This window comes from Amphiprion ocellaris, chromosome 3 (genome assembly GCF_022539595.1).
Source record: "Amphiprion ocellaris isolate individual 3 ecotype Okinawa chromosome 3, ASM2253959v1, whole genome shotgun sequence".
Classification (NCBI taxonomy): domain Eukaryota; kingdom Metazoa; phylum Chordata; class Actinopteri; family Pomacentridae; genus Amphiprion; species Amphiprion ocellaris.
The window spans coordinates 37,915,687-38,039,730 of NC_072768.1; the positions used below are offsets into that span (position 1 = coordinate 37,915,687).

Here is a 124,044-nt window from a genome sequence, read left to right on the forward strand (position 1 = left end):
CAACTCTCATGCCATTTTGACAAGTTTTTCACTTAATTTTTGACATTTTTGAAAGATTTTTGTCACTCTGGACAAATTTAAGGCCAATTTTCATTCAACCCTCATGTTGTCTTCATTTACAGGCACCAAAAAATATTGTTTTCTTGTCTGAAAAAAATCCCAAAATTCAACAAAAAAATCCACAGATTTCTGAAAATTTGCAAAACCTTCAGGAAGAAAATTCCAATAATTCCCCAAAAATTTCCCTCAAAAATTTTAATTAAAAAATCCCCCAAATTTTGCAAGAAAATTCTTGTAAATATTTTCAAAAAATGAGTAAAAATCTTCCAAAAAATCCTAAAAATATCTAAAATGATTACATATATATCAGTAAAACTTCTGATATTTCCTTTAAGAACATTCACATAAAAATCAACCAAAATCCAGCGAAATTCACTGGATTTTGGTTTATTTTTATGTGAATGTTCTTAAGAAACATTTTTAATATTTTTTTCACCAAAAAATGTTCAGAAATTTCCCAAAAATGTTGAAAATGTGGACATCAGAAGTTTCACTGTGAAAACATTTTTTTCCTCCACATTTTCAAACTTTAAAACGGGTCAATTTTGACCTGCAGGACGACATGAGGGTTACTTTGGACGACTTTCAGGTAATTTCGAAATTTTTTGAATCATTTCTGACATTTTCAACAATTTAAAATGCTTTTAGGGAAATTTTGATGCCATTTTGAACAATTTTTACATTTTTGAACATTCTTGTCATTCTGGACAGATTTTGAGAAATTTTGGGCCGATTTTCATTTAATTTGGACAACTTTCATGTCATTTTCCTTATGTTTTGATGGATAGAACGTACATTTGAGTTGTGTTAAAAGCTGCAGGCAAATTATTCTACATCCATCCAGGTGTCACATCTGGATTTGGAGTCATTTTCAACGACTTTCAGGTCATTATGAGTAGTTTTTTAGTTATTTTCAACATTTTCTAAATAAAATGTAAGTTGTTTTTTTTTTTAAATTTCATTCATTTCATGAAAAATTAACCACCAGACCTCCATAGAACCATTTCATTCTTCATCTCCAGTAACTTTACCAATGATCAGAGTTCTACCTTCATCCTGGGAATATTCCCAGAGTTCCATAGAGGTGAGTCCAGATTTATCACTTTTTAATGGACTTTTTCCATCATTTCTGATCCTCAGAACTTCATCAGTCCAGCAGATAGAACCATGACATTTAGGAGGAGAAACACATCTGAGTTCTGCTAAAAACTGACACCAGATCAGTTTTACATCCATCCAGGTGTCACAATCTAAAGCCTATTGAAATTTAAGTAATTCTGAACAATATTTGTTTCATTTTAGACAAAATTTCAGGTCCTTTTGAACATTTTTTGAATATTCCAGGGAAATACTGAGTAATTTTGGAAGTTTTTTGTCATTTTTCATTATTCAGAACAATTTTTGAGCCATTTTTGACAAATATGGAAAAATTTGGGACGATTTTTGCAGAATTTTAGACAATTTTCATGTAATTTGACCAATTTTTAATCAAAAACACATTTGAGTTCTGTTAAAAACGGCCACCATCCAGGTGTCACAATCTAAAGCTATTAGAAATTTGACCAATTTTGGACAATTTTCGAGTAATTCTGGACAAGATTTCAGGTGCTTTTGGACTTTTTTTGAGCTGCACGGTGGCTTGGTGGTTAGCACTGTCGCCTTACAGCTAGAAGATCCCCAGTTTGCATCCCGGGATCTTTCTGCATGGAGTTTCCATGTTCTCCTGTTCATATGTGGGTTTTCTCCAGGTTCTCCAGCTTCCTCCCACAGTCCAAAAACATGCTGAGGTTAATTGCTGATTCTAAATTGTCCGTAGGTGTGAATGTGAGTGTGATTGTTCATCTGTATATGTAGTCCTGTGATAGACTGTTACCTGTCCAGGTGTCCCCTGCCTTCACCTTCAGTCAACTGGGATAGACTCCAGCCCCCAGTGACCCTAATGAGGATCAGTGTTTAGATGATGGATAGATGGATGTTCATCATATTAACTGTTTGTTGTTTCCTTTCAGACTTTGCAGTTCATGAGGATCCTTTATCTCCTGCAGCAGCTCAACTAGAGGACAGAACAGCTGACAGCGATCTGTCTGACAGGTAAAAATGTTAAAATAATAACCTTTAATCGTATAGATCAGGGGTGTCAAACTCATCTTAGTTCTGGGGCCACATTCAGCCCAGTTTGATCTCAAGTAACCAGTAAAATCAGAGCATAATAACCTATAAATGACCACAACTCCTAATGTTTCCTTTGTTTTAGTGCAAAAAAGCACATTCTGAAAATGTTCACATTTAAGGAATTATCTTTCGACAAAACATTATTAACAACCTGAAATTTCTTAAGGAAAATAAATTCAATTTCAGCAACATTCAGCCTCAGTTTATCATTTCTACATTACAACTTCCAGATCACAGAGTGTCTACAAAGGAACACAACATTTAGTCATCTGGAACTGAACGATATAGTATTTTACTTTATGATCAAAAAGACAAAAATCTGGCAAAAAAGACAAAAAGCAACAAAAACAGGACAAAATAATTGCAAAAATGACACACAAAATGACAAAAGCGAGAAACAAAATGACAAAAAATTCGACAAATGACATGAAACAAAACAAAAAAGAGACAAAAAATAGAAAAAAATTATAAAACGTTAAAAAGCAACAAAAAAATGGACAAAAGACACAAACAAGACAAAAAATTGCAAAAAAAAGAAACAATGACAAAAAACTAAAGCGAGACAAGAAGGAAACACAAAATGACAAAAAGATGAGACAAACCACATGAAACACAACAAAGAGACAAAAATTGGTTAAAAAGTTACAAAGCAACAAAAAATGACAAAAAAAGAAACAAAACAACCAAAAAAAAGAAAAACAACACAAGCGAGACAAAAAAAAACAAAAAACAACGAACGACACACAAAGCAACAAATAGAGCAAAACACAAAATGACAAAAATAAGACAAAAACAAGCGAGATAACAAGGAAATACAAAATGACAAAAACATGAGACAAACGACAAAAGTCAGACAAAAAACAACAAAAACAAGACAATATATAAGAAAAATGAGAAAATGACAAAAGCGAGAAACAAAACGACAAAAAGTGAGACAAACGACATGAAACAAACAAAAAAGAGACAAAAAATTTGATTAAAAAATTACAGTGACAAAAAATAGACAAAACCGAGACAATAAATGACAAAAAAAGAAAACAACTTAAAAAAAGACAAAACAAGCAAGACAAAAAACAAAAAATAAACAACACAGAGCGACAAATAAAGCAAAACACAAAATGACAAAATCATGAGACAACAAAAATCAGACAAAAAAAGACAAAAAAACAACAAAAACAAAACAAACGGGGCGCCCGTATAGCTCAACACGTTGAGCAGGTGACCCATGTACAGGGCTGGTCCCTGATGCAGCTGGTCCGGGTTCGATTCCTGCTCACGGCCCTTTGCTGCATGTCTTTCCCTGACTCTTCTCCCTTGTTTCCTGTCTCTCTCTCACTGTGCCTATCTAATAAAGGCCAAAAAAATAACTTTAAAAAAAAAAAAAAAAACAAGACAAAATATTACAAAAATGAGACACAAAACAACAAAAGAGCAGTCTAGTATTTTATTTTATGATCCAAACAACTTGTCATGGTCTAGAAATTATTTTACATTTATAGTTTTACTAATTTACAATCTGCAATCTACAATCTTTTTTGAATTTTTACACTTTGAGGACCGCATTTGGCCCGCGGGCCTCATGTTGGACATCCCTGTGATAGAACATTTTAACATCAAGGAAATTAAAAGTAATTTACTAGAACATTCAAAACATCAAGACAAAATGCTAAAGGAACATAAAGAAAATATAAAAAAGACATTTCTGAAAAGAAGACGGTAGTAATTTAAATTTAATTACGTCACTGTTTTTCTGTCTTTTACAAAACTTGTCTCAACACTTGGTGCTTCGATAACATTTCTAAAATCTGTTTTCAGGGTGATGTCTGAGGAGGAGTTTGAGGACAACAGGAAAGGAGGACTGTCAGACGAGGAGATGTTTGAACCGTATTCAGATAAAAGGTGGAAAGAAACACTTTCATTTATTCATCTACTGCTGCTAAAGATGCACTAAAATAAATTAAACTTTTATCTCCCAGAACCCGTCAGCTGAACGTCCCCAACAAGAAAAGACGAAACCCGAAGGCCCCCGAAGAGCCCAAAGTCAGGAAGAAACCAGGACCCAAACCAGGCTGGAAGAACAAGTTCAAACCTAAAGGGTGCAGAAACTCAACATCTTACCGAGTCTGTTTGTCTTATTTTTAGTCAAAACGTCTCATCCTACTTGATTTAAGATAAATTCACTTAACAAGAGACATTTCAGCAGATGGAGGGACTTGTTTTAACCCTCATGTCGTCCTGAGGGTCAAAATTAACCCGCTTTAAAAATTGAAAATGTGGAAAAAAAATATTTTCTCAGTGAAACTTCTGATGTCCACATTTTCAACATTTTTGGGAAATTTTTGAACATTTTTTGGTGGAAAAAATATTAAAAATGTTTCTTAAGAACATTCACATAAAAATCAACCAAAATCCAGTGAATTTCTCTGTATTTTGGTTGATTTTTATGTGAATGTTCTTAAGAGAATATTAGAAGTTTTAGTGATATATATGGAGTCACTTTAGATATTTTTAGGATTTTTTTGGAAGATTTTTACTAATTTTTTGAAAAATATTTACAATTTTTATTTTTTTTTAAATTTTTATTTCTTGCCAAATTTGAGGATTTTTATTTTTTTTAAATAAAACTTTTAAGAGAAACTTTTAAGGAATTTTCTTCCTGAAGATTTTGCAAATTTTTATAAATTTCGGGAATTTTTTGCTGAATTTTTGGATTTTTTTGGGAAGATTTTGACTCTTTTTTGGAAAATATTTAAGAATTTTCTTGCCAAGTTTGATGGATTTTTTTTAAAATAAAACTTTTAAGGGAAACTTTTCAGGAATTATTGGAATTTTCTTCCTGAAGGTTTTTTAAATTTTCAGAAATTTGGGGAATTATTTTTTTCTGAATTTTTGGATTTTTTTCAGACAAGGAAACAATATTTTTTGGTGCCTGTAAATGAAGACAGCAGGAGGGTTAAGACAATGCATCTTAAATATCTTGTTAAGTCAAACAATCTTGAAATTATCTTGTTCTGAGTTGTATTTTACAAGAAAACTTAAAATAAGTTTAATAAATCCCAAATTAGGAGGTTACATAAAAGCAAAAATCTATTTTTGAGTGAAAAACTGCTATTTTTTAGCATATATGGCTTATATTAAGACACCTAAGCTTGACAATCCTGGTAAAATAGAGATTCAAATAAGTTTTCCCAGCTGATTATAAGATCTCAGTATTCTAAATATCATATCTTATTTCAAGAAATCTTACCAAGACATTTTTCACTTGTTCTATGGGCAGATTTTTTCACTTACTTCAAGGTACAAGTTTCTTGTAATAAGTTTTTTTTTCCCTTTGTTTGAGAGGGGCATTTTTTCCAGTGTAGTATTTAAATATATTATAGTTTATCTAAACATTATTAAACCACCGCTGATGTTTGTTTTCCAGAGAGGAGCTTCCCAACATCTACAAGTGTCCCTATCAGGGCTGTACGGCGGTTTACAGAGCTCCTGACGGTCTGAAGGTCACAACTTTACCTCTTTAGTTCATTTGAAGCTTCCTTCTGTGCTGCTGTCTGAATGGAGGATTTACTGTCAGAGATGCTTGGTTCTGGTTGTAGAAACACATCAAGGAGCATCACGAGGAGGTGAGGGAGCGACCGTGTCCTCATCCCGGCTGCAACAAGGTGTTCATGATCGACCGCTACCTGCAGAGACACGTCAAGCTCATCCACACAGGTGACGTCTGCTGTTTGACATTTAGACAAGCCGCTTAGAGATCAGAGTCACAGAATCAGTGCTGGAAGGTAACTGGTGTCACCAACAGCTGGTTCGGTTACCTCAGAGCGTAAATATCCAGCTGTGAGTGAAGCTAAAACATCTGGCTAACATGCTGATGTGGGACCATTCCTTCAGTAGAAAATAAATCCAATTAAAACACTAGAAAAGCACTCAGAGAGCAGTACTCCGCCAGGGCTGCTCAGTCATCATATCATTTCCAGCGGATGAAATCTTTAATGAAAAATGACCTTGTGCTGAGTACAGGCGTGTGTTCTGCATGCGTACGTTATGTACAGATACCGAATCATGTGACCTAAATATGTAGTAGGCGGCAGGAATTGATGGGACTCAGAAACACCCCCACAATTTAATTAAATGTTCCTCTTATCATTTCTGACGGATAAGTCCTGATAAGTCCTCAGTGGTGGATTTGTAGTAGGATCACTCATGTGATCATCAGCAGGCAGCTGATGTAGTGTTCACTTGTTGTCATGGTTACAGTGACGCCGTGCTGCTATCTGGCAATGATACAGAAATCTTTAACCAATCCGTGGATCCAGACTATAAGCTGCATCACTGCCAGAATCTAATCACTTGGTCCTTGTGTCATTTCTGACCTTCCCTGAACATTTCATCACAATCTTTTAGTCCATTTTTGAGTAATGTTGCGCACAGACTGACAAACGAACGCCAATCTTCACATAGCTCCGCCGTGTTCCTGGTGGAGTAACAGCATGTTCTGTGGATTGTCCACAGTAACTAGTAAGGCCACTCACTAACTTCCACAGGCTTCAACTAGCATTTCTAGGTGAGCAACTAGCATCTATAGCCTTGTAACTAGCATTCCTACTCTAGCAACTAGCATCTATAGGCTTGTAACTAACATTCCTACTCTAGCAACTAGCATCTATTGGTTAGTCATTATCATCCATAGGCTTGTAACTAGCATTAGTAGGCTAGCAACTAGTTCTTAGCATTCATAGACTTCCAACTAGCAAAGATAGGGTAGGTATTGGCATTCATAGGCTTGCAATTAGCATCCCAGGCTAGTCAGGAGCATCCAAAAGGTTGCAATTAACATTCATAGGCTAACTACTGCTGGCCATAGGCTAGCAGCTAGCATTCTGAGGCTAGTGACTGGGATCCATAGGCTAGCAGCCAGTGTTTTTAAGCTAATGACTAGGTTCCATAGGCTTGCAGCTAGCATTCTGAGGCTAGTGACTAGCATCCATGAGATTGTGGCTAGCGTTCTTAGGCTAGTGACTGGGTTCCATAGGCTTGCAGCTAGCGTTCTGAGGCTAGTGACTAGCATCCATGAGGTTGTGGCTGGTGTTCTTAGGCTAGTGACTAGGTTCCATAGGCTTGCAGCTAGCTTTGTTAGGCTAATGACTAGGTTCCATAGACTTGTGGCTAGCATTTTTAGGCTAGTGACTAGGTTCCATAGGCTTGCAGCTAGCTTTGTTAGGCTAATGACTAGGTTCCATAGGCTTGCAGCTAGCATTCTGAGGCTAGTGACTAGCATCCATGAGATTGTGGCTAGCGTTCTTAGGCTAGTGACTGGGTTCCATAGGCTTGCAGCTAGCGTTCTGAGGCTAGTGACTAGCATCCATGAGGTTGTGGCTGGTGTTCTTAGGCTAGTGACTAGGTTCCATAGGCTTGCAGCTAGCTTTGTTAGGCTAATGACTAGGTTCCATAGACTTGCGGCTAGCATTTTTAGGCTAGTGACTAGGTTCCATAGACTTGCGGCTAGCATTTTTAGGCTAATGACTAGGTTCCAGACTTGCGGCTAACATTTTTAGGCTAGTGACTAGGTTCCATAGGCTTGCAGCTAGCCGTGTTAGGCTAGTGACTAGGTTCCATAGACTTGCGGCTAGCATTTTTAGGCTAGTGACTAGGATGGATTTTGGATTATTTATCTGAAATATCTTCTATTTTCTTTGTACACAAAGCTTCCAATGACAACAAAGGCTTTCTGATTTCTGAAATTGACAATGTGCATCTCACCTCTACATCGTTAGGTCAGTTTAAAAGTCTGTTCAGTTCATGTTCTGTCGACATGATTAAATGAGTTTAAATCATTTAGGACTAAACTTTCTTTTGAACTTGGAGGGATGGACCACATTAGACAGACAGTATCTGTAGTTCTTTCAGTGTGTATTTTGGTTTGTGCTGATGTTTGTAATGTTTGTTTCCAGAGGAGAGGAACTACATCTGTGATCAGTGTGGTCAAACCTTCAAGCAGAGGAAACATCTGTCGGTTCACCAGATGAGACATTCAGGAGCCAAACCTCTGCAGTGAGTTGACTCTTCTGGAGCTCATCTAGTGCTGATATTAACCCTCGTGTTGTCCTCATTTACGGCACCAAAAAATATCGTTCCCTTGTCTGAAAAAAATCCAAAAATTCAGCAAAAAATTCCCCACATTTATAAAAATTTGCAAAATCTTCAGGAAGAAAATTCTTTAAAAGTTTCCCTCAAAAGTTTTATTTAAAAAAATAAATAATAAAAATAGAATAAAATAATAATAAAATAATAAAATTTGAAAAATAAAAATTGTAAATATTTTCAAAAAATGAATAAAAATCTTCCAAAAAAAATCCTAAAAATATCTAAAGTGATTCCATATATATCAGTAAAACTTCTTCAAGAACATTAGGGAAAATCCAGCGAATTTCGCTGGATTTTGGTAATTTTTTTTCTGAATGTTCTTAAAGAAACACTTTTTTTAAACATTTTTTTTCCACCAAAGAATGTTCAAAAATTTCCCAGAAATGTTGAAAATGTGGAAGTTTTCACTGTGAAAATATATATATTTTTTTCCCCACATTTTCAAACTTTAGAACGGGTCAGTTTTGACCCGCAGGACGACACGAGGGTTAAATCAACCCTGAAACAGACCATAAACGCTGCTGTTTCTCCTTTTCCTCCTTCAGATGTGAGGTCTGTGGCTTCCAGTGTCGCCAGCGAGCGTCTCTGAAGTACCACATGACCAAACACAAGGCCGAGGCCGACCTGGAGTTCGAGTGTCTGATGTGCCGGAAGCGTTTCGAGAAGGCCCACAACCTGAACGTCCACATGTCCATGGTCCACCCGCTGACCCAGGCCGAGGCCCAGAGAGGCGGCAGCCAGCAGCAGCAGCAGCAGCAGCAGCAGCCGTCGTCCTACTCGGACCTCCAGACCATCACGCTGACCGGGGAGGTAGTCCAGCAGGAGCAGGACAGGTGACGGCAGGAGCTCCAGGTGAGCCGCTCAGGTCCATGAACCCGGATCATTCCAGATGAATCCGCTTTATCTAAGGACTTCCTCTGCAGCGCGACCTGAACGGATGCAGCTGCTGTTTCTACGAGCTGAAAATAACGCTCAGCTGCTCGGCTTTTAACCCTCCTGTTGTCCTCGTTTACAGGCACCAAAAAATATAGTTTCCTTGTCTGTAAAAAATCCAAAAATTCAGCAAGAAAATTTCAAACTTTTCAAACTTTAAAACGGGTCAGTTTTGACCCGCAGGACGACACGAGGGTTAAACCGTAGCTTTCCTGTGTTTTTAAAGTTGGAATCCTCAAGATTTCAGTCAGAAAAATGTCAGAAATACAGCAAAAGAAGAAAGTTAAGTCTGGATTTTCTTTACATACACAGATGCAAAGCAGAACATAATTGAATAAATATCTTTATTTATTAATAATACAGATTCCGCAGTAACCTGGGCTGTACACACAAACAACAGAACACCACTAACTGGATTTACTGAGATCAAAAAACATTATTTGGAAACCACTAGACTCCAGCAGCTGATAATCAGAAAATATGAATACTGAAGATATGTCTAGAATGACACAAAAACAGTCTAAAATGACTTTAAAATGATCCAAAATTTTGACATTTTCAGTATGAAAAACATTTTTTGATAGATTTTAAATAATTTTTCACTAATCTCAAGTGGTTTTGGAGTTTTTCTTTGACCTTTTCGACTTTCATTTAATCATTTGGAACATTTTTTGCAATTTCTGACATTTTTAAAATAATCTTGCAAATAATTGGCCAAATTCTAAGTTGTCGACTGAATCATTCAGAACCGACTTTAAGTCATTTTGAACATCTCTCATTTTGGACAATATCTGAATACAAAACGTGAAATTCTCAGGAGGAAAAACACGTTTGAGTTCTGGTAAAAACTGACACCAGATCAGTTTTACATCCATCCAGGAGTCACAGTCTGAAGACAGATTAGGTTGTTTGACGTCACGCTGCACCACCGTTCGGTCGTAGTTTGCTGCCGTTATTCAAGTTTGTCCGACTGGGAAAAGAAAACAGGAAGCACATGTTTGAATTTTGAGATTTAACCACTTTTCACACAGTTCAAAGCCAAAAATCTGAATTATTTATATTCTGCAGCCTTAAAAGCAGCTGCAACCAACTGAATGTATGTTTTGGTTGTTAAATGACTGAACTCAAACATTAAAAAATGAGCTGAAATGTAAATTTTTTTCCCAAAATATAAGAAATCCTGCTGCTGTTGTTTGTGAGCGTCACTGATTAGCCGACTGATGGATTCATAGAGCAAAAGAACATTAAATTAGTGCCCAAATATCCAACTAAAATTAATCATTTTTCTACTATTGCTGTTGTTGGTTAAGAAGTTAAACAAATTCAAGGTTTTTGCTGCTACTTAAAGCTCAGCTGCTCAGAAAACCTCTAAAATGACCTCTCTCTTGGTTTTAGCTGCATTTTTTCATGACAAATGCACCGTTATTTCTGTGTTTCACAATAAAAGCCTCCCTATGTTTTACCAGTGCTTTTATTGTGAAGCAGCAGGAAATGTGTTGATTTCCAGACTATAAACACAATTGTTGGTGACTGTAGGTGAGAAATCTTAAGGATTCTAACTTGACGTGGTGCCTGCTACAGATGTGACGTAGAGATGAGTTTATGCTTCCTGTCCACTGTCCGGTACGGTGGCCTGGAGAGCTCAAAACACTCTCAGCTTCATGAAACACATGAAGGGAAAACATCTTCACCGGTTTCACATCAAACACAAGAAAATACAGCTCAAAACACTGCAGAAGAAATATTTCAGGAGACGCTAGAGATGAAGGAACACAGTGAAGACGTGTTTGTTGTTGATTACTGAAGTCAACCGTCCCAAAATGAGCTGTAATATAAAGATTTCTAGCAAGTATAAAAATGTTATTTCATATTTCTGTACTGGTTTTTAGAGCTACACTGATTATCCAACTAAAAGTGGAGTTAAATTAGTGTCAAAGTCATTTGTCAAGCCAAAATTCTAGGCTTTAGGTTCTCAAATTTGAGAAACTGCTGCTTTTCTTTGCCTCAGATTCAGTTAAATGTGATATTTTTGAGGCCAAACAGAGCAAAAACACAAGAAAATACAGTAAATAATTCCACCAAGTAGAACAGACTCCAGCAGAAATATTTCAGGAGACACTAAAAGCCAAATAATACAGCGAGGACATGCTTGTTTGTTAAATTACTGTATTTGACTGTCTGAAAATTAACTAAAATATGTATTTTTTTATAATTAGTGTAAAATATTGCTGCTGTTAACCCTGCAGCAATTCAACTAATCCAAAAGAAAGATGATTATCATTTAAAAGTCTTTTTTCCAGCAAAAAAATCTTTAAATTTAGTAGTTGTGAGTTCTCAGATTTGAGAATTTGCTGCTTTTCTTTGCCTCGGCTTCAGTTAAATCTGATATTTTTTAGTTTTTTCCTTCCGCTAACTTCTGTTTCCTCGTGTTGTCGTTCCATCTTTGTTACTTAAACGCACCTCGAAGTGTTGAGGAGGCTTCTGGAGGCGCTTGACATGAGTATGTCCTAGAAATGCTGCGCTAATTTCACATTAAACACACAACTAAATAGCAATAAACACAAGTAAACAGAACAAATAATGCTGCTGAGTAGAAAAGACGACAACCGAAATATTTCAGGACACGTTTTTTCTTTACCAACTGTCCCAAAATAAGCTAAATATTTTTTGACACAATTTATTGTTTGAAAAGTAATTTTTCAAGAATAAAAATCCTTAAACGTGGTGGTTTTAAGTTCTCAGATGTGAGAATTTGCCACTTTTCTCTGTCTCAGATTCAGTTAATCAGATATTTTTCTGATTTTATTCTGTAAAATAGATTTAATTTATTCTCTTTATGCTAAATTAAACTGTGAGGGACATTTAATACAGGTTTGATTTGACAGATGTGAGACACAGCTGTGCTCATAAATAACCGTCGTGGAGAATTTCTTATTTTTGCAACTTGGAAACTAAGATGCGAGGAAAAGACGTCAGCAAAACAAAAAGTTATTCCAAAGCATGATCAGTGTCTGCTGTGGAATCGGTGGAGATGTTTCCTCTGCAGTGTGTTGGCCTCTCTGGGCTTCCGTACTTTGATCTATATGAACATTTTATCTGCTGGCTGAAGGTATTTACATCTATAACCCACATTAATGCAGCTCTCAGTCAGTTCAGAGCTCTTATAGCTGTGCAGGACATGCAGTTTTCTAGTTTTATGGAGTGTTTTTATTAAGTTATTTCTACGTTCTCTCCTCTCTGTACTGTAGCAGTGAAAGGGCTTCACCTGTACATTTGTGTAATAAAGTGTGTATTCTGTGTAAAAAGACGTGTAAATAAAATGTGGAAGGTTTTTTTTACTAACGCGGAGCCTCGACTGTTTGTTTTGTTTGTTTGAGCAACATGTTTGATTAATGGAAGAGTTGTGGTGAGTCACCGTCACAGGAAGTCCATCTCTGGACTGAGGCTCTGGGGGTCGAGGTGAAGCGACAGAGCTGCTGCCACATCTGGATCCACATCTGCACACTGAGACTCCAGCTGGACAGGAGGAGGAAAAGTTTCCAGATTATTAGTAACAAAGGAGACCAAGAATGCGATGCATTCAGTGTGTGATTCTGTCATTAAAAGGTTTCATTCAGTGGTTTTAGTAACGAACAGCTCAACGTGTTTGCAGATAAAACATTTTCCCTCAGCTGAGAATCTGTTGCTCGCAAATAAACGTAAGTAAAACATTCTGTTTAAAGGGAGACGCTTCTTCTGGTAGCTCTGAACAGAACCTCCCAGGTTAGCTTCGCAGCATCAGTTACCGTGGAGATCTAGCAGGTTAAAAGAGAGCCGCCTTTGTGACACTGAAAACTCTGACTTTGGGCTCAACATACCTGCTAACCCACTGATGTCACTTCGTAATTCAGCCCTCAGATCCACTAGGTTAAAGGCCGATTCATGCTTTCCTTGTGTGTCCAGACATCCACCATAAATCTGCTACACACTGTGCCTGGTACACCTGGAATAACCACTAGATGGTGCTGCAGGTTTAGCTGCTGTGTTTCATTCCATATCTTTATGAACAATCTTATAAGGTCTACACAAGGTTGCAGTAAACAAGCAGGATTTAGCACCAGGCAGAGCAGACCGGAAGTATGAACAGAACACATATGAACCTGAGCACACGCTAAGCTAGGTGGCAGCCACAGATTACCCCTAAACAGTCTCCAAAACAACAAAAACTAAACTTTATAAATCCCTTACTGGGGACATTTCCATTCTACAGCAGCTCATGGAAGACTAAATTACAACAAAGCTAACAAAAAAGATAATAAAGACTACGTCTTTAAAACGTACATGATGAGTTCCTGCTGCACTGACACCAACTAGTGAATTATTTGTGTATTTTTATTTAAAACAGGGAAACTAGGAAAGTTTCTGGGAGATTGTGATGTTTATTAGTTTCTTTAACGTCTGTAATCTGACCTTCAGCTCTGCTAATGAGCTCGTCTGTCTCTCTGTGTAAACAACGGCTTTCAGTGATTGGCTGGTACTCATCTAACGGCCAATCAGATTCAGCTGAGGGCGGGACATAGCTGAGACCACAGAGTGAATTTATGGTGTTTCTATTAGTAAAAATAACAAGATTTATTATCAAAAGTGAAGACTATTCGTAGCTGCAGTTGTGTTGTGCTTACTTGTCTGAGTTGTGTGGATGAGAGAGCACCAGGAGACGACTGTGAAATCACCGTCAGGATGAACTGTTTGCTTTGGTTCAGGATCTCAGAAGGCTCCACCTGGAAACACAGCTCATGTATTACAGAGTTACCTTTATGTTGCTTCCATCAGTCAGACATGAACAGATTCACACCCTCACCTGCTTCTCTGTGGTTGTCGGAGGAGTTTCTCCGTCCAGGAAGAGCTGCAGGACGTTGACGTAGCAGATGACGGCAGTATGGAGGAAACCAGGACACCTCAGAGCTCCCTGCAGCAGCTCACGACTCTGGTGGAGCAGCAAACTAAACGTAGACGGCAAGTTTTAAAGTAAACAAGAAGAGCAGAAAGTGAAGCGACACAGAAAATAGTTTTACGTTTTATAAATCGCTTGTTATTGCAGTTTTCTGGTGTCAAAATGTCAAAAGCAGTTTAAAAAATGTAGTTTTTCTGGTGTTTTTAGTGAACAGAGATCTGTAATAAATTAGGTGCTGGACGAGTTCTAATTTCCAGATGTGACCTGATGGTGGCAGCGTTTGTTGTGGAAGTTCAGACAGAGACACACTGGAGACTCAGAGGAATTCAGTTGTGAGTTATGCTATTAGTCATGTGTATTTTTTGTACATTTTGAAGTGGAAAAAGTTTGTAGAAACTACAAAGTTCAACAGATTACTTCATTTCACAAAAATTGTTATTAAAACCTGCTTAAGATGTTTTTGGACAGTATGGATCGTAATAGCAGTAGAGGCCTGGAGGTATGCTTGTTTATTGTTTCCCATTTCCCTTTTCTTTATTTTCTTTTATATACATAACATGCAGCTTCAAGGTTAAAAAATTAGCATCTACGTTGACACTAACTAAGAGGTAAAATACACTACTGTTCAAAAGATTGGGGTCACTGAGAAATGTCCTTATTTTTGACAGAAAAAACAGCTTTTTCAATGAAGGCAACATTAAATGAATGATAAATCCAGTATAGACATTGTTAATGTGGTAAATGACTATTGTAGCTGGAAACAGCTGATTTTTAATGGAATATCTCCATAGAGGTACAGAGGAACATTTCCAGCAACCATCACTCCTGTGTTCTAATGCTACATTGTGTTAGCTAATGGTGTTGAAAGGCTAACTGATGATTAGAAAACCCTTGTGCAATTATGTTAGCACATGGATAAAAGTGAGAGTTTTCATGGAAAACATGGAAATGTCTGAGTGACCCCAAACGTTTGAACGGTGGTGTAGGTTGGTATTAATATTTACTGATATCAGGAGACGTGACACCGACAGAGCAGCAGTTCATGCAGGCATCAGTTCTGAGGATTCTCTGGGTTTATATTGTAGTTGGGAGAAGGTGAGATTTAGATTACAGACCAACATGGAGACAATTAGTCTGCTTAGTCACATCAGAATAGACATTATCTAACCTCCTGCAGCATCTGCTTGTATAAAGGCCATTATGACCTTAGAAAGGGGAAAGAACAAATGAACAGGGAGTGTTTACCATCAGTTAAGGCTGTAATTTTAGCTGCTTTAAACCACCTCTACGTCTACTGAGTGATGCTACTTCTGGAGAAACTCACCTGCAGAAAGCCCAGGGCATCAGCCGAGTAAACTCATCTGACGTCACCATGGTAACCGACTGATAAACACCTTGATCTAGAGGTAATAAAGACGATGCAGCACGTCAACGATTAGCTCAGCGTTAAGATTAAGGCGTGAGCTGAGAAGATAAACGTCGAACCGTTGGGTTTGAAGATGAGCAGCCAATCAGGAGAGTCGACCAGCAGATTCAGGAGCTCAGTGCAGAAACATCGGACTTCTTCATGGTTCTTCTCCTGCAGAAACAGCAAACGAGTGTCTTTGACCTTCAACTGCTCAGTTTAATTTAGCATTTTTGTGCATTTTGTACGCCTGTTGTCTCTGGTTTGTCTGAAGTATCGTCAACCACTAGTCACACACTGATAGAGACACTTGAATGGGTTTTTCTTGCTGTTATTATTTGTTTTGTAATTGCCCACTGACCTACATTAGCATGGAGACGAAAACATGCAGCCGCTACAGTACAAGAACAGCAGTGAAGATGTGCAGAATATGTAGATCATTGCTGCACAAACTCTCTCTGGACAAAATCTGTGACTGCACCAGAAATCATGGAGCTCAAAACAAATGTATAACGGAGCTACAGCCTGATCTGTAAGCAGCCTGATCTGTAAGCAGCCTGATCTGTAAGCAGCCTGATCTGTAAGCAGCCTGATCTGTAAGCAGCCTGATCTGTAAGCAGCCTGATCTGTAAGCAGCCTGATCTGTAAGCAGCCCTTACATCCTGAACATGCTCTGTTGGAGGCCGGTTACCTGAGGATGCAGCAGTGATGACAGGTAGTCGTTCACACACAGGAAGAACAGGAAAACCAGCATCTGGAAACAGCAGCAGGTAAATATAGAAAAGATGGAAAACGCACCAAAATAATTTTAACATCTGAACAAACAAACAGCCACAGTTCTGATAAATCCTTGAGGTGGACAAAAAGCACTCCAATATTTTAATTAGCATGCAGGCGAACCACATATCGATGTAAGATTGAAATATTTATTGTTTTTTTTAATACACTACAGGCCAAAAGTTTGGAAGCAAACTCAAATTAGTTATTTTTGCTCATTTTTCTATATTTGGCCTTTACAGATTCCATATTATTATTATTATTATTATTATTATTATTATTATTATTATTATTATTATTATTATTATTGTTATTGTTATTATTAATGATTTGATTTAGAATATTTAATAAATAAATATAATATATTTAATAATTTAATATATATTATAGATTATTTATATGGTTATTATTTATTATTATATTTACATATTGCATATATGCAAATTTTTTCTATATTTTGCTTTTACAAATTATATATGGATATTATTATTAATAATTACATTTATAATATTTAATACATAAATATAATACATTTAATAATTTAATATACAATATATAATATAGATTGTGTTTTGGCAGGCAAAATTACTATAAATATTTATCTGCCTTCAAAATATATGTATTTTTTGTTGACTGACTAATGAATTATTAAATATATACATACAAATATAGAATTACTGTTAAATTTTTCTATTTCTTTAATTCATGCATTCACATTTGAACAAAAACTTTAAATATGAGTTTTTTGTTCAGTTATTTTCACCTGATAAATCAACAATATATAGAATTAGTCCAAATTTTCACCACAGAACTGTCTAAAATCAGGTGTTTGGTTGGTTGTCACCTGTTTGTACTTTGTGTCTCTCTCTGGTCGCAGTAGATTCAGAGCTGCTCTGAAGCTGCGGTTGTTTCCTTCACAGCGTCTCCAGACTCGATGCAGGCTGGAGGCCGACAGAAGAGCAGCAGCTGGAGGCGTCTGCAACATCTGGCCTTTCTCCAAACTGCACAGTTAAATAAACATGTTAACAAAAGCTCTCTGCAGGGCTCATTTAACACTTTTATTACTACAAAGATTCACTAAAACCAGGAGTTCCTGGACAAATCGGACACATTCTGGGAACTTTCATTCATTTGCTGAAAAGAGGAACGATACGGGAGCTTTAATGAGTATTTTTAGACGCTAGCAGCAGGTGGAAAGGTGTCAGCAGACTGTAGTTTCTGAGGTTTTACCTGCAGCTCCAGTTCTGACAGTCAGAGATGAGCTTCAGCTGCTCCGGTAGAGAATCTCCATCAGTCAGACGAAGCCACAAAGACGACAGAACAGCAGACAGACGCTGCCAATGGAACTGGAAAAACAGAGAAACTCAAGTTTCTGCATTTCAAAATAAGAGATCCGAGTATCAACACACATTTATAATTTACAACTTCAAAGACACCAATAAGGAAAATCAACCTGAAACGCACATTAGTGGTGGGTGACATGACTTAAAGCCATCTCATTATTATTATTATTATAAAGAGTTTGCACATCTGCAATTACCACAATATCATAATACATATAATACTGCTGCAACTAACAGTTATTTTCTGGACTAAGCGATTTGTTTGGGCTCTAAAATGGCAGAAAAAATGTCCCGTTCTGCCCACAATCCAAAAGTATTCCCTTTATTGTCAAGGAAAAGGAAGGAGACCAGAAAATATTCACATTTAAGAAGCTGGAATCAAAAAATGAGGACTATTGAGACTACTTTAAGACAGAAATGATTCTTAAAATGGTTGTTTAACAGTCATTTCATTAATGCCTGCAGCTCTACTATAACACTGTGAAGAGTTGCATGAATGAAAACTGTCACAGGTCTAAAACAAAACCTTAAATAACTAATTCTGGTGTTTTCTACTGAAGAATAACAGACAACATTATTTTTCATGTCTTTAGGCAAATTTAAGACCTTTTTTAGCTGTCAATGAGAAATTTTTTTTTTTTTTTTAAATCTAACTTAAACCTCTTATGGATCCACAGATACCCGGAAACTGATGCTGTATTTCTTATATTGCTATAATTTCTTTGTGTTTTGCAGGTAATTTTCTTGAAAACGTCCTGATAATTTATGAAAAGTAGCTGGTAATTAACTGTAAATTACAACAACATTTCCAAGAAAGTTCCACAAAAATTTTGTATTAAACATAAGGAACTGGAAGAAGTGTGCTGTGGTTCCTTGTTGTCTTATAAACAAGGACGGTGCATCTCTGTAGCATCAAAACATTTAATTAATAATCATATTTAACACACATTTTACTTTTATTAATTGCATTTCTGTCAATGTGGGTATTGCATTTTGCCATATTGTGGTTCATTTTTCACCTGGTACTCCAAATATGCTGCTCTAATGTTTGATATTTGCACAGGACAGAAAAAATACATTGTGAGTCTGTTTTTTTAAAGGGTATATTGTTAAAATAGTTGATTTTTATCCTAATGAAAGGCTGATTTAGGGTGGAGATGTTTAAATATGGGTTCAAACGGACTGCATTAGTGATTTTACTAGCCTTCATGAACAAACTGGTTGAATTAACGTTAGTGGGACTGAATGAAAAGCAGACTCTTAGATCGGACTGTACCACTGTGGAGACGAGCAGCAGAGGACAGTTGATGCTGATCTGAGACCAGGTTCTGTTGAACTCTTCTCCTGGACGTCCGCATCGTAAACTGGCACACAGCAGCCCCTGAAAAGCAAACAAGATGCTTAAAATCATCCCAGAGCTGAGAGGAACAGAGTCAGGAATAAAGCAGCTGTAATGTTTAGGTGGAGTGACTCACTCTGAGGAGGTGTGAGGTGATGGAGCAGGACAGCAGGCCGACCGGAGAACACAGCTGCCTCTGAGGAACCATAAAAATAAAACAATGAAGGAGGTGAGATCTAAAAACGGCACTTTTTGATCAGGAATAAAAGCAACGGCTCACCTGATGCTGGTTCACGTGTTGGATCAGTTTGCTGCAGTCCAGAGTCGTCCGTCCTCCTTCAGCCTTCAGTCTAACCAACAGAACGGCCGGTAGAGTCAATAGAACTCTGCAGAAACACACAGGAGGGTTGGTTTTTGGATAATAATCCTGTAGATTTGGCTAAATTTGTCTTTGGAGACATAATCAGTGAGAAAAACTAATCTATCATTCTTTATTCAGTCTTTTGACTGGCTTTTAACCTTCTGAACTTCAAAATTCACTGGTTGGTTCTTTAAAAATCAAACAAACACATAAAATCCACCAAAATGACACCATTTAGTATTTAGAAACAATAAAAAACGAAAGAATTGTCAGATTTTTGACTTTCTAAGAATCAACAAATCGTCTCATGTGTGGTTTTATTGGGGTAAAATGGTAATATTTCATCAAAATCACTTTGCTCTACATGTTCTCATTCAAAAAATTCACCAAAAAGAAACTGTTTGCAGTAACCAGATTCTGTAAAAAACAAAAAATTCTGACCTCCTCTGCAAAACCGGGAAGTTATGTTTGACTCAGCTGTGAGTCATAGTGATGTGACAAAAATTCAGAGTTTTTAGGTTGAACTGCAGGCAGTGTTTCCACAACATCAGATTTTCAGCTTTCTGACAATCCTTAAATGTATCATGTGTGAGGTTCAGTCAGGAATTTTAACCAGACGTAGCCTTAAAATCACCAAAATCACTAAATGTGTCATTAAAAATATGATCAGAAATAAAGAGTTTGCACCAGATACTGCAAGAAAAATAAATTCTACACTCCTTGACCCATCTGAGAAACCAAAACTGACTCAGCTGTGACCAACAGTTATGTGATAAGAATTAAGAGAGTTTTCAGGTTGAACTGCAGGCAGTGTTTCCACAGAGAGACTGAGAGGAAAATCAAAGCTGCTGGATCAGTAAAATAAATGCAGCATGGCTCAGAAACAGTGAACAGAGGAGCAAGTTGTTTTTTGAAATTTTGTAAAATAAATAAATAAATCCATCATTCTAACTGTGTCCTACTGACAGAAGACATTTCTGAGTTTCCATAAAGCTGCAGGACTTTATATTGTAGTGAAAAATGAGCAGACAGCAAAGAAAAATGTGACAGAAGCTCAATAAAGACACCATTTCCCAGCAGCCCCAGCGGACAGATTCCGTATCTGTATCTACAGTTTACCTGTTCCAGGTGTGCAGAGCTCGCTGCAGGCTGAGATCACTGCTGATGTTTAGTGAAGACGAGGAGGAGAATCTCTGAAACACCACCTCGAACAGGACGTCACAAACATCTGCTCTGCTTCCACGGAGGTCAGTCAGCTCCATCTCATACACAACCTCCTGCACAAACATCACATCCTGGTTACACAACAGCACTGGGAGGCTTCAGGTTGACACCAATGAGCCAAAACATGAAGACCGTTGTGCATCATGTGCTGCTGGACCTTCAGGTGAAGACTGAACAGATCAAACATGTGGAGGCCTGAACTTCACAGACCCTTGAAGGCGTTGGGTGGTATCAAGATGTTAGCAGCAGATACAGTGGTGAACAAACTCTTATATACTCTGGTAAAGATCATGGATATCATGACAGTCTTGAGTTTCCAATGACTGCAGTTTGTACCAACCTGTAATCTGGACAGGATATCTGGCAAACAGCCTGCAGATTCAGACACTCTGGGATTGAACTTTTCCAGATTCTGCTCACTGTTGACATCACATCCAAAGTAAAAGTATTATTTCATTAAAAGTGGAAGTTTAACTCATGTAATTGGGTGTTTTTACTGTGTTATGGTTAGATATAAACACACATAGCTGGAGATATAAACAGCAGAACCGACAATAAAACATAAAGTTGCACAAATCAAGCTTTTTGTCAAGATAAATACATTCTTAAATCCCAAATTTAAATCAAACAATTCAAAATAATATCATGCTGTGCCTCTTTTATGTAAGACAGATTTTGCACATTATGAAAGAATTCCATTGAATGTCTTTTTTAACTGTATATTTCCTCATATCTGTAGTAATTATTTGTTCCAAAAAAATATATAAAATTCTGTGCAGAATTTGTATTTGCTCAGTGACAGATTCATTTATGTAAAGTAACAGTCCTTAGATTTATCTAAATAAAAATAAGCTTTGAAGGATTAATCTGCAGTTTTTAAACAATCAGTCCATTATTTAATCTGTGTATAAATGGACAGAGGAGAGTTTTAGCACTGATTCATGACATTCTGAGCTTCTGCACTGTAGAAAATATTAATATTGCACATTTTTGAAATGTTATTATCAGCTAATATAATTTCAGAGTCATTTTAGATTGTTTTTGTGTCAATCTGAACACATTTTCCATCATTCTCGTGTCATGGACAGATTTTTGAGTCATTTTGGATAATTTTTGAGTCATTTTAGACACATTTTCTGTCATTTTGGATCATTCAGGTTAATTTCGGACAAATTTCCAGTCATTTTTCAAGTTATTTTGGACAGTTTTTGTGTCATTCTGATTCTCACCCGGAGTAGATATAAAACTGATCTGGTTGCAGTTTTTACCAGAACCAGAATTCAGTGTATTTTGCAGAATTTTCATCAAGTCAGTGAGTTTTCTTTGGGCTACAACCTGAGGTGTTTGTTTATTGGCCTCTTTATTTGCTTGCATTGTGGTGCCATTAAAAATAACATGTAATGTGAATATCTTCTGGTTTCTTCTCTTTTTAAGGCTCTTTAAGACATTTTTCGTCTTTGGGAAACAACATTTTTCAGTTTTCTGCCATTTTAAAGACCAAAAATCTGACCAAATGAGAAAATAATGGACAGATTAATGAACTAAAATGAAAAATAATCATTGGTTTGAGCTCTGCTACATTCAGTCTGTAAGCTGATTCACTTTTATTCAGCAAAACTCCTAGTATTTTAGGCTGTTTCTGTTGGCATGTTAGCTATGAATGTATAATTATCCATCAGTGAATGACTTTAATACTGGAGAAAATGTAAAAATAGGTTCAAAACATATTTTTTCTTTGATTTCTAAGCAGAAATCTAAATAATTTTACCAGAAGTTGTGCAGTTTTCATGTAATTAAATTCATGCTAAATCTGAAAATGTGCATCATGTCTTTGTGTTAAGTTACAACTTTTTTAGAAGCTTTCAGCAGCCAAATTTCTGCTTGTAATCAAACAATGCTGTAGCTTTCAGAAATAAATGTGGTAAAGTTTGAAGCACCTTAACTGCAGCTCCATGATTCCATGAATGAGATGAGAGCAGAGCTTCTTCATGTCTCCTCCACAGCCTCCTTCCTCCTCAGGTTTAGTCAGATAAAGCTCCAAACAAACCCACTGCTGATACTCCTGACTGCACAGAGTAAAACACACTTAGATCGGATATTAATTAGATCTTTATTGTGTTTTACTAGCACCTGTGTGTTCGCTGCCTCACCGTTCTGCATCATTCAGGACGTCTTCACTTCTCTGGACTCTGAGCTCGTTGTCCAGCCAGTCTGAGAACAACAACTACACAAACACAACAACAGTTCTTTGTCTTCGGAGGTTTGCAGAGCAGAATATTCAGTCGTCGCTTAATAATTCAGAGCTAAAGAGGCGGTTTAACCTGCCTCATTTCTTCTCTTTGTCTCATTTCTTGTCATTTTCAATCTCTTTTTGTTGTTGTTTTTTGTCTAACCTTTCTAATCTTAGGGATCCATGCTTTAATGTTGTTTACACCAAACTCTGACCATCTGAAAGTTGCAGCTGAAATAGAGACTCATCAGACCAGCCAATGATTTTCCAATCTTCTATTGTCCAGTTTTGGTGAGCTTGTGTGAATTCTAACTGTGGTTTCCTGTTCTTAGCTGACAGGAGTGGCACCTGCTGTGATCTTCTGCTGCTGTAGAACATCATCTTCAAGGCTGGACCATGCCACGTTCAAAGTCACTTAAATCTCCTTTCTTCCCCATTATAGATGCTCAATTTGAACTTCAGCCAGTTGTCTTGACCACGTCTGTGTGAATAAATGCACTGAGCTGCGGCCATGTGATTGGCTGATTAGGTATTTGTGTTAACAAGCAGTTGAACAGGTGTACCTAATAAAATGGTTGGTCAGGATGTCTAGGAGTTTTAAAGTCATAAGTGTGCATGAAACCAACTTTCCAGCTTAGATATGTCCACTTAGACTGGCTTAATAACAATCATTGGCTTGTTTTGTTGCTTGAAGTGAGAAAGATGAGCTCTGAACAAAAAAGAAAGCAGCCTGATTTCACATTTTCTTCTCCGTGTCCACTATTTTATGGGCTTTATGGTCCAATAACATCAGTAAACATTCAAACAAATGGCTTTGAACAGAAGTTTTTTGGTGTAAAGGTACAAAATCATGTAAAAACTCCTTTAATTTCACATCATTAACAGCAGTGACTCTGTTTCAGCCTCACCTGATACTCTGGTTTCTGTTGCAGCTGTTGGAAGGCGACGTTCCTCCACATGTGTCCAGCTGTTTCCCTCCAGCTGCTGCTGCTGTCGGTGACGCTGCTCCACAGGTTCTCCTCCAGATGTTCAGCAGCTGTTCTCCTGGTTTCAGGTAGCAGTCTGGGAATCAGGTACAGAAGCTGAACACAGAAACACATGAGATAGATGACGATGATGATGAGCTTTTAAAACACGTCTTAAAACACATTTTATACACTTACTTTTAAATGTCATAATCTGTTTTATTTGTTCATTTTATTGTCTTTTACCTTGAATTAATTTATTCACATATTCAGTTTATTTATGTATTATTTTTACCCTTGTTTTCATGGTTTTACCCTCTATTTTCTGGTATTTCACTTGTCCTTTTTCCTTTATTAAATATGGCAGTTTGGGTGCTTTTAACATTTTATTTATAGTATTTATGGACAAAAATAACGGTACCCTTAACTTAATACTAAATTAATGGCACCATCATTGTTGTCCACTCCAGTTTCATTGGTCTGTTTTTTAAACTGACTTTGTTGAACCACATTTCAAAAGCAACGTCTGATTTTCATGGGTTCAATTTCAGTACATTTTAATTTATTACTACTTTTGTCAGTTTTAAGTTATTTCAGTGATCATTGTGGGTCATTTCTGTCTTTATCTTAGTATTTCTAGTTGTGATAAACACATAAAGACGTTCTAACGCCAGCATTGTTTCTGTATCGACAGGCAGGAATGTTTAAAGTGACCGATGTGAGAGAAAATAAAGTGTGCCGTCCTGCTACCTTCTTGTAGATGCTGCTGGGGATGAAGTCCTGCAGCTGCTGTTGAGGCAGTGACTCAGTCCTGCAGATCCCGTAACACACAGCAGCAACACACAACCTGGACGACAACAAGACCAACGCTGAGTCACTTTAACCAGAACAGAAAATCAATCATCCAGGGAAAAACAAAAAAAAGAAAATCAATCAGAGGCTCCAACCAGAACCTCCTCAGAATCATTTTATTCTTCATCTGCAGTAACTTTATTAATGATCAGAGTTTTACATCTTGGACTAATTTTGTGTCATTCTGCAAATCTTCAGTCAATTTATCAAAAAAAATAAAAATTTATAAAAATAAAATAAAATAAAATTTATCATTTTTGGGGCAATTTTGGAAGAATTCTGACTCATTTTGGACAATTTTCTTGTCATTTTCAACAAGTTCTATGTCAACTTGGATCTTTTCTCATCATTTTGGATAATTTTTGTGATTATGGGATAATTTTAGAGTCATTTAGGACAGATTTCATGTCATTCTGAACTAATTTTAAGTAATTATAGCTCATTTTCATTGCCATTATTTGAAGTCACCCAGATGTTAATATGAACACGTCACCTGACACAGAAGAGCATGTTAGCGTCTTTGCTGCAGACCAGAGCCCAGCTGAGAGCTTCTCCAACTGACACCAGCCGAGCAGGAAGCTGAACCAGAGGATTGTTTGATGTGGAGGCGTGAAGGTGGACCATGAACACGGCCAGACCAAGAACATGAGCAGAACTCAGAGACGAGGCCTTTGGAAGGAAGACGTTTGAGAAACTGAGTGTTGATCTGAGTGTTGTGCCTCAACATTAGAATGAAAACGATCAGTGACAGACGGATGCATAAAGTTTAAATGTGGATTTCAGCACCTGGTTGTGAAAAAGCTCCCAGAGTCTGTGGACGAGGCAGCAGAGGAGCTGAGAGTTACCGAGCAGAGCGCCGACGAACCTGGAGGCCCACCGGGTTTGTCTGAAGACACAAATAAACACAGACAATTAATCAAGTGAAGGGATTTTATTCTGCAGTGTATTTGATAGTAAAGTTGACTTTACAAGTAGCTTAAATCACTTTCTATCCAGACCTGAAGAGAGAAAACCTACTTATTTTAGATACTGTTTGGTATCTGGACCACGAGCTGCTAAATTTCCCTCCATTATTTTGCATCATTTGTTTTCAAAGTGAGACGTAGCAACAACAAAATAACAAAAAAATGTTTATTATTGTATTTATAAGAAGAAATTCACTTATTGGGAGGGTTTGCTCTGGAGGTGTCCAACACACACTGGCAGAAGTTCCTCAGGATCATGTTGACAACCTGGAGATTAAACAAGAAAACACACTGAAATACACACAGCCAACAGATTGAGCAGAATAACTGGAGATTTCCATCAGATCGTACTTTAACGTGGAGCTCAGAGGACTGAGGAGCATCTACGTCGAGTTTAATAACCGTTTGTCTGATCAGATCATCAGGACGTCCGGGGAAGACGACGCTCAGAGTGTGAGAGATTCTGGACAGCTGAGCCGACATCTCTGAGGAAACACGACAACAGATATGGAAACAGAAGATATAAAGTCACTGTGTTCAGGTGCAAACAAGTCTTTCTGAACAGACTGTGGAAGAAACTAAGGGTCCAACACACTCAGATTTACTGCATCTTAAAGACCTAAACTTCTTCTTTCTTCCAACAGCATCATGTTGAATCCAAGCCTCCACTGGAACCAGGTTAAACAAACACTAGCAGCAAATCTGGGGCTCAGAAATGAAGCTAATGCTCAAGTGAAACCGGTTGCAACCGACGCAAAAAAGCGAGTCAACTGTCAAAGAAAACTGAAAGTGGGTCTACGGGCAATTTAAAACGAAAAATCCTCCTGAAAATTCAGAAACTATTAGGCTACAATTTCACAAATATCCTTTATAAATACTCCAAGCAGAATTTGTCCCAAAAATGTGATGATTTGAGATGGAATGAGTCTGTAATTAGCGTCTACACGTTATTAAAGGTTGCTGTATTTGGTGCACTAATATCTGCTCACCTCCTTCATCTCCACTAACAACCAGCTGTGTGAACTCCAGCAGCTGAACCTCCAGGACCTCCAGAGGGTCGTCTTTAGTGTCCGAACACGCTGCACTTCCTGAAAACATTTGTATGCAGTCTTTAACAGAATTCATCCATCATAAAGTTGTCCAATTTTAAATGAAAAATATCACAAATTTCTCAAAATTTGTCCAAAATAATGGAAAAAATGGTTCAAAAATACATTAAATTGTCATAAAACGCCAAAAAACTATTGAAATGATTAAAAAAATGTTGAAAATGACAATAAAGGTGTCCAATTTCAAATGAAAAATGGCCCAAAATTATTTTAAAAATCGTTCAAAAATTACATAAAATTGTCAAAAAAATTGACAAAAATAGCAAAAAAAGTCTAAATTACATTAAATTGTCAAAAAAATAGAAAAAGTATTGAAATGACTCAAAGAAAATGTCCCAAATCTCAGGAATTTAAGCTCTCTATAAGCATGGATCAAGTCTTGAAAGAAAGAAAAACTCCTTCAAGTGTTTTGCAAGAGCGTCAAAAAACACCAGAGAGAGACACAGAGTCAGATAGAAAAGATTAAAATATATATTTTAATGTAAATAATAAACACTCACTGTTCTGTTGCCTCTGTTTCTGGCAGGACTCTACATAGGATGAATACTGTGCAGCAGGAATCTTATCTGCTCTAAATACAGAAAAAACACTAAATAATCAACGAAAACACAAATAAAAGAAGAAACATCACAGTTTGACAGATTTAATTTAAACTACTAAAGTCTGTATCTGAAGCTTCTACAGAGAGGAGATGAAACTATTTCTGATAAAAACTCACTTTTTCAGAGCTTCTATGAAACTCATCCGAGCATCGGGTTTAACAGGAAGCTGGAAATAAAACAGACAAACTTAACCCTCGTGTCGTCCTGCGGGTCAAAATTGACCCGTTTTAAAGTTTGAAAATGTGGAGAAAAAAATACATTTTCACAGTGAAACTTCTGATGTCCACATTTTCAACATTTCTGGGAAATCTTTGAACATTTTTTGGTGGAAAAAATAAATGTTAAAAATGTTTCTTAACAACATTCACATAATCAGTGAATTTCACTGGATTTTGGTTGATTTTTATGTGAATGTTCTTCAAGAAAATATTAGAAGTTTTACTGATATATATGGAATCACTTTAGATATTTTTAGGATTTTTTGGAAGATTTTTACTCATTTTCTGAAAATATTTGCAAGAATTTTCTTGCCAAATTTGGGGGATTTTTTTTAAAATCCAACTTTTAAGGGAAACTTTTAAGGAATTCTTGGAATTTTCTTCCTGAAGGTTTTACAAATTTTCAGAAATGTGGGGAATTTTTTTTGCTGAATTTTTGGATTTTTTTCAGACAAGGAAACAACATTTTTTGGTGCCTGTAAATGAGGACAACAGGAGGGTTAAATTAATGCAACAGAAAGCAGGTTTCTGGCTGAGAAGGTTCAGATGAAGCTACAGAAGCAGGAGGGTTAAAGTTCTCACCAGCCTCGGAGTCAGCAGAGCAGGAAGGAACCGAGTCAAGAAGTACGACCTCCGGAAAATACTGAGGAAACACAAAACAGAGTCTTTAGTTTAACTTTAAAATTCAAATTCTGTTCCTTTTTATAAACGTGTTTAACGGATGGATGATGAGATGAGAACAGACCAGGAAACATAAACTCTCTTGCTTTGTGTCTTTTCATCATCATTTTTGTCTCTTTGTCGTCGTTTTTTGTCTCTTTTTTTGTCATGTTGATCCTGGATATCATCGTTTTGTTCCTAATTATTGTCAGATAAGCCTCTTTGTGGTCATTGTGTGTCTCCTTGTCGTGACTTTTGTCAGTTTTTCTTGTGTTAAATTAAACTTTGTCTCTCTGCGGTTGCCTAGTGTGGTAACTTTTGTCTTGTTTGTGGTTACTTTGTGTTATTTGTAGCCATCTATCTCTCTCTTTATTGTCATTTTGTCTCTGGATTTTTTTTGGTCTCTTTGGCGTGACTTTTGTGCTTCTTTTTTCGTTGCTTCATGTGTAGTTGTTTTCTGTTTTAGATGGATGGATGGATGGATGGATGGATGGATGGATGGATGATGGATGATGGACAGACAGACAGACAGACAGACAGACAGATAGATAGATAGATAGACAGACAGATAGATAGATAGACAGCTAGACAGACAGACAGATAGACAGCTAGACAGACAGACAGACAGACAGACAGACAGACAGACAGACAGACAGACAGACAGATAGATAGACAGCTAGACAGACAGACAGATAGACAGCTAGACAGACAGACAGACAGACAGACAGACAGACAGACAGACAGACAGATAGATAGATAGACAGCTAGACAGACAGACAGATAGACAGCTAGACAGACAGACAGACAGACAGACAGACAGACAGACAGACAGACAGACAGACAGATAGATAGATAGACAGCTAGACAGACAGATAGATAGACAGCTAGACAGACAGACAGACAGACAGACAGACAGACAGACAGACAGACAGACAGATAGATAGATAGACAGCTAGACAGACAGACAGATAGACAGCTAGACAGACAGACAGACATATAGATAGATAGATAATTATTTTATTAATCCCGACAGAAATTTAAGTTTTGTCTCTGTGGTTGTTTTGTGTCTGTTGTAATTTTTGACTATTTGTGTCTCTGTAATCATTTTTTGTCTTTTTGTAGAGGTTCTACATTTCTTTGTGGTTGTTTTGTGTCTCTTCATTATTGTTTTGTGTCTTTTTGTGGTTGTTTTGTGTCTCTATCATTGTTTGGTGCTCCTTTGCTGTCATTTTGTGTCTCTTTATTATTTCGTGTCTTTTTGTTGTTGTTTTGGATATCTTCATTATTTGGGTCTTTTTGTGATTATTTTGTGGCTATTATTGTTTTGTGCCCCTTTGTGGTTGTTTTGTGTCTTTTTATTCTTGTTTTGTGTCTCTGTGCTTATTTTGTGCAGAATTGTTGTCACTTGTGTCGCTGTGTGGTTGTTTTGTGTCTCTTTATTGTTATTTCTTTTTTTATTTCTGTCTCTGTATAATCATTTTCTGTCTTTTTGTAGTTGTTCTATCTCTCTTTGTGGCCATTTGTGTCTCTTTATTTTCATTTTGTCTCTTTTTATTCTTTGTAGTTGCTTTGTGTCTCTCTGTGGTTGTTTAGTGTCTGTTTATTGTCATCGTGTCTGTCGTTATTGCTATTCCATTCCTTTTTGTCACTGTGTCTTGTCTGTTTGTGGTTGTTGTGCATCTCTGTGATAGTTTATTGTCCCTTTTGAGGCAGAGCGTCTGTTCCCATCATCCCCGTCCCTCTGTGAACATGCTGCAGGTGAGTATAAACTCAGGTGAAGGTTACCTGGCCTCCATGACTGTAGCTGAGATCCTTCCTGTGCTCTCAAACAGAGTCACTGCTTTCTCCATGTCCTGGACGGCCTGACACTGAGGCTGCACAAACACAAACATTATACGGAGATTAACGCAGAATTTAATCACATTTTCTCCATAAGACAGGTAGAAAATAAAAATACCGGGTTGGAGCATGGAAGAATTAAATAACAGTGATGATAGCAAAATATACAGTATTTCTTTATACTGAAGATATTTTTATTCTGAGTGAATAACTTTAATTTTTTGGTTGTTCAGCTCTTTTTGTCACCCCAAAGTCCTGCCATATTTGTAATATCAAGGTAAAATATAGTCTGATATTTGATTTAATTAATGGCTCCCAACTTCACAAATAACATCCTTCTTCTGGACTGAATGCACTGAAAATATGCAGCTAAAATTTGAAAAATCAAAGTTGAATAAATATGAACATGAATAAAAGACAGAACCATTATAATATATAGTGTTTTGTGTGTTTCTGATGAAAAAAAGTACTTTTCTTAGGTAAATTCTGAAAAGACGCCATATTATATTGTATTAAAATTAATTTCTTACAGCAGAAAACAGCAGATTTGATCTTTTTTGGGGATATTTTGTGCTCTTACCAATGAGTCCCTATTCTGTCAAAATATCTAAAAACTGGAGCCTTGTCTTGTCATATTTGCCACAAATCAAATTCTACCAATGTTAGAGCCTCAAAAGTTGGTGAAATGTTGACTAAAGTCTGTATTTTAGTAGAAATATGGGTCACCTATTTATATAAACTTACAGGAACTTTATCTGGACACAATACCACCATTGTTCGAAAATTTTTTCAATTTTCAAGGGCCCATAATTATTCATTTCTGGACAGCTTTCAGAGAATTTTGAGTTATTTCTGGACAATTCTAAGTCATTTTGGACAATTTTCAGTATTTTAGATAGATTTAGGTCATTTTTGAATCATTAGAGCCTCAAAAGTTGGTGAAATGTCGATCAAAGTCTGTATCTTCAGTAGGAAAAATTGATCCATACATATAAATACTTTTACAGGAAGGTTCTAAGATAAGATAAGGTTAGCCTTTATTGATCCAACTGTGGGGAAAGTGCAAAAGCCACCCTTGTCTGCCGAAACCCGGGATCGAACCAGGGACCTTTAGATCTTCAGTCTAACGCTCTCCCAACTGAGCTATTTCGGCCTGAGGTCCTTATTCCACCCTGGGTTGAATGCTTTCCATCTATTTTTAAAGCCATTGACTAAATTTAAGCCTCTGCTGGATGCATTTAATCATTTAGATCTGTTGGAAACTATTCTGTAAATATCACAGCTGTGGGGGGTTTATTTCTGGAGATATTCAACCAGTAAAATGACTTCTCCGGGGACAGTTTTCAAAAATGTTCAGGTCTGAAAAAATCAGGAATTTATCTGAAATATATTTATAAAATAAAATAAAATAATCTCCAAACCAGCCACTGTGTGTCACTGTTACCTGCACTGAAGCACCAGAAACATCCTCGTATAAACCCATGTCCTCCACTGACTCCTGCAGACACACAGCATCAGAACACACTGTAGGTTCACAAATTCACATCAACAAACACTACATTGTTAAAAAAAAAAAAAAGGAGTCCTTTTGTAAACCTGTTTTTAACTCACTGTTTTTCACAAGTGAATTTCACTTTACAGATTTTCTCTGCTTTCTTATATTACAGACTTTAACTAGAAAAAAATACTGAAAAATTATTGACATTTAAAATCAGGCCAAAGCTGTAAGCTGCAATTTCTTTAAAAAAAAAAAAAAAAAAAAAAAGATAAATAACTACTGTAAATACAAAAAAATAACATATGGTCTGTAAAGAAATAAAGTAAAAATTAGTTTTCGAAAATAAAATTATACAGTTTTTCTTTTTACTGTATTTCAATCAGCAAAAAGAATAATTATTTCACAGATTTCCCTGTTTTGTTCAACTAAATTACAGATAACAAGTAAAATCACATAAATAAATAAATTTACATAAAAATGTGGAATTAAAATTAAACAAAAACACAAGAAAAAGCTGGAAATGATATCCACATTAAAAAAAAATCCATATTTTTACAAACTGCAATTTGTAATTAAATTATTATTATTATTAATGAATAACAATAATAGTATTTAAATTTGCAAAAATAGCATTTTTATTTATTTCAGAAAAAAATATGGAAGCATGAAAAAATATACAAAGTAATTAATGAAAGCACAGCAATAAATAATTTAAAAAAAACGTGGAAAAAAGTTTATTATTATACAGATGTTTGCCATGATTTAATGGAAAAATTATTTATAATTAGGATCGAAACACATGGTAAATAATTTCATTTAACTGTGATTTTTTTAAAAAAGTGAATGATATCCACATTTTAAAAAAAATCTGTTTTTAAGAATAGTCATTTTTTACTTTTACATCGTTTTACATGCTTTTCCAATTTGTGACTGTAAAGTTACACTGTTAAACTGTGTTTAAATCAGCGAAAAATATCATTATTTTACAGATATTTCCTGTTATTTTCGTATTTTTTTTTTTACAGCTTTTCAGCATTATAGCATTCCACCGTTTTTCACATATTTCTTCTGGTATTTTTTAGCAGATTTTTTTTCTACTCAAAGGACTAAATGGAGAAATAATTCCTTAATGTCCTCGTGTTTCTCACCTTGAGGTCGGCCAGCCTGGTCTTGGCCAGAGAGACGTACTCCATCAGGAGGCTGCGATGTTTCACAGGAACGAACGGAGGATGAAGGATGTGAACCTGCCAGGTGAGAATCACACTCCGCTGTTAGAATCCAGAGTTTTCTTTACTGAAAATAACGTAAATCAGCCGCTGTTCTGGTTCCGGATCCTCATGTAGTTATGACCTGTGGGACGTTTCTCACATTCCTCACAGCAGACTTACTTTCAGCTGGTTAGATTTTCTACTTTGTCATCTCAGAGACGTGTGGAATTCACCTTGAGGTACTGCGGAGGCTCAAAGGGCACCAGGTCTGACAGGAACTTCAGCAGGAACACCAGAGACTTCTTACTGTTGGCGTGGAAGCTGCTGCCGCCACCGAACGACATCTGAGAGGCCGAAACGAGAAACTGAGACTAGTAGAAATGTGTGAAACAAGAGAGACACTACAGTTAGAGATGAAAAGCCGACTGCAGACCTTGAACCAGTCGCTGTAAGAGGAGAAGACGCCGGGTCCCTCCAGTGAAGCCTGTCGAGCCAACAGGAAGGCCGTGATCATGTTTTCCAGGTCGTAGCCTTCGAATGCAGAGTTCAGCAGCCTGGACAGCAGATCTGACAGAAAAATAGAACAAAAAAAACACAAAAAACCCTGAATAAATCAGTCTACCGGTGCAGAAACTGGAGCTAATTCTAAGATTATTCTGCTGATTTTGAATTAAAAGTTAAGTAAAGCATCTGCATGAAATATAGATGGATATTCAATGATTATTTGCAGGAAATTACTGTCAAAAACAAGCATCTGACACTAAACATAAAACATTTCTGGCACAAAAACTACTCACAGAAGCACTGAAAGACACTGAAGACTAAAAATATTGTGCAATAGTGCAAAATATACAGTAGAAAGAACAATCAGTGTGTGAGGATGCAGAAAAATCCGTAATACAATTAATAAATATAACAGAAAATGCATAAAAGCATCAGAATTTAACAGGTTTGTCAGAAAATTTGACAAAATTTAAGCTTAAAATAGGGGCGCCCGTATAGCTCAACGGGTTAAGCAGGTGACCCATGTACAGAGCTGGTCCCTGATGCAGTGACCCGGGTTCAATTCCCACTCGTGGCCCTTTGCTGCATGTCGTTCCCCCACTCTTCTCCCCTGTTTCACAAAATTCACAAAAATTAACAGTTTGCTCTAACTAGATTGTGCAAAAAACTAAAAATTCTGTCTAATTTAAAAATTATTCAAAAATAAACCATTTGCTCCTACTAGATCCTATAAAAAATGTAAAATTCTACATGTCTCATTTAAAAATTTGCCAAAAATTAACAGTTTGCTTGAACCAAATTCTGTAAAAAACAAAAAAAATCTACGTCTCATTTTAAAAATTCTTGAAAAATAGTTTCCTTTCAACTAGATTCTGTAAAACACAAAAAAATTCTACATCTCATTTCAGAAAAATTTTAAATAAACCACTTGCTTCAACTACATTCAGTTAAAAAGATAAATTAAAAAATAATAATTCTACATGTCTCATTTAAAAATTCTTCAAAAATAAACAGTTTGTTCCAACTAGATTACGTAAAAAACTAAAAACTCTGGACTGTTTGTCACAAATGTGAAGCCGTTTATTTTTTAACATCTTTTAACACAAACACAATATTAGAAGACATAAAAATATTACTGAAAGAAATAAAGACAGCTTAAAGGAAAAAAGCTTTAAAAAAAAAAAAAAAAAGAACTAGGAAATGCTGTCCGATAAAAGAATGTTTTAAGAAAGACGTCACCAACTCAGCTGCCTTGATTTTCTTGCTAAAAGTGACCAGTAGGTGTTAAAGTCTGTCCTAAAACACTGAAACGCTGAAACAGGAGGAATCCGCTCGTGTTTCTTGGTTCTGGTTAAAAGAGTCACATCCAGTGTTTACCTCTGAGGCTGGACTGGGCGGACTGGGAATAAACCAGCAGCGTGGAGACGAAGCTCAGCACATGTTTCCAGTTGACCTCATGAGTTTCTAAAACCTGCTGCAGGTGATTCAGGAGCTGCTCAACGCTGAACATCACAGCCAGCTGGGACACAAACACAACAACACAACAACTTAATAACACATAAACACAACAACACAACTCAGATCTGTACAGCTGAGTTCATTTAGGCTCAGTGAAACCAAAAACCAAAGTGTTAATATGAAGAAAACAAATCAAACACATAAATCAATAAACTCAATGCGATGTTGATCGATCAGTCTAAACTTAACATCTTGCTGCAGCCACTAATGTGTGAACAGTTTGTTTACATGTAAATAAAGCTGCTCACTCATCAAAATTAAGAACTATAATATTGTACAAATGCAGCATATTTTTAAATATAAAATCAGGCCAAAAACAGCTGCAGAAAGAGTTTAAAAACAGCAATAATGTGAACAAATGCTGTGCAGTTTCATGTAGTTGTGATGTTTTAAAGGCAGCAGAGAATTTAACAGTCATCTGTTAGTCAGAAACTCACAGATGGTGGAGAAATCCAGAGCAGAGCGACAGACTGAGATCCAAGATATCAGTTTAATATACAGATTTATATATAGTCATACATAAATGTAATTATAATGTGTGAGAACAAACTGTCAGCATGGATTAAACTTCTACCTTTCTGTACAGAGACGTCAGCAGACGGTCGGCTTTGGAGAAAATCCACTGGTTCTGCTGAGAGACGGCGTCCGACACTGAAGAGAGTTTAAACTAATTATTATTAATGATCAGAGTTCTACCTTCAGAATGTTTCCATAGAGGTGGGTCCAGATTTATCAGTTTTTGATGGACTTTTTCCATCATTTCTGAGCCTCAGAACTTCATCAGTCCAGCAGATAGAACCATGACATTTAGGAGGAAAAACACATTTGAGTTCTGGTAGAAACTGACAACCATCAGTTTTCAGTTCAACCAGAATGACATTAAAATTGTCCAAAATTACTTGAAAATGATCCATAATTAGAAAAAAATTGTTTCAGAATGACATGAAAATTGTCCTAAATGGCTTGAAAATGATCCCAAAGACACAAAAATGATCCAAAATGATGAGAAAAGATCCAAGTTGAGATGAAAGTTGTTGAAAATGACAAGAAAATTGTCCCAAATGAGTCAGAATTCACCCAAAATTACCCAGAAATGATCCAAACTGACTCAAAATGTGTGCAAAATGACTCATAAATTATCCAAAATTACAGGAAATTTGTTCTCTGCTGTACTGATGAAGTTTCACAACTTTCAGTTCATTTTGAACAATCTGTGCATCATCTTGGACAAATTTTGAGAATCTTGGGACAGTTTTATTTGTAATTTCAGACAACTTTCATGATATTTGACCAATTTTTGACAAAAAACACATGTAAGTTCTGCTAAAAACTGACACTAGATCAGTTTTACATCCAACCAGGAGTCACAATCTGAAGACAATCCAAATTTGACCAATTTTGGACAATTTTTGCGTCATTTTGGGGGACCTACTGAGTCAATATGAAAGGTTTTCACCATTTTTTGGACAATTTTGATTAATTTCAGGACCATTTTGTGTGATTTTGAACAACCTTCATGTCATTTTGACAATTTTTGAAAGACTTTTATAATTTTGGACAAATTTGGGGATGATTTTCATTTAATTTTGATGACTTTCAGGTCATTTAGAAAAAAATTTGAGTCATTTGTGACATTTTCAAAAATTTAAAAATGTTTTTTGAACAATTTTGATGTCATTTTGAACAATTTTGATGTCATTTTGAACAATTTTAAAGTCACTTTTGCATATTTTTGTCACTCTGGACAGATTTTGAGAAATTTCGGGCCAACTTTTCAAGACCGTTAAACACCCCGGTCTTCATGAAACAGAATTTTCTCACCAAATGACTGAGATTGAAGTACATTTTCAGGTTAAAAATGATGACATGTGGCCTGTAAATTGAGTTTTACCCGTTAGTCGAGGCTTGTAGGTGAGAGTCTGGGTGAGGGAGTGAGTGAAGAAACACTGGAGGGCTTCTGCTGAGGCTGAAACTCCACACAGGGAAGCATCGAATATCTGAATCCTGCAGGAACAACAGGGCAGAAGAGTGAGAACAAAGACATCTATTATACATCTCGTCAGTTCTAAAGGGATAACCATATTTAACCCTCCTGTTGTCTGCATTTACAGGCACCAAAAAATATTGTTTCCTTGTCTGAAAAAAATCCAAAAATTCAGCAAAAAAAAATCCCCACATTTCTGAAAATTTGCAAAACCTTCAGGAAGAAAATTCCAATAATTCCTTAAAAGTTTCCCTTAAATGTTTTGTTTTTTTTTGTTTTTTTTTAAAAATCCACAAATTTGGCAAGAAAATTCTTGTCAATATTTTCAAAAAATGTGCAAAACTCTTCAAAAAAAATCCTAAAAATATCTAAAGTGATTCCATATATATCAGTAGAACTAACATTTTCTTTAAGAACATTCACAAAAAAATCAACCAAAATCCAGTGAAATTCACTGGATTTTGGTTGATTTTTATGTGAATGTTCTTAAGAAACATTTTTAACAATTTTTTCCACCAAAAAAGGTTCAAGAATTTCCCCAAAATGTTGAAAATGTGGACATCAGAAGTTTCACTGTGAAAATATATTTTTTTCTCCACATTTTCAAACTTTAAAACGGGTCAATTTTGACCCGCAGGACGACACGAGGGTTAAGAACACAGCAACACTGGAAGCTTTTTAAATCACGTCTCTGAGACTGAGAGACGACAGCTTTTCTGCTCTCCTGGACCGACTCCAGGTCTAAATGAGCAGTTTTCTGCTGCAGGCTGTGACTCAGAGCTGTGAAGGATGCAGACGGTTACGCCGATTCAAGCGAACACGGTGCGATCGGAGATGCCAGGTGCACCGCTTCAGCCTTTTCAGGACCAGAAAAGCGTCAGGAATTTTAGGAGTTTACAGAACAGAAAAAATCATTCAGCCAGCCGCAGCCCAGCTGGATTAAAGCACTCAGAAAGAAAATGTGGTGAAGCTGCCAGACAGGTAGAAAAAAACATCTTGGAGGCTTCATCTAACTCATCTATCACAGCAGGAGGGAATGTTTTATTGGTTTAGGCCACAGAAACCATGCAGAAGCAACACAACAGCTAAAAACTACGACCTTTGGATGATGTTCTTCAGGATCCACCAACAAACTGAGTTCTTTTATATTTCACCCTCGTGTCGTCCAGTGGGTAAAATTGACCCATTTTAAAGCTTCAAATGTGGAAAAAAAAATATTTTTATCATCCACATTTTCAACATTTTTTGGTGGCAAAAAAGAAATGTCAAAAAAAAAATGTTTCTTAAAGAACATCCTCAAAAAAATCAACCAAAATCCAGTAAAATTCACCGGATTTTGGTTGATTTTTTTTTTTGAGAATGTTCTTAAAGAAATTATAGGAAGTTTTACTGATATACTGCATATGTAATCACTTTAGATATTTTTAGGATTTTTTGACAAGATTTTTATTCATGTTTTGAAAATATTTACAAGAATTTTCTTGCCAAATTTTGGGGATTTTTTTAAAAGTAAAACTTTTATGGAATTATTACAATTTTCTTCCTAAAGGTTTTGCAAATTTTCAGCAATTTGGGGAAATTTTGCTGAATTTTTTCTTTTTTTTTCAGAAAAGGAAACAATATTTTTTGGTGCCGGTATATGAAGGTAACAGGACAGTTAAAATACACCAAACATGTTCTACTGAATTCAAGTCATGCCACATACTCGTCCAGGTCACAGTTCCCACTTTTTTTTGTTTTTGAGAAACAGATTTATGATTTTATACTTTAGAGCAGGGATGTTAAACTCATCTTCGTTCAGGTTAGTTCCACATTCAGCCCAATTTGATCTCAAGTGACCAGTTAAATTACAGTATAATAACCTAGAAATAACAAATAACCACAACTGCTAGTGTTGCCTTTGTTTTAGTGTAAAAAAGTGCATTCTGAAAATGTTGACATTTAAGGAATTATCTTTTTACAAAACACTATGAACAACGTGAAATTTCTTAAGAAAAATAAATTAAATTGCAACAACATTCAGCCTCAGTTTATCATTTCCACATTACAACTTCCAGATCACAGAGTGTCTACAAAGGAACACAACATTTAGTCACAGCTATCTGGAACTGAATGATTGAGTATTTTACTGTATGATCAAAACGACAAAAGTCAGACAAAAAAAAAGACAAAAAACAGCAAAAACAAGACAAAATATTACAAAAATGAGCCACATTATGGCAAAAAAAATAGACAAACACAAGCAAGACAAAAAAAAATCACAAAGTGATACACAAAACAATGAATAAAGCGAAACACAAAATGACAAACATAAGACAAAAAACACAAATGAGACAAAAAGGAAACACAAAACAACAAAAATGAGAAACAAAACAACAAAAGTCAGACAAAAAAAACAGCAAAAACAAGAAAAAATATTACAAAAATGAGACACAAAATGACAAAAGAACAATCTAGTATTTTACTTTATGATCAAAACAATTTGTCATGGTTTAGAAATTACTTTAAATTTCTAGTTTTACAAATTTGAAATTTGCATTTTACTCTTTAGAAAGTCGTCCCGTGGGCCGGATTGGACCCTCTGGAAGACCGGTTGTGGCCCGCGGGCCGCATGTTTGACACCTTTAGATGGTTCTCATGCTGCTTCTTCAAGCTTCTGCAGACGTGGACTTATCTTATCAGCCAGTATTTAGGTTTATTTATAGACATTCATGGTGCATCTATAAATGTAATCTCTCCAACACCTTGTTTCTTCACATTTCCACCTCCGTGCTTCACTGTTAGGACGATGCATTCAAAGTTACACTAAACACAGTCAAGTCAGAGAGACTATAACTCAAATTTGACTAAATATGTAGTTGATACTCTGGGCCAGTGTTTGTTTTTCGGTGCATCTGATTGTTAAAAACTGCAGAAGAATACAGCTTAAAATTCAGTTTATAGTCGGTTGAAAATCTGACTACATTTAGAATAATAAGACAAATAAAAAACAAACCACAGCTCAGCTCCAGGTCCAGCTCCAGGTCCAGCTCCAGGTCCAGCTCCAGGTCCAGCTCCAGGTCCAGCTCCAGGTCCAGCTCCAGGTCCAGGTCCAGGTCCAGGTCCAGGTCCAGGCGACAGCAGCTTTGTGTCCACAGCGTCCAGAAGCCCTGAAGAACAGAAAAACTATAAAATGTTAAAAAGCAGGTGAGAAAAGGAAAGTCGAAGCAGCAGAAAGCAGCTTCCAGGGTCCAGAGGTGTGAGTCAGAGTAAATATTTCATCCATGCAGGACGGTGGAAGTAGAACGTGGAGACTCACAGAAGAGCATGTCGTCGAGCACCGAGCAGCAGATCGGTGAAATCCTTCGTTCCGCAGCCGCCGGATCGTCGCTTCGCTCAAATCCTGATCCGACCAAAACGCCGACCAGCGCTGGAAAACAGATAAACTTCTGTTAGCATCAACCTCAACACGGATAACATGAAAACATTAATGCAGTCTGAAAATATGTGCATAAATTACACTCAGAGAAATTACAAAGGCTGAGCAAAAAATAAATAATATAATGTTTTTTTTTGCTTAAATGGATTAATCAATAGTAATAATAATAACTATTATTATTATCATTATTAATGTTGATGTTATTAAGGCCTCAGATTAAAGAATAATATTAATAACAGCAACAACAATCATTATATTGTGTATAGTGCATTGTTAATTTCTTTAAATAATTAATATTTATTACACTCAAAGAAATTAAAAATGCTGACTAAATTATAGAGATATATATAACTGTACCTACTGGGACTTGAATTTTTTGTTTTGTTGCTATTCAGAGGAAAATATGTACTCGTTACTCCCTTTAATTATCTGGCATCACTAATTAATTTATAAATAAAGATCTACTGATAAATCACATAAAATCACTTATAAAAAAATATATTTTGTTATGGATTAAACTATACATGAGTGAATACAAGAACAGCAAAAAAACAAAACCAAAAAACAACAAAACGAAAATATATTTTGATTATTATTTTTATTTGCTTAAATGAATTAAGCAATAATAATAATAATAATAATAATACTGCTTATTATTATTATTATTATTATTATTATTATTATTATTATTATTATTATTATTATTATTATTATTATTATTATTATTATTATTATTATTATTATTATTATTATTATCATCATTTGTTGTAATTGTTCCAGATTCTCGAATGCATGAATTTGCCGTTTTTCCCTTTTAACCCTTTTAATTATTTTTATTTATTTGAAACTTGGTCTAAACTTAAAATGTAGAAAGTGTCACTTTGGACTCACAATTTTCAGATTTTTTATTTTTACTTGTAACCAACCAAACACTCAATAATCAAGAAAATAATCCATAATAATACACTAGATAGTTGTATAAAAGTCACAATACAAATGTTTCTGCAGAGTACTTCTATTTTTCATACTGTAACTGACTTTAACTTACTTACACTTCATTTTGAAGTACAAAGAGGAGGGTGAAAAATTTTAACAACGAAATACTATCAACTGTTTCTTTAATTTGCTTTACTTTTTCCAGCATTTTATGAGCATTCTAACTTCATAACTTAACAGGTGAAGCAGATATGGAATATTCAGCGCTGAAAATAGTCATTAAATATACTGAAGTTATTGTAGATTAATTTAAAAACCTGCTAATTCTTTGGGGGGAGAATCTGATTTATTTTCAATGCAATGAGGCCGATAAACAAGAAGAAAAGATGCAGAATGAAGATCAGACATCGTCATCGTCTAAAGCAGCTTTAAGTACTTGAATAAAATGTGTTTTCCTACCTGACAGGACTTTCTGCTGAACTAGTTTGGTCTCTTGTTCTTCTTGTGGAGGCGTCCAGCCACAAAGAGCCTTCAGCTGAGGAACCAACCACAGCTTCACACCTTCATCGCTGACGGGAAACAAGAAGGAGGTCAAAGAGTCCTGATCCCACCTCATAGATCAGAACAGCTTCAGGAGAAGGAAACCGAACTTCTGGTTCTAGTTCAGCTGCTTTTCATGGGTATTTCATCTCAAATCATCAGGTTCCTTCTGCTCCACCTTCTCTGATTCACTTAATCTAGCTTTTACCACAAACTACGGGCAAATACAGATCATTTCTTACCTCTCTATGATGTACTTCAGAGTGAGGATGTTGTAAAAGTGGAGATGATAAACCACCTCCAGGCTGGGTGGACTCTGATAGGAACACCACATTAAAAATATTGAAATCAGGGCCAACGAGGTAATTCTATTTTTAAACATCATAAGGAATATAATTTATTCCATATTTAACCGTCAGAGTGTCTCAGGTGTGAAAATATGATGGAAGACCAGCAGAAAATTAAAAGAAACACCACAACTATTTGTTGTTAGATCACATTTCTACCTGTATATGATCTGATGCAATTAAATAAATTAATTCTACACAACAGCAAGAGAAGCAGCAGGAAAATGAAGGATGGATTAACTAAACAAAAGCAATAAGCTGATTATTCTTTCATCAACAATTAACAAATCAGGCATTTTTTAAACAAATATGCTAAAAATGTAGTGTTTTAGTTAAAAAAGTAAACACTTTGTTAGATATTATAGTAAATGACAACAGCTAATGATATTTTTGAACTTAGAACAGGAAAAATCAGAGCAAAGAGAAAAATTTTACTTCAAAATATTAAATTGTAAGACTTTCAATGTTTTGTAAAATGAATTTATATATTTTTTTGGGACTTTTTAAGACCCGCATATGAACTGGTAACACATTTATTCCATTTTTAGTTCATTTAATGCAGATAATGTTGTAGAGTCCAAAACTGTTCAGGTTTATATTATAAAATCTAAAGCAAGAAAGCAGAAATTATTCACAGAACAAGAATAGTTTTTTCAAAAAGGCTCCAAATTTTCCAGATTTTCTTTGGATTTTCAGCCTGTTAAAGCAAAAATAATAGAGTTTAAACCTACTATAGAGGGTCAGTATGATAGTTTTATTTATCTTCTTTTTCAAACCACTTAAATTACTATTTTTGAAAGCCAAATGAAAACGTCAACATCCATTTTGAGTTTTTTTTACTTTTTGTTGTTTTGTCAGTAAAAAATGCAGCACATGATGAGAAAACTTCCTGTTTTAGTTGTGTTTTGATTTTAACTCATCATCTACAGAATATTCTGAACAGATGCATTTTAAAGTAGCTTCATGGCCGTGACAAATTGTGTAACAAGAAGTGAAAACCGTTTTGGACTCATTTAAATCAGGTTTTTCAGAATTTCTCTCCTTCAAATTCACATTTAGGACCTTTTAAGACCTGTTTCACTTAATTTATTTATTGCATATAAAGGAGTGGAGTGCAAAAAATATTTCAAAAAGGGTCCAAATTTAAAATTTCTTTTTGAATTTTTTAGCCGGCAAAAGCAAAAATAGTATCATTTAAATGTACTGTAGAGGATCAGTGATAGTTTTCTTTATTTCTCTTCACTTCAAACCACTTAAATTAAAATTTTTTTAAAGCTGAGCTAAAACTCCAACATCCATTTTGAGTCGTTGTCTTTTTCTTGCGCTATGAAGTTGTTTTACCTGATAATTTTACCTGATTTGCAGCTAATGATGAAAACTTCCTTCTTCAGTTGTGTTTTGACTTTAATTCATTGAATACAGAACCTCTTAAACAGATGCATTTTAAAGGAACTTAATGGTCTTGACAAACTGTGCAACAACAAGTGAAATAATCAACTCATATGAAGGAGGTTTTCCCTAATTTCTCTGCTTCTAGTCACCTCTACTCGTGTCTTCTTTGCTTCTATGTCTGGTGTGAAGGACACAGAAACTGAGAAATAATAAGAAGAGCAGAGCGTTTGATCTGAAACACACCTGATCTCTGCTGTATTCCTGCCACAGTAGTTTGGAACAGAACACTCCTTGTGACAGGAGCTCTCTGGCGGACCGCAGGAGGACAAACAGCCGGACCTGGAAACGACACAACAGGGATTTCAGATTCAACGTCAGGTCTGTAAACGCGTCCTTTAACAAAATAATGCTAAATCTCTACATCTCGACTGATACAGCTTCAAAACTCTGCATCCAAAGAGGTGAAACATCTTCAAAACCCAAAAACATCTGCCTCCTCCTGGACGTCTGATGCAGAGATGATGTGACCTGACGTGATTCGTCTAAAACCACAGAATGTGTCGACACGTGTGCCGCACAGATGTGAAGCAGCAGCTGGTTTTAATGTCAAGCAGGAAACAGTAAAACACCGAGACATGACCCAACACACCGTCAGAACTATTACACCGGTACTAGATCTCATTCCTGCTCTATATAATCTGATATAACTATATAAACTAATGCAATGTGAAGCTAAAAAAATAGCAGAAAAAATAATTAAAAATGATTAACTCCAATAGAGTCCCAACAACAAACTGATTTATCTTGAACAACAATTTTGATCATTTTGTACCTATTTTTCAAACAAATATGCTAACAATGTGGTAGTTTTAGCTTTAAAACATAAAGATTTTGTTATATATGATGGTAAATTGCATGTTTTTGAGTTCTGAACAAGAAAAACAGGAGGAAAGAGAAAATATTTAACTTTTAGACAACAAATTCAATACTCTTAAGGACCTACAGATACCCTGTTAGTACATGTATTTTAGTTTAAGCTCATTTATTGCATCTAATGTAGTTCAGGTTCACATTATAAGACATAAACACACACAGTCAGTACAAGAGTGTATGTCTGGATTCAAAAATCTACAGATTTCAGTTACATTCTGTCTGTTTTTTGTTGTTGGGGGGTTTTTTTTGTTTGTTTTTGCACAAAAAGACGGGACTTCCTGGTTTTTTTTTTTTGTCAAATTTCAACTCACCCATATTCAACGGTTAGTTAATCTATTTGCCCAGTATTACAGATTCTGAATCAATGACATGACGAGAAAAAATAGTGAAAATTTCAGGTTTTTATCTTTAATAGTTCCTCAGATATTGTTGTTCAAACAGACTCAGATTTTAATGTAAGAAGAAGAAGAAGAAGAACTATTCCCACCACATGTTGATATAAGGAACTTGTGCAGATGTAGACGAGAAAATTCTCATCCATTTGTAAAATAAAGCGTAATTTTCTTGATGTTTCTGATTAAATCTTCATACTGTATTTTGAATCAAACTTAAATCCTTCTCCAGTCAGATTCTCACCCTCTGGGAGTCGGTGAGCATCTCCCTCCTCTCGTCTTCTTTTCTCTCCTCTGTGATCTCCTTCAGCCTCTCCAGAACCATCTTCACCAGTAGAACCACCTCTGAGACCCCCAGATGTTCAGCCTGACGCCTCAGTTCACCCACTGTCCACAGACACACAGCAGTCACTGGATGGATGGTATTTGTCTCATTTGTGGCATTTCAAAACAAGAAGACAACATCTTATTGTTGATATATGTATACAAGACAATAATGGAGACAAGAAAAGCAGAGAATTTCAATCATCTGTGTTAGAAACTGCAATGAAAACATTTTCACTTTCATACAGATGCTCCAAGATAGATTTACTGAACTCTCTTATCCACACGAACTCACTCATTTCAGTGTGTTTACTCGTGAAATTTAATGATCAGAAGAATAAAACATCTGTATAAACTGCCTGATCTGCTGGGAAATTTGGAAATTTAAAAATCATGTAAGACTAAAAACACTCTGGAGCTTCAAATCTGTTGTAATTGTGACACCTGCACAGTTTAAAGAACCTTTCTGAGGATTTTTCTCCAACTCTCACCCAGCAGAGAGCCTGTGATGTCGGATACGATGTCTTCAGACGTTCCCTGTTCCTGATCTCCATCCTGAGAGCTAAAGATGTTGCACGGATCTGGATTCTGAAAAAGGTTCACAACATTAACCCTTAGATGCATCAGTGGGTCAAAAATGTCCCGGTGAGGTTTCTTTTCTTGCAATATCTTTGTAATGAAAAGTTTTTATTATTTCATATTCCAGCTATTCCTCAAAAAGCATGTTTTTGATACCATTCCATTTAAATTTTTAAGTTTGCTTTTATACTTTTAAAGAAATTGTAATATTTGTTTTACTACCCCAAGCTCTTTATCATACAAGAGGTGATGCACAGACTTGGAGGGATGGAGAGACACAAAGGGGAGAAGAAGAAGATGAAGAAGAAGAAGAAGAAAAAGAAGGGGGAGGAGGAGGAAGAGGAGAAGAAGATGATGGAGAAGAAGAAATGCAGGGTTCAAAATCTGTTATAAAGTGAAAAAGTAAACATATTTCAAACATGAAGTCACTCTTATGTGGACCAAAATATAACAGAAACAATAATACAAATGATTACTTTTAACCAAAATGTCATAGAAACACACTGATTCTTATACGGGTCCTTTCTGACCCACTTATGGAAGACTGTAGGGTCCAATCACTGGAGCATCTAAGGGATAAAAACATGTTAGAGAAACTGATGAAGCAGCAAAGGATGCTTTAAAAACATGTTTCAATGTATCACAAACCCAAAATATTAAGGTTATGGTTATTTAGTGGGTTTCCTGTGAGGTACAATTGAGTGCAGAACATTTTCCACCAGAGAAAATCAAGAAGAAGTTAAATCAGTAAAAGCAAATTTACCTGAAAGTCAAACTTAATTATGTACTTTTTAACCCCTGACATTCACTTGTATTTTAGTGCAAATATGAGCTGGACAACACCGATTCATTCCATTCTAATGACTGTTTCCTCATCAGTTTTCTCGTCCTCACTCACCCCGACCTCCCTGAACAGACTGCTGAGGTTCTGCTGCTGCTCCAACAGCTGGATCGCCGCCTCCTGCAGCCGCTGAACATCTGCCTGCTTCGGCCTCTTCACCACACGACCAGCTGGGAAAACACAAAAACATGGTATTATATAAGACGTCTGTCTATTTTGAATGCCTGAACATACACCATGATCAACTTCTGATGCTCTCGTGTCTACTGTAGGAGCTTTGTAAGGTGAACAGGATGGAAACTCTGCGTATCTTCAGCTAAACATCTCCAAACACAGAAGGCTGTGATGCTCTGTGCTTTCTATCACACCAGCAACCTTTCTTTAACCCTCACTGGTGTCCTTCCCTGGACACTTTTGATCACTTACCACACCCCAGGAACAAACCACAACACCTGGAGAAGCTCTGACCCAGTAATCTATCAAAGCCTCTCTCATTTTTTCTACTTCCAGCAGTATTTGTTCACCTGCTGCCTGACAAATCCACCTCCTGACACAAGCCAGAGCCAGATAATCAGTGTGATTCACTTCACCTGTCACTGGTTTTAATGTTGTGGCTGACTGATGTACCATTAGTAGGTTATTTTGTTGGAAAAAAACTGCAAAAATGAGTGTTTGTCTGTGAAGGGTCCCACCAAAGTCCATTTAAAAAGCTGTCAATTTAAAGTAAACATGCTAGCAGTCAGAAGTGGTGGATTTGAGGCTGTAGCTTTACAAAAGTCAGTCAGTATAACTTTGACAAGACTGTTAAAATCACAATGACACACAGTTTTGAGATTTATGTGACATTTTTGACTAATAGTTGAATTTCTGGTTGTATTTAGATGTTGTTTAATAGTCCGTTAACTCACCGAGGAGGCTCGACAGAGTCCTTTTCTGAGAAACCGGCGTACACGACACATTTAGCGACATTTTACTTCCACTGCACGCTTTTAAAACGCATGGAGAGAAAATCGGCTTTTAAAAATTATTACATTTACAAAGTTTTAGAGAGTAAATAGGTAAATAAATGACTGTTTAGCGGCTTCAGCAGCAGTTTTTTTCTGTTTTGGTTCCTCCATCTTTGCGTCCTCCCGCTCTTCTCTCTGATTGGTCCAACCGGCAGCCAATCAGAGAGCTTTCGTTACGGAAGTGGGACAAGCAGAAAACATCCCGTTTCAACGTTTATCGATTAAATATCTTTTATTAGTTTTTGTAGATACTTGCTTTAAGAATTCACATTTTATACCAGTGTTTTATATTGGTTATAATTTTTGTATAATTTTATAATGTTAATGTATATATTTCTCAATTATTTTTGATATTTTATTCAGCATTTTGTTGTCGAAAATTAAAAAAAAATTGCCAAATCAGTTATTTTTACTTTCAATGTTTTCACTTTTTGGTGATTAAAAGGTTAAAGAAATATCACATTTTTATTTTATAAAATTAATTCTCCTAAATTATGTTTTACTAAATATTTTTCTTTCTAGTCCATTGGTATCTGTATGATTTAACTTGCTTTTTTCAGGACATTATTATTATTATTGTTGTTGTTGTTGTTTTATAGCACTTTTCAAGACACTCAGAGATGCTTTTCAAAGTAGACTGAAACACATAAAATAAAAGAAAATAATAATAATAACAACAACAATAATTATTACCATTCTTCCTGTTACTGTTATTATTTTAAAATAATAATGCTAAAAACTATTACTATTATTATACACAATACTAATATATCACTTTTCAAGACACTCAAAGACGCTTTAAAAATTTGGTAGGAACACAAAAATTTTAATATAATGATAATAATAATAATAAGAAGAAGAAGAAGAAGAAGAAGAAGAGGAAGAAGAAGAAGAAGAAGAAGAAGAAGAAGAAGAAGAAGAAGAAGAAGAAGAAGAAGAAGAATGACAATAAAAATAATAATAAATTTAATGTTATTATTATTATTATTATTATTATTATTATTATTATTATTATTATTATTATTATTATTATTATTATTATTATTATTATTATTATTATTATTATTATTATTATTATTATTATTATGAATAGATTCTTGTGCCAAATTGGTTGTATTAATATGTTTCTTTTATTACTTTGACTGCTATTTTCTTTTTTTATTTTGGGAATTTAAAATTTTTAATAAATACATAAGAAATTTATTTGGAAACCTCTGCTTACATATTATTATTAAATGAATTATCTTAAATTCTGTTTTACTAAAAACAAAGTCATTTTAATCCATTGTTAGCTATTTTGTTTTCTTATTTCATTCACATCTGACTTGTATAGACGTGGTGCAACATTTAAGTTTAAATAAAGTTCAGCTGATTGAAATCAGACACTGTTTTAATAAAACCTCCTCAGGCTAAATAAAGAAGTTAAACAGCTGTGCCACTCCCAGCTTTAGCCTCTTGTTGTCAGTCTGTATAATTACGTGGAATTCCCCCAGGAAATAAAACTCCTCCAAGAAGTTCTCTATGTTTGATTCATTCATTTAATGACTCAACAAGTGGACGATTCCTGTGTTGTATGTAAACACAACAAACCGGTTCTCAACCAGCTGACCTTGAGTTCTGTAACCTCGTTAACCTCCTCAAAAACATCAGAATGTGAGGACTGGCTTTATCTCAGCATTGTGTTTGACCTGTTATTATCCTGCCATGCTATTTTTACACGGTTCTGTTGTGTTGCTGGGCGTTTCTGAGTTCCGCTGACGTTTAAATAAATACCGCTGCTGAGTAAATAGAACCATTTGGCTCCTGAAGAGGTGGAATAGTTTGATCTGTGATTCTGTTCTCTTAATCTCAGCTCACTGCAGCCTCCAATTACAGACTTAAACACAGAGCAGAGAGACAGACGTTCCCTCCCAGCTAGCAGAGAACGTTCCACCAACGCTGGAGAACATCAGCTACAAGTTTTTTTCTCCTCATTCTCCTCATAAAAATCAACCAAAATCCAGTGAATTTCACTGGATTTTGGTTGATTTTTTTGTGAATGTTCTTAAAGAATATATTAGAAGTTTTACTGTTATGTATGGAATCACTTTAGAGATTTTTAAGATTTTTTGGAAGATTTTTACTCATTTTTTAAAAATATTTGCAAGAATTTTCATGCCAAATTTGGGGGATTTTTTAATAAAACTTTCATAAACTGGGGGATTTTTTAATAAAACCTCCTGTTGTCCTCATTTACGGTACCAAAAAATATTGTTCTCTTGTCTGAAAAAAATCCAAAAATTCTGCAAAAAATTCCACAAATTGATAAAAAAATTTGAATAATTTTCAGGAAGAAAATTCCTTAAAAGTTTCCCTTAAAAATTTTATTTTAAAAAACAAATCCCCAAATTTGGTAAGAAATAAAAATTTTGAAAAATTTTAAAAATAAAAATTATAAATATTTTCAAAAAATGAATTCCAGTGTAAATTGAGGCGGAAAACAAATAAGGTGGTGTAGAAAAAAATCACCAGAATGCAGAAAATGAGTTTCACGCTTGAAATAAATATTAACAAATTATAGCGAATAAATAATGTATAATATGTATTTCTAATATTAAATAAACTAATGAATGAATAAATTTATAATAAAAAGATAAATTTAAAAAATAAATATTATATAACGTGCAATTATAATAATAGATAAAATAATAAATATAATAAACATAAAATAAATGAATAAATCAAATTATAATAACTAGATAAATAAGTCAATAAATCAATAAATAAATTCATACCAAAAAAAGTAATGAATTGGGTCATGATTAAACATGAAAACAAATTAATACAAAATAAATGAAATAAAATAAAATAAAAACAAAATGAAAATGTAATTTGTCAATTAAATTTAAAATATATCTATTTATTTTTTATTTTGATGTTTTTTTCACTTTAACATGCACATTTACTTGGCAATTAAGGCCTCTGTTAATTCTATATTTATTTATTTATCGTGCATTTCTCGTTGCATGAATTTTCATAATTTTCTTATAATTGTTCTGTTGATTACTTGACAGAAAAAAATAAAACTAATTGGATTAAAAGTCAACAGCAAATCAACATAATATTAGATAAATATATCATGAGCAACATAGCTAAAATAATAAAGATTGAGTGACCACACTGCAATAATATTCAAATTTAAGGCCACATTTTAAAAATATAAGCAAGTTTGTGTTTAAAACCTACTTAACAAGATGCTTTAAAATTAACCTGGATGTTATTATTGGACATAAATCCTTTAAATCGTACAATTTAATGAGGAAAAGCTCAGTCCAAAGCAGCATATTGATAGAAATGTGACTTTTATTCAGTTAAATACAATGAAAATAAGAATAGGGCTGCTTTTTAATACAAGAAAAATGATGTTTATTGAGTTAAATGAAAGGATTTCCCTTCAGAAGCTCTAAATAATTCACTGGAGCTAAAAACAAGACGAGCAGATGTTTGACTCTAAATATAAATCTGTTCTATTTGGTTCGTCTGCACAGCTGCAGCTCCGTCTCCTCCTGGCTTCTCTGTTTTCTGGACTTTCTGTCTTTTTTCTGGCAGCAGGAGAAAAACGTCTCACGGGAGAAACTAAAAGGAAACTCATGAAAAGTTAATGTAATGTGTCCTCATGAATGTTTAACGCCTCTCCTCTTATTGTGGAGCTAATGTGTGTGATGGAAACTAAACACACACACACACACACAAACACACACACACACACACACACACACACACACACACACACACACACACACACACACACACACACACGTGATGGTGACTCAGTGTGATCCAACAGGAGTCACTGCGGGGCTGAAAGGTAAGCAAAGCTCTGATTAATGACTGACTGGATCCAGACATCAGCAGGATTTTCTAGTGTGTGAGCAAAACATGAAAACATCCTGCAGCAGGTCACAGCTCACACACTGGTTACAGCTAGTTTAATTAAATTAAATTAAATTAAATTAAATTAAATTAAATTAAATTAAATTAAATTAAATTAAATTAAATTAAATTAAATTAAATTAAATTTAATTTAATTTAATTTAATTTAATTTAATTTAATTTAGTTTAATTATATTATATTATATTTTATTTTATTTTATTTTATTTTGCTTCATTTATCTTTTTATTTTCATCCACTTTCCATTTTTAATTTTGACTTTGTTTTATTTCTTCTCTTTTCTGCTTTTGGATTTCTAAAAAAATTACATTTTTTATTTTTTTATAATGTCTTAACAATTTTCCCTTTGTTCTGATTTGAGTTATCATACACATGTTTGTATTCACTTCCCTCGCCTTTTTATTTTATTTTATTTTATTTTACTTTATTTTATTATAGCTTTCTCTGTACTGGTTTATTTTGATTGTTTTTTCATACTGCTTTATCTTATTTTCATCTCTTTTGTATTTTCTATTAATATTTTTTTATACTTGTTCTCTGATTTTTTGCTTTTATCTTTGTTTGGTTTTCTTAAATAGCTTGTTTTTAAATTAAAGACTTAATTTAATTTTTCTCCAAGTTAATTTTTTTTATAAACTTCCTGATGACTTCCATATCATGCACACATGCTTACATGCATTTTCCTTTCCTTTGGTAAATTGTTTTTATTATTTCATTTCATTTTATTTTTACATTTTATTTATATTTTTATTTATGTTAAACAATTTTTTTTGATTTGTTTAAATATTTATTTCTTATTTGATTTTTATATTCACACAATTTACACACATCCTAATTTAATTCAATTTAGTTTAGTATTATTTTCTTTTTATTTATTTTCAGTTTATTTATCCTTGTGAATAATTTTATCTTTATCATTTACTTTGATTGTTTCTGTTTTATTTCATTTTATTTTCATCTGTTTTGCTTTTTTTATGAATAACTATATTTCTTCTCTTTTTCATTTTTTGATTGTTTTTAGCTTAAACACTTTTTAAAATTTATTAAATTTTTTTCTCTGAACTCTTAATACGCTTAAGTTTATTTATCTATATTTTAGAATTTTTTATTATAAACATATTTTCCTTTTACATTTTTTCTAGTTTTTCATGTCATCATGTATTATTGTATTTATCATTGTTTTATTATACCTGCTTTATGACTTTGCTTAATGTTGACTGCTTTATGAATGAAACATGTCAAAGAAATAAAGTTCCTTAATACCAATAAAGTGTAAAATGTTCATTCTGTTCCTTGATGCTGTGGTTTCACTTTGACCTCTGACCTTTTCTCTCTATTATCTGAATCCAAACAAACCAATCGATCAATAAATGAAGCGAGGAGATAATGTGGCAGCAAACAGCTGATATCTGGGAACCTTTGAGTCACGTTAGAGGAGATAAAATGATTAAACAGTTCCTGTTGTAGGATTTAAGTTTGACAATTAATTTAAAGTAAAAAGCGACGTTTTATAGAGAAAATCCTCATTTTTGATGTAAAATGTGATGTTTGAACTGTTGAATATTATTTATCAGGTTATTATTTCCATTCAAATGGAGTTGATGGATGAGTTTAGAGGAAGAAGCTCATGCTCTTCATGTTTCTGATGTTTCTGATGTTTCTGTTGCTGTCTGGTGAGAATCTCTGGACGTCTGAGTGACTTCAGGCCTGGAGGCTTCACAGCTGCATTCCTCCGAGTTTCCACCACTAAAATAACTGCAGAAGAAAGTCTGCAGCTCTGGGTAAAGGTTAGTAAACAGGAAATGCACATTAAAACAGCAGCGTGTTGTGGAGCTGCAGGAGAACTAGTTTTCTGTGTTTCTGCTGCTGAACTTTCAACCTGTAAAGGAGCTGATAAAAAGCGGCCCTTGTCCTCTGCTGCAACACGTTACCGAGCTGAAGCAACTTCTGCTAAATCCCCCTAATCTGTCTTTATGATCCAGCTTGTTCCTCAAACGCGTCACCGTTCTACCGCTGGTTGTTCCTGTAAAACATCGTCTCTGCTGCAGATCAGGAAACTGACGTTTGTGGTGTTTGATACAGCAGAAAAATGACATTTAAAACCCTCCACTGTCTGAGACGAAGATCCAGAGTGTAAAAGCAAAACTAAAAGAAATTTACACCAACAAAATGACCATTTAGGAACTTTTTCTGTCTGAAAAGTAGGTTTAAATTTTAAAAAGGCACCTAGAAGTCAAATTTCACACTAAAAAACTGGTTTTTTGGCTGAAAAGACATTTGACTGTTGAGTTTTTCTACATATTTCAGCTTGTTTTATACTTTAAGCAGCACAACTGCAAAAAATATGAAAAATCTCAAAATAAAATCTAAATTTTATGCATATCAAGTAAAAAAGAGCATCTAGAAATCAAAATTCACACCAAAAAGCATGCTTTTTGGCTGAAAAGACCTTTAAATGTTGAATTCTCAGCAATTTTCAATTTTTTGTATACTTTCAGCAGCACAAATACTTCTTTAACTGCAAGAAATCTGAAAACCATCAAATTAAAATCTTAATTTTTGGCACGTCAAGTGAAAAAGAGCATCAGGAAGTGAAAATTCCAACCAAAAATCATATGTTTTTTGGCTGAGAACACATTTAAATTTTGTGTTTTTCCACATTTTTTAGCTTTTATTATACTTTAAACAGTGCTTTTTCCACTTCAAAAAATAGGAAAGTATTGTGTTTAAACCTAAATTTAATGCATATCAAGTATAAAGGAGCATCTAGAAGTCAAATTTCACCTCAGAAATCCCCAAAATCTTGTGTTTTTGTCTGACAATGTTGAATTTTTCCATATTTTTCATGTAAAAAAATACCTTAAACAGTGCAAATGCTTTTTCCACTCTAAAAAAATTGGAAAACGTTGAATTTAACCCTAAATTTAAGGCATATCAAGTAAAAAGGAGCATCTAAATGTCAAAATTTACACTAAAAAGTGTGTTTTTTTGGCTGAAAAGACCTTTAAATGTTGTGTTTTTCCACATTTTTTAAGTATTGTTGTATTTAAAGTTGCACAAGAGGCAGAAAAAGTACTGTGAAACTGATTATTACAGCATATTACAGTTCCAGGTGACACTATTTTTGCACTGAGAACTTTTACTTTTCAATCTTTAGCTACTTTTCCTCATCATAGTTTCATTTTTTAAATGAATTTACAGTTTCGTATTTGTACTTTTAGTTAAATAAAGGATCTCAGGGCTTCAAAATAGCATCTAAAAGTCAAAATTTACACTAAAACCATGTGTTTTTGTACCTCAGAATGTGGAATTCTAACACATTTTTTTAGGTTTAGTGAGACTTTAAGCAGCGAAAGTGGTGATAAAAAATACTCAGAAACTTTAGTAGAAGAAGCAGGAAACACTGAGAATATTCTCACAATGAAAAGAACTTTGATTTACATCTTTATGTGGTTAAATAAATATTAACTCAGTTTTTACAATTAAACCAGTAAAACGCTGCTGTAAAATCCTATAATTCAGTATAAGGGTCACTGAGGACATTTTTCTGCATCAGATACTATTAATGTTGATACTTTAAGGATATTTTCTTGATTATTTATTTATTCTGACTTTCAATTTTTTAACTGTATAATATATTGAAAAAACATCCCATTTAAATCTGAATTTCACATAAGACTCTGAAATAAACCCAGTAGAGCGTCTTAATGCCAACATTTCCTTTAATTTCTCACGATTTTATTAATAAACGACTGCATTCTGGTCGTTTTCTACTGCAGGGTTATGAAATTTCTCCTTCTCTGCAGCTTGAAATGACAAAACGATAAAGAAGCACTCAGTGAATGATCAGAACACTTAAATGAGGCTTAAAAATCGAATTCACAGTGTAGAAGTGACATTAAAAGCACTTACATTCCCGGGGGTTTTTTTGTATTATATATTGTAACCTCCGTTATTTTTGTAAAATTGCAGTAAAAGTAGAAAAACACATTTGATTTATTGAATTTAAAACATACAATAACTAAAGAAACCAAAGTTTTGCATTCAAATCTGCACTAAAGAAGCAAAAAATACTGAAAAGTACACTTTAATGTTTTATTTTAGATCGTGTTTGTTGGTGAATTTACAACAAACTACATTTTAAGGTAACATGAAGTTATTTTAATTACTTCTGAGTGGCTTCTTTTCCCTCAACACACAGTTTCTCCTTTTAGTTTCCCCTTTAAAGTTGATAAAATCTTCTTATTTCTCACTGACAGCCCTTTAATAAAGCGAAAATATTTATATTTTTACACTTTGGCACCAATTTCTAGATCAGAAAAGCACATAATGCTTCTTTTTTTATTACAAAAATCTCCAAAATCAAATTTTTTGTTAAAATATTTGTGTGTTTGAGCATGATTTGGATCAAAACCTTTGACCTTTATGTGTTTATTAACATTAAAACAGCTGTCAGATAAAATTAGTGCAGCAAATAGTGGAATTTTTCTCTATTTTGAGCAAAAACTAGTAAAAAATACCAAACATTTTGCTCTTATGTGTTAGAATTTGATGTTTTTGTTGGTCAGATGTGATAATAAACTGAATATCTTTGGGTTTTGGCCTGTTTTGAAAATAAAAACTTGCAGTTTAAATGCATTTTTAGCTTTTTCTTTCACTTTAAAGACAAATTAATCAAAAGTGAAACTACTTGTTGGTTGCAGCTCCACTGGTGAATATCTTTGACCTGATTTTAGCTCAGAACTCGAGAAAATTTACTTTCTGTGGCTGCACACAAGATTTTTCACAGTAAAAATTGTGTTTTTGTCTGAAAATACTTTTAAATGTTGAGTTTTTCAACAGTTTTTATACTTTAAACAGCACAAGTGCCCCTTTAACTCCAAGAAATATGAAAAATGTCAAATTAAAATCTAAATTTCATGCATGTCAAGTGAAAAAGAGCATCTAGAAGTGAAAATTCACTCTAAAAAGTGTGTTTTTTGTCTGAAAAGATCTTTAAATGGTGAGGTTTTCCACGTTTTTCAACTGCTGTCGTAGTTGAAGAGTTTTTTCTTTCATGTTAAAGACTAAAAGTGACACTACTCAGTGGTTGTGGTTCCACTTGTCAGTATTTTTGACCTGATTTTAAAGTACATTCACTTTCCCTCTCCAGTGTCGCTGTGTAGGTTTTAAAGAATGTTTCGGTTCACATTCAGTTAAAGAACCAGGAGCTAATGAGATAAATTATGTAAAATATAAACATTAAAAACAAGTTTTGGTAGACTTAATCAAAAAATAGGAGAAATCTGATGAGTAAAAAAGAATTTAAACACACCTGAGGCTGATTTTTAACCATCTTTTCAGTTATTTCTGTTGAATCAGGTTAAAAATGGTGAAAACTATAAACCCACTGGACGTCAACATGACTCTGAACAGCCTGAAATCTGCTTCAACAAGGATTTTTATTGAATTTTTCTTCGTCTCTCCTCCCAAATATTCAAGTACATGGATGCAAAGATCCAAGAAAAACACAATCAGTGGCAAATACTTTCAAAAATCACCATCAAGTTCGATTTACAAATGTTCCCTCGTCCTCAGGCTAAGACACATGGACCTCTGTAAACATGGTACAAATCAATCTTTGCTTTTTTTTGTTTGTTTTTTGGATTACAAAAGGTAATCTGGTAGAAAAATATCTTTTCTTTTATAGGTATTTCTCTTCTTATGAATATTTACATTTAAGGAGCTCACAGTAGAATCTGATCTGAAAAAGTACATCCTGTAAAATAAACACAAAAAGGTCTCAGAGGGTAGAAAGGCCTTTGGTTTCATGAAAAAATACGAGAAAACAACCACAAAAAAGAGTCACTGTCCTGTGCAGCAGCAGTGATGATTGTTGGCCGTCTGGTCTCCACAGCTTCTCCCAAAAAAGTTCTGGATCTGTGGCTACAATCAGGCGTCGCTCCCGGAGCCGCTGGAGTTGCAGAACCTCCGCTGGGCAAAGTGAGCCAGAACCAGGAGCAGCATCTCCGAGGTGCTGCTCAGCGCCACGATGAACGGAGCCTGCGAGGCGAAGTCGGCCTCCACCCGGCGGAAGGACAGCTGCATGACGGCCAGGGCCAGCAGGCTGTTCTGGACGCCCACCTCGATGCTCACCGTCTTCCTCTGCGGCCCGGGGAGTCGAGCCAGCCGGGCCAGGACCCCGCCCACCACCAGGCCCAGCAAAGGCACCGTCACCCCCACAGCCACGATCTGGGGCCGCACGTCCGCCAGGATGGAGGCCCCCATCTGGTAGGCCATGAAGATGCCCACCACGATGAGCACCAGGCTGATGGGCCGGATGAGCGTCAGCAGGACCCTGGTGAGGGCCGGCAGCCGCAGCTTGATCAGCATGCCCAGAGAGATGGGGATGGCGATGAAGAGGAGGGTTCCTAGGATCTTCACGAAGGGGACGTGGAGGGCTGCGTGGACCCCCAGCAGCCAGCCGTACAGGGCGGAGGACAGCGGCATGGCGGCGGCCGCCACCACCGTGGACACCAACGTCATGGAGATGGCCAGGGTGACGTCACCGCCCAGCAGCAGGCTGTACAGGTAGCCGCCGCCGCCACCGGGGGCCGAGCAGGTGATCACCAGACCCAGGGACAGAGCCGTGGGCAGCGAGGCCAGCCGGGACACGCAGTAGGCGTACAGGGGCATCACCAGGAACTGGCCCAGGACCCCCAGCAGCAGCGGGACCGGGGACCGGAGCAGCCCCCGGAGGACCTCCACCTCCACCTTGCACCCGAAGGCACACTTGTTGACGAAGATGAGCGGCAGCAAGGCGAACAGCACCGGGTTCTCCGAGAAGTGGGACAGGCCACCCGACTGGATGAGGCGGGTGGCCGGGTCGTCGCTATCGGGAGCCACCCTGATGGAGTAATCCGTCCGCTCCTCGATCAGGACCGGCACCGAGTCCTGGTCCAGGTCCAGCAGCTGGATCTGCAACTGCGCCCGGCCCGGGAACCCGGAGCGGATGCTGATGATGTAGCTCCGGGCCGGTCCTGCGTGGCCGCTGTCCGTCACGTTCAGGATCGAGAGCACCTCCGGGTCCAGGGACCGGACTCTCACCGTCTGCTTCCAGCTCTGGCGGCCCTTCCGGCTGGCCGCGGCGCTCCGGTACCGGCTGGAGATCACAATCACGCCGTTGCTGTTTTCGGGAAACTCGAATTCCTGCGATGAGCCGTCCCCGATCCTGATGTACTTACTGCCGCCGTCGGCCGTCAGGTTTTCGTCGCTGCTGCCGTCGACTGTGAGGTTTCCGGTAGCCCCCGCCCGGTGCGCTCCGGTAACAAGGAAGAGACAACAGAATGTAAATAGCGTCCTCATCGCGGCGGACAGGGGGCGGAGGGGCGCCGCAGAGACACGCTTCTCCGCCGCCAGCGGCCTCCCCAGACGGTTACACCGCCGCCCTGTTACACCAACACGGCGAACTTCTCATTCTATCCTCCGGTATGAAAGCTCCGCGGCCGCCGGTTCCGCATCTCGTCTGGTTCCCATTTTCTCGCTGCTGTTATACCGGAACCCAAACATCACCCCGCCCTGTCCGGTCGGAGCCCGGCGGTGCGGCGGCCCCGGGGAGGAACTCACACAGGTCCTCCTTTGTTGGTCTAGTCGGTGCTAAGATGTCGGTGACGGTAAAGCAGAGCCTCGCCTCGTCTTCCGTCGGTATTGTCCCCCCGGTAGAACGAAACTGAGAGCATCGTAGCTCCGCCGCCGTTTGTTTGCTGCTCGAAGATTAACGGTGAAGTTCGTTGAAAAATGGCGGACTTCCGGTCACGACATGCTAAAATAAAATCCTTACAAAGACGCTTTCTTCTCTCACCAACACCTGCATCTTCCGTCACACTATTTGAGGGCTCACTTACTCGAATTAGAATTAAATAAAAATAATATTTAAAATAAAATTAACATTAATAATATAAGAAATACTAATCTCAACACTGCTGGTAGCTCATGTAGTTAGTCGTTAGCATCACTAGTTTGGCATTCATTTCACTGTTCTCTGTATGCTAGTTAGCCTTTTAAATTATTATATTACTTTTTTTTTACCAGCACTAGATTAACTCATGTTCCTTTTTGCCTATTGTGACTGCATTCAGTTTTGTTTATGCTTAGTTATTATAAACACATAAAAGAAGAAAAAAATGCATAGTGTAGCTTCAGCTAAGGCTAGCTAATTTGACTATTTTGATATTTTGTTTGTTTATTCCAGTTTGGAGTTAATTTTTTAATCAAATATAATCACGCAAATTTCACTAATGTCACTGCTCAGCTAACTAGGGTAGTTAGCTTTGAGCAGCACTGTCTTGTGTTACTTTTTAAAAAATCCATTACGATTAAATTATGTTGCTACATTATTTGTGTGACAAAATAAGATTGTAGAGCATCAGAATAGATCTATTTTTTCAATACAAGAAACAAAAATAGTGCGTGATGTGATTAGAGTTGCTGTTTGATTTGTAGGTTTTTGTTTTGTTGATTGCAGTTCAAACTCTTAATTGTTTTTTTTCCAAATTAATCACATTATTAATCAAATAAATTTCACTGGAATCAGAAGATACAGAGGCAACAGTTACCACTAAGCTATGCTAGTTACCCTTAGCAGCATTAGCTTGTTTTCTTCTCTACTCTTCAAAGCTATATAAGCTAGTTAGCTTTGATCAGCACTAGCTTAACTTAAATTCCTTTATTCTCACTTAAAGTTTTTCTTTATTGTTCATGCACTACATTATTTGCGAGACATAACGACTTCAATTACTAATATGTTTGAGCATTAAAATAACTTTTATTTACATACAAGAAACAAAAAAATAGGTAAACTGGCTTTAGCTATAGCTAGCTCACCAGCTAGCTGCCATTTAGTTTGTTTTTATATGATGCTTTTTTTGGTAAATGCTTATATGGTAAAGTAAAATGTCATAAAGTCATATTTAAGTCTTAATTTTTACTCAGATATATTCATATGAATTGCACTCAAGTCAGAGGTTCCTGTTAAACTGCTAAACTTGGCTAGTTAGCTTTAGCAGCACTATTTTTTATGTTATGCTGGGTTTTTTCCATTATTACTTGACTCAGCTGTGTGATAATTTTATAAAATACATGCATTTAGAAATAGCCAACACAAAAAACATGCAATAATAATAATACTAATACTAATACTAATACTAATACTAATAATAATAATAATAATAATAATAATAATAATAATAATAATAATAATAAAAAGACCACAAAATATTTTGTGAACTAGTGAAATTTGCTAATTTAAATAAAAAATTCTGCCAAACAAATAGTTGGATGAGTTTTTCCTTGAAACTAATATTAAAATCTAGGTCCATATAAATATTATTATAAGTTAAAGATGTTTGAAACTGCAGTATTCATCTTTGAAATCACCCCAGTTATTGTTATATTTGTTATTATTTTGTTATTAGTTAATATCTTGAGACAACAAAGAAATAAAAACTAACTCTTTATACAATAAGCATTTCTTCAATGTAAAATATAGTACAAGAGATCTTTTTCCTTTCATTGTAGCCTGAAATTAAGATTTTTTTCCCCAACTTTATTACCTCATGAGTTTATTTTTAAAGTAAACTCCCCCTACTTCCTGTCTGTCTCTGTGTAACTGTGCTTTCTTGACACATCCTTGGTTAATCCAATCGGAGCGGCCCTCAGCTCAGCTCTCCCCCTCAGACAGTGGACAGGGGCGGTCACATGGAGAGGAAACACCGTGACTCTGATCCACTGGGGGGGCAGCAGGGATTACCCACCAGCACAGATTAATTTCTACATTCCTATCATCTAAAAATATAAATCTACAGATGACTGAGCAGATAAAGCTGCAGAGGACATTCAGTGGATTCAGGTAAACAGGTTGTAGTTAATCTGCAGGAGTCAACATTATTATAATAATATCTTTGGACGGTGCCCCTGGTGCTCATACAGCTGTTGTTATTGGCTTTTAATAGAGGTTATATAATTTTGATGTCTCTGTGTTCCTCATTGTTGGTTGTACACAACACTGGTACAAAGAGACAAAACAATGAACAAAAAGAGACAGAAAACAACAAGGACAAACAAAGCAATCAAAAAGATGATAAAAAATGATTAAAAAAGAGACAAATTGACTACATTATGATACAAAATGACCAAATAGAGGCACAAAATGACAAAAAAGGACTCTCAAAGCAAGCAGAAAGAAAGGAAAAATGACCAAAAATCCACTCAAAACTACCACACACAGAAAGAAAATGATCAAAAACATACACAAAATCACGGACAGGAGATATAAAATGATCAAAAAGATACACGAAATGACCAAAATTAGACTTGAAGCAACAAGAAAAACTGGAAAACGAATCAAAATCCACTCAAGACTAACACAAACAAACAGAAAATGATTTTAAAAAACATATAAAACAGCCGTAAAGACAAGGAAATGACAAGAAAAGAAACAGACTCCTTAAAAAGAGAAACATAATGACCACAAAGAAACAAAAACAATCAAATTGACACAAAACAGCCAACAAGGTCAATACAACAATAAAAAAGACACACAATGACTGAAAATACACACAAAATGATGGAAAATAGACACAAAACCACCAGAAAAGCAAACAAAATGGCCAAAGGGAGACAAAGTGATGAAAAATTGACACCAAATGACCAAAAAATGACATCACCAAAAGAGACACAAAACAACCAAAATAACAAACAACGTGCCAAAAAAGACACCAACCCACTAAGAAGAGGCACAAAATGACCCAAAAGAGACACAAAATTACATAAAATGGCAGAAAAGCCAAATAAATGTCAAAATACATACATTCACTCAAATGAGACACATAATGACCACAAAACGATCAAAAAGACAACATAAAGCGTTGACATTGTTGTTTACTGTTAGTTTTAATGGTGGAGGCAGATTTGTGTGTCCTACATTGAGTGGTTGTAAACACGGAGGTGGTGTTGCTGCTCACTTTCACCGTCCACTTGTGTTTGCTGACCTCCGACCTCCTCGGTATCCTGTGACTCGGATCCATTATCCAGTTTGTGTTACAAACCCTCCTTGTTTGTCGTACACAAAGAGGAGACACAACGGAGGAACCTGAAACCGCTGCTGGCATTGGAGGGAACTCTGCGTCTCTTTTTATAGCCGTGGCGACGATGGCAGCGACTCGCTCACATTTTTCATTGGTGACCTGCAGGTTGGGGTGAAGCGAGGCCGCCGTGGAGCCGCCGCCGTGTTCATCCTGCGTTGTGTTTTCATGAGTTGTGCGTCCTCCTTCTGTCAGCTTGGCTAAGTGGAGGCTTCCAGAGACGGCACCGGGCGGGGGAGTCCTCCTGGAAACTCTCCTGCTGGGCCCGTCGCTCGGCCTCCTCCCTGACATTTAGCGGAGCGACAGCCGGTTCGTTGTGCAGCTGCAGGCACCGACGTTTCCGGCCTGGCATTTCCCCCACTCACTAATTATTTACCCTCCGTATGATCACGCACCTCAGGACTTATTTCATGAGCAGAGGGAGGCAGCAGTGGAAGAAAAAAACAAAAACAAAAACAAAAAACAACCCTGCATGTTTCTTCCCTTCAGTGGCTTCAGCCAAGAATTACGGGAACATTTATTGCTTCATGTGTTCAATGTGCGAACACTTAGAGACCAACCGCTGGCTGGAAAATGACATAATCACATTGGAAAAAACAAAATGAGCTCAAATCTGGCTGTAGAAAGTGAAAAATGGTGGAAAAAAAGACACAAAACAAGAAGAAAGACAAAGAAAATGACAAAAAAGGAGATATGAAACAGCAAAATGTGACGCAAAATCCCTAAAAAACAGACAGAAAAAGACCAAAAACATACTCAAAATAACAAGACATAAAATGAGTTAAAAAAAAGGACAATCACACAAAACAGCCAAAAATACTACGAAAACTATCAAAAAGAGACGATAAAAGGGTAAAAAAAAAATTCTCAAAATGACTAAAAATGGGGCCACAGACCGGAAAAAGTGCTTCAAACAATGATGGAATACTGTCATGTTTGTAATGTTCAAAAACTGTGAAATAAAGGCAAATACAGACACAAAGCAAGAAAGCCCAACAACATGACAAAAAAGGAGACACAAAACAGCAAAATGTGATGCAAAATGACTAATAGGCACAAAATGGACAAAAACACTCAAAACAACTACAGACAAAAAATGAGTAAATAAAATAAAAAAGACAATCATGCAAAACAGCCAAAAATACAAAGAAAACTATAAAAAAGAAACTATGAAATGGCAAAAAAAATTCTCAAAATGACCAAAAATGGGGCCACAGACTGGAATAAATGCATTAAACAATGATGGTATGCTGTCATGTTCAAAAACTGCAAAAAAATGTGACAATAAAGACAAATATCTATAAAATAATGATATTTTTTGCACATTTTTAACAGCAAAATGATCAAAATCAGGCTCAGGACAACCACAGAGACACAAAATGACAAAAAGAAACAACTCAGAAAGACAAAAAAAATGTGAAATGACCAAAACTGCACACAATCACATCAAAAAACGGATCCCAAAACTGACAAAATATGAAGAAAACTATCAAAAAGAGACATAAAGCAATCAGGAAGACGATAAAATATTCTCAAACTGACAAAAAGTGGGGCCACAGACTAGAAAAAGTGCTTCAAACAATGATGCTGCCATTTAAAAAAAAAAGAAGAAATATGTGAAAATGAAGGCAAAAATCTGTAAAATTTTGGCATTTTATCTTATTTAAATCACAAAAAAATTATCTTGTAAAAAATACTGCAAAAAAATGGTGCAAATCTTGCGGCAAAAATATCGGAAATAAACAATGATGGAATGCTTTAAAAAATATATGTAAAAACTGTCAAAATATGTCAAATAATTCTATAATTTGCACATTTAAATAAAACAGCAAAATGTGTAAAATTGTATATTTTAAGTACATTTAAATACAGTAAAATAGTGTAATTTTAAGGTCACACATTTGTGAAAGAACAAATAAAACTGGAAAAAAGTACAGTAAAAAAAGCGCCAAAATTTGGCAGCAAGTGGCAGAAAAAATATGTTAAATAGTAAAACTGTTAAAAAAAAAATCCACAAAAAATACGGTGAAAGTCTGTCAATAAGTTGCCTGAAACAATCCATAAAAAACCGTAACATTAAAAATTGTAAAAAAAATTAATAAATAAAGATAAAAAAAATCATTTTTCTTTTAGCACATTTAAACTTTAAATAATAATGAAACAAATTATAAATAATAAAATCTGTAAAACAACAAATGGTCATTATTTACAGTTTTGGCCTGTTTTTTTGTTTGTTTTCAAACAGTTAACATAAATAATTGCAGTTAACTGTTACTGTACAATATTTGTACAGTGCAGCAGCCATTTTATCAAGTTGTTTACATTTCATATGGACAGCTTTGAAAGGAATAAACCTTTAGAACTAGAAGTACTTAGACAGGAAGTAGTATTTTAGGTGGAATAAACCTTTAGAACCATAACTCTAGTACTATTAAGGTGCATTAAACCTAATAAATCATAAGTACTTGGACATAAAGGGATGTTTTATTTGGAACAAACCTTTAAAATCCAAAGTTACACACTTTAGCAACCATAAAACACACAATACTGGACACACAAACCAAACGAAGGACAGTGTCAGAGGGCATTGATTTTATTTTCACAAGATAAATATACAAAAGAAAAGTGCTGCAGAGTAGAAATGAACCCTCAGTGTGGAAACGGACGAGAAACTGAAAACGTGAAGCTGCTCCGTCACACGTGGAGGGTCGGCTTCGTCCCGCTGATCATCACAAACAAACAAACAAAAAATCAACCACATCTGGTTCTTCATCTCCAGTAACTTTATCAACGATCAGAGTTCTACCTTCATCCTGGGAATATTCCCAGAGTTCCATAGAGGTGGGTCCAGATTTATCACTTTTTAATGGACTTTTTCCATCATTTCTGATCCTCAGAACTTCATCAGTCCAGCAGATAGAACCAGGACATTTAGGAGGAGAAACACACCTGAGTTCTGGTAAAATCTGACACCAGATCAGTTTCACATCAGAGCAACTCAGAGCACACAGAGTTGTTCTTTTGTATGAAACGTGCTGTACAAATACAGACGCCTTGCCTTGTCTTGCCTTTACGTCCATCCAGGTGAGAACCAGAACGACACGAAAACTGTCCACAACTTGAAAAATGACTGGAAATTTGTCCGAAATGGATCTGAATGATTCCAATTGACTCAAAAATCTGTCCATGACTGAAGAATGATGCAAAACTACTGAGAATATTTTCAAAATGACACAAAGCTGTCTAAAATGACTTCAAAATGACTCCAATTTTGTCCAAAATGACTGAAATATTTGTCATTTCATTTATATTGACATTTTCCAGATGAAAAACACATCTGAGTTCTGTTGAAAACTGACACCAAATCAGATTTACATCCATCCAGGTGTCACAGTCTGAAGAGCATTTTGACTCATTTTGGACATTTTTGAGCCATTTCTACAGTTTTTGAGTTCTTTTGGACAATTTTCAGGTCTTTTTGGACACAATTTCAGGTCCTTTTGAACATTTTTTTGAATAATTTGGGGAAGTATTGAGTAATTTTGAAAGACGTCATTTTTTTTGGACAAATCTTAAAGATTTTTGTCTAATTTCAGACGACTTACATGTACTTTGACAAATTTTTGATGAAAAACACATTTGAGTTCTGCTAAAAACTGACACCAGATCAGACAATTCTTGACCCAGAAATTGGATCATTTTCAAGCAATTTAGGACCATTTTCATGTCATTTTCAACAAATTTCCTGTAATTTTGGTTCACTTTTGAGTCATTTTCTATTATTTGTGAAGGATCGTGGACTCATTTTGTGTCATTCTGCAAATTTTCTGTCAATTTGGATCATTTTTGGGTAATTTTAGGTGAATTCTGACTCATTCTGGACAATTTTCTTGTCATTTTCAACAAGTTTTACATCAACTTGGATTTTTTCCTGTCATTTTGGATCATTTTTGTGTCTTTGGGATCATTTTGAGTCATTTCGGACAAATTTCATGTCATTCTGAACTAATTTTCTGTAATTTTGGATTATTTTTGAGTCATTTTGGACAAATTTAATGTCATTCTGGACTCGCCTCTGTGGACTTTAAGGACCTGGAACTCTGAAATATCCACAGTATGAAGGTAGAACTCTGATCATTAATAAAGTTACTGCAGATGAAGAACCAGATGATTCTGAGGAGGTCTGGTAGTTGATTTATTTTCTTCAGATTTAGTTCTGACGCTGCTCCTCTCCATCTACTGCATCAACAGGAAGTGAACTTTAAAAGGTGAACCAGCTGCTTTTACTCTGAAGTGACTTTTCCTCTGGATGGAGACGGAGGAGCTTCCCAAAATATCCAAACCTGGTTTCAGTTACATCAAACACCCAAAACTGCAAAAAGGAGACGGGAGATAAAAGCTGTCCACCTGTGACGGACACCGGAGACGAAGAGACGGTTCCTCTAAACTAGCGTCCTTCAGGCACTGGCGGAGGAAGCACCTAAAGCAAGCGTCCTGCATCCCAAAATAAGGCGTTTCAAGCGAAAAACAAACAAATACAGGCATGAGAGAGGAGAAAGGAAGCGAATGTCAGCCACCGAGAAACAGAAGGATTGTCTTTGTGAGGACGAATCCCATAAATGAAGGAGAATCTGGAGTTTTAGTGTCAATTTCTAAGTATTAAATTTACATTTTATCCTTCCTTTTAGCAGATTCGTCCATTTAAACCCACAAAAAAAACCACATAAAAACGCCCCCACCTGCACCGAAACCCTTATAATCGCTATATTAAAACTATTCATTTGTCAAATGTGTGTTTTTTGTTTCTCTATGATCCAGAACTTCAGATTTGAAGGTAAAAGGAGATCCGCTGAGGGACCGGAGAGGAAGCCGGATGGGACCGGGAAGGTGAACCGTAGAGACTCTTCTCAGGTGGTGTTTCTGTCGGCTGTGTTCGTACGTATTTATAGATCGGCGGGGGGAGGGGGGTAATCAATAGGCTCGTTACGTCCTCCCGGTCGGAACAGTTCAATAGAAACACACTCAGCCTCCCGGCGACGCTAAAACTCGTCCTCTTCCTCGCCGCCGTCGACTCATAGAGCAGATTTTAGTTCCTCAGAGCCGCCAACCTGGAACACAAACATACCAGAGTTTAAGATGGAGCAACTATACTACATTTACTACACTACACTGCAAAATTATTTAGATCTTTTAAACATTTTTTGGGTCATTTTACTGTTATTTTACATAATTTTCCCTACTTTGTTAAATTACAAACAATAAACAGTAAAGAGACAGAAAAATAATATTCATTTAATAATGTCTAAAAATGGGTATATTTTAGTTTTATTTTAAATAACAGTTTGCTGTTTTTACAGTGTTTCACTGTAAAAATACACTATTATTTTTACTGTATTTAACCCTCCTGTTGTCCTCATTTAAGGGCACCAAAAAATATTGTTTCCTTGTCTGAAAAAAAATCCAAAAATTCAGCAAAATAATTCCCCAAATTTCTGAAAATTTGCAAAACCTTTAGGAAGAAAATTTCAATAATTCCTTAAAAGTCTTCCTTAAAAGTTTTATTTAAAAAAAAAAAAATCCCCCCATATTTGGCAAGAAGGTTCTTGCAAATACTTTCAAAAATGAGTAAAAATCTTCCCCCCAAAAAATCCTAAAAATATCTAAAGTGAGTCCATATATATCCAGTAAAATTTCTAATATTTTCTTTAAGAACATTCACAAAAAATCAACCAAAATCCAGTGAAATTTGTTGGATTTTGGTTGATTTTTATGTGAATGTTCTTAAGAAACATTTTTAACATTTTTTTTCCACCAAAAAATGTTCAAAGATTTCCCAAAAATGTTGAAAATGTGGACATCAGAAGTTTCACTGTGAAAATATGTATTTTTTCCCCACATTTTCAAACTTTAAAACGGGTCAATTTTGACCTGCAAGACGACACGAGGGTTAAATCAGCAAAAAATGTTATTTTACAGATATTCCTGTTGTAAGTTACAGATAACGGTTTAGAATTACAGAAAAAGAATATTAATTGACACGTTGAAAAACAGTTCAAAACTGTAAATAATGTCTACTTAAAAAAGGTACTTTTAACAAATAACAATTTGCTCTTTTACAGTGTTTGACTCCAAAATTACACTTTTCTTTTTCTTTTTTTTTTTTTTTTTTTTAACTGTTTTTAAAATCTAAATAATATTTAAAAATAACACTAAAATATTGTTATTTTACAGCTATATCTGCTGTAAAATACAAATACAGTGAGATCTGTAGTGGTAAACCTTTGGAACGAAGACAGCACATGATGATGATGACAGAGAAGGAAACATATAGATATGATGTGAGCAGGGATGCATTATTTTCACATTATTATTTAAGCTTTTTGTCAACAAAATGCTAGAAAATATTATAAAAATATACGTACAACTAAAATGACTTTGTTAAATACCAGTTTCGACTGATTAAATTAATAAAAGACTGAAAAACTTGCATTTTTTTTGCCTCTAAACCTGCCTGTATGTCACCCAGCTCTCCTCTAACACCAACACTAACCCAGATTTCATGTTCTTACCGTCGGGACAGCAGGTCCTCCTTCTCCTGGCTCCGTGAACTCTCTCCTCCCACCACTGATGTGGCTCCAGCAGGCAGCTGGTTGAGCTGGTCCATCACCTCCAGGCCGCTCTCTTCTGCTATCTGGTGGATCAGATCGTCCACCTGCTCCTGAGGCGTAGTCAGAGTCATCGCCGAGCTCATCGAGTCCTCCATCACCTGGAAGACAGGACAGAGGCAGGTTAGAGGCTGGTTTAAGACTTTCTAAACCTCTGAAGCCCCAAAACCAACTGATGGCTTTCAAGAACTGCTAAACTGACATCATTTATCAGTCAGAAACTGAAAAAATAAGATTTCTCAGATTTTCATGTGTGACATGCTGTTCCATCAGAAAAAAACAACTAAATTTAAGCTTAAAATCGTGACATTTCATCAAAAGTCAATTTCATCTACGTATCTCATTTCAAAATTTCAAAAGTGATACATTTAGAGTTTCCATGTTGAACTGCAGGCAGTGTTTCTACAGAGAGACTGAGAGGAAAATCAAAGCTACTGGATGAATAAAATAAATGCATCATGGCTCAGAAACAGTGAACAGAGGAGCAAGTTGTTGGAGATACATTCAGCATGGAGAAACATCTTTCTATGGATGATGAACATAAACATGGCATATTTGGGAGGAAAATAATTTCTTTCATCAATAACTGGAGACCATTAACCACCACAGTCTTTGTCATGGTGCCCATTGCTAGTTAGACGTTGTTTAAAATGACAAAAAAAAAGGTCCAGACTGCCTCAAATTATCAATATTTATTAAAAAATTGTCCTTCTGAGCAAGGTTTGAGCAATTTTGAATTAGTTCTGAGGTATTCTGGAGAGTTTTTGAATTATTTGGGCAATTTGACTCAACCAAAAGATTGTTAAAACATTACTCTGTTTGATTAAATTACAGACAATAACCAGCAAAATCGCAAAAATGTATTAATTTATATACCAACCATAAAATACACTGTAAATAATATCAACAGTTTTATAGATAACTGACATTAACAAAAAATAGAAAATGGCAAATAATACCTCAAAAATCACAGTAAAAATTTCAATTTTACATATCGGCAAACTTGTAAATAATCTCCAGAAATAAAATGAGCATTTTTTAAGTAGTAATTTATCCTTTTACATTTTTTAAACTGTTATGTTATAGAATTTCTCTGTTTTAAGAATTAACAGATAATATTTCATAACAGAGAAAAAAAGTATTAATTTACATATTAAGGACAAAAAAAACTAAAATAAATAACATTTTTTATACTGTTATGTTATAGAATTTCTTTGTTTTGTGAAATTATGGATAATATCTAATAAGAACAGGGAAAAGGTAATAATATAGATGTTAACAACAAAAAATAGGCCAAAACTTTAAATAACTTCCAAAAATTCAAAAATGTGTAATTTTATAAACAGTAATTTATCATTTTACATTCTTTAAATAAATGTTATGTTATAAAATTTCCTTGTTTTGTGTAATTACAGATAATATCTCATAAGAACAGAGAGAAAAAGTAATAATTTACATGTTAATGACAAAAAAAGTGCAAATAATGTCCATAAATTAAAAATGAAGGGTTAGGGTTAGGTTAATTTGATTCATTAAAAATCAGTATTTTTATGTATGGTACTTTGTTCGTCTACAACATTTGAAGATAAAATCACACATTTTGTTCCCATTTTTTATAATAAATTGTGTTTAAAATCAGAAAAACTAGAATTATTTTGCAGATATTTGCCATCATTCAAAAGAAAATTATGTATATTAGGGATTGGAAATCTGAATTTCTACAAATGTAAACTGGTTCTTCTACGATATGAGACGATAAAATTAGACTTTCTAACTGTATTTAAATCAGATTTAAATGGAAGCTGTTAATAATAAACCGTAAACACTCACCGAGGTGTGGACGTCCAGGTTCTGGACTTGGGTTTCAAACTTGTCCATGACAGCAGAGACCTTCTGGAGGTCCATGGAGTTCAGAGCTTTGTCCAGAGCTTTGGTCACCTGACCCATGTTTTTGGTCACCTGGTGGGAACATGACAAACACGGACGTTGTTTTGACAGCGACAGAAAGGAAATCTTGTGTTTAACCCTCGTGTCGTCCTGCGGGTCAAATTAACCCGTTTCAAAGTTTGAAAATGTGGAAAAAATACATTTTCAAAGTGAAACTTCTGATGTCCACATTTTCAACATTTTTGGGAAATTTTTGAACATCTTTTTTGGGGAAAAAAAGAAATGTTAAAAAAAATGTTTCTTTAAGAACTTTCAGAAAAAAAAATCTACAAAATCCAGCGAATTTTGCTGGATTTTGTAGATTTTTTTCTGAATGTTCTTAAAGAAAATATTAGAACTTTTACTGATATACGGTATATGTAATCACTTTCGATATTTTTAAGATTTTTTCGGACGATTTTTATTCATTTTTTAAAAATATTTACAATTTTTATTATTATAATCTTAAAATTTTTATTTCTTGCCAAATTTGGGGATTTTAAAAAAATAAAACTTTTAAGAGAAACTTCTATGGAATTTTTGGAATTTTCTTTTTGAAGATGTTGCAAATTTTTATAAATTTGGGGAATTTTTTTTTTCTTTTGCTAAATTTTGGGATTTTTTTTTTCAGATAAGGGAAAAATATTACTTTGGTGCCCGTAAATGAGGACAACAGGAGGGTTCAAAAAGCTGCGTTTAGCCGTGTGTTTTGAAGTTTTGAAGCTCACGGCCTTCATGGTGACGGCGGTCTGGACTTTGGAGGCCACGGCGTCGACTCGTGACGCCATCCTCAGCCAGTTCAGGCCTTCGTTCTTTTTCCGGATGGCGTTCTCTGCGTAGACTCGAGCACATTCCACGTTTTTCTGTTGCAAAGCCTGTTGACGGGACACAAACGCAGCTCTGTTAATATATAAATACAGCATTTACACGTGTTAAAACAGTCACGCTAGTGCAGCACTGATTAGTCTGTAGTTTAAACATCACACTAAAGGATCACTGATAACAGAAAGCTGCAAATAATAATAATGATTTTTATTCTCAAGACACCGACAGAGCTCTTTTAACCCTACAGAGTCCAGCGTAGCGGCGGCGCTACGACTGAATATTCATTTTTGACTGTTGGTAGATTTGAAACCAGATAAGACAGATAGTCCATCATTCTTTTTGCATATTAAATCTGGGGAGTTCCACTCACATTTCACACATTCTCCAGGTCTCAGAGCGTTTTTTCATTGCAGTGATGGGTTTGTAAAAATACACAATAAAGTGCACGGAAAAAAAATCTTTATAAACCAGACCACGGGATATTGAGCAACTTTTTTACACATTTGAGGGATACAGCTATGAAATTTACGTATTTTGAATTATATGTAAAAAAAAAAAAAAAAAAAAAACAACAACTGTTTTTCAGGTTTATTGCACTTTTAAGCAACTTATTGTAGTAGTTAAGACATAAGTAATTACATATTATTAATAATATTATTGTGATATAAGGGTTATATTGATGTAAAGCAATAAAAATAATCCAAAACATTGCACTGCAGTATGTAGAAATGTAAGAATATGTCCTAGTGGACTTGCACTATGGTAGGTCTAAAAGGGGTAAGCTAAAATGTAGACACTGAATAGAAGGTTTAATAATTTCTGATTAGTAGTAGTATTTACTTGAATTAATAATATTTTTTTGCAAACCTAAAAAAAGAAAATGCATTTCAAATTGCTTTTATGATGAATTTATTTGGATTCCTTGTGCTATATTTTTGTGTTTTGCTTCTAAATTACAGTACAACACAAAAAATTAATTTTGTAAATTCTGTTTTTAACGAAGCTTCTCTATTTTCAGAAGGTGTTTCCAAACTTTTGAGTGTTAGTGTGCTGTCTAGTAACAACCAGACAGGTGATGATTAGCGTTGATCACGAGTCTTTCAGCAGTAAAAAGAACAAAAAGAACAAACAGCAGCACACTCTACCAGTCAAACGTTTGGACACACCTTCTCAGTCAATGCTTTTTGATTTATTTGTATTATTTTTTACATTGTAGATTAATACTGAAGATTAACACGTTTTTGTTTATAACATAATTCCATATGTATTCTTTTATAGTTTTGATGTCTTCGGTATTAATCTACTATAAATAAATAAATACCATTAAATGAGAGGGTGTGTCCAAACTTTTGACTGGTAGAGGAGGTATCAATTAAACAGAAAACGAGAAGTGCAGACGGTCAACAGTTAAACATCTCTGCTGAAAAAGATAATAAAAGCTTGGTCATGTTGGCTGCAAACTGCTTTTAAAACAGGAAGGGAGCGGCCGATGACGGAGCAGCTCTGGAAACTATGAAGGAAGAAACGACATGTTCATTTCAACCATACAGTTGATGATTTCAACAGAGCCACTCCTTGTTCAGGAGCTGTACTGCCCTCTGCTGACTCATATAAACCAGAAAACAAGAAAACAAGCACAGATGGGATTATAAATAACATATGGAGCCCTAAAAACCAACAAAAGACAACTGCAGAGTAGAAAAACTGAAAATAAAACTGAACAAATCAATAAATACCCAGTAGAGCATCAGTTAAGTGTAAAAAATTACGTTAAACCTGCAATAAGTGAATTAATTTTATTCATTTGTTGAACTTTTGCTATTAGAGCCTCCAAATGGTTACATTTTATATTGACTCAATGCAGATTTTTGCTTCTTTTAAAGAATTTCTTCCAACTTTTCTCTTCACAAAAGCTTTTGAAACTTTTCTTAATTGCATTTTTTTTTTTACTATTATTTACCTGATCTTATTAATTTTACTGTTTTTATTCCTCTTGGCTTAATTCTCATTTTAATTTTCAAGTCTTCTTCAGCTTTTTTGTATTTATACTTTTACTTCCATTTATTTGATCTTTTTTACATTTTTGCTTTCTATGAACTTGTCGCCTTTTTCAACCTTTTCTCTTTGTAAAAGATTTTGAAATATTGTTTTATATTTAGATTTTTTTATTCACATTTATTTAATCTGATTAATTTTTCAGTTTCTGTTCCTCATGTCACTCAGATTTAATTTTTGCTTCACTTTTCAAGTCTTTTTCTCTTTGTGAAAGCTTTTGAAATGTTTTTTATTCACATTTTTATTTGATTTTATTCATTTTAATGTTTTTATTCCTCTGTACTCACGTCGCTCAGCCTCATTCCCAAATCGTTTTTCAAGGCCAGCTTAATTTTTATAATATTTTTATGAACTAAAATGACATGTAGCGGAAATTCTTCAGGCTCAACATCAATCATATCACAGTTAAAGTCATTGAAAACACATTATTTTTCCTCATTGTAACGTCTGATGTGAAGACTAACTGTTTAATAAAGAGCCAGGTTAGTGGATTTCTTAATTTTTAAACAAGTGTAAATGATGTTAAGAGTCGCTGCTGTTTGTTTTGGAGTTTTGCCGACAGCGTTTAGCGTCTGCTGCTCCTTTTACCGTCCATTCCAGCATCCGACTAATCGATAAACACATTAGAGGACTGCTGCTGGCCGGTAATGAACTACATCGGATCCACTTTCTTCACTCAGAGCCTCTTTCCTGGGATGTAGCCAGATAACAGAGGAAGTCAGCAGAATAAAAGCAGATACTGAGTGGAAGTAAAAGATTTCTAGATGCTAAACACAAACAGCCGCACCCAACACCTGATCTTCAGCCTCTACAGAATTCAATGAACATTATTGATCTGTTAAAACAGACAAAGAGATGTCCAGAATGTGACTGATAAAATCTGCTTTACATTGTTGTCTTGTGCTAAACTTAGAGCAGCTAATGAACCGGACAGAGTTCTGCTGCTGGTTAGACGACTTTAAATTCGACATTAAAACTGGCTGCTAACAAAACACGTTTTTACCCACATTTTCAATAATTTACGAACACTTCGACTGTTTCAGGGATAAAGTACAGATACAGACTGAAAATAATGACTGGAGAGTAACAGAAGAAGTACAGATCGTTAAATACAGACTCCGAGGGATGGACTCACCTTCTTGACTTTGGCCTGCTCCTTCTCTGACTCCTTCTCGGCCTTCTTGGCGAGTCTCTCAAGCTGCTTGGATGTGAACTGTGAACCAAAGAATTAATTAAATGAATACTCCATGTTTTATTTGTCTGTCTGGTAAGAATTAAACATATTTAGAGGAACGTACCTTTAGTTGGAAGAGTGTTTCTGCAGACAGAAAGGGAGAGTCTATATTATATTTAACTGTCACACATGTATATAGAGACTTTACTTTTACACACAGCATCTGGACATACTGAATTCCAAAACAACACATCTATCTGTCAAGGAATGTTCCACAGACCTTCTTAATGTCACATAAAACGACACCAACATCTCATTCACACATGTATCTGACATAAAACCAATGACAACAATAACAGTTGCATTAATATTTAACACCTGCAAGAATGTTTTCTGACATCTGTGTCTCCGTTTTGTCCAATAAAATGACCCAAAGCGGACTCTTATAAACAGCAGATTGCTAACAGGTGGATGTTTAATATCATTTCTTGCTATTTAGTTTACATTTTGTTCTTATTTTAATTTGCTTTATTAATATTATTTTTTAGACACTATTCCTTGGCATCCAATTTGACACTTTGGATTCTTTCATTTTTCTTTTTTGGGGTTTCTATTTAACTAGTAACTTCTCTGAAATTATGTATATTTCACTAACTTTTGTTTCTTGTACTCTCTCAATGTCCTCCAGGATGGATAAAGCTGATCTTATCTTAATTACATTTTTGCTGTATTAACAGTCAGCTGTCGTGAAGTTTGTAAGGGAATATTAATCTTCTGACAGCCCACAACCATAAGCAAAAGAAGCTAGAACTGTCAGAGTCCTACAGCAGAAGGTTTATAATTCATGTTTACATCCACATGATGAATGTATGTACAATATTCACTCTTTTAATAATATATTTTAGCTCCAGTTTGGTCCAATTTCACATATTTGTAGCTATAAATTGAAAACTATCTCCTGTTTACTTATCTGGCAAGCACAGATTAGCATTAATATTTAAAGTTTGTGCGATTAATCCATGTAAAATATTCACTCTTCTTGTAAAACACTTCTATAAACTCAAAACTTACATATTTGTTGATTATAAATTGCAAATAATTTCAGATTTGCTTATCTGACAGATAAAAAAATTAACATTTTCATTGATGTTTGTATCCATATGATGAATGTATGTGTAAAATTCACTTTATTCACAACATATTTTAGCTCCAGTTTGGTCTCTACCACCAGAAAAAGGTTGCAAAACATTTTTATAAACTTTAAATATATAAACTTCACTCTTCTTGTAAAATACTTCTATAAATTTTATATATTTGTTGATTATAAATCGCAAATAATTTCAGATTTCAAATCAAATCAAATCAAACTTTATTTATAGAGCACTTTTCATACAGTTAAAAATGCAACGCAAAGTGCTTTACAACATTAAAAACATTAAAAACAAGAAAACCCATCCCTCCCTCCCTCCATATATACATATATGCACACAACTGCAGAAGCACGCACACGTACACACACACACACACACACACACACACACACACACACACACACACACACACACACACACACACACACACACACACACACACACACACACAGACACACACACACACACACACACACACACACACACCCACAGACACACCCTCCCACCACTGACAGTAGGGAGACATGGCATGCATGGCATTCCTTATCTGGCAGATTAAAAATGTACACAAATGTGTGAAATCAAAAGTTTATAAGTGTTTTCCACCTTTTTTTTTGTGGTGGAGACCAAACTGGAGCTAAAGTATGTTGTTAATAGAGTGAATATTGTACATAAGTGCATCATGTGGATGTAAACATGAATTAAGACTTTCTAAGGAATAAAATTCCATACTTTTAAAGACTAATCAAGCTTTGCAAACACCCTAGTTGCTAGAAAGTAAAGGCTTTCTACTGAATTAAAAACAGCTGTAATGACTGGAAAAGTGAGATTATGTCCAGCATCCTTTACTTCTGACCAGATTCACATGTGATGAATGTTTCAAAGAACAGCTGAAAAAACATTTGTGCCGAACCCTGACTCAGACATTTGTGTCTTTTGAATGATATTCGGGTTCTAGAGCATAGAGAACATGACATCAGGTAAAATTTTGACTTCTTGTTCTCAAAATATAAACTCAACTACATACACAGTTTCTTTCGCTGACAAAAGCAGTTATACGAAACCCTCAACTTCGGATTTTTCTCCATAAATCCCTAATTTAGTGTGAGTAAATAGTTTTTAAAAAAAGAAAGTGTAAATTTTCTGAATCCAGCTTCTAACTTGTGAATAGTTATTTACAATAATACACCTGCCAAATTTTGGGGATTTTTTTTTCTAAAATACAACTTCTCAGGGAAATTTTTAAGGAATTATTGGAATTTTCTTCCTGAAGGTTTTGCAAATTTTCAGAAATTTGGGGAATTTTTTTGCTAAATTTTTTTAAGACAAGGATGTCCGTAAATGAAGACAACAGGAGGGTTAATACAGACAATAAATGTGTTTAATTAACAACTTAACAAATTGGAAAATTTACAGAAAATGTAAATTGGAACATGCTTTCATATTAAATTCAATTCATATATATATATTTTACTGTCTGTCGTTTTCTCAAACTGATTAGTCTATTAAAAAATTAGCAATTAACACTTGACAGCTAATTGATTAATTGGTTGCAAAACTAACTAATAAATAAAGTAAACAAAGTCTAGATAAAGTTTTGTTTTCTGGAAAGGTTGTCCTTGAAACACTATTAACTTTCGGCTCATTATGACTTTAATGCTGTATTTAGCTCATTTAAGATACCTTAAACATATAATTAACAAAAAAAAAAAAAAAAAACATACTCTGGATAAAAATAATGAGTTCTCACCCTGCTGTATTTTTTTGGGCAACTACAAACCTGAGGAGTGTCTAAATTTGTCAACATTTGTCGAAGCTACTAATTAAAATGTGAATGGACTGTCACATTCTTCAGTTATTAGTCATTAGCTGAGAAAACATACAGCGACAGGCAGTGCTAATGGAACAAACTCAAACACACCAACGGTTAAATAAATAATCGGTCTGTAAACTACAGTTAAAGTGTCTGACAAACGGAGGAGCTGAAAATCCACAGGTCTGACAGCTAACCCGGCTAGCCACACACCCAAGCTAACAGGCTAATGTTAGTGCCCGTCTTGATCTTCGTCCTGAAGCTAAAAACTGAGGACAAGTCTCCTCACACCGACCGTTCAGCTCTGAAAACACGACTTACCGTCCATGTCGACGCGAATATGACGCTAACTGACCGCGGAAAATGTGTTTTTCGGCGCCTCCAGAAGCTCGTCTTGATTTGTTTTGATGCAACCGAGTGGCTTCCTGGTCCAACAGTAGTCACGTGATTGGAATTTTTCTTCTTCTTCGTCTTTTCTCAAGTCAATCCTCGGTTGGTGCAGCTCGTTAAGTGAAATATCGCCATCTAGAGGTCAAACACTGCTCTACACGGGCCTGTATTAGAATATAGGCGTAATATAAATAAAATGAAATAAATGGAGAAAACCTCGACTAAGTTAAGAATTGTGTAATATTTATACATTATATAAAACATTATGCAACGTGTTCCACATTCCACTTTACATAACTGATTTATAAAACACTCCAGGCGCTGCAGAACTTCCTCAAAAATCCTCACGTTTTTAAAGTTTCGTCCGTTTTGAAGTAATTCACCGATAATTGTCAGCTCAGCCACTGGTTCTATAGCATATATAATTTGTCAATAGTTAATTCGGCTTATTTAATTTTCTAAAATTGCAGTGTTTTGGTTAAAAACGGGGTTTAAGTTGACGAGCAAAGCGTAGCTTACTGTATGCTCGTACAGGCGCTGCAGAACTTCCTTTAAAATCCTCACGTTTTTAAAGTTTCTTCCCTTTTTAAGTAATTCACCGATAATTGTCAATTCATCCACTGGTGCTATAGTATATCTAAACTGTTAATACTTAATTCGGCATATTTAATTTCCAAAATTGCACAATATTTGGTTTAAAAACACAGTTAAAGTTGACGCTGAAGGTGTAGCTTACTGTATGTCAGTCCATTGGTAGTGAGCGGAGTGCTTCAGAACTCCCTTGAAAATGTTCACATTTTTAGGATTCTTTCATCGTTAACTTTACTAGCAATTGTGAGTATATTCAATTCTACATAGCAAAATATATGTTGGTAATAGCTAATTCGGCTAGTTTATTTTTTTTTTAATTTTTAAATTTTTTTAAATTTATTTATTTTTTTAATTTTATTTATTTATTTTTTTTCGGCTAGTTTAAAATTCCAAAATCGGAATGATAGGTAATATTTATCAAGAGACACTATAGACGCTGAACTTTAAAAATCCTCACATTTTTAAAGTTTCGTCTGTTTTAAAGTAATTCATTGATAATTGCCAGTTCATTCACTAGTGCTATAGTATATATAAACTGTTTATAGTTAATTCGACATATTTAACTTTCCAAAATTGTACAATATTTGGTTTAAAAACATAGTTAAAGTTGACGCTGACGGTGTAGCTTACTGTATGCCAGTACATTGGTAGGGAGTGGCGTGCTTCAGAACTCCCTTGAAAATGTTCACGTTTTTAAGATTCTTTCATCGTTAAAATACTTTACTAACAATTGTGAGTAAATTCAATGGTGTATAGCAAATTATAAGTTGGTAATAGCTAATTCGGCTAGTTTAAAATTCCAAAATAGGAATGACGTGATATTTACTGGTATTACCAGTAGTATTACCTGTTACTGTACCTGTAAATGCACAGGCGACTGTGGTCCGAGATACCAGCCTAGACTGTCATTCACAGTACAGCCGGACCCTGATTAACTTTGTCGGTGAAAACTGTTATTTATTCGGTGTTTCAGGCAGTCGCAGACATGTCCAACCTCAATAAGATACTCGGCGGCGGGGAGAGGGTGAGGAAGACTACTGGCCAACAGGCGGGGATCCCGGAGCTTACAGAGACCGAGGAGCGGCTGCTGAAAAAGAGAGAATTTCTGAAAGAAAAGATCGAGCAGGAGCTTCTGTTTACCAAGAAAAACAGCAGAACGAACAGAAAATGTGAGATATTCGAGAGAAAAGTGCATTTCTTTCATAAAACAAATATGTGGACAAATCACAAAATGGCGGTGCTAGCTAGCGATAAGGCTAGTTAGCAAGCTAATTAGCATGTTGGCTAAATAGCGGAATCTGTAATGGAAAGACATTAGTTAAGTGGAAATACTAAGCTAAATATACAAAAAAAGTGTAAAGAAAAGAAAAATAACGGATGTATCAGTGGGAAAATACTAATAAATGCTGACAAAGTTTGAAGTAACTGATTAAGGCTAAACTGGTTAGCTAAAAGTAGCTAGTATGTGTGTAAAAAAAAAAAAAGAAAAAAAAAGAAGCCAAATTCAGTGGATACATGTTGGAAATGGGCAAAGGATAAATGATTGAAATAGCCAGCTAAAAAAATAGGAATAAAAGTTTAAAATGCTAAAAGTAGTAGATACATTTTGAAAAAGCTAAAAATAAATATTAGAACTACGAGAAATAATGAATAAATGGTTGAAATAGATAGCAAAAATGAGAATAAAAGTTTCAAAAGCTAAAAGAGGTGGATGCATTTTGAAAAAGCTAAAAATTAATATTTAAAATATGAAAATAATGAATAAATGGTAAAGTAATTAGCTAAAAGTAGTGTGTAAATGTTTACAACACTCATTTTAGTGGGCAAATGTATGAACTAATTTGCTAAAAGTAGTGGACAAATGTTGAAAAGCTGTTAGTAATAATAAGTACTTTAAATAATTTGCTATATGTAGTGGATAGATGCTTTTAAAAATTTAAACTAATTAATACATTTTGAAAAAGCTCAAAAAATGTTGAAAAAGATGAAAATAATGAATGGTTGAACTAGGCAGCTAAAGGTAGTTGACAAATTTTGAAAAACTTCAAACTAACTATTTGGTCCTAGTAGATATAGCTCACTAATTTCGATCAAATCAGTGTAATATTTTATTTATTATGTATGTTCTATCTGTTAATATACTGTTTCTTTCCAGTGGCTCTGGAGGCGCTGATGAGGAAGATGCGTCACGAGAAACAACTTGAAATCACTGATTGTGCTTTGACGGCCATGACAGCTGCTCAGAAAAACATGTAAGTAGAAAGATAACAGCGTAGGAGGAAATGTGACTTACTGGCATGTGTGAATATCAGAAAAACGGAGCAGAATGAGATAAGATTTGTGTCATGTTATGCTGTGGAATTTGAATACACACCAGTGATGCAGTTTTAAAGAGGAGTTTAAATGAGTTTTCTGCTGGCTGTTGCAGAGAATTTGTCCACAAAGTGACCGACCTGATGAAGGAGCATCATGTGACTGAAGACATACCAGACAGCATCTGCTCCTCTGCAGGCATGGAAGTGGAATTTGATGAGGTCCGTGACAGTATGATCTTGTTTTCAGGTCGTTTTAATGTTTTCTTTTGTTTTATTTTCTGCTTATTTGCACAGAATAAACTGTACAAATGATATATTTGTTTAACAGTTAGAATTTTTTGAAAAATTTACTAATATTTTACAGATTTTTCCTTTTTTTTCAGTTACAGGTAACATTTGATAAGTCACAGAAAAAGTATTAATTTACATAATAAACTTAAAGTGTTTCCACGTCAAAATCTCTATTTTTAAATGTAGTAATTGCTAAAAGATGCAAAAATGTCACTAAAAGATGGAAAAATGACATCAAAAGCTTCAAAAATATCACTGAAAGATGCAAAAAAGTCACTACAAGATGGAAAATGTCACTAAAAGGTGCAAAAATGTCCCAAAGATGCAAAATTCACTACAAGATGGAAAAATTATGCAAAATATCACTAAAAGATGCCAAAATGTCACAGAAAGATGCAAAAATATCACTTAAAGATGGAAAAATGACACAAGAAGACACAAAAATGTCACTGACATGCAAAAAAGTCACTATGAGATGGAACAATGACACAAAAGATGCAAAAATATCACTAAAAGATGGAAAAACATTGCAAAAAGATGCAGAAATGACACAAAAAGACGCAATAATAGCACTAAAAGATGCAGATATGACACCAAAAGGTGCAAAAAGATGGAAAAATGACCCAAGAAGATGCAAAAATGTCACTAAAAGATGCAAAAGTGTCACGGAAAGATGAAAAAATCGCACAAAAACATGCAAAAATAAAATTAGAAGTGTTTTTTTATAGTATTGTACAGCAAGTTTTTCAGAGTATATATTAACCTTTAATGTTACTAACCTGCCTGTCCTGTCTTGAATAACAAAAATGGCACAAAAAGATGCAGAAATGACACCAAAAGATGCAAAAATATCACTATATATACAAATACATATATTGTTTGTGTTCCACCTGATGATGAAAACCTTCTAGAGGTGTTCCTGTTTGTGTTTCCTTCAGGATGTGCTGCTGGCAGAGCTGGAGAAGCTGCAGGAGAATCTGGACGAGAGTCTCTTTGAGATGGATGGAAAAGAGGACAGAGTGTCGTCACTGCAGCTGTCCACCGAATCACCTTCATCTCCTGGTAGGAAACATCTGCAGACCTACTACCACTTCTAGCACGTTTAGTAACTTCATATTTGCTGCTTTAACCCTCTGGACCCCAACAGGTTTCTGGCTGTTGTTTTGTTGTTGCTCCTGCAGCATTTTTTCTCACCGTGGAATCATTTTTCACTGCAAAGAAGAGACAAAAATGGCACGAAAAAATGCAAAAATGACACATAAAGATACAAAAATGCCACTAAAGGGTGCAAAAATGGTCACAAAAAGATGCAAAATGACCCATAAAAGATGTAAAATGTCACTGAAAGATGTAAAAATGACCAAAGAAGATGCAAAAAGTCACATGAAGATGCAAAAATGTCACAAAAAGATGGAAAAATGTCAATAAAAGATGCAAAAATGTCAATAAAAGATGCAAAAATGACCAAAGAAGATGCAAAAAGTCACATAAAAATGTAAAAATGACTCTTAAACATGCAAAAATGTCACAAAAGATGCAAAAAGTCACTAAAAGATACAGAAATGGCACTATAAGATGCAAAAATGTCACTAAAAGATGCAAATATTACCCAAAAAGATGTAAAAATGTCACCTAAAGATGTAAAAATGTCACTAAAAGATGCAAAAATGTCAAGAAAAGATGTAAAAATGTCACAAAAGATGCAAAAATAATCTAAAAATATGCAAAAATGGCACTGAAAGATGGAAAAATGTCACTAACAGATGCAAAAATGTCACAAAAAGATGCAGAAGTGTCACTAAAATGCAAACGTCACAAAATGATGCAAAAAAATCTAAAAAGGTGCAAAAATGTCATTAAAAGATGCAAAATGTCAAAAAGATGCAAAAATGACACAAAAAGATGCAAAAATGTCAATAAAAGATGAAAAATGACACTAAAAGAAAAAATCTAACTGAAAGATGCAAAAATGACACTAAAAGATGCAAAACTGTCCCTTTAAGATGCACAATTGTCACTAAAAGATGGAAAATGACACAAAAGATGCAAAATAATCTAAAAAGATGAAAAAATATCACTAAAAGATGCAAAAATATCACTAAAAGCTGGAAACATGACACAAAAGATGCAGAAATGACACTAAAAGATGCCAAAATAATCTAAACCGATGCAAAAATGTCACTATAATTTGCAAAATGACACTAAAAGATGCAAAAATGACACTAAAAAATGCAAAAATGACACTAAAAGATGCAAAATGACACAAAAAGATGCAAAAATACAACTAAAAGGTGAAAAATTGCAATAAAAGATGAAAAAATCTAACTGAAAGATGCAAAAATGTCACTAAAAGAAGATGATAGTTGCAGCTTCTACAAGTTCCTCAGTTTTTGTTTTTTTTCTTCCGTAAAGCCGAGATGGACGAAGAGGAGATTGAAGAACAGCTGGAATATCTTCAGCGTTGGGCGAGGGAACCTTTAGAGACACAACAAAAGCACACCGACGTTTAGAAGACGAGAATGAAGCGCCGGATGGAATTAAAACTCAGCAATTAAACATTACTGTTTGTGAGTTTTTTTGTGTTTTTTGGGGACGTTTGTCATCGTTGCCCTTCAGTAAAGTCAGGAGAATCACTGAATGTGTTGAACTAAACCAATCAGAACTGCAGAAATCCAATTGTAGGGAGGTGTTGCGTCATTAATTGATCCACTTTGACGTCACTAAACGACTTCATGATGCTATTTATGTTTGTCAGCATGCATGGTGTCCTTTCTGTCGAACTGCAGCCACTGTTTCATCTGGTTCCTACTTTAAAAACCTTCTCAACGGTGTTTTTATATAAGTTTATCTCACTTTCTGCAGTGTGTAGCTGCAAGGTTCTCTTCAGGTTAGCTGTTAGCTGTTAGCTGTTAGCTGTGGAGTTACTGTTTCTAATCGTTTAATTTTATTTTTAAAAAAAATAAACACTTAAAACCTCACTAACTGGATCCGGTAGTAGATGGTGATTTAATCTGCTCCCATTTCATCATTTTGTTGCACTTTTGTTGCAGTAATCGTCTCTTTGGAGTCATTTGAGTTGAGTTTGCTCCTTTTTTCAGTTGTTTTTGTGGTCATTTTTTGTGTTATTTTTATGTTTTTTGTCTTTTTACAATAACTTTTTCATCCTTTTATATCCTTTATATCTCCTTTCAGACCCTTTGTGTCTGTTCGCAGTCTTTTTTGTCCATTTTTGTTTGTCTTTGTAGTCATTTTATCTCTATTTGCAGTTGTTTTGTGTATTTTTCCGGTAGTTTTGTGTGTCTTTGTAGTCATTTTGTCTCTATTTGCAGTTGTTGTGTGTATTTTTCCGGTAGTTTTGTGTGTCTTTTAATCATTTTGTCTCTATTTGCAGTTGTTTTGTGTATTTTTCCGGTAGTTTTGTGTGTCTTTTAGTCATTTTGTTTATATTTGCAGTTGTTTTGTATATTTTTCTGATATTTTGTGTGTTTTTTAGTCATTTTGTCTCTATTTGCTGTTGTTTTGTGTAGTTTTCTGGTAGTTTTGTGTGTCTTTTAGTCATTTTGTCTCTATTTGCAGTTGTTTTGTGTATTTTTCCGGTAGTTTTGTGTGTCTTTTAGTCATTTTGTCTCTATTTGCAGTTGTTTTGTGTATTTTTCCGGTAGTTTTATGTGTCTTTTAGTCATTTTGTTTCTTTTTGCAGTGGTTTTGTGTATTTTTCTGAGAGTTTTGTGTGTTTTTTAGTAGTTTTGTCTCTATTTGCTGTTGTTTTGTGTAGTTTTCCGGTAGTTTTGTGTGTCTTTTAGTCATTTTGTCTCTATTTGCAGTTGTTTTGTGTATTTTTCCGGTAGTTTTGTGTGTCTTTTAGTCATTTTGTCTCTATTTGCAGTTGTTTTGTGTATTTTTCTGACAGTTTTGTGTGTTTTTTAGTCATTTTGTCTCTATTTGCTGTTGTTTTGTGTAGTTTTCCGGTAGTTTTGTGTGTCTTTTAGTCATTTTGTCTCTATTTGCAGTTGTTTTGTGTATTTTTACGGTTGTCTTGTGTTTCTTTATGGTAACTTTGTGTTTATTTTGTCTCATTATGTGATAATTTAGTGTGTCTTTGCACTAGTTTGATCTCTTTTTGTGGTAGTTCAGTGTGTCTTTACAGTAGTTTTGTGATAATTTTATGTGTCTTTGCAGTGATTCTTGTCTCTTTTTGTGGTAGTTTAGTGCGTCTTTGTAGTAGTTTTGTCTCTTTTTGTGTGTTTTTGCCGTAATTTGGTCTCTTTTTGTGGTAATTTAGTGTCTTAACGGTAATTTTGTAGTCGTTTTTTGTGTCTTTGCCATAGTTTTCTCTCTTTGTCTTCTTTGTGTGTTTACAGTAATTTTGTCTCGTTTGTGGTAATTTAGTTTACTTTGCCGTAGTTTTGTCTCGTTTTGTGTGTCTGCATTAATTTGGTCTCTTTTTGTCGTAGTTTAGTGTGTTTTTGCAGTAATTTTGTCTCTTTTTGCGGTAGTTTTGTGTGTCTTTATAGTTATTTTGTTGTTTTTGCAGTTGCTTTGTGTCTGTTTGCATTAATTTTGTGTTTCTTTGTGGTTGTTATGTTTTCTTCCCATCGCTGCTGCAGTCATTTTATGCCTCTTGTGCTTCTTTAGCATTTATTTTGCCTTTTTGTCATCATTTTGTGTGTATTTGCAGTTGTTTTGCGTCTATGTGTTGGGATTTGCACCTCTTTGAAGTTATTTTGTGTCTTTTTGTGGTAGTTTTCTGTTTCATTTCAGTAGTTTATGTATTTTGGCAGTCCTTTTGTGTTTGTTTTTAGTCATTTTGTACCTTTTTGCTGTAATTTATTGTTTAATTTTTGTGTTTTTTGTCTTTTTGCACTCATTTTATGTCATGTTACAATAATTTTGCATCATTTCAGCTGTTTCGTGTTTCATTTTGCGTCTCATATTGAAACCTCCGCTGCCTATCCTTAAGTGCCCTTTAAATCCAGGTCTCCTCACTACTGCTGTCTGGGAGTTGGCAGGATTAGCGTTCGTCACACAGGCAGAGCGACCAGAAGAAGACTAACGTACCGTAGAACAGACATGTGAGGATCATGTTTGAGGACGTGTGAAGCCTGATGGGGTCTGGATCGAGTCAGACGCAAGATTCAGGTAAGAATGAAGCACACAGGATGTCGGTAGAAAGCTCTGGAATTAAACAGCAGCATTAGTGTAGTATAACAGTATATATGTCAATATCAATGACACTGATTTAGAATAGATCATAAAACTGATTATAAAATATACTCAGGAGGAATAATTAGCAGAAAATCACCCACAAACCTCATAACTTATTATAATTATATATAATTATGGTAACTTATTTTATTGATAAGGCCGGAAAATGCAGGCATTCTGAGTCTAAATATTGAGTAATTTGATTTCTAACATCATCAGTGCAGACGTTTGTATCTGTTTTTGTGGTAGTTTTGTGTGTCTTACCCATAGTGTTGTCTTTTTTTGTGGTAGTTTTGTAGTTTTTGTGCTAGTTTTGTCTTTACAGTTATTTTTTCCCACTGCAGTAATTCTGTGTCTTTGCGGTAGTTTTGTCTCTTTTTGTAGTAGTTTAATGTGTCTTTATAGTTGTTTTGTCTATTCTTGTGGTAATTTTATGTGTCTTTATAGTTGTTTTGTCTGTTTTTGTGGTAGTTTTGCAGTTGTTTTGTCTGTTTTTGCAGTAATCTTGTCTCATTTTGTGTTAATTTAGCGCTTCTTTGCAGTAGTTTTGTCTCGTCTTGTGGTAATTCATTGTGTCTTAGCAATAGTTTTTGTGGTAGTTTTGTGTCTTTATAGTTGTTTTGTCTCATTGCAGTAATTCTGTGTGTCTTTGCGGTAGTTTTGTCTGTTTTGTGGTAGTTTTATAGATGTTTTGTCTGTTTTGTGGTAGTTTTGTAGTTGTTTTGTCTGTTTTGCAGTAATCTTGTCTCGTTTTGGCTTATGTTTGTGTGTCTTTGCAGTAGTTTTGTCTCCTTTTGTGCTAATTTATTGTGTCTTTGTGATAGTTTTTGTGGTAGTTTTGTGTCTTTACAGTTGTTTTGTCTCATTGCAGTAATTGTGGTAGTTTGTTGTGTCTTAGAGGTAGTTTTGTTGTGTCTTAGAGGTAGTTTTGTCTTGTTTTGAGTGTCTTTACAGCAATTTGGTCTCTTTTTGTGGGAATTTACTGTGTCCCACCGGTAGTTTTGCAGTAGTTTTTGCAGCTTTGTCATGTTTTGTTTGTTTTATTGTTTCTTGGCAGTAATTTTGTCTCTTTTTGTGGTAGTTTAGTGTTTCTCAGTGGTAGTTTTGTGTCTTGTGGTAATTTTGTGTGTCTGCAGTATATTTTGTCTCTTTTTGCGGTAATTTAATGTCTCTTATTGGTAGTTTTGTGGTAGTTTGTGTGTCTTTGCAGTAGTTTTGTCGAGTCTTGTGATAATTTTGTGTCTTTGCGGTTGTTTTGTCTCTTTTTGTGGTAGTTTAGTGTGTCTTTGCAGTACTTTTGTCTTGTTTCATGGTAATTTAGTGTGACTTCGTGGTAGTTTTGTGGTAGTTCTATGTGTCTTTGTAGCAGTTTTGTCTGACTGTGGTAATTTTGTGTGTCTTTGCAGTAGTTTTGTCTTCCTTTGCTGTGATTTTGTAGTTTTTGCACTAGTTTTGTGTGTCTTTGTAGTAGTTTTGTCTTTTTTTGGTAGTGTAGTGTCTTTGTAGCAATTTTGTCTGTTTTTGTGGTAGTTTTGTGTTTTTACAGTAATTTTGTCTCTTTTTGTGGTAGTTTAACATGTCTTTGGAGGAATTTCGTCTCATCGTGGTAGTTTTGTCAATCTTTGTAGTTGTTTTGTCTAATTTTGTGGTAGTTTAGTGTGTGTTTACAGTTGTTTTTGTCTCATTGTGGTAATTTTGTCTGTAATTTTAGTTGTCTATCTTTCTTTGTGGTAATTTTCCATCACTTCCGTCGTCTTGTGTTTCTTTGCAGCAGGTTTGGTAGCTCTGTGGTAGTTTTGTGCATTGCTACAGTTGTTTGTCTCCTTTTGTGGTTATTTTAGAGTTTTTTTTGTAGTTTTTTGTGTCTTTGCAGTAATTTTGTCTCTTTCTGTTGTAGTTTTATGTCTCTCTGCAGTTGTTTTGTCTATAATTGGAGTCATTTTTTGTTTCTTCACAGTCATTTAGTTTCTTTGTGGCAGTTTGTTTGAACTGTGTGTCCCTAATCTAAATATCAATTAATTTTACTTCTAACACCATCAGTAGTATTAAATATCATCCAGCTTAATGAATGTAAACATACTGCTAAGTGTCGGTCTGTCAGTTCTCTGCTGTGATTATTATTAATCACTAATCAATGATCAATAATCGTCCGTGTGGAGCTGCTTTCATGCAGACGCAGCTCTAACGCTCTTAAGAAATTAGTACAATCCAATTTAAAAGGTGCTGCTGCAACAAACACACATAAACATAAACACATACTGCTGGGTGTGTAGTATAGTCAGCAGGTACGTGATGTCACCCGACCTGCCAGCCAATCACAGCGCAGCTCAATCCAGAAGCAGGAAGTGAAACAGGTGAAGGTTTACAGGAGAGTTTAACGTCTCAAAAACAAAAATACTGGCTGCCAAAAGCTACGGAGCAACAAAGTCTGTGATTCTGTGTCAGCATTTTGTGTCTTTTTCTGGTAGTTTTTTGTGTCTTTGTGGTAGTTTTCCATCACTTTAAAGTATCTTGTGGTTCTTTGCTAGTTTTGTGTGTCCTTGTAGTCATTTTCTGGGTAGTTTTGTGTGTCTTTGCAGTAGTTTTGTCTCTTTTTGCACTAGTTTTGTGTGACTGCAGTTTTTTTTGTCTCTTTGTGATAATTTTGTGTTTCTTTGCAGATATTTTGTCTCTTTATGTGGTAGTTTTGTGTATCTTTGCAGTTGTTTTGTGTCTTTGCAGTAGTTTAGTCTTTTTTGTGGTAATTTTGTGTGTCTTTGTAGTTGTTTTGTCTCTAATTGTAGTCATGTCATGTATCTTCATTTTGTGTCTTTGTGGTACTTTTCATCACTTTGCAGTGTCTTGTGTTTCTTTGCTAGTTTTGTGTTTCTATGCTCGTTTTGTGTGTCATTGTGGTCATTTTGTCTTGTTTTGTTCTAGTTTTGTCTGCCGTTTTAGTCATTTTGTAGTAGTTTAGTGTGTCTTTGCAGTTGTTTTGTATCTTTTTATGGTAGTTTTTTGTGTCTTTGTGGTAATTTTCTGTCACTTTGCAGTGTCTTGTGTCCTTTTGTCTCATTTTTTTGTTGTTTTGCATGCCGTTGTAGTTGTTTTGTAGTAGTTTTGTGTGTCTTTTCAGCCATTTTTTGTCTTTTTCTGGTAGTTTTGTGACTGTTCGCAGTTGTTTTGTCTGTAATTGTAGCCATCTTGTGTTCCTTCAGTCATTTTGTGTTTCTTAGTGGTAGTTTGTGTATCTTTGCAGTAATTTTGTGTCTTTTTGTGGTAGTTTTTGTCTCTTTGTGGTAAATTTTCTATCACTTTGCAGTAACTGTGTCTCTGCAGTCATTTTGGATCTTTTTGTGGTATTTTTGTGTTTTTGCAGTGGTTTTGTGTGTCTTTATAATTGTTTGGCCTCTAATTGTGGTCATCTTGTATTTCTTAACATTCTTCTTGAGTTTTTTGTGGTAATTTATGTATATTTGCAGACATTTTGTCTATTTCTGTGGTAGTTTTTGTCTGTTTGCTGTAATTTTCCCATCACTTTACACTCAAAAAAAGAACGTAATAATTAAATACTGACTTTGGAGGTTGAACATTTTTTGAGGAGAGAAATTTAAAAAATCGCTCAGATGTACATTACTTGACATTTTTTCAACTTTATTGACGTTGTAGTTGTTATATTTCCATAAACTTCTCTTCACATCATTGCAGGTTGAGATAGGATGTCATTGCTATGTCATCGCAATGCCGTCGCTATGTCATCGCTATGCCGTCGCTATGTCGTCGCTATGCCGTCGCTATGCCGTTGCTATGTCGTCGCTATGCCGTCGCTATGTCGTCGCTATGTTGTCGCTATGCCGTCGCTATGCCGTCGCTATGTCGTCGCTATGTCGTCGCTATGCCGTCGCTATGCCGTTGCTATGTCGTCGCAATGCCGTCGCTATGTCATTGCTATGTCGTCGCTATGCCGTCGCTATGTCATTGCTATGTCGTCGCTATGCCGTCGCTAAGTCATTGCTATGTCGTCGCTATGCCGTCGCTATGTCATTGCTATGTCGTCGCTATGCCGTCACTATGTCATTGCTATGCCGTCGCTATGTCATTGCTATGCCGTCGCTATGTCGTCGCTATGTCGTCGCTATGCCGTCGCTATGTCATTGCTATGTCGTCGCTATGTCGTCGCTATGCCGTCGCTATGTCATTGCTATGTCGTCGCTATGTCGTCGCTATGCCGTCGCTATGTCATTGCTATGTCGTCGCTATGTCGTCGCTATGCCGTCACTATGTCATTGCTATGTCGTCGCTATGCCGTCGCTATGTCATTGCTATGCCGTCGCTATGTCATTGCTATGCCGTCGCTATGTCGTCGCTATGTCGTCGCTATGTCGTCGCTATGCCGTCGCTATGTCATTGCTATGTCGTCGCTATGCCGTCGCTATGCCGTCGCTATGTCGTCGCTATGTCGTCGCTATGTCATTGCTATGTCGTCGCTATGCCGTCGCTATGTCATTGCTATGTCGTCGCTATGTCATTGCTATGTCGTCGCTATGCCGTCGCTATGTCATTGCTATGTCGTCGCTAAGCATTTCTCTTCATCTCCTCCCTCCAGTTTCAGAGCCCTCAGAGTCTCCACAGCCGAACACCGACTCCGACTCCGCCGATGATTCTCCTCGTCTTCCCTCCATCCTGATCACGGCTCCGTCTCGGGAGGACATCCACGCCTCGCCGTCCAACATCACCATCGCCGACACCCTCAAGGAGCGGAGGCCCGGCTCCAGTCCGTTTGTAGTAGGAAAGAAACTGGTGACCACTCAGTAACTGGGAGCAGAGAAGATTCATTTACAGCAGAAACACTGAAACTGAAGAATGAAACGAGTTCTAAGTAAGTATAAAGTTATTTTTATGTCAAATATGGTTCTTGTTCATTTATTTCATGGTATTATTGGTGAGAAAGCAGATTTTTAATGCTGACACTTTGTCCAGTTCGTTGTTTCCACCCTGCAAATAAATTTAAGTTCATTCAAGAAGCACCACTGGGATCATTTTTTGCTTCTTTTTCTTTAGTTTGCTTGTCTTTGCAGTTGTTTTGTGTAATTTTGCCATCATTTTGCGTCTCTCTTCAGTCCTTTTGTCTCACTTCTTGGTTGTTTTTTGTCTCCTTGTGCCGGTTTTGCATCACTTTGCTGTCAACTTGTGATTCTTTCTGGAATTTGTGTGTATCTTTGCAGTCATTTTGTGTCTCCTTTGAGTTGTTACAGTTTTTTGTGCCTCCATGCAGTTGATTTGTCACTTTTTGTTGTTGTTTTGTGGGGTTTTTTTTGTTGTAATTTTGCATTCGTCTCGTGTCTTTTTCCGGGTAGCAGTGTGTATCTTTGTAGTAATTTTTTTCGTGTTTTGCTAATTTTGTGTGTCTCTGCAGCTGTTTTGTCTCTCTTCACGGTTGTTTTTTGTCTCCTTGTGCCAGTTTTGCATCAATTTGCAGTCAACTTGTGTTTCTTTCTTGAAGTTTCGTGTATCTTTGCAGTCTCTTTTTTTTTGCAAATTTTGTGTGTCTTTGCAATAGTTTTGTCTCGGTTTGCGATTGTTTTGTGTCTCTTTGCAGTAGTTTTATCTCTGTTTGTGGTAATATTGTGTTACTTTGCAGCCATTTTACCTCAACCAGCAGTTGTTTTGTGACTCCTTGTGGTAGTTTTGTATTTGTTTTGTGTCCCTTTGTATTTTTGTGTATCTTTGCAGTCATTTTGTGCATCCTTCCACGCCTCTTAAATATGTTTCCGATCATTTTGTCTCTATTCCACGTTGTTTTGTGTTAAAAAGCTAAACTTTTAAAAATTGCTCCAGCAACAAACTTTGGCTGTCTGTGAGATTTATGTTTAAAGAGGTGTTTTCATGTTTTAAAAAGGCTACAGCTGATTTACATCCACACATATCACATACCCTTTTGTCACACAACTATAATAATAGCCATCTTCTGTATGTTTCAATGGACTTTTTGATCGATTTTATGTTTATTTCTTATTTATATAAATATGTTATTATTCTTTTTGTTACAGTTTTCCACGAAGGACTCTATGTGGGCTTCACAGACTCCATCCAGATGCAGAACAGCTGCAGCAGCAGAGTTTTTCCAAACTCCGGGAAACTTTTTTGTTGACCCGCAGTTCAAAACATCCAAGATGGCGACAGATCCCTCTACACTGAGCTGCTGTCCGTCGAGTTAAACCCACAGCGGATGTTTTGTCTGCTCTTCTGACTTAAATAAACCATATTAAATTCAAGAATGGACACCGTCGGAGAGGACGAACCGGATCCCATAAAGCTGAAATCTGTAAAGGACTACAAAACCTTCACAGTGCCTCAAAACGACCGGGTAAGAGACTGAGCTCCGAGCGGGGCCGAACTCCGTTTACAACTCCGCTGGTTTAAGGATAATTTGCTGACCAGCCACGAAATTTACACACAAGACACGAAATAACACCGTTTAGCAAAACTACATTAACTACTGAAAAATTCGGCTTACATTTAAAATAGCTGTAATTATATATATGTAAGTAATATTACATGTATGTAGGTAATATCGCTGTTTTGCTGCTCTTCATTCGGCGTTTTCACAATCCTCAAAACGTTATAAAAATGACAAATGCAGGCTACTAGCAAACACAAGCACCAACTTTAGCACACGTTAGGATTTACTCAATATAAATGAGTAAAAATAATGGAAAACGAGGTGATGTTTTGAGGTGAAGTAGCGCTCAGTGTTCAGCGCTTAAAACGGCTGATTTTTACATGGAGTCTGGCCTGTTGTAGCTCTGAAAGTGTCCCTCGGCTAATGGCCACCTGTGCTCATGTGATTTATTTGGTTGCCTAATTAGTTAATTAGCGAGCCCGTCATTGTTTCCAGCAGCAGCCAATCTCCTTACTAGTTTCCATTAAAACGCCGTAATCCTGCACCTTAAACATCCACTGATGTCCCAGGTGTGTCCTCCTTACCTGCAGCACCTTTATTAGATCTGGACTTAATTGGAATAATGAACCCGGATTGGACGCCTGTAAAGAGCTTTGTACGTAAATTCAACTCCTGTTTTATTTAATTGAAATGAATATTCACCTTAATTGCCTGGCAGCATCAAGCAGTTGTCTGTTATTAAAGTTATAATCAGCTGTTTTTGATAACTGAGTAACCAGTTTAGGTATTTTTAAAAGGAAAAACAGTCAAAATTCCATTTTTTCTTAAACGTGATAATGTAAGAACTTATTTCTGGCGCAATTTCCAGATTTTTTAGCTTTCAAAATTCTAAATTAACCTTTTAATTAATTAGTTAGGTTTATATTTGATCACTGCATCTGTTTGTCCATTTTCTGTTGCTTATAAGTCCAGGTCATGTTTAATGTTATTAATTAGCTGATTTGTTATCAATTAATTTTTTATTTATATTTTTCAATTTAAATGCATTTTATCCAAACAGCAGTCCAGATAATCCCAGAATATTAATTTCACTATAATGTGGGACCCTTTGTAGACTTATGTGAGCCTATTTAGCTACTTAGCTTTTAATTGGCTAATCCACCCATTAACTAATTAATTTACTGCTGATTCTAGCTCCAGGTCTTATTTATTGATGAACTAATAATGTTCTTGGACAGCAGAGGACTGAACTACGAAGCAAGATCAACATAGCCGGGCTTTCTTTGTGTGACTCGATAAAAACTAAAACCAGAGTTTACAGGTATCCCGGTGTTTATCAGCTTTCTTTGTTAGCTCAGGTTTTCTGCTTCACACTCTGTGAGCGTTCACATAAACTGACACGTTTAAGGTGTCATATGACTCTTCTTCTGCACAAAATAAAATGATCGCTTCAGTCAACAGGTTGTTTTAATGGAGAACAATGAGGAAAATAAAATTTATGACGGTAAAAAGCTGCAACTGGAAATGATGCAAGACAGGAATGCTGGTAGAAAACTGTTAAAAATTTGTAATGTATTTATTGTACAGTTCAATGCAGCTGATTATTTCTAACAGACAGCTACACATTAGAGCTGATAAACTTCAGACTTCATATATTTAAACTAGTGGTGGATGCGATTAAAAAAAAAAAAAAAAATCTAGTCCCATAACGCAGGAAATCACTTTAATTTGTGGCCAAATTAAAGTGAAATTAATGTTACAGATGGAATTCTGTCTGTTATAAATACTAATAAACTAATCAGTTTTTTAATCTGTGTTCTATCAGCTGCATTGAAACGAACCAAATATAAAAACATAATGACATTTCTGCATCACCAACTAAATACGTGTAGGTTTCCATGGCAACGTGATGCATACAGTGTGAGATACTGTAACTAAAAGGCTTCATTCAGTGGTTTTATTAATGAAAAGCTCAACTTGTTTGCAGATAAAACATTTTCCCTCAGTTGGTCCACACAGCTTTGAAAAGTGGTAACCAGTCTCCATCTGATGCCGTCAAATGTCTTATTTTGTCCAACTAGCTGTCAAAAAAATTCCCAAATATTCATTTTAGTGTAATATGGGACTAAAAAAGCATAAAGATCTGACTTTTGAGAAGCTAAAACCATCAAATGCAGCGTTTATATGAACAAGGAACACCTCAAAATATCACAGATTTTATTGTACTTTTATATTTCATTCATATTTAGATGGCTTGATCATGAAACTAGGTGCATTCTCTTGTGAAGGAAAAATCTCATCTTTTTTTCTTCCAGTTTGGGAGCTGCAGAAGCGTCAGAGAGTTTGAGAAACTGAACCGAATCGGAGAAGGAACGTACGGCATCGTCTGTGAGTCGCTGCTGTTCGTTAATGAACGTTTATTATCGCCGTGAACCTGTAAATAACCTGATCCCGTCTCCTGTCGTAGACCGAGCCCGAGACACCAAGTCTGATGAGATCGTAGCGCTGAAGAAAGTCCGGATGGACAAAGAGAAAGACGGTGAGAAATCTGCTGCAACTGTGTTTGTAGTGTGAATATGATGTTTTTATTTAATTCTAAAGGGACAAAACTGCCTGACACGAGTCTTTCTTGTGATGATTTTACATCTTTTCTTGTCATTTTGCATCTTTTTGTGGCGATTTTATATCTTTTTTTGTGTGTTTTTAGTTCTTCTTGTGGTGATTTCACATTTTCTTGCTGTGACTCTGAGTCTTTGTGGTCATTTAATGTCTTTTTATGGTGATTTTGCTTCTTTTTTGGATATTTTGCTTCTTTTTGTGGTGATTTTGCATAGTTTTGTATTGGTTGAGAGTCTTTCTTGTAGTAATTTGACATTTTCTTGTGGTGATTTCATGTCTGTTTGTGGTAATTTTGCATCTTTTTGTGGTGATTTTGCATCTTTTTGTGGTGATTTTACATTTTTTCGTGGTGATTTTGCACCTTTTTGTGGTGATTTTGTCCCTTTTCATGGTGATTTTGTATCTTTTTCTCATGATTTTGCTTCTTTTCATGGTGGTTTGCTTCTTTTTATGGTGATTTTTATATCTTTTTCTGGTGATTTTGCATCTTTCATGGTGATTTCACATAGTTTTGTATTGGTTGCGACTCTTCCTTGTGGTAGTTCCACATTTTCTTGTGGTCCTTTTGACTCTTTGTAGTGATTCCACATTTTCTTGTGGTGATTTCATGTCTGGTTGTGGTCATTTTGCATCTTTCTGTGGTGATTTCAAATTTTCTTTTGGTGATTTTTACATCTTTTCATGGTCATTTTGCATCTTTTTCATGGTGTTTTTGCATCTTTTTCTGCTCAGGTTGCATTTTTTTGTGGTGGTTTTGTGTTTTTTAAAAGAGATTTTGTGTCAGTTTGAACTTTATATTAAAATGTTTTGAATAGCCTGGATTAATCCTGGAATTCTGCTGATGTGAAAACTTTTTTCATTATGAAAATTACATCTGAGATTCTCCAACCAATGAAACTTTGGTCGGATGAGAGAACATTGACCACTTCCTTACCTTTAAATTTGTCAAATAAAAGGATTTCTATACTTCCTGTTGAATGTGTTGACAGCTGTATTAAACAGGAAACATCCTCCTGTACCCTCCAAAGTAAAAGTCTCCTAACCATTACAGGATTCCACAGGGATGTCTGAAGCTTCTATTTAATGTAGTTTGATGCTTTTCTCATTATTTCTGCTGGAGTGATGAATGAAATCGGTGCTCTGTGTTCCAGGGATTCCCATCAGCAGCCTCAGAGAAATCACTCTGCTGCTGAGGCTCCGACATCCAAACATCGTGGAGCTGAAGGAGGTCGTAGTCGGCAGCCAGCTGGAGAGGTACGATCATCAGCACCTAGTTTACGTTTAGGATTTATCGATATTTATATTAAAGGAGGTGATTACAGTGAAATCTATGAAACACAGTCAAGTCAGCATGAAGGTTGAAACCATATTAAAAACAGATGCTGCTGAATAAGTGCTAAAGTAAAGAAAAAAAGACACTTCTTTGGTTTATCGTAAGAAGCTGTAGCATCAATTCTCTCCCAGTTGTGAGAAGACAACAAGCTGCACAGAAGTAGTGCATGTTTTTGTGAGATGTTGTATCTTTTCGTGGTGATTTTGCATAGTTTTATATTGGTTGCAAGACTTTCTTTTAGTAGTTTCATATTTTCTTGTGGTAGTTTTGCATCTTCTAGTGGTAATTTCATGTCCGTTTGTGGTGATTTTGCAGCTTTCTGTTGTAAATTTTCTGTCTTTCATGGTGATTTTGCATAGATTTGTGTTGGCTGCAAGTCTTTCTTGTGGTAATTCCATATTTTCTTGTGGTGGTTTTATATTTTTTGGTGGTCATTTTGCATCTTTTTGTAGTGAATTTTGCATCTTTTTGTAGTGATTTTGCATTTTTTTCATGGTGATTTTGCATGTTTTTGTGGTGATTTTATATCTGTTTTTGGTGATTTTATGTCTATTTGTGGTGATTTTATATCTGTGGTGATTTTATATCTATTTGTGGTGATTTTAAGTCTATTTGTGGTGATTTTATATCTGTTTGTGGTGATTTTATATCTGTTTGTGGTGATTTTATATCTATTTGTGGTGATTTTATGTCTATTTGTGGTGATTTTATATCTATTTGTGGTGATTTTGCCTCTTTTCTTGGTTATTTTGCATCTTTTCGTGGTGATTTTTGCATGTTTTGTATTGGTTGTGAGTCTTTCCTGTGAAAATTCCATGTTATCTTGTGGTGATTTTGAGTCTTTGTGGTGATTTTGCTTCTTTCTGTGGTGATTCCATGTTATCTTATGGTGATTTTGCATCTTTTCTTTGTGATTTAGCTTCTTTTTGTGGTGATTTTTGCATAGTTTTGTGTTGGTTGAATGAGTCTTTCTTTATCTTGTGGTCATTTTGCGTCTTTCTGTGGCGATTTCACCTTTTTTTGTTGTGATTTTGCTTTTTTTTGTTTTGTGGTACAACTTGTCAAACTTCCTCAATCAGTTATGAAATGTTTTTCATGTTGGTGACCCAGTATTTCATATTAAACTATTCCACATGTTTAATTTTGTATTATTGGAACATGCAGCTACACGTGGTTGATAAAATATCACTAGTTGACTTCTGCTTTATCAGTTTTTTTGTTAATCTGAGCTCAAAGATGGAACTTTTCATGACAACTTTAATATTTTTATTATATTTTAACTCACCCATGATGAGAGGTTATTTGAGCTATTTGTCCAATATTCCAGATTCTGAATCAGTGACATGCTGAGAAATAACAGTCAAAATTTCAGGTTTTCATCTTGAATGGTTTCTGAGATGATGTTGTTCAAACAGCCTCAAGTTAGGTTAGGGAAAAAACCTGCTGAAATTTCACAAATATCTTAATAAATATCCATTTTTTATGCTAGAAAATGTTCCAGCAAATCAGAGATGGAGGAGCAGAAATAGTTCCAAACATATGACGACTATGATGTTTGTGTTTCAGTCTGTTTCTGGTGATGAGTTACTGTGAGCAGGATTTGGCCAGTTTACTGGAAAACATGCAGACGCCGTTTTCTGAGGCTCAGGTAAGAAGCGAACTTTTTTTTTTTAAGTTATTTTTTTGGCCTTTTATCGGCTTTTATTGGATAAGTGCAGTGAGAGAGAGACAGGAAATGGGAGAAGAGTCAGGGGAAGACATGCAGCAAAGGGCCGCGAGCGGGAATCGAACCCGGGCCGCTGCGTCGGGGACCAGCCCTGTACATGGGTCACCCACTCAACGCGTTGAGCTATACGAGCGCCCAAGAAGCGAACTTTTAACTCCTGTTCAATTCATGCTCCTCCTGGTGTTTATTGGTTGCAGTTTCTATCAGAACTTTAATGTGTTGTTCATCAAAAATTGGTCAGATTACACGATAGTTGTCTAAAATAACACCAGATAGTCCCAAAATGCTCACAATTTGTCTAAAATAATTTGCAAATTGTACAAAAAGACATAAATGGTTAAAAGTTCTTCACACAGTGATTAATGTGGTAAAAATGCATATTTTCACCTTTTATTTGCTCAAAAAGTCCAGTTTAAGGAGGAAAACAAGCAGGTTAAAGGTTGAAAGCAAGACTTTTTTTTGTTTTAAAGAGTCACAAACCTTAAACTTCACTACTTCTGAACTCAGTTTTTTGTGTCTTATACTGTTGTATTTTCTTGTATTTTCTGCTCCAGGTGAAGTGTATTGTCCTGCAGCTGCTCAGAGGTTTGGAGTATCTTCACCACAACTTCATCATACACAGGTGAGAGATTTACAGTTTACTCACTTAGATCTTTTCATGGGGATTTTACATAGTTTTCTTGTAGTTGGGAGTCTTTCTTGTGGTAGTTTCACATTTTCGTGTGGTGATTTTGAGTCTTCGTGGTGATTTTATTTCTTTTTTGGTAATTCTTCACCTTTTTGTGGTGATTTTGCATCTTCTTGTGGCCATTTTGCATGTTTTGTGTTGGTTTACATGTTTTCAAGGAGATTTTTTGGAGTTTTGTACTTTCTACTGACATGATCAGAACAGACTGAGAACAGAGCAGCGGCACACATTCATATGATTTCTGAAAATATATCAGCTGGTGATTTTCTGTGTTCTTGTGGCGACTTTGTATCATTTTGCATTGGTTGTGAGTCTTTCTTGTGGCAATTTCACATTTTATTTGTGGAGATTTTGCATCCTTTTGTAGTGATTTTGCGTCTTTGTGATTTTTGTATTTTTTCAAACTGTAGAAATTGCTTTTAAAAAAAGTCCAAAATGAGTCAAATTCAGTTTATCAGAACTCAAAATGTTTTTTATCCATCAGAAATTGGTGAAAATGACATGAAGTTGTCCAAAATTAACAAAAATGATCCAGAATTCTTGAAATTTGTCTGCATTTTTGGACTTTAGACTGAGGCACCTGGATGGATGTAAAACTGATCTGGTGTCAGTTTTTATCAGAACTCAATGGAAAAAGTCCATTAAAAAGTGATAAATCTGCACCCACCTCTATGGAACTGTGGAAATATTCCCAGGATGAAGGTAGAACTCTGATCATTGATAAAGTTACTGGAGGTGAAGAATAAATATTAATCTGAGGAGGTCAGATGGGAACTCCTTTCTGATTTTTTTTAATTTTTTAAAATTTTTTTTTTTTAGACTGCAAGGCCTTAAAAAGTCTGGAGATGTTCTCCTGCAGCAGGTGAACCCAGAACGGCTCTCCTCATGATCCTTCTGTATCTCGTTATCAGGGACCTGAAGGTGTCTAATCTGCTGATGACAGACAAAGGCTGTGTGAAGATCGGTGAGTCGACTCCAGCAGCAGCTTTAATCACATTACAGCCGGACTGACATACATCTGAAACCCGCCTCAGCAGACTTCTGACCTCTGACATCCACTGACTCTCCAATTATTGCTGCCTCCATGACGCAGAACTATTGCTCAGCTTCTTTACTGTAACAACAGGACATTCTAATGTGACTTTTTTTGTAAAATTATTCAGAAATGTTAACAAGTGATGCTTTTCCGGACTTTTGTGGCAAACTTGAGCAATAAAATGACTATTAGATAATGTCTATTCTGACGTGACTAAGCAGACTAGTTGTCTCCATGTTGGTCTGTAATCTAAATCTGACCTTCTCCCAACTAGAATATACCTAAAGATCAGAGAGAATCCTCAGAACTGATGCTGGCGTTGCCTGCATGAACTGCTGCTCTGTCGGTGCCACTTCTCCTGATATCAGTAAACATTATTTGCAGCTTAAGTCCTCTGAGCCTTCAGTGTGCGTCTCCCTCAACATCGCTGAACTTCCACAACAGTTACCAATGAACCTGCGTATATTTTTGGACTGGGGTTTGGTGGTTAGCACTTTGACTTTGCAGCTAGAAGATCCCTGGTTCGTGTCCCGGCCTTCCTGGGATCTTTCTGCTTGGAGTTTACATGTTCTCCTGTACATGTGTGGGTTCTCCACATTCTCCGGCTTCCTCCCACAGTCCGGAAACATGCTGAGGTTAATTAGTGATTTTAAATTGTCCGTAGGTGTGAATGGGATTGTTTGTCTCCATGTGTAGCCCTGTGATAAACTTTCACCTGTCCAGGATTCCCCTGTCTTCACCCTCAGTCAGCTGGGATAGACTCCAGCCCCCCCGCGACCTAATGAGGATTAAGCAGTGCATAGATAATGGATGGATGGGTGGTTTTGGACTGTTTGAGGAAGCCGGAGAACCCGGAGAAAACCCACACATGAACAGGAAGAACATGCAAACTCCATACAGAAAGATCCCAGGAAGGTCAGGATGCAAACTGGGGATCTTCTAGCTGCAAGGCGAAAGTGCTAACCATCAAGCCTCCATTGTCGTATTTTACGTTTCATAACGCGCCACACGTTTTCAGGTCGGTAACAGAATGTAGTTTGGTATCATCTTGCTGAAATAAGCAGCAACTTCCCGTTAAAAAAAAACCATGTAAAATCTGAATAAATAGTTTGAATAGGGATGTCCTGAGGCCAGTGAAAGTCACTTTTAACTGATTGGTATTGGTACAAGCCTAAACTTGATCCTTTTGTTATGTCCGCTGTCACAAGTAGGATCAATTTGAATGATTTTCCTAATAAATGCAGCATTGTAGGTGAATAAATGATCAATTTATCTAATAATTTAAAGGCTCCAGACCCATATACAGGTTGCAAAAGCAGCATTAACATAAGCCACTGAGATTTATTAATGCTGTCCTGGTTGAATCTGGCTTGAATTTACATATAAGCTCCGGTCAGAGGTCATTAACCACCACAGAAGTCTCTGTCATGGTGCCCGTTGCTAACTAAACCCCCACAGATGCTGATTTTAAACTCTTGGCAATCTGGATCAATTTGGATGGTTCTTTTCTTCTTTAACCCGGAGTACACGACATCCGTGGTCACCAAAAGCTGTTTGAAATGTGGACTTATGTTAATTTATCGATTGAGTTTTTTTTTTTGTTTTGTATCAGCATCAACTGAATATATTCCAGTTTAATCCCATTTTTTCCACTATACTCTGCCTTTACGTCATAGATTTGCTAATAAAGATGTACATAAATGCTGTATTTTCATTGATCTGCTCCTATTTCCTCCTTCTGCAGCTGATTTTGGCTTGGCTCGGATGTACGGGATTCCCCAGCAGCCCATGACGCCTCGAGTGGTGACGCTGTGGTGAGCGTTGGTGTCCTGGTTCTGCCTGTGTTGGGCTTTAAGTGGTGTCCTGCTGATGACCCTGGTGTTGCTGTGCTGGTGCAAGCTCAGTGGAAACTCTTGTTTATAATCTGCCTCAGTAATCCTCCTTCGTTAACGCTGGATGTTCCCCTCCTTGATGCAGGTACAGAGCTCCAGAGCTCCTCCTGGGGACCAAAACCCAGACTACAGCCCTGGACATGTGGTGAGAAAACACTGTCTCTAGGGGCAAATTACCCTCTCATAGTCCACATGTAACCCCTTTCTTACCTTAAGACTCTGCTTTTCAAGATTTACAGGATGTTTTGCACAAGGTTTCCGATACATAAATCCTGCAGAAGATGAAGGTTGTGATGCTCAGTTTTCATCTTAGCTGCACCTGTGGGAACAACCATATACTAGGAGGAATTACCGGCTGGTCTTGTTGTTTCCTCTTCAGGGCTGTCGGCTGCATCCTGGCTGAACTTCTGGCCCACAAGCCTTTGCTGCCGGGAACCTCAGAGATCCAGCAGGTGGACCTGATCGTCCAGCTGCTGGGGACGCCCAACGAAAACATCTGGCCGGTGAGATCCAGCGTCCTGCTCTATAGTGAGGATAAATGTTGCTTCTTCTCCACCTACTCCAGATGTTTAACTTTACATGTTTGTGTTCCAGGGTTTCTCTCAGCTGCCGCTCATCGGTCAGTACAGTCTGAGGAAGCAGCCGTACAACAACCTGAAGAATAAATTCACCTGGTTGTCTGATGCAGGACACCGACTGCTGAACCTGCTCTTCATGTACAACCCACAGCGAAGGTAAACAAACGTATGACAGCATCAACAACAACCATCTACTGCTGCTATAAAGTCCTGAATGCCTGATAATGAGCCTGTTAACGTTACTTTTTCATGGTAAAGCTGCTTAGACTTCAGAAACCTCTAAATCGCTGCTTAGGACCTCTTTTCGTTGGTATTTCAATGAAGTAGAACCCCAACTTCAACTATTATAATAATAGAATAGAGCAGAATATCTTTATTACCACAGTAAATGCAAAGAAATTGGTCAGTCTTTTCCCTAATAAATATTATAAAGTGCATAAATAGGTAGTAGGTACTCGGGTTCTGACAGTTATATTACTATGTTGGATTTTCATTATTCTTCGTATTTTATCAAATTGATTTTATCTAGCTTGGTTTTCCAATTTTATTTTCTGATTTTTAAAAAAATATTATTATTATTGCTATTTATTTCATATATTTTTTTCTGTGCATTTTAAGAATTTATTTCTTTTTTTATTGGCTTTGCAGCACTTTAGTCCTGTTGCTTTTAAATGTGCTTCATAAATAAATTTGGCTTTATATGATCTGAATACCTGGCTGAAATCACTAAAACTTCTATTAAATTGAAGTACTTAATGAATTAATTGAATTAAGTTGTGTTGCGGATAAAAAACACATTACCCACCAGTGAAAATATGCACAAAAAACACTTTCGTGTTGTGATTTTTCTTTCATTTTTAAATAAATGACCATAAATTGACTAGAAACTGTTGATGTTTTAGTTTTGCTGAAGGTGTGTAGGTGTTGATTTTACTTTCACATACTCTCATACTCAACCTGCTTCCAAATAACATCTTGAATGTTGTACATTTTTATTTTTTATTCTTGTTCTTTATCACTTGGTTGTAGAGATTTTAGAGTTTTAATTCCACAGTTGTACTCGTCTAGTTCAAGCTTAAGTCAAAAAAATGTCAAAATATAACATTTTAAACGTGTCTTGCTTATAGAAAATCTAACGTCTGTGCACCAAGAGCAAGTTTAAAAACAAATCTAACAGTTCAAAGGTTTAAAGCACAAACTCACCAGATATTAAACCATAGTCTGAGCGACCATTAGGTTCAAAATTAACAATGCTGGACCAGAACACTTGTTATATTACCATTTATACATGATTAGTCAGTAAGAATTTATTGTGATGTGTGATATTTGTGGCTGAAGCTGGTTTTGTTTCCTGTTTTTCTGGTCCAGAGCAACCGCCAAAGACTGTCTGGAGAGTTCCTACTTCAAGGAGAAACCTCTGCGTGAGTAAAAACTTTAATCTGTTTTCTGATGAATCTCTCTAATCTGTTTATCATTAACTCTGTGCTCGTCTATGCAGCCTGCGAACCGGAGCTGATGCCGACGTTTCCTCACCATCGCAACAAGAGATCTGCTGCTCTGGCGGAGACTCACTCAAAAAGGAGCAAAGTGTGAAGAAGAACTGATGGACTTTCTGCTGGTGGGAAACGGTCAGACTAACGAGGAGGTTTTACTGAACAGACGGTAAAAACTGAACGTCAAACTGATGAACGTTTTGTTGGATCGTCACCCAGAACTCTTAACTGTCGGCTCTAATGTAAATATTTGAGGTTTTCTAAAGATTCTGACAGACGTTTGGACCGTTGAAGAACACTGCAAAGAAACAGAAACAGTTCAGGCCTTAACTTGTATTTTATATCTGAGTTAACGTCTTATTTCAGCCACAAAAGATGGAGGTTTCATGATTATAGACTCAGAAAAACGAAAAAAATACTGGTAAGATATGACTTCATGATTGCAAAAAATATCTCATAGTTACAAAAAGATGTAATTGATGGAAAAAATGGCTCCTAATTCCTTAAAAAGTTCTCATATTTTGGATAAAAGATCTAATAATTCCTAATAAACATCTCATGATACAGAGCAAATTATCTGATGATGATGAGAAACTTTTTTATGGTTACATCAAAAGATCTAAGTACAAACTTCTGTCTTGTAATTATCAACTCTGATCTAATATTTACAGAAAAACTTCTAAGAATTGTGATAAAAGATCTCATGATAATGAGAAATTCTCATGATTATCAGAATAATCTCATAAATACGTGAAAATGTCTCATATCTCAGTTATAACAAAGATCTCATTCTGTAAAAAGTTCTCATATTTATTAAAAAACGATCTCATAAGTGCAAACTTCTCTCATAATTATAAACTTTGATCTCATAATTACGATCTCACAATAACAAGAAATGATCTCATGATGATGAGAATCTCACAATTACAAGAAAAAAAATTTAGTTACTATAAGATGGAATTTACAGAAACAAATCTCATATTTATGGAAAAAATGTCTTATGTGAAAATATTTCATGAATACATGAAAAGTTCTCGTATTTCGGAAGAAATTTACAGAAAATTCCCAAAGAAAATGTGAATTTATGCCAATTTTCTTTCACTACAGTTAATGATCAGAGACAGCAGGTGGCGCTAAATCTCCAGTTGGTCGTATTAGACGTAGAAGAAGAAATTTAAGCTAAATAAGATAATTGCTGATTTTTTTTTTCATCTCATCATTTTTTTGTTGCATTTTGCTCTTTAGATTTACAAGTTAAGGCCTGTATTGCTTCTTTTTCTGGAGTGTTTCTTCAGGTTACAGTTCTGCTCGCTTTAGATGTTCTGTGTCCAGGAATCGGATCCATTTTAACCATTTTAGATAAATGAACGTAGAAAAATCTGCCTTGAAAGCGTTTTGGTGCAAAGAAGATCTCAGGTTTGATCCTCACAGTTCTGTCAAAGTGTCCTTGAGGCAAAATACTGAACCGCTGAGCTGCTTCGTAGATGTTAAAGGGACAGTTTGACATTTTGGGAACATTTTCTTTAAGATAAAAGGGTAAAATAAGTGTAAAACAAACTCAAATATAGCTTTTTGTACGGGTATTTTTACCCCAAAGCTTTATGTTAAGCTAAAATGCTAGCTGGAGCTTCATGTTTACTGCACAGATTTACTGTTTGTCGATTTTCTTCTAAAACTCCAAAATCTAACAAGAATATTTCCCAAACTGTTGAACTTTTCCTTTAAGAGCTTCTAACTATTGAAAGTTTCTTGAAACGTTAGCCTCCGAACATGTTCAAATCATGGAATAAAACCGGTCAAAGCAGCACGGACGCCTCTTTTCCTTTCGTTTGAAATGTCAGTTTTATTAATAGGGTTAAATTAGTAGTAATGGTTACATGGCCAGCGGCAGGTCGAGTCCCACAACAGGGACGGTAAGAACTGAGCTCCCACCAAAACCACAACACACAGCATCGATTTCCTTCTTTACCGTCTCAGAAACGGCACGACGACACTTTAGTTGCCTCCCAAAAGAAAAAAAAACAAAAACAACAACAGCGGTTGGTGCTCCTTCACGAAACCAGAGTGAAGCTTCAAGTAAACGTTCTGAGTTTCTTTAGTTACAACAGAAACTTTTATAAATACTGACGATGCATCAGAGGAAAGCAGCAAAGAGACCAGATCCAGATTCTCCACAACGAGGTGCGTATGAGCCGCTTTTAATCCAATTATAGCAAAGAAAACGTGAATTAATGCTCATTTCCATCCACTACAGTTAATACTAGGAGGTGAACAGCAGGTGGCGCCATTTCTGCAGCCACTGAGTTTGAAATCGGAGAAGAAGAAGAAGACGACATTTAACGGTAACGAATCATTTCTGTTGATTTCAAGCATTAATGTGAGCAACTTCAGTAGATTTTTTTGAGGTTTTTTAGTGTAAAACAGTTTTCAAGCTGACAAAGAATCTTCTGTTCAAATTTAAAAATGTAATTAAAGATTCTTAGAGCAGCTCCCAACTTTCAACATCACCCATCCTGACTAAATTTGAGTAATTTAGGGCAACTTCCAGGTTATTTTGAGCATTTTTGAGTCATTTTGCAACATTTTCAACAATTTTCATGCTGTTGTAAACAAGTTCTTGTCATTTTTGACAAACTATGAAAAATTTAGGACAATTTTCACGAAATTTTGAGAAACTTTCAGTAAAATCTACTAAAGAAAATGTGAATTAATGCTCATTTCCATCCACTACAGCTAATACTGGGAAGTAAACAGCAGGTGAGGGCACAAAAGTTGTCCAAAATATCTTGGAAAATGTTCAAATTTGTCCAAAATGTCTTGAAATCTGTCTGCATCTTTTGGTCTTTTAGACTGGATGTAAAACAGTGAGCTTTTAACAGAACTCAAACTGGATTTCATCTATTAAAAATTAGTGAAAGGACATAAAAGTTGTCCAGAATTAAATGAAAATTATCCCATATTTCTCAGAAATTATCCACAGTGACAAAAAAAACACCAAAATTACTCACAAACTAATGAAAACTGTCCAAACATACTTGAAATGTCTCAAAAAAAGGTTCAAAATGGCATAAAATTTGTTCAGAATTCATCAAATTTGTCCAAAAAAAATCTTGAAATCTGTCTCTATTCTTTGTCTTTTAAACTGTGACTCCTGGATGGACGTAAAACTGATCTGGTTGCAGTTTTTAACAGAAATCAAACGTGTTTTTCATCGATTAAAAACTACATGACATTCGTGCAAAATAAAATAAAATGTGTCCCATATTTCTCACAAATTATCCAGTGACAAAAACCCAAATTACTCACAAAATCACTGAAAATTGTTGAAATGACTCAAGAAAATGTTCAAAATGACACGAAAATTCCTCAAATTTGTCCAAAAAGTCTCAAAGTTTATCTGCATTTTTTGCCTTTTAAACTGAGACACCTGGATGGACGTGAAACTGATCTGGTGGCATTTTTTTCTATTAAAAATGAGTCAAATGAGTCAAAAAAAATGCTGAAAAAGTCTTAATGTGTCAGGATTTTTAGTTTCTGATGCTGCAGATGATGAGGAAGGTTTCCAGAAACAGATAAACTGTCGTTAAACTAAACATCTGACTGATTACTAAAGTTGTTTTTGTCGTGTTTCTGTCCAGCTCGTCTCTCGCTGCTTCACTCTGACTCTCTTAAGTTAAAGTCGGCTTTAAATAATCAAATCTCGGGGCTCTGGAGGTTTTCCACGTGAACATTAAAGACACACACGTTTAATAAAAACACTGAGATGCGTTTCCACTCGCATGCCTGGCAGGAGATCCCACCTCCAGTCCTTCAAAGTGCTCGACGGCAGCAGAATGTTCTCTCAGAGGGACAAGCTTCAGTTTGTGGACGAGGATCTACTGTCCCACTACTGGAGGCTGATGATGAAGAGGAGGAGGAGGAGGAGGAGGAGTTAGTGGGAGCAGTTTGACCCGTCTGAGAGCAGGAGCTTCATCCCTCCATCCCAAAGTCCTCTGTGAACTTCTTGACCTTCAGCAGGTCTTCAGTGTTGACGGTAGGACGAGTGGTGGACAGAGAGCGCAGCATGTCCGACTGTGGACACAAAATAGACCTTATTATTAGAGATAAAATCTGATTTACATCCACTTTACAGCCCCTCTACCTTCATCCTGGGAATATTTCCACAGTTCCATAGAGGTGGGTCCAGATTTATCACTTTTAATGGACTTTTTCCATCATTTCTGAGCCTCAGAACTTCATCAGTCCAGCAGATAGAACCATGACATTTAGGAGGTAAAACACATCTGAGTTCTGCTAAAAACTGACTCTTTTACATTCAGTCTAAAATACCAAAAGATGCAGATGGATTTCAAGACATTTTGGACAATTTTGAGGAATTCTGAACATATTTTGAGTCATTTCAACAATTTTCATTCATTTTCCCGCAATTTGAGTAATTTTGGTGGTTTTTTTTGTCACTATGGATAATTTGGGAAAAATATGGGACACATTTTATTTAATTCTGGACAATTTTCATGTCATTTCACTAAATTTTAAAGGATGAAAAACATGTTTGAGTTCTGTTAAAAGCTCACTGTTCTGTACTAAAAGACAGATTTCAAGACATTTTGGACAAATCTGAGGAATTTTGTAATTTTTTTTGGTCATTTCAACAATTTTCATTATTTTTTCCACAATTTGTGAGTAATTTAGAGGGGTTTTGTCACTGTTGACAATTTCTGAGATATGAGACATTTTTTTAAGTGGATGTAAAATTAATTTTCTTGCAGGTTTTTAACAGGAAAATGTATGTTTTATCAATCAAAACTTAGTCAAAATGACATCAAAGTCATCCAAATTAAACGAAAATCTGCTCAAAATTTTCCCAGAATGACAAAAATATTTTTAAAAATATACCAAATAAATTTTGTAAAATGTTGAAAATAACAAAGTTGACCATATTTGTGCAAAAATGACTCGGAATTCAACTCAGATGTGTTTCTCCTCCTAAATGTCCTGGTTCTATCTGCTGGACTGATGAAGTTCTGAGGCTCAGAAATGATGGAAAAAGTCCATTAAAAAGTGATAAATCTGGAGCCACCTCGATGGAACTCTGATGGTTCAATAAAGTTAGTGCAGATGATGTTTTGCTACCTAAACTCTGCATCTGCTCCATGTTAACTTGTATTTAGTGTTCCTCACCATGCAGACGATGGGCTCCAGCAGCTTGTCACTGGGGACGTCCATCCAGGTCATCTCTATGGCTGCTGGGTCTCCAGGAGAACAAGGAGTCAGCAGGTCGTCCACCATCACCTGGTTGTTGCTTCTGGACGGACCACGGACCTGCAGGATCAACGTCCTCTTTAGCTCCATACCATGATACCAGAAACTCTGGAGCTTCCAGTTCTACCTGGAATGTTTTAGCCTCTAAAGCTAATCATACTTCAAGTCAGAGCTTCAGAACTGGAGACTTCTGTTCACTTTGTGCACAGAAAGTTTAAATAAAGATTATTCAAACAAGATGTCCGTGTCTTTAAGTCAATTTTGAATTTTCTGAAATGCCAAAAATGTAAACTTATGCCTGTTATTTATTCAGCATAATTAAAACATTGACCCACAGTGACTTTTAACAGGTAATTAATGTTAATAAATTCAAATTATTACAGTTGAAATCAATATTGATCATAATCCAATAGTACATAAAATTTTTACATTTTTAAACAATATTAAGGTAAAGACCCTGCTAAATTATTTTACAATAAATATTTTAAGTTATTACACAAATTCACCTGACTAATTACAACAGAAATTTACCGTACTCATTTAAATATGAGGGTACAATGCATATAATTATTAATAACATTAATATTAATTCATAATTTTATCTAACACATTTAATGAAATATATAATGCAATGTTACTGGACTAATTTTAATATTATCCACATTATACATTTACATAATTACCTTAATAATTAAACAAATTTACTTGACTAATTTTATGTGATTTTAACTTGTGAATTTAAAAATTAAGGTACAACACATACATTAATATATTAATAAATACTACTAATACCATTTTACCTAACACATGTAATTAAATATATAATGCAACATTACTGGACTAATTTTAATATTATTCATATTACAAATTTACCTAACTAATTTATATAATTTAAATTTATCTTGTGAATTTAAATATTAGAGTACAACACATGTATATATACATATAGAAATATGATTATTTCACTTATTAGAATCCACAATTATCTAATTTTAATATTATCCATGATATACATTTACCTGACTAAATATTAAAAGGTAAAAAACCTACATTACATATTATACAAATTTAACTGTTTTCTATATTAGATAAATTTTACAAAGTTAGCAGACTAATTTAGCAATATAAAGTACGTATTTATCTGACTAATTTTAATATTATATGCAATATGAATGTATCCTACAGCATATTCCACTAATGAACTTGACTAGTCCATGAGTTAGAGCGTTGCACATGAAAGCCAGGAAGCTGCCTAACGTTGTGGTCTCTGCAGGTTCTGACCTTCTTGAAGTGTGTGGCCGACTGGACCTTCCTGACCGGCTGCATCAGGGCGTCTCTGACGATGATGCTGATGTCGGCTCCGGAGTATCCGTCGGTTTTCCTGGCGAGCTGCCGCAGGTCGGCTTCGCTCAGGCTGTGAGGAGTGTTACCCAGGTGGAGGCGGAACATCTGAGCCCGGGCCGGTTCCTCTGGTAGAGGGATGTAGATCCTCTTCTCAAACCTGAACCATGACGACAAGAACAACAACACAAACCTGATTAACTGAGGAGAAGACATGGAGTCACTGGAGCACAGAGATGCACTCTGGGAAATGGAATAAACCAGCAGTAAAACAAACATTAATCTAGCAGCAGTTTGTTCTCGGACCTTCTGCGGATGGCGGCGTCCAGCACCCAGGGGATGTTTGTGGCTCCCAGCACCAGAATCCCATCGTTGTTGTTTCCAACACCTGAGAAACCAGACAGCTGCAGTCAGAAAACCTGAAACCTGAACCCAGAGTTCACTAGACGGAGGGAAAATATCCGGTTTGGGGACAAATGTTTTAACAACAAAACGACCCACTGACTAAACAGAAAACACACCATCACTGCAGTGCATTTATGATTTATTTAGTAGTCCAGGAGGTTTTTCTTCATTTGTTGTGTTCTTGTAATAATTATCAGTAAATAAAGTTGTGAAATTCCTGCTTCATGTCTTAAATGTGAATATTTAAAGTGAGCGTATGTCGACCTGCAGAAATTAGATTTCAAACACTTAAAAAAAAAAAAAAAAAGGAAATATATATTATCCTCACTGACTACAATGTCACATATCTAATATCATTTCAGTTATTTTCTAGTAGAAAAACAAGTGTGTTGAACAGACCAGTTCCAATATTCAGGTTAAGACTCTACAATATTATTTAGGATCCTACAATGAAGAATTAAATCAGATTGTCTGGACTGGAAATAAATATGTTAATTATTCCATTAAATTTTGATTTATTATCATCGATTCATTATTTATCACAGATTTGCCTGAAAAATCTAATTTCTAGGGTTAAGACCTTGCAATATAATTTATGGTATAGATTTACTCAACAATTTCTATATTTAGGTTAAGACCCTAAAATGCTATTTGTTTATTTATTATTTAAATTTATCAGATTTATTTAATATCTAGGTTAAGATCCTACAATGTTTAAGTGAATCATATTGCAGGGTCTTGACCTAAATATGTTCATTAGTCATGAATTTTGATTTATTATTATCAATTCATTATTTAGCTCATAAATTTGCCAGAAAAAAATGTCATGTTTAGGTTAAGATCCTACAATATTATTTATTTTACCAAAATATTTATCATCACATTTGTCATTTGGATGTTGTGGAGAATTACTGGACTCTTAGGAGTTTTCTGACCTTTTTTAAGCACAAAAAGCAGTTTTATACACACTAAAGAAAAGAAGAACCAGCTCTTTAACTGCATGCTTCAGTCTGGTGGGTCTGGGTCTGGTTCTGGGTCTGGGTCTGGGTCTGGTTCTGGGTCTGGTTCTGAGTCTGAGTCTGGGTCTGGGTCTGGTTCTGAGTCTGAGTCTGAGTCTGGGTCTGGTTCTGGGTCTGGGTCTGGTTCTGAGTCTGAGTCTGAGTCTGAGTCTGGGTCTGGGTCTGGTTCTGAGTCTGGTTCTGAGTCTGGTTCTGAGTCTGAGTCTGAGTCTGGGTCTGGGTCTGGTTCTGAGTCTGAGTCTGAGTCTGAGTCTGGGTCTGGTTCTGGGTCTGGGTCTGGTCCTGGGTCTGAGTCTGGGTCTGGTTCTGGGTCTGAGTCTGAGTCTGGTTCTGAGTCTGGTCCTGGATCTGGGTCTGAGTCTGGGTCTGGTTCTGAGTCTGGTTCTGGGTCTGGTTCTGAGTCTGAGTCTGAGTCTGGGTCTGGGTCTGGTCCTGGATCTGGGTCTGAGTCTGGGTCTGGTTCTGAGTCTGGTTCTGGGTCTGAGTCTGGGTCTGGTTCTGGGTCTGAGTCTGGTTCTGAGTCTGGTCCTGGATCTGGGTCTGAGTCTGGGTCTGGTTCTGAGTCTGGTTCTGGTTCTGAGTCTGAGTCTGAGTCTGGGTCTGGGTCTGGTCCTGGTCCTGGTCCTGCCTGGACTCACCCTGCATCTGGACCAGGAACTCGGTCTTGATGCGTCGGGCGGCTTCGCTCTCGTTCTCGTTCCTGGAGCCGCACAGAGAGTCGACCTCATCGATGAAGATGATGGAGGGTTTGTGTTGACGGGCCAAATCGAAGAGGTTCTTCACCAGCCTGGAGGACACAGAGATGAACCGGGAGACGAGATGCTAACTGGACTTACTTTCATTCCTGCTGTCCAACAGGAACCATCACAGCCTTCTTCATCCTGCAGTAAACTTTAGCTGCACCTAATTGGTCGACTCCTGGATTTCATCATGGCGGCTCATTTGGAAACTTTTATCTGTTTTATTACAAAAACAGTCACCAAAATACGCTTCTAAAAACATCTGAGGTGAGAAATAATCCATTCAGCTGCTGAATTTGTCTTTACTTTAGATTTAAATGGTTTCTAAGGTTTCCATTTCCGACGGTCTTTGAATACAACACGTCCAACGAGCTGCTCTGGTGAAAATTGACCTTAAACATGATCTTAAAATTGCGAATAAATAAACCGTTTACAATAACTGGATTCTGTAAAAAACTAAAAATTCAGCGTTTCTCAGTGAAACAGAAAAACCATCAGTGACTCAGCAGTGACCAACGGTCACGTAGCAAAAATTCTGTGACTCGGCTTTGTTTTTAGAGCAGAGAGGAGCAAAATAAGGAAAAAATGCAAAAAGTACAATATGAATAGAATGGAGAGCCACAGGTTTATTAGATTTCTGAGCAGTAAATTAAATGCAGCATGGCTCAGAAAGAGTGAACAGAGGAGCAAGTTGTTGGAGATACATTCAGCATGGAGAAACATCTTTCTACAGAGGATGAACAGAGCAGAGAGGAAAAGATTGTAGAGGCTGGAAACATGGAAACAGTTAAATATCTGTAATATGTGGAGACAAAACCCCTTAAAGAGACACTAAATGAGACACAAAACAACAAAAATACGACGCAAAATGACATGAAAGGAAGACTAAATGACAAAAACGAGAAACAAAATGACAAAACTCTTGTTCTTGTCCCGCAAAATTCAACTTTCCATGACTGGTAGTAGCTAAATAAATTAGTTTTTTAAATTGAACAGACTATATAACACGTTGTGGATGAAGATCTAAGGCTGCATTTTAAGATTCATTCTTCAAATATTTAATCATTAGAATACGGTGAAAATGACTGATAGCTTTACAGAATCAAACGTGATGTGTCCAAATGTCTTTTCTTGTCCAATTAAATATCTAAAACCTTAAATATTGAGTTCATACTACAAAAAGAAGCTGGAATTAGACAGTTTCACCATCTTATATTCACTAGAATCCAATTATCCAGTTGCTTCAAGAGGATTTTTCTCTTAATTAATGGACTGTTTCGGCTCTAGAAAGGTCAGATTTGTGCTCCAGAGGCTGAAAACGTCCACATTTCTGCACTGTAACGTATTTTCAGGTGTAACGGAAGCAGGAACTCACTTCTCGCTCTCTCCCAGCCACTTGGACATGAGGTCTGAGGACGACACGGAGAAGAAGGTGGAGTTGTTGGCTTCGGTGGCCACGGCTTTGGCCAGATACGACTTTCCTGTTCCTGGAGGGCCGAAGAGCAGGATTCCTCTCCACGGAGTCCGTTTACCTGAGGAACAAAGACGTCCAGGTATAAAGAGGTAGTCGAGTAGCTGCAGAGACGCTTTTATCAGTGATTTGTAACGGTTTATTCTGTGTTTGACTCTTTGGAGCTAGTTAGTGGGTGTGAGTGGAGGTAACGTACCTGTGAAGAGGTGAGGGAATTTGATGGGCAGGATGACTGCTTCCTTCAGAGCTTCTTTAGCTCCTTCCAGTCCAGCGACATCGTTCCACCTCACGTTGGGTTTCTCCATGACAATAGCACCTTTAAACACAGGTAGGACGCATTTAACACAACACACCTGCAGCCCCGCCTCTAAAAACTCCTCAAATAAACATTAATACTAGAATTATTTAGCCTCAAATGCAGTCATCGTGTCTGAGATAATATCAACCTTATAAACCTTTATAAAAGCCTGATGAAGCCACATAACCCTGAGTTTTAAAGGCATGTTATCGTTAAAATAAATCGCAAAAATTACACCGTTTGTCAGAGCCAGAAAGTGCAAAAACAAAAAAAAAGTCTGATTTTTGAACTTTCAGCAATCATTTAATGTTTCATGTGTGAAATATGAAATAAATTCAACATAAAAATTGCAATAAATCACTTTGTTCTACGTGTCTCATTTTAAAAAAATCTCAAAAAATTAACTGCTTGCTTCAAACAAATTCTGTAAAAAACAAAAAATTCTGAGCTCCTCGGTGCAACCAAGAAGCTACGATTGACTCAGCTGTGACCAACAGTCACATGACTCAGTCAGAGAGTTTTCAGTTGAACTGCAGGCAGTGTTTCCACAGAGAGACTGAGAGGAAAATCAAAGCTACTGGATGAATAAAATAAATGCAGCATGACTCAGAAACAGTGAACAGAGGAGCAAGTTGTTGGAGATACATTCAGCATGGAGAAACATCTTTCTACTGATGATGAGCAGAGTAGAGAGGAAAAGTCTGGAAACATGGAAATAGTTAAATATCTGTAGTATGAGGAGACAAAACAAACTTTTCCACTTTTAGTCACACCTGGGTGCACTTTGAAAAACATATTGCACATGCTGACTGAATTTTTGTTAAATAGATAATCAACTTGGTTGTTTTTTTCTGATCTAACTGAATCATTCTGCTCAGGTCTCGCTTCTTCATTCTGTTTCCATGGAGATGCAGGACTATAGATTGCAGTGAAAAAATTAACCCACATTGAGGAAAAATCATTGGCAAAGAAAACCGTGTTTGTTCCACCTGGATGAAGATAAGTTGGTTCAGATTTATTTCACATTTCTACCATGTGATGTTGAAGAGATCCAAATCAGTCAGCGCAGTAAACACAATCATCATGATTATTGTATAAAGCTGGATGGATGGAGGTCTCTGGCGTTTTTGTGGTTCTAATTCAGGATAAACTAAAGACTTTCGGACGTCATTCGAGATCTTCTGGCTTCACGAGCTACAAATTTGTCCTTGAAAACTACGCAGCAGGTCAGAGGACAAAAATAACTCACAGTAAATTAGCTGCTGATGAATTTAAATGTCGACTTGAAATCAACTGTTTTCCTCCATAATAAAATAGTTTTCATTTTAAACTTTTTCTTTCTAGGTTGCAAATAGGGCTGAAACGATTCCTTGAGTTATTTGACTTATTCGATTACTAAAATTCCTCAAAGCAAAATTTTCAGAATTGAGGCTTTGTTTAATCCACTACATGCTAGACCCCAGGTCACTAACTGGTCCAGACCCAGACTTCATCCTACACGGATAATGATCAATAAACTATAAGGGGATTTTAAATGTGACGCTTTTATTTTAACTGGCACAGCTTTTCTAGTGTTTACGGCGTTTATCAGATCAGACGCTGAACTATGAAGACAGTTTAACAGTCAGACTTTCTTTGTGTGAGTCAACAAAAACTAAACCCTCAGTCAGAGTCAACAGGTATGAAGGTGGTTTTCAACTGTCTTTGTAACTCAGATTTTCTGCTTCAAACTCGTCACACAAACAGGAGCGTTTAACGATCATTTGACTTGTTCTCCTAACAAAATGAACCGAATGCAAACAGGTTGTTTTAATGGAGAACAATGAGGAACATAAACATTTATGATGGTAAAAAGCTGCTGCTGGAAATGATGTAAGACACAAATGCTAGTAGAAAACTGCTACACATGCATTATATATTTATTTTACTGATCAACGCAACTGATTATTGATAACTGACAGCTGCACAATAAAACTATATATTTCATGTATTCAAACATGATATTGTATTGAAGTGCATGTAGGTCTGACACTGTTTCATAGTGAAGGAAATCACTTTAATTTGAACCAAATCAAAGTGAAACCAAAGTTACTGATGAATATTCTCTGTAATAAATACTAATAAACTGATCAGTTTTCTTATTTGTGTTCTATCAGCTGCAGTAGCAGCAGTTTAAACGGAACAAACAGAAAAACAGATTTATGTGATTTCTGTAACTAAATACATGTAGGTTCCCATGACTTTAGTTTTAGTACAATACCCCTCTACTATACTATATATGTATAGTACCCCTGTACTATACTTATTTATTTAATAGGGACAATGCAACTAACATAGCTTCAATACAGTTCATGAATCCGATGTGTTGCATGTAGAGTTTTAGCTACAGCTAATTCTCAACTCCTGTCCCTAGTTGGGCTTTTAAAACAACCAAAACATACAAGATCACAATCCTTTAAAAGTACAATATACAAAAAACCTTAACAAATACAACCATAATTTACAAAATTAAGTTAAAAATCCTCACAAATCTGTAAAACAAAAGCAAGAAGGAAAAGAAAACAGACTATATATGTACAATACCCCTGTACTATACTATATATGTACAACACCCCTGTACTATACTATATATGTACAATACCCCTGTACTATACTATATATGTACTATACACCTGTACTTTACTGTATATGTACAATACACCTGTACTATACTGTATATGTACAGTACCCCTGTACTATACTATATATGTACAGCACCCCTGTACTATACTATATATGTACAATACACCTGTACTATACTATATATGTACTATACACCTGTACTTTACTGTATATGTACAATACACCTGTACTATACTGTATATGTACAGTACCCCTGTACTATACTATATATGTACAGCACCCCTGTACTATACTATATATGTACAATACCCCTGTACTATACTATATATGTACAATACCCCTGTACTATACTATATATGTACAATACACCTGTACTATACTGTATATGTACAGTACCCCTGTACTATACTATATATGTACAGCACCCCTGTACTATACTATATATGTACAATACACCTGTACTATACTATATATGTACAATACACCTGTACTATACTATATATGTACAATAAACCACAGATGTCCGCACAGTTATTTCTGTTGCACAGCGTGATCACTTCTGCTTTTGATGCTGTAACGCCTCACAAGGAATCTGATTACTTGATTAATCCCCAGTATAATAGAAAGAATACTTGATTACTAAAATAATCGATAGCTTCAGCTCTAGCTGCTAACATTCTGCATCTGGGAGTTAAATCCATGTTGGCCACTCACCCATAAGTTGCTCCTGCAGCTTCTTCTTCTCTGGATTTTCCCCCTCGCTGTCGCTGTCACTCCTAAAACAAACACAGAGAAACACGACAGACATGAAAACACAATAAAACCCATTTTAGAGTTTTATTCCTGAGCATGTTGGCAGGAAGCAGTAGCAGTACTTGTCATTGCTCTGGGCCTCCTTGACCGGCTTCTTCCCCTGCTTGTCTTTGTTCTTCAGGTAGTCCTTGAGTTTCTCCGCTCTGTCCAGGTACTGCATGCACTTGGCTCGTATGCTCTCCTTCGCCTTGTCGCTGTGGGCCTCATCTGGAAGGACAACATGAAATTCCAATCAACCGTGAGAACGCAGCAGCACTAGGTCCTGCTCTGGGATGCGGCGCTTACATTTGATGGCGTGCAGGAAATACTCCACGGCATGCTGGTACAGGCGCAGGGCCTCCTCATAATTCTTGGCCTTGTCCTCCTCTGTGGCTTTGGTGACAAGATCAATCGCTTTCTGCAGCACAGACATAAAACTCAGAATCACTGGTGGGTGGAGACACTTAAGGGGAAAACAGGAGGAGGACACATGTTCCTGCCCTCAGCCTGCACATGTCAACACAGAGCTGCAACCAAAACAAAGCAGCTCATCAGGATTTTAACTGATTCACAGTGATATTTCAGCAGAATAAAAGGCTCCAGGCTCTGCTGTTTTCATGTGAGCTGAGGCCACAGTCCTGCTAACGGCTCCAGTGAAGGTTTAACCGCAGCTAGCACACATTCATCAACTAGCCACAGCTCATTAATTCCATTATTTCTATATTAAATAGTCATTCTGCACACTAAAATTAAACGTACACTTAAATGCAACACTTCAACCTCAGGGCTACCTTGCTAACACCGCCAGCAGCTTCACCGTCAGCTCTTTCACTAGATTTTAGCTCGCATTAGAGCTGCTATAACGGCTAAGCTACTGCATTAGCATACACAGCTGACCGTTATTTTACTAATAGGTGAGGTTTGAGAAGCCAGAAGGTCGTTCAAAAATCGCTTTTTTGAAATCTGAAGGTATCTCTAGAATCACTAGACGCTCCTCTAAATTTCTGGTGGACAAACACTTCGTCCTTTAAATGATAAAGCTGATTTTTAACCCGTTTCTCACCTCAAGTTAATTGATTTCTATGCAGGTGGCCCACCGGCTGCCATCTTTGTTTTGATTAGCAATCAGAGGCGCAACTTGGGAAACTAATTAAAAATCTTATTTTTACACTCAGCTGACAAAATATTTTTCCAACCGGATGCTTAGGAAAGACTTTACAGATTCTAAATGTACCTTCAAAACGACGATAAGTGCTTTTTAGGTGATTAAATCAACGCTGGTTTGGTAACTTTCTATAAAAATCCAATGGTTAGCTTTGTGCCCGAGCCTATGCTAACATGCTAGCACTAAATCAAGTTATATGAAAGCTAACGTTAGCCAGCGAGCTAACCGCACCTGTAGTGTTGACGTTGTCATTTCATCTCACTGTTCCGCTGTCCGCCCAGACTTCTGTCCGCTCCCAAGGGGGATCCGTGAACGAATGAAGCCGTCAGCTGCGCTATTTTCTAACGGGACGGGTTGTCATGACAAAACACAACAGCGGCTAACGGGGCAGCTACCGAGGATGATGACAGCTCCGCCTCGACAACACTGCGGCTACACACAAGCTAGCGCGCACATAAGCACTTCCATCGCTTTAGACTTTCAGAATAAAACACAAAATGACAAGAATATGCACTTAAACACAACAGAATACACATATACTATAAAATAATTGAGAAATTATTACAAATAATTTATTAATACATTAAATTTGCAATTATTTTCATTAAATCTAACAATAAAAACATTATACATGAGTTTTATTTGAAGATATAAGTGATGATTTCCGTTCGTGTTACTAAAACCAGTAGTCTGACGACTATTACCAACACTAAGATATAAAGAGTGGACTGCAGCTACCGCCACCCAGCGGCTGGTGATAGAACTGCAGACACTGCTGTTAAAAACGCAACACAAAAAGTGTAAATTAAACCCTAAAAATAAGCAAATATGAACCCCAACACTGAATAACAATAAATACTAACTCAAATACAGTTAAATTAAGTTAATATTACACTGATCTGGCGCTGCAATATTGTAGAGTAGCTCAACTAGTAGAAATAAAAACACATTTTAATTTCACTAAAAATTATATGACAATATACTGAGTAAATAATAAATGGCTCCAATATATACATTAAAAATAATGCAGAAATTTAAAAAACTAAATAAATTAAGCACATGAACATATATACTATGTAATCACAGGAGTGCCACAATAAAATATACATAAATAAATAAGGAAATAAATGTGTAAATATAAAGACAAATAAATAAATAAATAAATGTGGAAATAAATGTGGAAATATAAAGAGAAATAAATAAATAAATGTGGAAATATAAAGAGAAATAAATAAATGTGGAAATAAATGTGGAAATATAAAGAGAAATAAATAAATAAATGTGGAAATATAAAGAGAAATAAATAAATGTGGAAATAAATGTGGAAATATAAAGAGAAATAAATAAATAAATGTGGAAATATAAAGAGAAATAAATAAATAAATAAATAAATAAATAAGGAAATAAATGTGGAAATATAAAGAGAAATAAATAAATGTGGAAATATAAAGAGAAATAAATAAATATATGTGGAAATATAAAGAGAAATAAATAAATACATAAAAAGGAAAATTTTGTCTTTGCTTTTCCCTTTTCTCTTTTTTTTTTCGATTTTGTCATTGTCTTTTCCGTTTTGCATTTGCCTTTTCCTTTTGGCACTCCTCCGTCCACCAAGTAAAAACAATGACAATAGACTCTGCTTTCACTTGGTGGACTGAGCTGTCAATCAAATGGCTCTGGGCGGGGCTTTCTGTCCAGGTGGGTAGTCGTACCTGATCACAGGATTCCTGCCTGACAGCAGCTCCTAGCGAGGCTGAAGTCAAGTGATGGCACCGTGGCGCTTCGGCTGATTCTACTAGTGATGGCTGATCGAGGCTTTGTTGAAGCTTCGACACTTCATTCAAAACATGGTTCATTACTCGAGGCCTCAATGACACACAGTGCTCGAGTAGGACATCTAGTGGTCAATAATATGAAGTGCAATCAAGACGTGGTCGTTGGTTCATGGATTGTTTTGGATTTGATTCGCCATGCACACATTCCTGTTTGACTACACTAGATGATTGTATGGGTTGTAGTGGACACAAAAATAATATTACTAGTAATAATAATGACAATAACTATTGAAGAGCATGTTTCTTATTTCCCATGTTTGTCTGTATCCCTATATACTCTTTGCTTATATTCTGTGTTATGAAACATTTAAACGGTGCTGCTACATTCATGAGATGCTCTACAAATACAGACTGATGTCATTTTCACATGGGGCTGGTGCAAATAAAGATTTTATGGATTATTATGGATTTTGGTAAAGTATGTCTTGGGGTTTATTGGTAAAGAGGTCAGTAAAGAGGGTGTGCTTATGTAACTGGTTATGAAGTTTTATTGAGAAATAATTTATCAACAGTTTTGGGACCACTGTTCCCTCTAAGCTGCGCGCGATACTTTTTTTTTTTGCGCATTTATCATCTATTTTTTTGCCATTTTCGAGTTTTTTTTTTTTAACTTGAGTCTCGACTCGACCGTTTTTCTCAGGAGGCTGGACTTCAGCCTTTGTGCTGGAGGGTTGAACCCTCAGTTCCAAGACTTTCAAAGCCTCCAGACCTCCCGAGTCCTCAGGACCTGACCTTTCACACAGTCTGAGGGCTGAAATTTTCTAAGTCCCACAGTAGTTCTCTGTTAGATTGAACTTCCAGACAGTCCAAGGACTGATATCTTCTAAGTTCCTGAGTAGTTCTCTGTTAGTTTGAACCTTCACACAGTCTGAGGACTGAAATCTTAAAAGTTCTTGAGTAGTTCTCTGTTAGTTTGAACCTTCAGACAGTCTGTTAATGTTTCGATTAAATCTTTAAGGTTTTTCTTTTTAAATGTTTTACCACCTTTTAATGTTTAATTTTCTTTTTAAATCCTTCATTGTATTTTCTGTGTAATTCCTATTTGAACTTTTATTGTCTTTAAGATATAATTTTCTAATTAAACATTTAATTTTTTAATTAAATGTTTTGTCTTTTTTGGCCTTTTATTGGATAGGTGTAGTGAGAGACAGACAGGAAATGGGGGAAAAGAGTCGGGGGCAGATTTGCAGCAAAGGGCCACTAGCGGGACTCGAACCCGGGACGCAGCGTCGGGGACCAGCCCTGTACATGAGTTACCCGCTTAACCCGTTGAGCTATATGGGGACCTATGTTTTGTCTTTTTAAGGGTTTAATAATCTGATTGAATGTTTTGTATTTTTAAAAATGTTTAACATTCTTCTTGTTTAATTGTATTTTTTAAATGTTTAATGATGGAAAATACTTTATCTGTAATTTCTGATATTTGTATTTTAAAAATTTTGTTTAATTTCATAATGACATGTATTGTATGTTGTTGAATTATCTCATTCCATATTTTGTCTGTTTAATATAATTTAATGTAATTTAATGTTTAACTCTAAGTAAAGAGAGACAAATATTCAATAACTTCACTCTTATACATTGTAGTGTCACTAAAATCACTGCAGCCTTCAACTGGCTCCTGTTGTCAAAGTGTTTTAACAGAAATGTAAATGCTGTAATTTGATTCTTTTAATGAACCATGTAACTTGAATGGATGTGATGCTGGTGTGACCACAGTGCACACGTCTGATGTTGCTCACAGTGGTCCAAGGAACGCTCAGGGAGTTTGTGTGTTTTCTCAGACTCAGGAAAAATTACAGGGAACATTGTTTGGGACTCAAGCAGTTCCTTCTTTTACTCACTATCTCCCCAGCCTTAGAAAAAAAAAAAACCTGTTCACACGGCACAGATGAGGCTGAGGTACACAGGAAATGTTTGGCTCCATTGTACAAGTTTGGGTAAACAGTTTTGTGGGTTGCCCAGTAAGCCAGTGAGTCTGCCGTTCTTTCTACAATTGCATTCGCTGTGGCGCTTTGCATTTGCCAGGCTCTACTTGCGTCTTCGTCTAATAGGCTCCACAGTTGAACTGAAAAATATTGAAGCTCATCATCATCATCATCACCAGAAATGTCAGTCATTCCCTATTCAGAAGAGAAAAAGAATACCTGTGGAAGGTGCTGCTGGTGGTGGAGGACGAGGCTGCGGTGGTGCTTGTGACGTAGATGACTGCTGCTTGGTATTCTTTATGTTAATTGTTGTGCATTCTGTTATTAAAGGTTCTTTCCCACTGGCTGCCACTCTGATTGGTGAATCCAAAAGTTTTGAACTGCAGAGCCACAAGTGTAGCAACAGTCAGTGAAC

At 35.8% G+C, this 124,044-nt stretch overlaps 7 protein-coding genes and 1 non-coding gene across 9 annotated transcripts in view; 3 read left to right on the forward strand and 5 right to left on the reverse strand.

Annotated features, from left to right (window-relative positions):
- znf276 (zinc finger protein 276) overlaps positions 1 to 12,651 on the forward strand; it is a 19,791-nt gene extending 7,140 nt beyond the window's left edge. For both annotated transcript variants that reach the window (XM_023270518.3, XM_023270520.3), the window contains exons 6-12: positions 2,070 to 2,151; positions 4,048 to 4,131; positions 4,209 to 4,328; positions 5,657 to 5,732; positions 5,829 to 5,946; positions 8,184 to 8,283; positions 8,922 to 12,651. In XM_023270518.3, the coding sequence (XP_023126286.2) occupies positions 2,070 to 2,151; positions 4,048 to 4,131; positions 4,209 to 4,328; positions 5,657 to 5,732; positions 5,829 to 5,946; positions 8,184 to 8,283; positions 8,922 to 9,213 (872 nt within the window). In that variant the 3' untranslated portion in view covers positions 9,214 to 12,651. The remainder of the gene's footprint in view (positions 1 to 2,069; positions 2,152 to 4,047; positions 4,132 to 4,208; positions 4,329 to 5,656; positions 5,733 to 5,828; positions 5,947 to 8,183; positions 8,284 to 8,921) is intronic.
- On the reverse strand, positions 9,637 to 47,691 carry LOC111568731 (FA complementation group A). The gene is made up of 43 exons (XM_023270517.3): positions 47,454 to 47,691; positions 46,603 to 46,715; positions 45,617 to 45,713; positions 45,046 to 45,188; positions 43,720 to 43,815; positions 41,980 to 42,053; positions 41,657 to 41,766; positions 40,142 to 40,252; positions 39,839 to 39,992; positions 36,751 to 36,863; positions 35,434 to 35,510; positions 34,719 to 34,860; positions 33,271 to 33,404; positions 33,071 to 33,181; positions 32,778 to 32,873; positions 31,576 to 31,629; positions 30,078 to 30,166; positions 28,215 to 28,275; positions 27,531 to 27,580; positions 27,313 to 27,383; positions 26,693 to 26,791; positions 26,055 to 26,188; positions 25,900 to 25,970; positions 25,525 to 25,624; positions 25,232 to 25,407; positions 24,637 to 24,733; positions 23,830 to 24,003; positions 22,842 to 22,915; positions 22,629 to 22,757; positions 21,032 to 21,110; positions 20,587 to 20,744; positions 19,387 to 19,492; positions 19,243 to 19,302; positions 19,044 to 19,148; positions 17,655 to 17,770; positions 17,269 to 17,425; positions 16,339 to 16,401; positions 15,728 to 15,821; positions 15,567 to 15,642; positions 14,150 to 14,291; positions 13,971 to 14,069; positions 12,725 to 12,825; positions 9,637 to 10,279 (listed from the first exon to the last, which is right to left on the reverse strand). The coding sequence occupies exons 1-42, from the start codon at positions 47,512 to 47,514 to the stop codon at positions 12,727 to 12,729; spliced, it is 4,365 nt and encodes a 1,454-aa protein (XP_023126285.2). The 5' UTR covers positions 47,515 to 47,691; the 3' UTR covers positions 9,637 to 10,279; positions 12,725 to 12,726.
- trnaf-gaa (transfer RNA phenylalanine (anticodon GAA)) lies at positions 31,212 to 31,284 on the reverse strand. Its single transcript has one exon. It is a non-coding gene; the product is annotated as a tRNA-Phe (tRNA).
- Positions 47,692 to 56,905: 9,214 nt separating the features above from the next.
- Positions 56,906 to 59,251, reverse strand: slc10a3 (solute carrier family 10 member 3). Its single transcript, XM_023270524.3, has one exon. It carries the CDS (start codon positions 58,825 to 58,827, stop codon positions 57,415 to 57,417), a length of 1,413 nt encoding a protein of 470 aa, XP_023126292.1. The 5' UTR covers positions 58,828 to 59,251; the 3' UTR covers positions 56,906 to 57,414.
- Positions 59,252 to 65,180: 5,929 nt separating this feature from the next.
- Positions 65,181 to 78,671, reverse strand: chmp1a (charged multivesicular body protein 1A). Its single transcript, XM_055009339.1, has 7 exons — positions 78,534 to 78,671; positions 75,373 to 75,392; positions 75,210 to 75,287; positions 71,923 to 72,069; positions 71,099 to 71,227; positions 69,173 to 69,369; positions 65,181 to 67,711 (listed from the first exon to the last, which is right to left on the reverse strand). Exons 1-7 carry the CDS (start codon positions 78,538 to 78,540, stop codon positions 67,690 to 67,692), a joined length of 600 nt encoding a protein of 199 aa, XP_054865314.1. The 5' UTR covers positions 78,541 to 78,671; the 3' UTR covers positions 65,181 to 67,689.
- Positions 78,672 to 79,985: 1,314 nt separating this feature from the next.
- On the forward strand, positions 79,986 to 84,770 carry LOC111577168 (charged multivesicular body protein 4b-like). Its single transcript, XM_023283305.2, has 5 exons — positions 79,986 to 80,362; positions 81,349 to 81,445; positions 81,622 to 81,727; positions 82,738 to 82,861; positions 84,212 to 84,770. The coding sequence occupies exons 1-5, from the start codon at positions 80,179 to 80,181 to the stop codon at positions 84,307 to 84,309; spliced, it is 609 nt and encodes a 202-aa protein (XP_023139073.1). The 5' UTR covers positions 79,986 to 80,178; the 3' UTR covers positions 84,310 to 84,770.
- Positions 84,771 to 86,788: 2,018 nt separating this feature from the next.
- On the forward strand, positions 86,789 to 106,558 carry cdk10 (cyclin-dependent kinase 10). The gene is made up of 15 exons (XM_055009040.1): positions 86,789 to 86,938; positions 91,590 to 91,862; positions 93,034 to 93,350; positions 95,702 to 95,774; positions 95,854 to 95,925; positions 97,157 to 97,259; positions 98,905 to 98,986; positions 99,619 to 99,686; positions 100,664 to 100,716; positions 102,533 to 102,602; positions 102,766 to 102,825; positions 103,060 to 103,183; positions 103,275 to 103,414; positions 104,627 to 104,679; positions 104,757 to 106,558. Exons 3-15 carry the CDS (start codon positions 93,261 to 93,263, stop codon positions 104,849 to 104,851), a joined length of 1,083 nt encoding a protein of 360 aa, XP_054865015.1. The 5' UTR covers positions 86,789 to 86,938; positions 91,590 to 91,862; positions 93,034 to 93,260; the 3' UTR covers positions 104,852 to 106,558.
- Positions 106,559 to 106,568: 10 nt separating this feature from the next.
- vps4a (vacuolar protein sorting 4 homolog A) lies at positions 106,569 to 120,298 on the reverse strand. Its single transcript, XM_023271729.3, has 11 exons — positions 120,098 to 120,298; positions 119,008 to 119,119; positions 118,785 to 118,929; positions 118,624 to 118,685; positions 115,186 to 115,305; positions 114,894 to 115,050; positions 113,417 to 113,565; positions 111,661 to 111,742; positions 111,295 to 111,514; positions 109,933 to 110,073; positions 106,569 to 108,822 (listed from the first exon to the last, which is right to left on the reverse strand). The coding sequence occupies exons 1-11, from the start codon at positions 120,116 to 120,118 to the stop codon at positions 108,721 to 108,723; spliced, it is 1,311 nt and encodes a 436-aa protein (XP_023127497.1). The 5' UTR covers positions 120,119 to 120,298; the 3' UTR covers positions 106,569 to 108,720.
- Positions 120,299 to 124,044: the final 3,746 nt, after the last annotated feature.

Excerpts from the sequence above, each read along its gene's own strand:
- vps4a (XM_023271729.3), bottom strand. The coding sequence starts at position 120,118 with ATGACAACGTCAACACTACAG. Across the intron at positions 113,566-114,893 it reads TGGCTGGGAGAGAGCGAGAA|GCTGGTGAAGAACCTCTTCG; the intron begins GTGAGTTCCTGC and ends TGTGTCCTCCAG. Across the intron at positions 110,074-111,294 it reads CGGCCACACACTTCAAGAAG|GTCCGTGGTCCGTCCAGAAG; the intron begins GTCAGAACCTGC and ends TTGATCCTGCAG.
- LOC111568731 (XM_023270517.3), bottom strand. The coding sequence starts at position 47,514 with ATGTCGCTAAATGTGTCGTGTACGCCGGTTTCTCAGAAAAGGACTCTG. Across the intron at positions 24,004-24,636 it reads CCAGCAGCATCTACAAGAAG|CTTCTGTACCTGATTCCCAG; the intron begins GTAGCAGGACGG and ends TTCTGTGTTCAG. Across the intron at positions 17,426-17,654 it reads TGTCAGAACTGGAGCTGCAG|TTTGGAGAAAGGCCAGATGT; the intron begins GTAAAACCTCAG and ends TTAACTGTGCAG.
- slc10a3 (XM_023270524.3), bottom strand. The coding sequence starts at position 58,827 with ATGAGGACGCTATTTACATTCTGTTGTCTCTTCCTTGTTACCGGAGCG.
- chmp1a (XM_055009339.1), bottom strand. Across the intron at positions 72,070-75,209 it reads AGCAGGCCAAAGTCAAGAAG|GCTTTGCAACAGAAAAACGT; the intron begins GTGAGTCCATCC and ends TCCCGTCAACAG. Across the intron at positions 69,370-71,098 it reads ACCTGGACGTCCACACCTCG|GTGATGGAGGACTCGATGAG; the intron begins GTGAGTGTTTAC and ends CCTGTCTTCCAG.
- cdk10 (XM_055009040.1), top strand. The coding sequence starts at position 93,261 with ATGGACACCGTCGGAGAGGACGAACCGGATCCCATAAAGCTGAAATCT. Across the intron at positions 102,826-103,059 it reads ACTACAGCCCTGGACATGTG|GGCTGTCGGCTGCATCCTGG; the intron begins GTGAGAAAACAC and ends TTTCCTCTTCAG. Across the intron at positions 103,415-104,626 it reads ATGTACAACCCACAGCGAAG|AGCAACCGCCAAAGACTGTC; the intron begins GTAAACAAACGT and ends TTTCTGGTCCAG.
- LOC111577168 (XM_023283305.2), top strand. The coding sequence starts at position 80,179 with ATGTCCAACCTCAATAAGATACTCGGCGGCGGGGAGAGGGTGAGGAAG. Across the intron at positions 81,728-82,737 it reads TGGAAGTGGAATTTGATGAG|GATGTGCTGCTGGCAGAGCT; the intron begins GTCCGTGACAGT and ends TGTTTCCTTCAG. Across the intron at positions 82,862-84,211 it reads CGAATCACCTTCATCTCCTG|CCGAGATGGACGAAGAGGAG; the intron begins GTAGGAAACATC and ends TCTTCCGTAAAG.